The sequence below is a fragment of the Rissa tridactyla genome, chromosome 1, assembly GCF_028500815.1.
Source record: "Rissa tridactyla isolate bRisTri1 chromosome 1, bRisTri1.patW.cur.20221130, whole genome shotgun sequence".
NCBI classification, from domain to species: Eukaryota; Metazoa; Chordata; class Aves; order Charadriiformes; family Laridae; genus Rissa; species Rissa tridactyla.
Genome location: NC_071466.1, coordinates 98457713 through 98585716, shown reverse-complemented (window position 1 = coordinate 98585716; position 128004 = coordinate 98457713). Strand labels below are relative to the sequence as shown.

Below are 128004 nucleotides of genomic sequence, written 5' to 3'. Positions count from 1 at the left end.
TGTCAACAACTCAGCTGCAGAAAACACTCTCTCCAGACCTCTCCCATTTAGCATCCAAATGTCACTCGACAGTTAAAAGAAAAAGAAACAAAAAGTAACCCCTCACACCTAGAAGACATGCCTCTCGTATCAGCAAGCCTAGATCACGTCTCTGATATTTTGAATAAGCAACTTCCTCTTGTGTGGGTTTGCTAACACATGGTGTAAAACAGTTGCAAGAAATAATATATCCATCCTATTATTCCAGAATTGGGAGTGCTGAAGAGATGATTCTGTCTTTTGTAGCTCAGAGGAGTTCTCATTCTCTGAAAATTATTGGAGAAATGCAAAGTTATTCTTTTCCTTCTATATAACATGAATAATATGGGAGGGAAAAAGATCTCTGTTTAGCCAGAAGTACATAACTACCACAGATGACTGTGTGGTCCAGAGTGGTAACATGGATTATGAGAACTCATTAACACTATTGTATAGCTGAACTATTCCAGAATTTACACAGGTTCAGATAAAAGTAGGTAGAACTGCCTTCAGCATGTGGAGGCATTAGCTTTAATGCCTTGGCCAAGTTGAGCCCTGGCTGTACCATTATTTAATAATACAGATCAACATTTTCTTCTAAAGCGATGTATTATCATGCATACATAAATATTTAAGATGAAATGTGAAAGTTGCCATTCTTTTTGGAAGGCTTATCATTGTTGTGATAGAAATACTCCATTTTTACTGAGCAGAGACGGCGATTTTCAAAGCCAGAACTTGGTTTCTACAAAGCACCTGGCAAGTAAAACCGTAAAATAAGTCTTCTCACTGACTGCTGTGAACCATAAGTTTGCACTTACACAGCCTTTTGCTTAACCAGACTGCTCACATTTCTGCAAGCTCATGCTGGTTGCAAACCAAATATCAGATGTACTATTTGTTTCTTCTTACCGGTAGGTAAAGGGGGGCACTGATGGGTTCAATTATGCACAGTCACAAAGCAAGTCTGTGACAAGGTGGGATCGAATTGGGAGGCTTTTTCCCTGCTCCTACTATTTTGTTTTCAAGAAGCTGCAGCACAGATATAAAGCTTAAAATCCCGCAGCAGGCATACAAATAAGGAATCACATAGGTGATTTTCTACCTAGTCTTTGGCTCAGCTTCTTGCTATTGCTGTACTCCACCGGGCAGCAAAGAAAAACCCTTAGCTCAGGTTTACGGGTAAGAGGGCAGGAAACTGTGCCGGGCCTCAGGCTGGTCATGGAAGTCTTCAAGAGGACAGGGAGGAACGAGGAGACAATGCAGGTCTCTCAACAAGAGGAGAGAGGTGATTAATTCTGTATCACCCTATGGTGGGAAGGGAGAGGGCAAGAGCCGTGGAGAGCCCAGGGAGCTGTGGGTCACCCTGGTGAGCAGCTGGGCACAGCACAATGGGTCCCAGCTGGGGAGATCTCCCACTTTGTCTCAATCAGTTCTGAGCTCTGCTAAATGCCTTCATCCCACTCCAGCTATGCCATGTCTCTGCTTTAACCACTTTCATGCCTCGCATTAAAAGATGGGAAAACGCCCAGCAAGATGGTAGTTGTTCTCTAACGACCCTGAATCTCAACTTCCTGAAGAACAGGGAAGAACCATTGAATCTAGGATTACTCTCTACCTATTAAATGGAGAGAAATGACTGATAACCCCAGAAATGGGGTTAGTGTTTTGTATATAACTGTCATGGGACATTGGAGATTACACTAAGCATTAGGAAGACTTGGGTCCAAACAGAGTAGGCACTGAGCATAAGAAGGGACTCTGCAGGAAGTGCTTGTTTTGAAAGGCAATTTAAAGAAGGTTTCAGAAGGATTTGACAGACCACAGCCTCAGTCATCTTGATGGAAATCTGGCTTCTTGCAGGTCCATTTTTTGCTGCTGTCACCAGATGAAGGCAGAAATGGGAAATGCTTAGGAGAAAAGGATCATTTACCTCATTGCTGTGACAGGCCCCAAACACAGTGGTCTAGACTTGAGATTAGGGAGGAGAATCAGGAACATGGGACACAGCCCACCTCTTCCAGGAGAGCAGCAGAAGGAAGAGGAAGAAAAGACCTGGGAGACGAAAGAGACAGACCTGGAAAGCTGCCAACTTTTAAACCCTTTCCACTTTTAAACCCTTTCTACCTCTTCAGATACTCCAGAGAGAGATAAAGATAAGTGCTAATACAAAAATCTTCCGGCGAGTGTAATCACTTAGGAGAGCATAAACCTACGAGTGAGGGGGCTAGCTGGTGAACAGATGGGGTCTCAGAGATATGAATCTTTTTATTTATTTCTCTTTATGCTTTCAGGTGTAGGACAGCAGTGCAGCCAAGCTCAAAGTGAAGTCTTACGGAAGTGTAAGGGATTTTATACCAAACAAAACTGATTTGACTCACACTTATTCTTGGCTAGATTTCACCCTCTATACTCATACTCCGTTACCGTCATGCACGGTGAGATAGATGCGTGTGCTCAGGTGGTCTGGCCAAGGACCACTTGTGTGTAATGTGGAGAACAAGAGACACAAGCTAGCAGTTCCCCTTCATCAGTGATGGCAAATTGGGTTTGGACGGGCCTTTTACACCTGTTAGAAGCCAAGAGTTACGGTATCACCCTTTTGCCTCAGAATTTTGCTTACTTTGTCCTTGATGAACATCAGCAAAATCTGCTGTGCTTTGTCTGTATTTCCACATTTTGGGGTATCTTAGAGATACTGCCAAGAGGAATGGCCCATGCAACATCCTGTAATTTTGTTGCCTTCCTCCTGTGGGATCTGCTGTTGAGGAACCATTCCAGCTGTTGTTTTATCTGAGCGTAGGCTTTCTGATCTTAGCATAAACACCTTCATTGGTATATCATTGCTGTCAGTTTGTCCTTGGGAACTGGCAGAGGTTTCTCTTTTCACCTTTGTTTTGCTGCTTTTTCTGGTGCTTTCACACACATATTTCTATTCACGCTTCTGTTCAGACCAGATTATTTGGGTTACAAACATCCACAGAGGAGTAACTTTTGCTTGGTGGTGGACATGCTGTGTGTATTTGGTTTCCCTACCACTCCCCAGCAGATGTTTTAAGAAGTCCCCGGGCTTTTTGTGGTTTTATTGTTTTGTTTTATTGGTTCATTGGTTGATTTTTGTCACCTGGTTGAGAATAATCACCTCCATTTTAAGCAGTGATTGCAGTGCCTCTGTAAGTTAAGCAGTCAAGCCTGAGTGTGTCAACACAACCTTTTTTTTTCTTTCCCCCCCCCCCAGACTGATGTGAGGTGAGTTTTCTGGTGCCCTGAGCTGCAGCAATGAGCCTGAGGTCAAGCTTAGTCTCTCAGTCAGGCTTATTAGCTTGGGCACGACACAATGTTGGTGAAGGCTCTGCAGCATCTTGTTGTTTGCTTGCCTCTGTGCACAAAACCCTGGGTGGAAATAGCTGTTGAAATCCAGCAGGAAGACAGCTGCTTTTCTTCTCCGCTAAGGGACAGTACAGGGTTTGCATTAGGACAGCTAACATGCTGAATTTTCATGTCTTTTCAGTCACTGAGATGTGTTTTTCTTGTTTCTTTGCTTTTGTCAGAGCGAGCTTTGCTATTGCTGTGTGTGGAGGGGGCAGATGAGCTCTGCCAGCTGCTTCTGCCCAAGGCTCCTTCGCCCCCTGCCTCTCGCAGCTAAGGGGTTTGTAGGAGCGCGGGGATGCTTGCAGCTCCGAGACACCTTCGTTATCCTTTCTTATTTGGAGCAAGTAACCAATGCCAGTATTAGGCTGGCTTTTACCTCCCTGACCTCTGAGGATTAGGCCCCTACATTCAGGGCATATTTGACAAATGACTCCTTAGCAGGGGTGTTGCCTTAAGCAGTTACTGCTACATACTCTGTTCCTCCTGCGCCACTTGTGCCTACTTCATTTTGCCTTTGCTGCAGTCAGATCAGCTCCCAGGTTCAGTCCCTCACACGACTGAGTGGACACTTGAGTCAGCCCTGCCTGAGGGGCTGCTATAAGAGGACTGAAGTTACAAGAGGGGGATGAGGGCAACTCTGCTGGGGAGTGCTGGGACAGCTTAAAGCAGCGCTGCTAGTGACAGTGCTATCATGGCATCAGAGGTCTGGGAATTTTGATACGGATACTGAAGCTTTAAAGAAGACAGGCAAAAGAAAGCCAGAGAGATTGGCTAGATAAAGTCATGCAGGCTTGGGCCTTGGTATTGCCCATTTGCATGACTACAACAAAACCTCTTGTCTTTTCACGATGGGCCTCCTAAAGCTCATGAGATCACTCTGTCTGTCATTTTACCCCCTCAAAACTGACCAGTTTCATACAAATATGAGAGATGAGTTGAAAACGCAGAGATACTGAAGTTCCCATATGTGGCCCGCTTTGGGAAAGACTGCAGCCTGCACCAGCAGTCACTGGTTTTGCTTGACCTGCGGAGTGGTCAGTTGGCACATGGATCCTGCCCAAGTGATCAGCCCATCTGTGGTTTGGGACTGGCCACAACAGTATCTGCCTCTGACTTAGACAGTATGTGGGCATGTGGGAAGAGCTGGAAGTAGGATGTGCACATCCATGGGCTGCAGTGATTAGTAGATGTGAAAGGCACTGGAGAAATTAGAGGGAAAGGGTGAATCACAGGGGACGTAAGGAAGGAAGAAGGGGATATTGTGTGAAGAGCAGAGAGCAGGGTTGTAGGATGCAAGCCCATAGAAAACTAAGCTTCCTCAGCTCTGCTTCTCCCAGAGCAATATTTATTTTTCCTTAATGTCAGCTCAGGGAGCTGCAGCTACACAGCCTGTACCTCATTAAGGATTATGACTCAGAGGCACAGCAAAATTGAGATATTTGGTCTCGAACATTGCCTAGTTTTGTCTACGTGTGCAGAGGTGCTATTTTAGCTCTTGTGGAGCAATGTTTGTCTTGCTTGCAGTAGGATAGCAGGTTTGGAGGGAGATACAAGTTACTGCATCTTCATCTTTCTTAGGAGACTTGCTACATTAGGAAAAAGAGACTGACTTGCAGGGGCTTGTGCAGAGCAGTGTGGCTATAGATCTACCTTTAACACCTACCACACAAGAAGGGAGCGATGAGATTCTGGCTTTTTTTGAAGAGCACAAATTATATCCATTTTTTTCTTGGTCTTCTTTCCACGGTTTTCTTTCCACAGTCTTCCTAGCTATTCAGTTCACATTGCTCTTTTCAACTGATGAGCAGACAAAGCATATATACTGTGATTTTTTTCCTCAGTGTGAGAGGATGGTCTTTATTCACTTTGGCTCCTCAGAGGAGATGTGACTAGACACAGTCCAAGCACCAGTGCCTGTGTACCAGGCACTCCTCAGCTTTGTTCTCTGAATACCCCTTCTCTCTACTGCTTTTCTTGCTGGGACAGAGCAGTGGAGTTGTCTCCTCTGTGCTGAAGGCATTTCTACCTTCACCAGGGGTTGTTGGGTTGCTGTTGACAAAATTCCTGTTTGCAAACCCCTCCATAATTTAAGCTACATGCTCTGAGGAGAAACTCCTCCCACTCAGTGGCTGCAGGGAAAGCCAAGATAAGAGGGAAGATGGATTCTTCTGTCCCCTTTACTTGTGGGGCCGGGACCGTCCAGCAATAGCCTGAGAAAGGTTGGTTCCCCTTGTCAAAGCTCTGCTGAGATAGAAGATGGTGAAGGTGACATGATCACCTTTATATTCAGAGCAGGGGGTGGGCAGCAGGAGAATTTGTCACTCCCCAGATAGCTAATGGTGCTATCTGGGATGGCTAATGGTGCCGATGGGCTCTTCTCCGGGGGAACTGCTGAGCTGCGAGAGCAGAACTGGGCTTAGAGGACTGTTATCATCCTCCTGCCCCATTTCCCTCTACAGACAACAAACTTGCCCTTGGAGCTGGTAGGAAATGGGCTCCTACATAAAAGCCATCAGCTTCTGTCAAGCCTTGTCCAGGTGACCACTGTACAGTGCGGTTTCCGAGGGCTGCTGGGGAGTTTTGCTTTTAGGCTGCTTGCCCAGCTGCCAGTCGGGGTGACAGCCCCGGCGTGCTGATGCTCACCCTGGTGCCCAACTGTGCCTGACCCGCTGGCCTGGCTCCGGCCCCTGCCTCATCCCCCCAGCCTCCCCCTGACATGATCACCTTTGTAGCCCTGTGGCTTCGGCTCCTGACTTCTGGCTCATGCTGGCGCCACTTTTATCCACCTGTCACGTAGCATGCACAGACCCTTGGGATTACTCTGCCTGACTTCTGGTCTGCTTTGTGTCTCGTCAAGCTCCTCGATGTCCTGCTCACTGTTGACTGTGAGGTCCTGCCTGGTCTAGTTGCCCCCTTCCTGGTTGGGAAGACCTCTCAAAAGACAATCTTCTAACCACAGTTAATTGTTTGCTCCATCAAAGGGTTGGGGGGAGCAAGGGCAAGTGTGTGCAAGGGGGGGTGTAAACAAGGTGGGAAGGGAGCAAGGGATGCACAAACAGGAAGTGGAGAGGAATGGTTTGTGTATCTTCGGTGCTTGTGTGTAAGCACATGGATGTGAGTCAGACCGAAGGTCTGCCTGGCCTAACACCCTGTCTCCAGCTCTGGGGAATGGCAAATACTTTGGGAAAGAGCAGAGGAAATGAGGCATGTGTATATTTTTAATGTGGTAAACAGGCAGGTTCTTTGCAAAGACTGGGAGCATTGATATGGGTTGTTACCTGGCCCCCACTCACACATTTCTACTGTCAATACTTGTTTTCTTCTAGGAGTTATTTAGCCACTATTATCAGCACAAATTAGAATCATAGAATAGTTTGGGTTGGAAGGGACCTTTAAAGGTCATCTAGTTCAACCCACCTGCAATAAGCAGGGACATCTTCAACCAGATCAGGTTGCTCAGAGCCCCAAACAACCTGGCCTTGAATGTTTCCAGGGATGGGGCATCTACCACCTCTCTGAGCAACCTATTCCAGTGTTTCACCACCCTCAATGTAAAAAATGTCTTCCTTATATTTAGTCTAAATCTGCACTCTTTTAGCTTAAAAACGTTACCCCTTGTCTTATCACAACAGGCCCTGCTAAAAAGTTTGTTCCCATCTTTCTTATAAGGCCCCTTTAAGTACCGAAAGACTGCTGTAAGGTCTCCCTGGAGCCTCTTCTCCAGGCTGAACAACCCCAACTCTCTCAGCCTGTCCTCACAGGAGAGGTGCTCCAGCCCTCTCATTACCTTTGTGGCCCTCTGGACCTGCACCAACAGGTCCATGTCTTTCCTGTGCTGAGGGCCCCAGAACAGGTGGGGTCTCACAAGAGTGGAGTAGAGGGACAGAATCTCCTCCCTTGACCTGCTGGCCACACTTCTTTTGATGCACGTGTGATATAGTTGGCTTTCTTGGCTGCGAGAAAAATTAATGCTGCAGTTTTGGGTAGGAGTGACCTGCTGAGAGTTAGAGTCAAGTTTTCTGTAGTCTTACGTTTTCTGCAGGCAATGGATTGCAAAGAGAGAAATATTACAAATGTATATAGCACAATACAGTGCCTGCAATATCCATCTATCAATATTATATTGATATTACATTGATAGCCTCCAGGTATCAATAAATACTTACATTTCTTATTCTCACTGTTGTATTTTTACAACATCCTGCTCAGTCTTTATAGCCCTACAGCAATCACTGTCACAGCTTTTGAGTCCAGGCTAATAGAGGACAACTTGTGGTGGCCTCCACCACCCATTAACTCACCACAAAATTAAGCTAGACATTTATGGAGTTGTCCATTCAGTGCTGTAAATAAGTAGAATTTGGAACATGCACATATAATTAAGCAAGCTGGTTGAACTAACTCATTAGAAAAAGAAAAAAGTAATTAACCTGCCACAGAAATTACTTTAATGCAAAATGACTTTAATGCAAAACAGGTGAAGTGTGGAAATTGAATCTTACTGATTGGTGCTGCAGTCCTTGCAGTTCAGCATGAATTTCTAGTTTGTTACTCAAATTTGGGAGTATCTGCAACACTGTGATAGGTAACAACAGAAAGTCATCATAATAGGTAAGCAAAAGGTCAATGTACACAATTCTGACATCCATCAGTTTTACAGTATGATAGTTTTGGTGCCCTCTGGAGTCCTCTGATTTCCACAGCCCTTCAGTATCTCCGCACGAGGATGACCTATGCTGCCCTCTTGGTTGTTTTCTTTTTTACAGACACAGTGCAAGATCTTTGTTTTTTAATTAAGAAAGTCATGTATAGTTTTTCCTCTCAGTATCTTACAAAAATTCCTTCTTAATGTAGCAGTATGGCAGCAGTGGGAAGGCTCGTTTCCTGGACATCAGAGATAAGACACCAGATGAGCTTGTGGAAAGAGTCCACTGTCTTTAGAAGTAGGTCCGTGTGCACATTAAACACAACTGAGACTTGTGACCTTCAAGGGTAAGATCAAAAGTCAAGCTAAGGTTTGCTTAGATTTTTGCTCAATGTGGGTTGTGTTGAAATAGTATCTCAGGAAAAGAGGACACACCGACAATATCGGGCCATCAGATTGCTTTCCCTCCGCTCACCCCCACAAAGCCAGCTCAGAGTTATTACTGACGGCTGTAAGGGCAAGGTTTCACCTGGGAGGTGTATGCAAATCATAAGCTCTCTGCAGTAACTAGTAATGCTTAATAAAAATACACACCCTGTGCCTTTTTTAGCATGTGTTTTTTAAAACTGCTTTACAAAGGAGGAAAATAGTGTGTAGCTGCTCAAAATGAAAGAAAAAATACTCCCACAAGTGACGACAGTGACATTTTTCAGATATATTTTCTCTTTTCTCTTGTGTCCATATTTAAAAAGCAAAGCAGGAAAATTCTCTGAAGAGCCTTGAATAATAGCCAATTTTAATGCAGAATCCTCCATAGAGATCTACTGGGTTGCAGACAGTGGAACCCATATTACCCACAGAGGAAATGTCATGGTAACCCCTTCGTAGCTGTCTAGCCCTCCCAATTAAGCACTCTGCAAATGCATAAGCAAGCTTACGCCAGGAATGTTAAATGGTAATATGCGACGCTGCAATCTAACAACACGCTTACATTAATATTCTGAAATTATTGTTTACGTTGCAGTAATTCCCAGATACTCCAGTCGAGAGCGGAGCCCCTATAGTGCTGCTCAATTGTAGATTAAAGTTCAATTTAGGCCCTGGAGAGCGTGCTTTCTAAAGCAAAAAAGAGAGTCCCTGTTGGTGTACGGAAGCACGTTTAATTGGCTTCTGCCTGGGCGTGCTGCATTATCCCAGCTGAGGCCACAGCCCAAAGGAGCTGGGACAGAAGGGGGATAAATGCCAAGGGCTTGGGCTGGTTGTATGCACAAACCGTGTGCGTTTTCCCCTCCCTCTTTATCTCTACCTGTCACAGCTATGTCTTCCCACCTCATCCACCCCTTCCTCTGTCCACTTTGAGCCTCCCTTCTCCAGCTGCCCCACAATGTGTTTACTGATTCACCTTTCTTTCTCTTTATACATATACTCAGCTCCCAAAGGCACAGTCTCCTACTAAGACCTCCTCCAAATCAGATTGTCCCTTGCCCACAGAGGGAACCGTCTCCCGCTGTCCCCTTTCCCACCAGAGCTCCTTCCAGCATGGATTTTGTGGCAGCTGGGGCAGGGATTCCCATGTCCCTAAAGGAGGTATCGCTCTGACCCTAACTCCAGCATTACTTCAAGGGCTCAGGACCCGTGCTCTGCTGAGAGACAGGGTTGGTGCCCGGGGCAAGGTTTTGGGCAGTGAGTAGGGAGGAACTCGCCCTCACCCCCACGGATTGCTGCAAATCATCTATTAATTGTGCTGAATGAAAAGCAAATACCATGACGGTATTGCTCAGCAGGATCTTGCCCTGGGAATTACAGCCTTTCTAATTGAGACAGAATAAGGGAAATAAAAGGGGAGTTTGACTTCACGTTTTTGTTTTCCTAAATTACGGAGAGCTCAGACACAACTGCTTACAGAAGCAGTAACCCCACTGTTTAAATGACAAGTTAAAGCTCCAGGGTTCAGCAGCCACGGCTGCTTAAAAGTACCACAGTGCTTGATTTTGATTAATATGAGTTTTGCAAATGGAGCTGGTAGAAATGTCTTATTCCCTCTTCTCTCCTTGGCTGCTGATGTATAATGCTGTAAGCTGACTGGTTTGTGATATTGCTAGGAGAGGAGAGAAAAGACTGGTAAGAAAATATCCCAAAATATATCAGACTGTACTAGGGTAGAAAATGAGCTTCAGTTTGATACAATGGGTTGAAATGTTCCGGCTCAAAATCTGACTGCTATCACATTTTTGTCTGAATTTGTAAAGAGTGCATAATTTTTATCTTCCTAGGTGACACAACATCACCTTCACTACCGTCCCAGCAACCTAGCAAAATTCTAGCTACGTTTTTAGCATTGCTGCTTACCTGCTGTGACTCACACAAGAGCTCTTCCACTAGTATTCTTCACAATCAAAGCTAAAAATAATTCCCTCTAAAGAGACAAAGACTCTGTCAGATAGGAAGAGTTTCTATTAAGCAACAAGCGTTTTTTTTTGTTTTGTTTTAATTTTAGGAGACTCACTTAGAGAAACAGCTTCTTCTTTTGTACTTGATTTTTCTGGGAGCAAATCAATGCATTTAATTTGATTTTGAGCCTTGCTGCACAATCAATAATTCCAATAAGTCTGGAAGCAAATCTCATGGAAAGTGACTCCAGAGATTTCAAATCAGTATGCCTAAAATTCAGATGTGAAATTCTTTTCCCAAAAAACCAAGAGCAGTTTGCTTTTGACCGAATCCATATTAAGAAGACGGCCACACCTGCTAGTTATAAGAGAAGAGGCCACACTCTGGTACTATTCTGAAAAGCTGCAAAAATAAGGTGTAGGAATAACCCAAGGAGTGCAGTCCATGTCTTGGTAGTCCTTCAGGGTACTCAGTTCTTATACGTTGACATACACTTCCTATGCCAGCAATGGTCATGCACGTTTGCCCAAACCCTCAGGCTCTAGACTCTGTAGCAACCTGTTTCTACGTGCCTCGGATGGGGAAGGAGAGCGGGGGCAGAAAACTTCTCCTTTTTATTGGATCTCTGCCTTGATTTTTTGCAAATTAAGGCAGATCCCAGACACGTTCACACTTTGCATGACCGGGCAGCGCTATTAGCCCACTTACTGCGCAGCTGCATCGTCCACATTACTCTCTGCAGGAAGCTAGAGATGTATTCACTTATAGTGGGACTGGATTTAGCTACTGGCCAGTCTCTCCCGAAAATTTTCTTCTTTTTCTAGAACACCAGTTATCAAGCTTTTAGCCTACCCTTCACCCTTTGTCCAATTTCATCTTCTCTCTTGTTACATTATGGTCTGTTTAGCTCAGCCTATCTATTTGTGACAGGTGGGAATTTGGGAGCAATTCTTGGTTACTGTAAACTACCAGGTTTATGTCCATAGTTTCAATGGATGTGACAGTTAATTTCAACTGCAGACCTTCCCCTTTGTCTTTTGAATGATTTACTTTTCTTTCTGTTTATACATACTTGAGAAAAATCTCTACAGAACATTGTAATTTTACCAGTGGTGGTATACATAGTTCTGTGTCTTTCTCACACGCATTTGTGATTTCGAATTTGCTATACATAATAAGGATGCTTTAGTGAGGGGCTACCAATATTTTGACAAGCAGTTCCCACAGAAATTTACCCCTTTAACGTGTGATAGACCCTGCTAAGCACCTCGAACAGATGAGTTTCCACAAAAGAGGGATTTGCAGATTATAAACCACACGGAGTTTTGATTATGTAGGGCGAGCATCTCTACAACACAGTTGACCTTCCCAAAAATCTTGTTAGAACAATTTTTTGGGGGGGAAAACACACTCAAAAAAACCAAACAACCAAAACCAACCAGACACAGCTTTTGTTTTTTCAATTTTAAGATTGCCAGGAGTAGGAAATACACCATAACCATTACTACAGCTTTCTAAGGGATTGCTAGAAATAGGAAATCCAACATTAGTACAACTTGATAATTGTTATCTATCGTCACCTTTCAGATTTTGCATGTCATTTTTAGTTTGAGTTTATAGCTTCAGCTAGTCAATTGGGCTTTTTTGTTCGGTAGGTGGAAGAGCTCTCACTTATCAGATTTCTGTTCCCATGTAGATAGATATTTACAGCTTATGATCTAATTATCACTCTCTCCTTATTAAGATAAACAGGCTGAGCTACTTGAGAAATCCCAGATCTTATTTATTACCCAGTCATCCAGAGATGATGTATAGGAAAATAAAGACATTCTTCTTGTCATGTCTTTGGCAACTTGACTAAATTTGTCTTCAGGTATGATTTTGTGCTAAACCAATCCTTATTTGGTGGTTCTTCTTTCCCATTACTTGTTACCATGTTGCCCTCCTGAATAATTCGGTCAGGTTTACTTCCTTTGAGGACAGGTCCTCCTGCTGCTATGGGACCACCCTGACTGCACAGGTTTCTGTCTACATACAAGCTGGAGCACCAAAACTGAATCTCTCAGTCCACATCACACTTCCTAGGTGTGCATCGCTCACGGAGCCATTGGCTGTCTGCGCTCCTCTTCCTAATTCAGAAATTATTTTCACTCAGTAGCCTCCAAATTCCCCCAAAGTCCTAAAATTTCTTAAGCGTCGCAGGAGGCAGTGATACTGATGCTGGTGGCCATCACTACAAATGATTGCCCTGTTAAGCCTGGAAGGCTGTGTGACCTGAGTTACACCACGAGGCTCAGCCCCATGAAGAAGAGCGCTACTTCTGTGGTCTCTGTGTTTGTCTTGGGCAAGACATTGGTTTCCTTTTTCTTAGAGTGAACTTCCCAACAAATGTTGCCTGTCTTTGGGTAACCAGATTGCCGTTTTGAAAGCAGACTTCACTATTACGTGGTTTCTGTTGAGCAATAGTCCACAATTTTATCTCCACTGTCTTTGATCAAGCATCTCATCAGTTATAATTTGCATCTTAATAGTGACTTCTGGCTGGGCAGAATTTCTCAGATCATCTTCCCGCAGCTTGTAGGCCTCTGTTCACCCCCACCACACAAAATACTCCTCATCCCCTTGGCTGCCAGGACCACTTCCCTGCCCTCTTTCCATGATTTGTTCCTTCCTACCTTGAATTTGAGATGACAGTGATGTTCAGAAAGTGTTTCTTGCCCTTCCATTTAACATAAACTTTATCTTAATTTTAACTAGTGGATAAATCCAGGCAAATGGCAAGGAAAACCGCCATACACTGCATGTATTTACTGTAAATATTTGTGCATATTTTCTGAAACATTACAGAATATAATGCTACTGTGCAAAGTGCTTGGTATATGCAACATGGAGAAGAAAGAAAGGGACAAGTGGACAAGAGGGAAAATGAAGGTATTGTCTTTGGAGGAAGGAAGAAAAAAGAAGTAATTGATTTAGGCACCTCAACAGCACTATGAAAATAATGATTGCCTAGAGCTTTTAAAACGAAAAAATTTTCACTGTAAGAAGCACTAGTTTCTGGTAGGGAGGTTTCAGAATGACAGCAGGTATGATTTCAAGGGAAAAAGTTTAGGGAAATCATATCAGCCTCCCCTTCTGTTTCATGCTAGAGCTGTAATACAGGGCTCCTTGGAGCTGCCTCCAGCTCTCCCTGCGCTGTGCCATGGCCGTATCCATGGCGGAGACTACAGGCATCACTGGTTGGCACAGCCACAAGATCATGACCAAATCAGAGCCGTGATTACATCAGTTTCACTTAATTCTATTTCTTGATTTAGGGGAAGAGAAAATGACACAAACATGACATTCCCTTCCTCTTTCTGACAAGGCAATTACACTGAATTAATCTTTCTTAAGACCTGTCTTAATTGTTTCTGGTTTTCTGCAGTACATTTGTCTGTGTTGCTGGGTTCTTTTTTTTTTTCCTTGACAGAAACTGCCCTTAAACTCCCAACTTAATAATTTCAGGCTGCTTTGAACAGCAGGTTTTGTAAAACAACAGCTATAAAATTTAATGCTGCTAAGGGAATACTTTGGTGTATCTATATAGTATGATCATAAACGCATACGATCTTCAGACAGTGAGCCTAGAAAACTTTTAATTCAAGATTGAGGATATTTCCTCTTATCTCTTATCAGTGAGGTTTCAAAGCGTAACTTAAGCAAAACTCCTCTCTTCTGTGTCATCCCATGCTGACAGCCAGAATCTCCCCACACAGGTACAGCACTTGATAGCCCAACATCGCTGGTGAAGCTTTGAAAATCAAGTAACAACCCAAACCCAATCAGCCCAAGCCTGCTGCGCCTCCTCATCATGATCAGTGCCAAGGTTCCTATTGCTCTAACAGGTGTTGAATCAGGCTCACAAGGAGCAAATTTGGGTAAAGAACACCCCCATGCAGTTATCCACTGTGAGAAGGCCTCTGTACCCCCCTTTCCCAATGAGCAAAGGATGTCTATACGGACAAGGCTGTGGAGCACTGCTTGGTGAGACGAGCCAGTTGGCAGCAGCTAGAAATGCAGCAGGGGAGGGGTAGGTTCAGTACATTGAACATCCTTGAGTGAATTTAGGAATGCCTTTCCATTTAACTAGTGAGGTTGCCACACTAGAGAGGCTTGGGAGAATTTACTTAAAAGGCAATCAAACGGCGCAGGAAGCATTTTTCAGGCACAGCCTGGATTTTACAATAAAATAATTAACACACACTAAAAACTAGGTAGACCATCCCAAGCTTAGAGGTAGGTAAACAAACATTGAGATGTTGATGTGTATCATCCACTGCTATCGCAGCAGAACCCAGGAGTCCTGGGCAATTAAACCCAAGGAAAAATTACAGAAAGCAGTGTAGAGTTCTTTTTAAAGTTTCCAAAGAGTAACTGAAAACATCCCCTTTGTTAAATATATCTCAAAATTAAAGCAAAGCAAATAATCCATACTAGTACCAGACTACCTTGGGATCTTTTTGCCTTCTTGTTTCTCCCTCTTGGCAGAATTTGAGCTCATCTCATGCCTTTTAATGAGCTGTCTCCCAGTTGGAAACAGCAACTTCTACTGTTTTTCCCAAAAACCCACGTTCAGACTGTTTCATCAAACACTCTAATCATCAGTACTTGTTCTAGAAACTGCATGGAGGACTCTATTGTAAGGAAATAATATCTTGTTGATGTGAAAAAAGAAAATCAGGCTATTAATTTTTACTCTCTAGCTTCTCAGTACTTTCAGCAGTCAGTCCTAAGACTGGAAAACTGGAAAATTGTACACACGTGAAATAAAAGCAGGTACGTTGATATATGACATTAGGACAATGATTTTTCTGTTTCAGGATCCAAACCAGAAGGAATTTTTTTATCCCTTGTGTTTTATTGCCACTGAAATAAGTTGGGAGAAGCTGACAGCATCGCAGCACCGGATCTCTAAGACACCCTTTCAGTGTGCCAGGAGCCACGGCATGTAGCTCAGCTTTCAGCCATCACTTGACATTGCTCAGCTGGGTGGAATCACGGAATCACGGAATCTTCAGAGTTGGAAGGGACCTCTAGAGATCATCTAGTCCAACTCCCCTGCTAGAGCAGGATTGCCTAAACCACATCCCTCAGGGCTGCATCCAGGCGGGTCTTGAAAATCTCCAGAGAAGGGGACTCCACAACCTCCCTGGGCAGCCTGTTCCAGTGCTCTGTCACCCTCACTGTAAAGAAGTTTTTCCGTGTATTTGAACGGAACTTCCTATGTTCTAGCTTGTGCCCATTGCCCCTTGTCCTGTCGCTGGGAACCATTGAAAAGAGCCTGGCTCCGTCCTCCTTAAACCCACCCTTTAGGTACTTGTAAACATTAATCAGGTCCCCCCTCAACCTTCTCTTCTCCAGGCTAAAGAGTCCCAGCTCTTTCAGCCTTTCCTCATAAGGGAGGTGCTCCAGTCCCATAATCATCTTGGTTGCCCTTCGCTGGACTCGCTCCAGTAGTTCCCTGTCCCTCTTGAACTGGGGAGCCTAAAACTGGACACAGTACTCCAGTTGTGGCCTCACCAGTGCAGAGTAGAGGGGGAGAATGACCTCCCTCGACCTACTGGCCACAGTCTTCCCTATGCAGCCCAGGATGCCATTGGCCTTCTTGGCGACAAGGGCACACTGCTGGCTCATGGATAATTTGCTGTCTACCAGGACCCCCAGGTCCTTCTCCTCAGAGCTGCTTCCCAGCATATCCGCCCCTAACCTATACTGGTGTTTGGCATTCTTCCTTCCCAGGTGCAGGACCCTACACTTGCTTTTGTTGAACCTCATTAGGTTCTTCTCTGCCCAGCTCTCCAGCCTGGAAGGCAACAAGAGGTTGCAATCAATGGCTCGTTTTGACTAGTCACTCTCTGGCTTTGTCACACCTCTTTTGCCCAGATGTGTGATGCAAACCCAACCAGCAGCAGCAGTCTTGGGCAAAGCCATGGCTCCCTGAAAGAGCCGAGGGTGGGTGCACAGGCTGTTGCGCTATCCCCGCATCTCAGCCTTGCCTTCTGGGCCCCGGCTGTCTCCCTGGGCTGCCGGAGAGGTGGGGGATGCGGTTCGCTCATCCCCGGTCTAAGTATTTTTTTTCCATCTCAAAGAGTAACTGGGGAGCTGCCAGCCGGGCAAAACGTACCTGTGTGTATGCCGGTGTGTGTGTGTATGTGCCTGTATCCTATGTATGTTTATCATTTCAACAGTTAGCATTTTAAAAGCTCTGCTGCAAGAAATATTCCCACGACAAGTTCCGTATGAGGAAAAAAGCCCTTTTTTATAGGTGAGAGTTTTTCGTAGATTGGAAACTGTGGTGCTCAATTATTCCCGTTTGAATCCATCGTCATTTCAATCATGATTCAAGGCATAGCTGGATGTTCACTGATCAATCTTAATCTTTTCTTGGCCTTCATCTTTTTGCTCTTTTCATTTGGAGAAGTCAATTATTATTGCATTACAATTATTTAAATGGGTCATTTTGCAATCATATATAGTTTTACACTACTTCATACTTCTTTCTTGCAAATGGAATCTGTTCATATACTTACTAAAATAGTTACCTACTCTAACGTACATTTATCCAAATACTTAATTTTTGCATTCTTAATGTACTGAGTGATAGAATGTCAGTAAAAAAGAAAATTTATTTGAATTAATTTCTGCCAAGCATTTTTGATAAAGAATGTAACTCATTATAAAATGTAGGAAGTTAATATTTCATATTTATGATTTATTTGCTGTGGAACCTTCACTGGTACCTCCCTGCATTTAAGTTATTAAACAAAGAAAAGACCACTTGCTCCTTTCCTCAAACTTAAAAACCTTAGAACATATTTTTCAGATGTTCTAATTGCTCAAGTAATTGGACTTTTTCACATTTCATGAATTTGTCAAGACTTTATTCAGTCACTGGGTAAGAAAATCTTTAAATGACACTTATTTCAGTACTGAGCAGCGGCTGATTTTAATATCTTGCCATGTATTCTTTTTTTTTTCTGTTTAATGTTTTGAGGGTACTGTCAATTTTAACACGGGCAAAATTGTCTCTTTATGAAATTTTGTTGAGATGGCCACGCAATAATAGCAAAGCCAGAGAGCATGCCGCTCCTTTGACTCTTTAAGGGTCATACAGTCAGTGAGACAAGTTTGGAATTTTCAGGTCTTGGTATCACTGAAGGCAGCAAATTCTAAAGACGCTTTGTTGGAGACATCTATGTTTTCAGGCTTGATTTAGATATGATACCCTTTTCTTCATACTGGTTTATCAGTAATTAATGTTTTTCAGGTGACTTCCTCCCACCAGTGAGAAATGTATTTGGTGTAATTACACTTAAACTTCACATACTTATAGTTAAAAGGGAAAATTTTAATACAAATAACAATATTCATTTTTTAAATGCATCATAAACAAATGGCATATTGTTCTCCCTTGATGAGCGTCCGTAATGAATACTGCAAAGCACTACTATGATACGAGATGGATAATTCAAGCAACATTGTAATTTTTCTTCTCCTCCAAATCTCAATTGAAATTAATTAGTGCACACACTATGCCACTGTCTTTATCATAAGTGTTTGGGCTGGTCTGGCTGACATCTCGCACAGCTCAGCGCACTTTGGTTTGTTTGCTGAAGTGTCTGCGTCCATCAGTTACTGTCCTTCCCCTCTCAGCAGCCTGAGGGTGGCTTTGGTTTGTGGTGACCCTCTCACGCAGGGTTCGCATCGCCTGCACGTCCTTCGAGGATGCAGCCAGCACTGGCTGGACACAGCACGACCGCTCCCATCCCAGGGAATGTCTCCAGTTTCCCACTTCCAAGCACCCATTCAAGGCATGCTGAGTGCTGGTAGCTGCTGGGTGGTAATAAGGGGATGGAGTTAATTCCTATCTCCTAGCTCTTCCCGCATCCGCATTCGGCACAGGCGAGTGTCGAGAAGCGCCCAGTGGCACCAGACACTGCACTTCGCGCCGCGCTGTGGGAATCTCACAGTTTCTGGTGGGAAGGCCCATGATTATCCAAGTCTGCAAAAAGTCTGTAATTAGTGGGGCTCCTGGTGCTGTGCTTCCTGCAGAAACACTAATGAGCTGTGTCTCACCCCAAAAGCTGCTCATCAGGGAATATGCATTATTATTATTATTTATTATTATTGTCAGTGAATCTTGCCCAGGACTGTGTTTCAGAAAAAAAACCAAACAAACAAGAAAGCAGCCACAGTGCAGTACAGCACTGCAGAATCCAAGGCACCATAAAAGGTTCTGTGCCTTTAGCGATGACTGATTTGGTCCCATCACCCTGCAGAACGTGAGAAATAGCACGTCTCTGTGCAGCCTCCCACAATGATTTAGCAACCTCAGTTGCCCCTCAGTGGTCTTTGGTGAGAATGAAGCAGAAGGATTCGTGTGTGGGACAGTGAACTTTGTCATGCAGCTTCTTGTTAGTATCTTTTCCATTCTTCAAGTGATTATTTGATGAATCTTGACTTATAAATAGGGCTATAAAGAAAAGGCCTCTGTTCTTAGACCATGTGCCCTCTGGGTGTGTTATGGAGGAGAAGTATCCTTTGCTTCTTGCAGTGCCTTTATTGGTCTCTCCTGGCAAATGTCATATGCCATGTCAAATCTACAACTTCCATCTTCCCTTCTGGAGTGCTAATACGCAGAGATCTTCCGGAAGATCTGCGAATATCCACTCATCCTTTTGATTAGATTCACTCTGTAATGCAAAGCTATTTCCAGGGATGGTTTCGGCTGCCCTCCTGTTCTCTTCTGCTTGTCCTCTTTCTCTCATAGTGATTCACACCATGTTACCAGGGGAGTCAACTCTTAGCCATAGTGCTACTCTGCTCAAAACCTCTTGCCTGTATGTTGCTTTGGATTTGCTTGGTTTGAGCTCTGTTAACTACGTCTTTACCACTATGGCTATAGATGATCTATAGCAAGCATATTAGAAACAAGTTATCTGGATGTATTATTTTTTTTCTGTCTCAACAAGGGCGTTTAGAAGCAGTCCCCAAATTCAGTCTCTAGTTTACAATGGGAAGTGCTTCTTTCATGAATCCTTTAATCACTGACTTACATATATGATTTCATAGAGGTATAAATCTTACCATGAAGTCAGTCATAGTTTTTGCACTTGGATTAATGGATACTCTGTTCCTAACCAGAAAATGTTTGCATTAAGGAGTGCTTTCTAATCTAGACTCCATTTTACCAGTCCCACACTTATTTTGCTATAACGATCTCTTCATTCTCAGTGTATATATGGGAGCAAGCATAATGATAACAGGCTTTTGCAGCCCCAATCTCCCTACTGAAACTTGCGAAGCACCTATTGTCCATTTTCTTTGCAGCAGATTTTCTTACTTTGGCATTTGATTACTGTGCATTACACTTAACCAGCACTTCATGAATCCCTGGTTCTTTCAAATACATTGTTGGTTTTTTTTATCTGACAGCAGAGACAGTCTGCTTCACATGATGATCCACTTGGATCTGCCTCAGAGACTCCCTATCAGTAGTTGCTGCTTTTCTCTTCTGACACAAATGCATCCAAACATTTCTTCCCAACTGCAGATATGCTAAAGCACTGCTGATGACACCGAATCTGCCGTACCTTACTCTCATTTCCATTTCTGGCAAACACAGGCAGTAACATGACTGCGAAACTGGCATTTCTCGGAACTTCTGGTTCCTGAAAGTAGATTTTGATGCAACCATGGGATTTCTAAGGCTCTGTGAATTATAAATGCCTTTCAAGCTCTTACGGGGTGCGGGGGGGTGTGTGCAGGGAGAAGGGTATGTCCACTGGCTCCTTTCTCTCCTCTCCTCGGCTTCAGAAATGTGACAATTACATTGAAATCTGCAATAAGAAAATGGTATATGCTCTAAACTGCACAACAATTCGCCAGTATTATGTAAACCAGAGCATCAGCAATAGATGTACAGACCAAACAGAGACTGTGACATTCAATTTTCATCTCGGTGATGTCTTGGGAAAATTACTCATGTGGAAGGATTAACACATACAGAAAGTCTACAAAACCATACAAGTAAGCCTGTCTAAGGGAAATGTTGCCACAGCCTTGCATACTAGTTCCCACCTGGGTTTGGGGGTTTATCTAATACCCTTAGCCTACGACATTAATTGATGGCACAAATGGGGTGCGGTTTTTCTCTGGGGTATATTGTTGTAATGCCACTCTGACTCTGCCAGCATCACCAAACCACACCTGAGAAACCAAGGAGTCGGGTCCATAGATCAGGGATTGTATACGATGATGACAGATAATATTGGACAATCTTCTCTGGCTTCATTCATACATTAATAAATCAACGGAGATTTATTTTATGATACATACAGCAGTACCACTAAATCCTTGTCCTTTTAAAGCCATGTTTATTGAGTTTCAGGCTGGCAAAGCCATGCATTACTCCAGAAAAGCATTATGAAGTATATCAAAACCGTAGCGGTAAAGCATATCCCCTTCCATGTAACAGCAGCTTACTGTGCGGCAAATGCTTCCAAAACAAGGAAAAGGCAACTTCTTCCACACAGAGGTAGGAAACCAAGTCTTCATCTATATTAGGGATCGACACATTGCAGTCTTATCTTTTTGTGTTTTACATGTTTATACATAACAGGGCTGCCTGCCAGGAGCTCCGGCCAAAACCAGCAGCAAGGGCTTAGCTCCGAGTGGGAAGGTTTTTGCTGGAGCAGTGCAAGAAATAGGTACATTGGTTTGTCAACGTTCAATTGTAAGTATGGAGGCACTGCCTACGGTGCTGACTGCCATTAAAAACAGAACAAAACTGAAGGGTATGTGAGTGCCACTAAAGCTAGAAGGCAAGGTACTGCAGTTGATGGAGGAGTCCTCCTAATGCAGTCCTGAAGATGAGGAGTCTCATTTGCATTCACATTTTGGCCCCCATCCACCGTTCTGGCAATGCAAAGGAAAATCAATTGACTAAGCTTCCAAAATTGCTTTAAAGACTCAAATAATGTCAAATCCGTTTCCTGCATCTACAGCAATTACCAGAAAATTCAGAATTAAGAATCTCCGGTAAACTCAGCTCTGTCTCCTCGATCCTATGCATTAAGTGGGGGTTTCATTACCCCATCCTACTTCTTTGTACAGATGTGTTCTACACACAGGTCAATTGCACCGGTCTTTTTCACACTTGGTCTGGGAACCATGCATGATTCATAAGCTGTCAGAAGGTGGTTGATGGAACGGGCCACCAAAACTCAGTATCAAACGTACATGCACCTTTCCATGCATGCAAGCAAGAAAATAAGCAAGTTCATGAAAGGAAACCTAGTAAAGAGATACCCAAAGCTGAACCTAAGGCTTTCTCTTTGTAAATGAAAACCAGCACGGGTGCATTGCAAGAGAAGATCACTTAATTTTATCTGAGGTGGTTATGTAGCCCTTGAACCAGATAAAAGAGCATTGGGCTAAGTGATGTCCAGCCTCCCTTCCAGACCCACACTTCTGCAGCCACACAACGCGGCACGTGCTGGGTTCATTTCACCCAACACACCACAGCTGCAGCACAGCTGTCTACACTGAGCTGGGCTCCCTGTCTCACCAGTGGGAAACAGCCCTTGCTAGGAGAGCAAGCCTTGCTCTGGCTTTTGAGGTTGAAAATCTACCATGAAGAGAGGGGTTAAATCAAAGTAGCATTTATCCAACATTTCCTCAGATCAAATTATGTATACGACTGCGACCCTGCCTTCCTTGTCCAGAAAAACTCCCGCTAACATTAATGTGTATTTTTTTTTTCCTTAACAAGATGCACAAGATACAGTCCTTAGATTACAGGGGGAGGAAAAAAGGTAATTTCAGTTTAAGTCAAGAGTGTTTGATTCAGCTCCGAGTGCCTTGTGAGAAGAACAGAACTAAAATTCACCTGAGGGCATCCAAAGATAACGAATGCAATTTCAAGAGAAAGTATAGGGATCTGTAGTTACAGCAAAATGTGTAATTTGTGTATTTGTGCTTGTGTGAGTTTATTGTTTTTCTTTTGCTGAAGAATAACTATGTCCTATTCTAGCATGAGTTTCTTGTTGCAGAATGACTATTTCTGTCTGTGATGATGAAGACACTTCTGTAAAGAAGTAGAATTAATTTTCCAGTGGAAAAGATACAAATCTGATTTTCCTTAATTCTGCCCAATAAAATAGTAGAATGTTGCATTTGTTTTTACTTATTTATTTAAACTTCACAACCCTTTTGAAAGATACGTATGTGTAAAGCATATGCACATACTTATCTGTTGTTGGCAGTCTGTAGTTTCATTAAGTTTTTATTCAAAAAGCGTACACGGCATTGGGAAAAACCAAATTAAATTACGCTTGGATTTAATAGGATTTAAAGTCCATCTCCCACCACAATGGCAGTTAAGCACTTAGGCATCTAAAGCGCACGAAGGGAATTTAAGCCGCCTTCCATGCCTCCCAACTCACACTGGTGCCTAAGTTTTCTGCTTAAATTTTGCTTAGCTGCCTGAAGTTTTTTCAACTACGCGCATGGAGATGAAAATCAAGGGATGTCACCTCTGGCTAAAATGCTCTGGCATTCCTAAAACAGGAATTCCTGTGTCCCAGTCTCGTAAGCAACCCTGTCTATCAGACTTTCTCAGATCATTCCTAATGGAGACCAGCACTAGAACTGAAAGAAGAAAGAAAAAAATCAAGCTGTAATTGAGACATCTGGAAGGAAACTGTTTATACAAACTCAACAGCTTTTGAAAAGCAGGGCCCTTATAGGCACTCCACATCGGCATGTATTTTTAGCTTGTGACTTCTTCATTTCTAGTCATATTTCTTCTAACATACTGGAAGTATTCATAATTATGGCGATGGGACTTTTTTCTTTAATGCTTGCATAACTCAAAAGTGACCAAATGAAAGCTGACTACACTTTCCCAAAGGAAAAAAAAAAGTTTTATGAGTTCAGAAATTTCAGCGCTAACGGAGATTAATTTTCAGGTAATTGTTAGAAAGCTGGGTTTCTGTTGCTTTGTCAAAATCAACTGCACAACACTCCCGAGAACACAACAAAGCAGAGAATACTGTAGAAACGATTATAAAGGCAATGTTGAACATTTGGTAAGCTAAGAGGATATTCGGTTAGGTTGGATTTAAAGTATTAACCTCTTCAGGAGATGAATTCAGGCTTTCTGCGTCTTTTGTATCACATGCACATTACTGCATTGTGTCGGCATGTGTTTTTGGTGAAGACCTCAGATTAATTAGAGTTTAAATTTAGGATCGGATGCGTCAACGCTAGAAAATAGCTGTGTTGTTGTTAGGTCGTGCTTTCACTTACGTGACCAGTGCTGTTTACGTGCGCTTGCCGGAGCGCCCCGCAATTTTCAGTTACAGCTGAGACCCCGATTCAGCGTCGGCTTCAAGTCTCCTTGCCCTTTCAGCAGCTGCCGCACCGCGGCTCCTGCAGGACCTGCTGTACAAAACTACAAATGGTCGCCTGGCTTCTGCTCACTCCAGAAGCCAATCGGGGCTTCACTGCAGTTGAAGGAGCTGCCTCTGGACCGAGGTGTGGAACGTGACTCAGACATGGCTCAGCATTGAAAACTAACATGGAAATGTCCTCCAGTGATTTCTAACTAACGGTATGAGAAACGAGAATGAGATCTGGGGGGTGGGTTATATATCCGGTGTGACGAGTACAAAAGGCATACATTTCAAAAAACATGCGAACCGAACCCCCACTACTGTTGAAAACAGTCTCCTCAGGTAGAAAAAAAATCTGCGTCTCCTAATTATACTCACATTTTCAGAAAAAATTGACAAGGCAAGTGAAGATCTATGTACGAGACACTCTTTCCAGCAGACCCTGCAGACCTGTTGGGGTGATCTGAAATCGCTGCTTTCCTGATGCTCTTAAGCAGATTTCAACCACTTCGGTATGTTAAGTGTTTTTTGCTCAACAGAAAGGGTTAGTAGTGGTCTATTAGAAACCTTGCTTCGTGCACATAACCAACATTGCTCCTGTGGAAGAGCTCATTTTAAGCCTGGGAATGATAACGGATGAATATCAGGATGGTTGCTATCAGTTTCACTCCAGAGGCAACAGTCAGCACTTCACAGAGATCTCTTACCAGCTGAGAAAGAAGATGCTGTTTGCCAGTAAGATGTCAGAACACAGCTGAGCAGGAAGGTGGAAATTAATTTCTTGGCAAACTTTATAGGTGCTACCTTTTGGGATTTGTTTTTTTCCATGCAGTTTCTGTATGCATCAAAGTTTAAATGTCTTTTCTTTCTTTCTCTTCTGTATCTGTCTCATGCTAACATACCCCAGGAATGCACCATCCTTTCAGATTTTAGTTTTGATCATTTGATTGTTACATGCACAACGCTCTCAGTGGACACTATAAGCCTGTAAGCACTGCAAAGGAGGACCGCCAGCATATTAAAAAAATAGGGAATTTATACTTTCCTGTTAGTTAAAATTCGAGCAGACCAGAAACGGGTCAGGCAAGCTTAATCGTCTTCCTGTTAGTGATACAACCTCAAAAGTCTTCTGACTGAAGAAATTATGTCATGCTCCGTTTCTGCAATCAAACTGTCATAAGCTACTTGTATTAGATCATTTCCTTCAACGAGCTACTTCTTATCTGGACACGGCCTTCTGAGGTATACTAAAAGCTCACACACAGAAAAAAAAATGGAAGCTGTACTCTATGTGCATCCTTGTACAAACCCAGAAGCTGCAGAAAAAGAAGCTGCAAATACCCATGGTACTACCAACGTGGGAAATGAAGACAAACAGGAGGCTCAACACCGGGACCCTTAGAGGAAAGCTCAACTGCCTTTGTCCTGTCTCGGTTCTGAGTTACGTGAAATCACCTGCAATGCTCTCCAGGAAGCCACGGAGGCTGCTGTAATTTATGGCAGCCTACTATAAAGCTACACCGGCATTAGGAGACCGGCCAAAGATTTTGTGATTGGCCAAGCCGGCATGGGCTGAGCAGCATTAGATACGGCTGATGAGAACTGCCAGCAAAAGGCTGTGCTGGAGGAGATAGAGGTGGAAGAAAAAGCTGCATACGCACCTTGATCTTAGGGTAAAATCTCTGCCTCTTACTAGAACTCACGTACAACTGGAAACCAGTAGCGAGTTCTGCAATGATAGGAAAAGCGCAGCAATTAAGGGATTTAATGGCACTTCAAGTAAACACAGAACATAAATATTTAGTTATTACTTGTGTGTACTTTTCTAAAGTAGGTCGAGTTACGATGTTCTGAATGTCACATACCGCAGGCAAAAGAGGGGAACATTTGGAACCTAAGTAATTGTTAAAAACATTCTTTTTTAACAGGTATCTCATAACTGCTGAAGGTAGTATTCACTTTACTGTGATGATCCAGAGAGCACTATGACCCCTGTCTTTCCATGCTACTGCCTAACACTAGTCTCCTCAAAATCTGTATTCTGCCACCAAATAAAAGAAGCTGGTTTTCAGAGGTAATGAACATATGCAATCTCAAACAAAAAGTTTTGAGAGTTGCAAGCTCTCATCATCTTGAAAGGTAAACCCAATTATTTAGTGGCATCAGTAACGAGTTTGAAGGCTAACGCTAGACACGGCTATTTGAGAATGTTGTGCCAATTTTAAAGATTTTATACAAAAGATCAGTAACTTCCAAGCTTTGACACTTCCTCATGCTGCACCCCAGAAAGGAGAAGAAGACCTCCCCACTCTTACTCATGCTCGCCCATGAAATCCTCCACCGAGTTGAATGTCTCTGGCCAGGACAAACCCCACATGCAGTCCTGTCACACCCTGAGGAGAACCAGTAAGATGCCAAACAAAAACGTTATCTTTCAAGGCTTATTCTGAAAAAAGGACCAAACTCGTATTCCCTTTGTTATGTTCCGACCAGCTTCTTTATGGTACGTGCAGGAACACAAAGATATTGCCAGTCTAGGGGGTTACATTTGTTTGAAATCAAATAACCTAGGTGAGACCCTGCTTCTTTCATTAAGAGCTTCCACCAAGTCCACTCCATGGCCGTACATCCGATTTACTGCGTGTGGAGCGTCCCCCCTGAGGCCGAGAGCCCCACTTCACCCCTTTTTTCTTCATTCCAACCCGGGATCGCCTCTTTATTTATTAACAGCGTTACGCAGAGGTTTCCTGCGCTACTGAGAATTTCCGTCATTGCCTCCTCACGGTGCCATCTTCGCCTTTCTTCCACACGGATTCCCCCGACCCCCCTGTACGTACCCGAGAGCTTCCCCTAGCCCCCCCCGGCCACCGCCCGCTCCCAGGCCCGAGGGGCGGCGCGGCCGGGCTCCGGCGGGGCCAGGCCGGCGGGCGCGGGGGGGGGAGGCCCCCGCACCTCCCCGCCGCGGCGGGGCTGGGACGCGCTGCCGGAGGACACAGATCGCTCCTTCTCATAGCGGAGAGCGGCAAAACCAGCCATGGCGCGGGTGAGGGGCAGCGCCCGGGCCACGCGTCTCTCCCTCCTCAGGAAGGGGGCCGGGGGGCAGCGCGCCGACGCTCCCTGAGGCGGGGGTGGGGGCTCTCGGCACCGGCCGAGCGGTGGGGATGCTGAGGCGCCGCACTGCCCTCCCCGGGCCGGGCGATGGCCCCGCACAGGCCGGCGGGGCGCACCGGCTCCCCTCAGCCCGCCGCTCAAGGGTGGCCGGAGGAGCGGTGCCGCTGTGAGGGGCGCCTCGGACGGGAGCGGCGGCGCCCCCTGGCGGCCGCCCCGCGGCGGGGGTCGCAGCAGGCGGCGGCTGGGCGCGGGGCTCCGCCGCATCCCGTCCCGCCGCGGTGCGGTGCGGTCGGCGGGGGTCCCGTCGCGCTGGCCGGGACGAAGCCGTGCCGGGGCGGGCGGGAGGACCGGTCGGCGGCGGCAGCCGCTGCCGCCCCCACTATCTGACCCGACCTTCCCCCTCTCCTCCTCCTCCTCCTCCGCCCCCCGCCGCTCGGGAGGAACTGAACCATCGCTGCACAGGAAGTAGCGGCTGCGGGGAGCAGCAGCGGCGGCGACAGCTGGGGGCTGCCGCACTCAATGAGCCAGGCTCCCGCAGCCGCCGCCCGCCCCGCTCGCCCCTTCCCCGCCTCCCGAGGGCAGCGGCGCCCAGCCAGCCCCGCCGCCGCCGGGGGGGTACCGCGGACAGCAGCAGGCGGAGGCGGGCACAGGCCGCCCGCCCCGGGGCTGGAGGCTGAGGCGGGCAGAGGCAGCTCCGGCTCTTCCCGAGGAGGAGGCGGCGGCGGCGGCGGCGGGGACTGCAGGTTGGTGCCGCTCCGCCGGCGAGATGCGGGTGCCGGGGGAAGGCGGGCGGCGGGCCCTGCCCGCGCCGTACCGGCCCCTCGGCGGCCGGGGCAGCGCCCTCCGCCTCGCCGCTGATGCTGGTGGTGGCGAGGGCTCGGCCGGGCGCCCCTCTGGGAAGGCCCCAGCGCGCCGCCCCCCTTCTCCCCCCCCCACCCCGCTGCGGCGGCGACAGGAGGAGCCGCGCCGGGGCCCGGCTCGGTCCGGCGGGCGCGGTGACGGTGCCACCGGCGGGCGCAGCCCTTTGTGCGGCGGCGGGCGAGGGGTGGGGGGGGGGGGCGGCATAGCCGGGCCCGGCGGCGGGGGCTGCCCGGGGCGGGGGGATGTGATGGCGGCGGCGCGGGGAAGGGCACAATGGTCCCGCCGGCGCGGCCGGGCCCCGGCTGAAATGCGTCCTCCCCTCCCCGGTGAGATGGACGCCGTCCTGGGGGGCAGTGGAGGAGGCGCAGGCTGGTGGCGGCTCAGTGGCGGGAGGGTGGCAGCTGGGCGCTCCGCCGAGCCTGTGGGGAGGCAGGCAGGGAGGGAGGGAAAGGATGGGCGAAAAAAAAGTGGGAGAGCGGTTTAAAAGAAAACCAACCAAACGAAAATATAAGGAAGGGCCGTTTCCGAAGAGGCAGGCTGCACCTGGGCGCGGGGCTTGCGAGTGCAAGATGGAGAAGAGCAAAAACCCTATTGATCTGAGAGCGGCAACCGAATGGGATGCTGTTGTGCCTGGATTCTGTTCAGATGATGCTGATGGGTTTAATAAGCTGCTAACCTAATGTGTAGGCACCTAAATCAATGAGCATATTGATTATCCCCTTATTGCATTTAATACGCTGCATTCTAAGGGAACTTTTGTGATGAGACTGAGTGCTACCTATTTGATGCCTCATATATTCTTCCCCTCCGATATTTTTTCCTCTTTGAATCTTCATCTTGCCTCCTTGATTTGGCAGAGAGCAGGTGTGGAATCAGAAAGCAAAGTGGCAGAGTTTGCAGTAATCTTGCCGCTCCTACTTGAATAAAAATCTCGTTAGCTCATCATGTTATCAAACTCATTAATTTCAAGTCCAGAATAAACTTCATGGCCTTTCCCGCTCTAAGGGAAATAGGCTAGAGTCCAAGGTCGCATGTTTGCTATCAGTGAATTGCTGATACGTACAAGCATGTTTGGGAGTAAAGTGGTAATCTCTCCACTTGTCTTGGCAGTGTTTCTTTCATGGGGACACTCCTCCCTTGAGGCTCTTTGCTTGAACTACAGGTCGTTTGGGCAAAGTTCAACATAATCACAGATAGGTATGTGTATTTTAATATAATTTTTTTCAAGCTTGATTCTACAAGTAGTAAAAACCCATACAGTTTCCATTTGTTTCCTTTCAAGATTGCAGCTGTATACAAGATGATTTAAACATAAACGTTCTGGTCTTTCCTATAACTTTCACAGGAGCTTTGGCTTTTGCTTCCTCTCTGTGTACTCTAATCTTCTCCCCCTTTATGTCTATTGTTACTGAACCTTCGTGATTAAAATTATGTGCATTACATTCGATACCTTTTTTCAACCTTTTTAAAGGGTAATCTTATGTACTCTAAGAAAGTCTCGTTATCCTGTTCTCTTTTAATTACCACCTTCACCTCTCCACCCCTATACACACACCTAATTGGTGAAAGCAGGATAGAGAACAGTTGGTCTCCAAATATAGCTTGAATTCAACAAGTACAGGAAAAAAACCTGACCAGACTGTCCCTGCTGAGCATGATTAAAATGGCAGGACCACTTATCAAAACTTTGTACTGCAGTTTAACAATACATTACAGATAGCTCAGTGGAGGATGCGTGAGTTGTACCTGACGAGGGCTGAAATCAGAATGGGCTTTGGCTGAAGTGAAGTGGGAGAGAAATAAGGATGCTACTTCCTCTCCCAGTGTGATTTCTTTTATCTCTGAAGAGTTGCATTAACGAACTGGACAAAATTCCACTTAAAATTACAGGGAACTCTGTTAGCACAAAGTGTATGTTCTTTTCCCAGCCAGAGCCAAAGCTTTCTGCCCTGTGTTAATCTTCTTACAAAATGAAACTATTGCATAGTCCTGTGCTGGCTTCATTTTTTTTTTTTCTTTCTGCCTCTGTTTGCAGAATGATGCATTGTTTTCAAATCATAAATGGTGTTTTGTTTACTTACAAAACTATTGTGGAATAATTGGATTTGAGGCTTACGTTTTGTGGGGAACTGGTGTTAATAAAGTATTGCTGTTGACTGTAATCAGTTTACCTATACTAAACTTATGATAACCATGAATCACGGTAGGCTGTTTCTATGCTTTATGCAAATACAAAAAAAACCAAAAACAAACCAAAACAAAAAAACCCCAAACAAACCAAGAAAGGTTGCATTCAGTCTTGTTCCCTTGGTTTATGAGAACATAATTCTTGATAGGAATGGCCAAGATACTGAAAAAGAAAGATAATTATAATTTGTAATGGCTAAAAATGTCCTATTCTTTCAATGATCTTTTTTTTTTTTTAGTGTTAATACTGAATGTTGGTGCATGCTTATTAGTCTGTAGTCAGTTCCTGAACAAAGAACAGGTGACTAGGCTATTGGTACCTTGAGCATTACAAGATAAAGAACAAAAGAAATTATGAAAAAGGAACCCAAATTTCATTGTATCTCAGGCTGTTCCACCACCTTCTGGTGCTGAGCCTCTAGTAATAAGGATTCTTTGTCTATGCTTGCTAATACCAGGGAACTTGTGCTTGTAATTTGCTTACAATTACTTAATAAGCAATTGTCCTGGTTTCAGCTGGGATAGCTAATTTTCTTTCTAGCGGTTGCTGTGTTTCAGATTTGGTATGAAAGGAAGTCAGTAATGCATATTGTTTTAGTTCTTGCTAGGTGATGTTTATACTGTTCAAGGACTTTTTTTCAGCTTCCCATAGAAGCTGAGAAGGGGCATAGACAGAGCAATGTAATGGCCAATGGAATATTCCATACCATAGACGCCATGCTCAGTATATAAACGGAAATGTGAATCCACGATCACTGCTTGGGGCGGGCTGAGAAACCATTTCACCGGGCAGTGAGAGTGACTTGTGTTGTATTACTTTATCTTTTTCTGTTACTGTTCTATTAAACTGCCTTTATCTCAACCCATGAGGTTTTTTTCCTTTCTTTTCCCCTCCTTTTTGCCCTCTTCTCCCTATCCTTCTGGGGTAGGGTGCAAGCGGCTGCGTGGTCCTAGCTGCTGTCTGGGGTTAAACCATGACAGTAATCCATACCATCTTTTTAAGTAAAACTAAAAGGAATGGAATGGAGAGGCACTAGAAGGCATTATCCAAATTTCTTGTTTACCTGGGATATTAACCAACATAAAATGAGTGAAAGAAACACTCATCTAAGGCCTCTGCTGCGTGCTTGATGAAGATGAACACTCTTAAATGTGTTACATGAAAATCAATTTGCCATCTGATGCATGATCATGTCAGGATTCCAGGAATGAGTCAGCACCTAAATTGGGGACTGATTATGTCTAGAACACAGGCACCTATAGGTAAAATCAGGATAATCCTAGGAAGTGTTTAATTTGCTGGTGGACCAAACCAATAATCTCTGTTTCCTGTTTTAGTTTATTATTTGCAGAAGTCCAAATTTCAAATGATTAAAAAGGAAACAAACCCTTGCTTACATATTTTTTTTTTTGAGGCTTCTAAAATCGGTTGATACTTTATGATTTACCTGCAAAATTTCCTTGTGCCTCTGAGTCTGGACACATTTAGGAGTGTGCAAGACATGGGAGTGGTGAGAAGCTGGGCACTTAGAGCTGTTACACACAAGTCATAGCAAAAATGAAAGAAATGCTTGTCTGTTTTGTGAAGACCAATCTAGGAGGGCTACCTTTGGGTCTCGTCCTTCACAACAGCATCTCCTTCTGCTGTGTCTTTATCTGTAGCTGTCTGACCTTGCTTGCGTGGGACAGACAGGATAACTGTGCAGTTTAGTAGACGGGACATTCATTTTGGGAAGCAGGAGGCTTGGGTTCTTGTCCTTGCCCAAATGAGTACTCAGTGTTGCAAAAAGGAACCAAGAGCCACAGGGACTCTTTCTATCCGTAAACCCTTGCAATATCCAAACAGATTCAGGAGGAGACTGTGGTGACTGGCCGTGACAGGGTGCCCTGGTGCATTACTAAGGAAATGCTGGGTGGAGGTTATGATAACTTCCAGGGAAAAGGCAAGGAAAGCTGTATCGAAATGTTGTACAGCTCAGACTATGTGAGGATGCTGCCCATCACACTGATGGGCAAAGGAGCTGATCAGTCACGCTGTTCTGTTTCATGCCTGTGTTATGAGAGGGTCGGTATAGGCTTGGCACCCTGAACTTTCCCCTAAAGTCGTTGATCTCTACCTGACGTAAGCCTGGGGGGGGGAAAGCTGCGATTGATGGTACCTCTCCTCGCTGGGTATTGCTAAATCAGCCCAGCTGCTCGTGGAGTTTCCCCGCCCCTCCTTTGCTGTTCTCGGGTGTGTGGCTTCCTTCATGTATTTTGTAGGGACAGCAGGCGTGTAATTTTGACCTGCCACTTCCCCTGGGACTTGGGGAACTTGGGGCCCTAGGCTCTCTGAGACTTGCTACTGCAGTGCTGCATTTTTTTCTGCACCCGTAGGTGCCAGTTCCTTGGTGGAGAGCTAGGACGAAATAAGAGAAGAAACTTTCTGTCGCATCTTGGATGGGGAATGAAAGCCGATGTACCGACTAGTCCTAATACTGTTGTTTATCTTGCAGTAGTATCAATAATGTGGTGTTTGCTTTCCAAACAAAAGATGTGTTCTGTGTCCCAAAGAGTTTAAAGATCCTTTGAAGCTCTGTGTAGTGGAAACAGTAGTTCTCTCAGCCAGGTTGGTCTTCGCCCCAGGTACAGCCTTGTTGCCTAATTGTGATTACTGCTGTAGTTTGAGATTGCTCAGGAAAAAAAAAAAAAAAAAAAGCTTATCCTTGAAGTAGGTGTTGAGCTCCCTATGTTTTATGAGAATTAAAGGGCATATAGATTCCTTATACATTTGGAGTGAAATGGTAAGAAATTTTCCTTACAGAAGAGGTGGATCCGAGTATATGGTAGAACATTTAGAATGCAGCATCTCCTGGGTATTTACATATTCATGGCAAAAACCTATTTAAAACCTTTCCAGTGTTTCTGCATCAGAGTTGAGCTCTTTAATGGTCAGGCATAAGTGGTATGACATTGGCCTCTTCCTGTGTGTAGCACCTCTTCTCCATGCAGACATTCTCATTTGTTGGAAATGGGATTTCAGGGAAATTTTTAGCTGCCTTTTTTTTTTTTCCTGTTGTTGTTCTTGTGCGTTAGCATTACTTAGGTAATTATAGTGTATTTGTTAGGAGCCCTGACAGCCTAAACTGAGTTCTTTGTCAAAAATGCGATGTTTCCCTTAATTAAGCAAGACTAGAAACAGCACCTGAATCTATTAATTAAATAGTCAAAGTTGATATCTATTTAGGATATATTAACAAGCAAACCAAAATACATTTCTGACTAAAGTGTTGCCCAGAATAAATGAGCTTCTGAGAGGCTTTTTTTTTTTGTAGAGAAAAATAATATATTAGTGCTGCAACTGTCACACATGCACGGTCGTGCAAAATTCATGTGAGATTTTTCCAAATTCTATGGTACCCAGAACAATAGTCACTATTTCTTCTTCAAAGCTCTTCAGAGATGTTAAATAATCCTTGTGACAACCCTGTGAAGTGAGTATTGTAGTGATTTTTTATGGATGGCAAAACAATTAATCGGCATTGTCTCCAGCTGTACTGCGAAAAGTGGGATTTTTCAAAGCGCTCGCGGCTTGGCCTGCTGCTAAAAATTGTCATTGTATGAACACGGGGTGGGTGAGCTCGTCTTTCTGCCTCTTCTTCTAGCTGTGCCTGTGCTGATGAAAACGCTTTTGCAGATGCAGTGGTCATCAGCATGCAGGTGCGTACATCAGGCTGGACCCTACGCGTCCTCATAAAGGATGAATGTAGCTTGTTTTAAATTATTCTGCCCCATGTTACTGGCATCAGTTCTTGGAAGAGAGATGTGCAGAGCTGTTGGCTGTGCTGGTGTCTGTAAAGTTTGTCCGTGTGGGAAAGCTATGTTGCTCAGACTGGCTTCAGAGCACAAGTTTGCTTATTTGTGGGATGAGGTCCTGGTGGGACTCTTTCCACTGGCCTCTTGCCAGGCTGGGCTTGCTGAGAGTTACAAGTTGCCTTGAGGCTGGTCGTCTAACTCACTTTGATCCAAAAAGGCTGCAGATCCAGCGGTTTCCTCCACTACGTGAACACTGGCGGTATCTGCAAGCTGAAGGAGGTCTGGCTAACCAGGACATATGTTCCCATTCGGGTCAGACCAGCGTCACAGCTTTTCTGCACAGCCTGGCTTTGGTTGCTGAGGTATGTGTGTCTCCTTTCCTCTTCCACCAGCTCTGCCTGCTGCCCTTCCAGGAGTTATAAATGCCACAGCAGATGGCTTGGGGAGGCAGTGTCTGTAATTACTGTTGCAAGATTTGCCTAAGCTTGACTCTGTACAAAGAATGCTTTTTTCCTTGGAGATTCGAAGTTGTCGGTACTTCACATGCAGATTCAGTCTTTTCAGGGGAACGCAATAGTGGAAACGTGTGCATTATGTGCTGGTTCAAAACCAGCCTGTCTTTCCTCTTAACATAATTCATATGGTGGTTTAGTGTTACCAGTTTTCACTCTTCTCCGGCTGGGTCAGCTTTCAGGTTCCTGGTAGTGATACAGGCTAGACTGCTTATGGACCCAGATTTTCATAATGGCTCACACACGGGTAAATAACACAGCTATAATCAGTTTAATTGATAAAGGTAGATTTTTAAACCCATTAGCCTGACTGGTAGCATTCAGTCAGGTTTCTGTGAGAAACACTGTTCTTCCTCTCAGCTGAGCAGAGATGCGCGGCTATACAGTTGATGTATGCATCTTTAATGTCTAATGCAAGCGTTGGTCTCCTAGTTGCAGTGGTGATTGATTGATTGATCCAACGTTATGATGCACAGTGTGTACTCTTTCCATGGGCCCCCTCCCTCCAAATATCTTCCTGCAGTCTTGGACTCCCTACCAGCGTGTCTGAGCTGAACTGCTCTTCTCACATCCGTCTGGTGCCTCTAGCCCTTGGGTTATTAGCCATATAGCCAGCCTCCACTTTGAGTTGCGAGAGGGCTAAAACCAAAGGGAAAGAAAGGTTTTCATTTCTAGAAGCCAGTGAAGATGCTGTGACCCAAACTGCCCAGGCCTGCTGATCAGTGTTGGTTTTCCTTCTGGTGGTCACGGCAGAGGGTGATGCCTCTGGTTCCTCAGACAGCTTCTTGGGGTTGCTCACAGTATAGAGGGTTGGAGCCCTATCTTCCTCAGGAGCATGAGGCTCTCGCCTCTATTTTAAGGATATTTTTTTAATAAATTCACTTTCACCTGTAAAGTGCTTTCAGATAAAATCATAAGTAGCAGTGTGAATTTGGGCCAGATTCCAGATCCTTACTGATTTACCTCCCTGTTTCCAATGAAATACCCTTATCGCTGGGATCATGGGATCAAGGTGGTTCTTCATATTTTGTGTTTTGAGGTTTTGATCTTGTCTTTGTTTTCTTGGCCAAAGAAATCTTGCTTTCCTGCCCACCCCACAGCCAGCTTTCCTTCAAGGGTCAGAGCGCCATGCCTTTTAGCAGTCTGCATTCACTCTGGTTTGTCCTCTAGAGCTGAATTGTTTTTGATGGTGGAAACTTAACTGGCTGGCTTAACTCTCCAGTTGCGTTTTTCCCCAACGTCTTTCTGTGATGGCAGGAGAGCTATCACTGCCAAACGCTGCTGGATTCCTTTCAGGCTTTTCCTGCCCAAATTCATCAGAGAACACTCAACAAGCCCCTTCCCTCTGCCTGCTCTGAAAGGACTGAGTTTGCATTCATTTTCTCACAACTGTACAGCAGTGTGTCTTAAGCTGAGCTCCGAAGGCAGCGGCACTACTTCTTCCTTGAGAAGTGCCTTGGCTGCACATCGCTAGACGCTGGGAAGTTGGGCAGCAGCAGGGTGTCAGTATGCTTGCCCTGGTCCTCTGCTTTTCCCTGGCCATTGTTGGCTGGCCGCTGCCGGGGATGTCTCATGAGACTGGGTGGACCTTGGCTCTGGCCTGGTACAGACATGCTTGTTTGCTGCCTGGGTCCTGCTCAGCCCTGGGAAAGGCACTCAGCCTTGCATTTGACATTAAAACTTTGGTTAAAAACGGCATTGCTTTAGCTTGCTTGCTGCAGCTGTACCCATGGCTGTGGACTGGGGACCGTAACTTTATTCATGGGAAAGGTTTGGACCATAGTCTTAGAATGAAGACGTGTCCGTTAAACATGTGCGTATGCGTATGCTATTAGATGTGCACTGCTCGCAAGCTCTCCTGGATGCAGCTGTACAGCCTGTACAGAAGCTGTCTTCATGGTACTTTTCTCTTTTTAATTTATAAGTTGCTAGCAAAAGCTTATTGATAAGGAAGGAAGCTCTACTGTCTGAAAAGCTTCATTTTAGTCTAATTGTGTGCTATAGGATTTTTACAGTATATTCCAGTATACTGCTGGAGTAGTATATTGGCTTTTCAGTAGCAATATTATGCTGGAGAAAGGAAGCTGACTGAAGGGGTGGTGATAGTAAAGGGAATTTTATATAGTAGCTTGGAAATAGCATTTGTAGCTTTTCAGGATCCAAACGTATCATTAGCTTTACTGGAAAAAACAAAGTTTCCTTGTTTAGTTGTTTACCTGGTGAACTGGTGTTCACAGCATCATCTTGGTTATATTTCATAGTAAAAGCCAGATAGACGGTGTTCATCATCACTTAAATAACAGGACCTCACGTATGCAACCCACTATGAGCCTTACCTCTTTCAGGTAATGTGCCAGTACCTTTCTCTACAGCAAAAGAAAGTGATATAATCCTTTTCTTTCTTTTTCTCTTGCATTGTGTTTTTGTTTAGTTTTGTTTTTTCCCTGTCATTTTTTTAATGTCCTAAACCTTAGACATTTTCTACAAATGCAGTGATCTCAGCATTTGTCAATGGGTCTGATTTGAAGGTTGAACCTTTGGTTTTCTTTCAAGGCATTTCAGGTGGAAAGGCAGTACTTCACACCCATCTGCACTAATTCTTCCAACACCAATTCAAAAGCTGTCTTGATGGATCCCAATGGAAGCTATGAACTACCAGGAAGGATCATCTATGGAGAACTTGGCTTGCTGGGCCTGAGAAAGGCAGAGGATGTGTTTTTGTATGAGGGAAACAGGCAGAAGCTTTCCTGCACTTGGTCTTGCATTTGAAATTAGCACTGGTGCTCCTCTTCACACCTGTTGCTGCTGTGAAGAAAGGTACATCCATTGAGGACATGATTGGGTTTATAATGGCAGAGTGAAGACTTATTTTTCAGGGAAGGAATATCCAAAAAGAATGTGGGTTTCGGATTGGTTTAACGAGCATTTCCTTAGTTGATTTATTTTAATAAAACTTTGCCTAGATGGCTTTTTTAATTGAATATTTAAGCGAGTTGAAAGCAGGCATTTTACTGTCTCTCTTTAATTTGTACTGATAAATGGTTTAGCATAATTATTTTTTAATGTCCTTTTTAAAAGTATGATGCCCTCATCCTCCTGACCTTCCTCCTTCAAGAAAAAGTGGATTTAATTTGTTTGGAGAGAAACGTCTGCCGTATTGCTGCTCTGTGACAAGGACGTGTGTGGGAGGGGTGGGCTTGGTGAAAAAAATTGCTGGCTTTTAAAGAGATGGGATCAGGAAAAAAGCTTTAAGAATGGTCTGAAGTGTACTGTGACGTTTGTAAGCTCCCTTTCTGAACCTCATGAATCCAGTTCTGAATACAAACCTTGCAGCATTATGCAGATGCCTTGGTTTTACTGGGTGACCTAAAATAACACTAAAATACAGCTTGGGGGTTTTTTTTTGGGTGGGTTTTTTTTTTTTTTTTTCTTTTTCCTCTCCTCTGGCAGGCCTGTCCTTTTCTTGTTGATCGGCTTTAACTTTCCTGAGATTCTGGGTCCCTGAAGAGGGAACTGAGCCATATTGTTGTGTGTTCAGGTTCCTGTCTGATCCAGCGTGGGGAGTAGTGGAATAGCAGAGTACTCCTGGGTGGGAGCGTTTCGTCACAGGGCAGATAAAATTGGCTGCTTACCTCCTATCTAGCTGGCTTTTTGCTCTTCCACAGTGCAGTAGGAATATCAACTCTGAAAAAAAGGTTGGCAGCGTCTTTTCTAGTGGGATTGCAATTTAGTCTGGAAGGGAGGAGTCTGCTGGTGCTCTTAATCCCTCTCCTTGGAAAAGATCAACCACAACAGCCTCAGTTTTGGTGATATCATTCATTTGTGCCTCTGTACTTACGCTGGAGTCTCTTCTTTAATACTATTCATTAACACAGCTAGGTTGGCAAAACATCTAAGGGAAAAGAAAGCCCCAGGCTTGCCTGTGTTCCTACCGAATACCTGGTTTGATATTAACCAAAAATGTAGTGCTTCCACTTAGCAGTTTGCAAACTCGAATGTGAGTCAGTCTTATGTGGTTGCAAAAAAACCCCAAACCCTCCTCCTCTCTCTGACCCCAAAAGAAAAAAGCAAGCACGCTAGATGGGGATGCATACTTGCTTCGTGAAATGATTCTTCTCAGCATGAGCTGGACTACGGTATGCAAATCAAGGCATCGCCTTTTAAGAAACACCTTTTCCCGTGGACAAAATTGAGTGAAAAAAATCACAGTGAGGTCTAGAAAACATTACCAAAAGGAAAGTTTACAGAATGAAGGTTGTTCTACACAGAGAGCACCTGAAAGCCTCCTGCAGAGAAGGGAGTGAACTGCTCTCTGTGCCTGCTGTAGAGAGGACAAGAAGTTGTGGATTTAAGATGCAGAAGGGAGAGCTGGAAAGCTTTGGAAAAAGCTTTACGTTTCCAAACGGGAGTTGTGAAATCTCTGATGCTGGAAAGAACTTGCAAAGAAAAGATGCTGGCAGATGCCTGTGGGAAGGGTTCGGGTTTGGTGCTCCTGCACTGGGGACTGGAGTGCTGGGTCCCTTGTGGGAAATGCACCCTTATGAAATGTGGGCAAGGGGCAGGGAGGAGCCAAAGAATGTAAGTTCTGGCCGTTCCTGCACATCCCTTATGATGCTGTGCAAAAAAAAAAAAAAAAAGGCGGGAAGGGGATGAGGGGTAAGAAATTAGTGTTTGTGATGAAGAAGTTAAAGGTGACAGAAAAGCTTAGCTGTCAAAGGTTGGGGACAGCTGGGTTAGGTGAGCTCTTGAAATCCCCTTTGGCTGCGCACACAATGATTTTATTTTGGTAGAGACTCATGCTGCAAGCTTGCTCTGCTCCTAGAGCCTCATGTGCTGCAAATTCCAGCACAGGGCAATATACTGATCAATCTGTGCGTCAGACTGAATGACCCTGGGAAGGGTATATTGGTATTTTAGCTTTTCTAACAAGGGGTTCTTTTAATTAGTGGCTGCTTCATATCTTCCATTTTAAGTATGTGAAAACAATTCAGTTGCAGTCCACGTTTGTTCCCTGCAGAAGGTGGAGCAAAGCCTTGAGGATGTTGACCTCACCGGTCAGCCTGAAAACTGGAGCTTGAACCAACAAAGACCGTGGTGCTCGTTTCCTTTGGTTTTCTATTTTTCAGCCATTCGTCTCTCGGTGAGTTTCTGTGGCACAGATTTAATTCCCGACGACCAGCCAAAGTACCTTAGAGTCGCTCGGGCCAGAAGCAGTAACTACCAGCAATGCGTGGAGGGCACTAAACAAAAGCTGAAAGGCTGGGTAAAGCTCATTCAGAAGCTAGCTGGTATGTGCCCGCAGAATTTCAATGCAAGTGCGGGTTCTCTCTACAACAGAGTACTGCTTGCCTTTTTGGTATTACAGCCATTGCACGAAGCTGGTGGGTGCTGAAGTAGTTTTGCAGAATGATAAGCAGTGAATTAAAATCTGAGTCAAATTCCTGGCTCCTTGTGCTGGCGAAGGCTTCACTTAGCAAGCATTAGAGACGAAGTACCAGAAAATTTATGGACTGTGATGGTCTGTCACTCTTTATGAACAGAAAAGAAATACCATGCAGCTTCCTGAAATGCTTTCTTTTGTACATGGTATGCCTAAAATTGTTTGGCAGGGCGTATGGTCTTTGTGTGTTGGTAAAACACAGGCGATCTGGGATGCTCCACACAAGGAACTTCTTGTTCTTCCAGTTCTTTCCCCAGCAATGGCCAGTGTGTAACCTCGGCAGTGCTGGGCTGTCATTGACTGTCTGAAAAACTCGTCAAAAGTGTGTATATCTTTAACATAAATGAGACACAGTTTGTCTCCTTATGACCACGAGAAACCTCAATCTTCCTGTCGCTGACAGTGGAGCTTGTGCCTATGTGGGAGAGACAGAACTAAGATAAATCAAGCCCCTATTGAATGATTCAATGGCTGTTGGGGGAATTTGTAACGTGCTGCTTTTTAAAATGCCATATGCTCTTATGAGAGGAGAGCCCTGCTGTATTTCTGCCTTAATTCCAGAACAATGTTAAAATGGGATTCTGTACGTTGGAAGCATTTTGGATGTTACTGTTTGATAAATGGGCCCCGTATCTTGGAAGACTCTGTCTTTTGAAGATATTGTAATATTTGGAGTTTACAAATCTGGCGTAATCTGGTAGAATTACAACTATGAGAGAGGGTATAAACCGCAGAAAGCCAGTACCTGCACTTTGCAATATGTGTTTGCTGTGGCTAGCCAGGGAGATGTCATTAGCCATGTGCTTCTAAACCTGAGAATAATTGTTAGACAAATTAAAACCCCACTGCACTGATACAGGCCCTCTCTGCAAGGTTGTCTGTCTGATGGCAGCTGTGTTCTACAGGTTCTAGCGGTGCTAAACACATACAACTTGGTTACAAAGTGGGGATTTTTCTCCCCACTGAGTTTTTTGCTTGAAACTTTAGCTTGCAGATCTTCGCTAGAAGAGGGTGGATCTTCTCAAACAGGTGAATTTGTGCATCTCCAACTTACCTTGGTCTCTTGGTGTAATTTCCTCTTGTTCATCTCCCCCTCCTTTTCCTTGTTTCATCCCACTTACTGTGGGTTTTGTCAGGCCGTTTTTTAAGCATTTGATTCAGTTGTCCAATTACAGTAACGAGTAGGTAAGTTTAATGCTGTGTTGCATGATAGATGAAGTAATAGTACTAGCAATGCTTAATCTTTGCTTATTTCATTTTTTTGTACTTCCAGTGTAATCACATCAGGTTTTCTTTATTGTACCTCTAAGCCTTTTTCTTCTATACTAGAAGTACGTGGGAGAGGGAGGGAAAGGAGCATGAAGGGAGTGAAAAGGGCCTTTAACTGTTCCTGGATTTTCATGGACTTACATTTATGTGAGTGTGTCTGCCTCGGTGAGGGCTGTAGTTCTTCTCTCTCGAGTCCATCATGTACATAGCCAGCAGACCTGAATGTAAGAGTAACCTGAAATCCATGTTTGGTTAGATGCCGCCGTTATTTCAGCTATGAATTAAGCCAGCAGGTTTTTGGAAAGGGTCTTGGCTGAAATAGAGGAGGGTGTGTGGGGAGATGCTGGTGGGGCTGTGCAGGTTCATCAGTTCAACCCATCGCTTTCTGGGACCCCCCTGTTGCCTGCCTTGCTCCAAATTCCTACAGCGTATCTCTCCTGGCCTCACTTACTGTTTCCCAGGATCTGTCTTGAATTTGCTGTTTGTCAAATTTCTTTATTGCCTCCACCATGAACCCGTTGGGTTGTTTCTGCTTCTTCCTCCCTCCTGTACCCAGCCAAGGCACTTTCCGCTGCTTTGTCAGAGGATGAGGAGCCAGGGCGGCTCTCTGGAGGTCTCACACGGGTGTTTAAGAGCTGCTGTCCGTTTTTTAGGATGGCAGTATCTCTTCTTTTTTTTCGGGAGTCCTAGTTTCCTGCTTCAGGTCTGGATGCAATCCTAATTTATGTACAGATCCTATCTTAAGGCTTGTTCAGATGTTAACTTAGCAGAGACAGCTTTGCAGTTCCTGTGATGGAAGTGATAGTTTCTGCGTGTGGATGGAGCTGCATAAGCTTGCTAAAGACCCTGGATATATTGGACAGTTTTCGACTGCAGCCTTTTTAGTTGTTTGATGAGAGGTTATTTTGGGAAGAAGAATGTAATCGCGTCAAAAATCAAACGTCAGCCAAGGCTGATTTATTTTGTATGGGTATGTTTTGGTTGCTGGGCATTGCTCACAATAGAAGTTGGAAGAATTGAAGTGTTCAAACTAATTTTTACTCGTGGTCTTTCCTGTTGGCGCTGACTGGCTTTCCTGACATGGTTTCATTGCAGATTCCTGAACACTAATTTCTGTTTTGTATTAAATGTACTTTTGACTGTCGAACAGAATACTTTGGTGAAAGTAATAAAGCCCAAAGGGGAACAAAACCATTTTCTTTTTGTTCAGTGTTTTTTCTACAGATCAGCTGTGGCTATGTTTTTGTTTGACCTATTTCATTCCTGGTATGAATTTGAAATTTAAAGCCCTGCCAGTGAGCAGAGTAAACTTAATAAAACATTTGGGTAAGATAAGGCAGAGTACTTGGAGTCTTAAGCCATGCTAGTGTCACCTTTGTTCATGGTGTCATGATGGTTCCAATTGCAGTGGTCTTGGAGAACAGGAGCAGCTCTGTGCCGGTAGAAAATGTTTTCCAAAAGTGTGCGTATCAGATAGTTAATGTTTATAGTTAATGTCTTTGATAGCTAAAAACTGTGTTTTTTGAGTTTATAGTGTATGCTCTTCCATATTGGAGCCTGATTTTGTTGTGGGTTTTTTTCTTTTAATAAAAAGAGAAACTGCCATGATGTCTCACAAAGCGATAGTGGGAAACAGTGTTGTAAATCCCTTGATGTGTTGTGAAAGCCTAGTCCTTTCATGCTGCTATCTTCTATTTGCCTTCTGTGCAGCTAAGTTTTTAGTATGTGCCCTTCCTTTTGTGGTGACTATTCCTAAAAGTTTCTTCAGTTATTTGTTGAACTGATACCATGCAAAGTATTCCAAATATTTACTCCGAGAAAGCAGCCTTCTTTTCTGCACACTGAAATCATGTAGCCATCCACCAAATGAACTGTCTGGAAGGGGACTGGATGGAGGGACCAGGATGGTTCTAAACCCAGTTGTAATCTTCTCTGCTTTAATTAAATGCTGTAGAGTCTAGTGGGACGACTCAGGTCTCTGAACATCTAATGTCTCTGTAGGCACTCTAGGGTATTTCTCCTGGCCTGGAGCCTCCCTTCTGAAAGGATATGGGTTTCCCAACGGTCTAGTGTTGCATCTGCCAGTCCCATGTGGATGTTGCAAATGCGTCTTGGAAACGTCTAAAAATGATTCATGGTGCATGTGTTTAGAAACCTAGATCTCTTCCGTAAGTGTTTGTAAGGATTTCAAGGAACAACTGTTCTCTGCCTGTTAACCTTAGAAGCCTTCATAATGGATAGACTTTTCCTCAAACTTCAGTTGTCTTTTCACCTCCCTGCCTCAGTGTTTAAATGCCAATATGCAAAATACACCCATAGGTTACACTTAAAGGTTAAAACCTTTAAGTACCAATACGCAAATACACCCGTAGGTCAGTGTATGAATTCTGTTTGAGGTTATTTGACTCTCGTGAAGGTGTAATTTCATTGCTATAAGAGTCTTTAAAACTGCTCCGAAATGAAGATTTTGGAGTAATCCATAATAAAGGAATGTTCCATGGATTCAAGACTGCAAAACTGCAGGTGTGTAAGTGTATGTCTCCAAAGATAGATACTATAGGACTGCAAGTGCTGTAAACCTTAATATTTTCATTGTTGGCAGGATCAAGATTTTTATTATGCATTAAATAGTTTCTAGGCAGCTGAGCAAAGTAGCATCTGATTGTTTGCTTTCTTCCCTATTCCTGGCCCACAGTGCCATACCCATTTTAATGAAATAGCATGCCTCTGCTATGATGAAGGTGAATGAGTAAGGTAGTGAATGGTATGGTGAGATTTCCACCACGCCACCCCTAGTTTCCCACTGTCCTTTAGCATAGTACTTCCAAACTAATAAATACATTGGAACACTATGTGATAGATTTGTAATAAATCTGGTGTTCTAAAGAAATGAAAGAAAAAATCTCCAGAGGCTTCCAGCTTTGGAAAAATATTTGTCATGTGAAGAGCAAAGTCATTCCCTCACAAAAATGACTTGCATCTCTATGCTTTCCAGTCCTCTGTTATTCACTAAAACACTCGGGTATATGTTTAAGTCCCCTTGATTTCAAGATTCCCATGTGTCCTGAATTAAGCTGCTTTATTACTGTTATTATCATCATTCATAAAGAGTATTTTGGACTTTGATAAATGGGCCATAGTAGCAAAACCACCTTTGAGTAAGAAAATAGGACAGCCATCTTGACCTATGGAAAGAATGATTAGTGTGCATATTAAGAGAAAGTCCAGCCTCTGAAAGGCAGTCACGCTGATGGTGCAAATTTGGGAAAGATTCGGGAGTCCCTGAATGTTGTTGTTCTTGGTGTCTGAATGCTTATCAGAAATTAAGGTGATGCAAGTTACTTGGTCACTGAACATTCAGTTTTTATTAAGACTTCTTGTATGTAGAACCATATAAAAGGTATATATAGATCAGTTGTTTAGTATTTTGAGTAAGCATTTATTGTTTTAAATACCCTTCCAGGAGGGAAGGCATACAGTGGAAGGAGAGAAAGTTTTTTTTTAAGTATATATTTCTTTTCTCTTAATTTTTTTCCTAGCCCAAGAGAAAGACAGGAACATAGTTGGCTGTTTTTAAGAATCAAGCAATAGTCAGAGCTTTAAGCCTAGAAATAAATAATTAGAAACCTTCCCTCCAGCTTGGTAACTCATGTCCATCTCTGTAGTAACCAGCACGTCAAATGATTTTTAATCCGGGTTATTGCACTGCTGAAAAGCAAACCTCCTTTCCTTTGGAGTGCATAAAATGCTTGTTGTAGTTAATGTTTCTGATTTCAGAAGATGATAACTCTGTGCTTATTTCTCCCTATTTGTCTAAAAAAACAGCCAGTACTTTGTATATGAGTCAAAATATATTCTGTTCACCAGTACGTATGTTGAAAAGCAAAAAGTCTTACTTATGACAGCATGTTATAACATTATAATGAAATGGGTAACTATACTATAATTTGTGCTTTCTAAATAGTTCAAGTTGTGTTTGAGGATTGTAATCAAATGCTGCTTTGTAGTGTCACAAACCCCTGGCCATGGGACTGGGTATGTTTCCAGGGGGTGGATGTAGGTTGGGTAGGAGGGGGCAGCAGAGTCTGCAGTGCTGTGGTCGAGGCTGGGCAGTGGGGCAGGACACCAGATTGAAAAGCCAAGTCTGGCACCTGGCGAAATGCACTCGTGAGAAATCCATAACCCTCCCTGTGACCTCAAAAAGAGAAGTCTGCTCATACAGACTTGGGCTGCTCAGTAAAACTTGTTGAAGTCTATGACAGTATTTCTCAAATTCACCTGCTTGCATATGAACAGCCCTAGGGTTGGCCTCAGAGACCTGGGGGGCCCTTGTATGTTTGCTTTACCTGTGCGCTTTACCCTGAATATGTGACTTTTCCAAACGGTATTTATATTTTAAGCAACATGAGATGGCGGCTGGATCTCTGAAGGATGTGAGTGGTGGTGTGCATACTTGTGTTCCTCTCTGGATGTGCTCCGCACCAGCATGGCCTGGCGCCCGCCGTTTTAGCAATGCCTTCCTAATCTTTTGATATACTAGTGGCGCCTGCAGCTGGACACATGTGGCGGTAGCAGGGTGTGCAAATGCACAAGCATCTGGCCAGCTGTCTCTTCTGCTGGTGATACCGTGGGGTGCTTCATCTGCAAAAGAGCCCTGGATTAAGGAGAATGTGTGAAGATAGAATAGGCCATCCCCCGTGAGATGAAGCCTGGTGAGCCGTGTGAGGTGCGGGCGTAGGTGAAGTCAGGGAGGACGCTCCTCAGGCTGTGCCTGGAGGCCCTGGCTCTGCTGGGGTGGCGTGTGGTTCTTCTGCTCCTGGAGCAGCAGTCCTCACAGTGGGTCAGCCACCAGCGCTTCTCAAGGACCTCTCTGCAGGACCAAGCCCGCCTGCTTAGCAGCTGCAGGTCTTCGGTGCTGCGGGATTACCTGTTACCTCTCAAGAGTGGTGCAGCCTTATTTCTCAGTTTGCTACAAGTGGATTATGACTTGATATTTTAAGGTGATGATTGGGCTGTGGGACCAAGGTGAAGCTGGGAGCTCGTAAAAGAAAAGCTGTAACGCCCCTAGGTGTCTCCTCTGAAGTGTGTATGAGGTCTTAATCCATTTACCGCTGAACACACTATACTTGGGATGCTATCAACATAGATTTTTTTTTTTCCATGTGCCAGTAAATATTTTAACCTTTAATTATTCATCTTGTTTTATTGTTTTATAGGTTCCATATTCCTGAAACAGCAATTGTTTTTTAAATCTCTCATCCACTTAGGAAAAGTTGTCTTTATGTATGAATTTCTGTTTCCCATGATGATAGCAAGGAGACAGCTTTTGCCTCCCATGATATATGGAAATAAATGAACGTTATGGACGTAGAGAGGCATCTCACTTTTTGTTTTTAATTTATTAATCTTTTAGCTTCTTAGTAGGGTAGGACACGGCTCTACTGTTCCATTTTAGCCTCCTGTGGCATCTGGGAAATGAGAATGAGAGGAAACCTAACCCTATGCTTAGGCTGAAAACGAGTTGTGAAAACAGGCTTCTGACATGTAGATGCCATTGACTCTCTTTCATGGAGCTTGAAGGCAGACAGTCTTACTGCAGGACCCAGATCTGTCAAATTGAAATAAAAAGAAAATAAAAGTCTGATTTCTTAGCATTTGACTGTTCATTTCGCTCTTTTTCCTTTGCCCTTCTTTGTGTTTAGAAATTTTATGCAGAGAAAGAAAAGAAATGAAAATTAAAAACTGGCTTATTTGGAAAATGTTAGTTTCTTACGGGCAAATGTCGTGTTTGTTTGTTTTTGTTTTTTTTTCTTTGATTTTAAAATTATAAAAATCACGCTGTGAAATTAATCTGGAAAAGCAGTAGGTAGATTAAAAAGGACTCTCTTAAACACAAGTAATGGAGCTCCCAGGAGCAGAGTGACTGGAAGCAGGGGGAAGCACGCACAGGAGAAGGAACAGATCTCTCTATGACTATGCTGTTTAACACTTAAAAGCCTTTCTGCATGGGGCATGAGTAAGCTGCCAGCTGTCTTTAGTGTTCAGGAGGAGTTACTCCCCTTTCCTCGAGTCATTCTGGAGTAATTTGAATATATCTGTACATTGGCAAAGTTTTTTCTGTCTCTCCTCCTGATACCTCCAGAGTGAACGCTGCTTGGGACCACTTCATGCAACATGGGGATTGCTGAGCTGATCCAGAGTAGTATTACACAAGTTGTAAAGAGACTATTTCGGATTAATGGTGTGTGTTTTGCTGGATGTGATTTTTTTTTTAGAGCAAAGACAGGAGTACATTCAGATCTGATGAGGGAATTGATCCCTCTGTCCGCCTCCCCCAGCAAGTCACCATCCCATGTCTAGCAGAGGTGAGAGGAGCCTGCCTTGCTGCCCTAAATAAACTTTCTTGCTGTGTTCAGAGAGGCTGATTGCTTTCATTGATAGAGCTGTAAGCGAGACAAACCAGCCTGCTTTAAAGCCGCTGTGGCTAATGAATCAGTCGGTACGTTTTGATCTGTCCTATACAGTTTACCACCTCAGCTCTCTTGACTATAAAGATCTGAACTTACACCATGATGTGGCAAACCCTTTTAATTTGGTTATTGTTACTTGATCCTGTGATTGTTGCTTGAAGAAGCCAACAGAAAGAGCCCAGCTAGGTAGTCCCTTGCTTCCCGTGCTTTTGTTTATCTATACCTGGTCTCCTGGTATCTTCTTTCCATTCGCATAGATCACAACGCCTGCGCACATCCGATCCCCCATAGAGCTGGTGTCCAGGTAAAGTTTCGCTGCTGTACCTTGTCACAGAGCTCGAAACAATTAAGTAAATAAACAACATCTGTATTGACCAAGGCAGCATGCGAAGGAATACAGTGACTTCAAAAAAGCATCTGCTTCCATGTTTCACCTGGACAGGGGATAACTAACTGTAAAGGATTTGTCACCTGGAAGAATCAGGCTCACTGTGAGTGTGACTGGGGGCATGTTTTAGGTTTAGTGTTTTTCTGGCTTATGGTCACGTGGCATTGTGTACTGCCTACGCAATGCAAGGCTGGTCAGGGTACTGCATGGCAAGCTGGACCCGGGTTCTCTGGTATGGGGAGTTTTGCACTAGGAAAACTCGCCCTTGAAATACTCAGTGATCTGAGGAAACATGCAAACAAACAAAAGTTTTCTTTTCCTTCATGTTGCCTGCTTGCCCCCTCTTCAGCACCAGTCTCCTGCACAGAATTGGTTTCTCTTGTGCTGTTTTTCTTTCTCCCATGCATCTTCAACTAGAAGAAATAAAATTATTATGTACATCCTTTTGCTTTCTCTTTTTAGGCTGCCTTTACTCATTCTACTTCATTATCAGTATGCTTTCTTTGTTTCCCTCTATCTTTTTCTGTATTTTCTCTTACTTTCTTTTCCTGCCCTTTTTTCGTTCCCCAGCCCCTTCGCACACCCACCCCTTGGGTTCTCGGGTCACAAGCCAAAGGTAGATGATGTAGGAATTATTCCAGGGTTAACTCTGTGTTTCATAAATCTGTACTCAAACTATAACTTGCCTCTGAGAAACCTTCCAGACTTGATTTAAAAAACGGTTAGTCATGAAGACTGCCCTGACCCTCAGTAAGTGGTTCCAGTGGCTGATGATCTTTGCTGAAGTACGTGGCTTGTGACCTGAATTTTTTTAGTTTCACCTAGAAGCTGATGGTTCTCATTTACCAAGCTTTAGTTCCAGTGGCTGAGGTTTAATATGCTGTAAAATGTGTTTCCATGTGGGGACTTAAACTGTGATCAAGTTTGTCGTTTTTTCTTTAAACTTGAAACAGCAGTCTTTGAGTCTCCTGCTGAAGACTTGTTTTCTGTTGGTTGAAATTATTTGTGAAGCACTTCCATGCACACTTTTCAGTCTGTGAACATAATCCTTGAACTACTGAAGGCAGAACTGGACATGGTGATGGCATGGCAACCCTGTCTCCTGTTTGTATCAGCCCCTCACTACGGCAAGGCCCTGTTTCTTTCTCCTGTTTCTCCCCATGCTTCTTGACCACCACCCTGCATCTCTGTCATCTTTGTTCACCTTGTTTCTTCTCCTGCCTCTCCTATGGAATTTCCTTTACCTGCTCTGCTTCCGCTCACTCAAGGACTGTCCCAGCTTCTGATGTTGTGCTTATTTTCCTCTTCACCATTTCCCCAGGAGCTAATCTTTATGCCTTTTGGGCAGAGGGACTAATTGGTTTGAAAGCCATTGAACCAAATATTGGAAGACTGCTAGTATGGTTCTACTCTTCAGGCTGGCTTTAAAGGCAGCAACGATCCCAAGTCATGAGGCTCACCAGACTTGTGAACGAGCTGTGTACGTAGTGCCCTCCCTTTGTTTTCAGTGGCTCAGTATTTAGAATAAAAATAAAAAAAAGCCCTCTACCTCTTTGCTTTTCCAGGTACCTGTTAAGGCTTTTGTGGGAAAAGTAGTCCTTTGGATCACCTGGAAGAAAAACAGTGAAAAAAATCAACAGTGCTCGTACAGAGGACTCTGTATTATTAAAATCTTGATAGACAGGCAGAGTGTAATAGTTCTATTTGTACTACAGCAGTAAGGCCCCATCTGCCTTAAGTCTTGTAATTTGTGCCAAGACTTGAAATAAGTCTTGGAGACTGGCGATTTCTCAATTCACAAAGGTAGCACTGGAAGATATTTGAGGAGAGCGAGTGCTTTTTTTCCACCCTTCAATTTGACAGTCAGACCAAGGCTGTTCTGGGGAAAACTGTCGCTCGCCTTGGAAAGGTCATTTACGTATTCAAATAACAGCATGCAAGAACAGAAAACTCTTTCAGAGCAGGTGTCCAGAGATGCAACAGAAGATATCTGCATGTCTCTTGTTATACCTGTCATCACGGAAATCTGGTGAATGAGTCTCCAGTTGCCAGCAGGAGAAAGAAGTTACAGTGAACAATAAATAAGAGGCCCACAGGGAGCACCTGAGACATCATCTTTCACGCAGACTGAAAGCTCTTTTCTGCTGTGCAGAAAAAGAACAAATAAGTAAAACTTTACTATGCCACTGATGGGACACATGTGAGGCATTAGGAAAAATTAAAAGGTCAGGTTACTTGCAGTTCTCACTGAAGTTAGTTCCTTATCTCTGTGCTTACAGAATCGAGAGCAGGTTTTATTTACTTTTCAAAGAAAGGAGAGGATCTGCCAGTCCGGCACAGGAATACAAACCGACTGTTGTTCCTCAAAGTCTAAAATTGCTTGGTGAAATAGATTATATTATGTGAAAAGCCCTTGGAGCATATGGTTCATGGTTGTAATTTTTCATTACATGGTTCTTTGCCTTTACATGACATGTACATCAGTCCTGGAGGTGGGATATTATCAGTCACTGAAAATGTTGCATGTGGGAAGACTGTGGTAGTCCCGCGGTAAACTAGTATTTGGTTGAACAAAAATGTGAAATGCAGTTTTGTTCCATAAGATTTCTCTGTTCCATTAGGCCAGCTTGGAAATAAAGGCCATCAAAGCTGAAGCTGGCTTGTACCTTTTATTATGGGTCTAATGTAACTGATCTGTGACCTGGCTGGAGGAGCAGGAGGAAGCTGATCAAATTTTTTGTATCTGAAAAGAGCCAGTTAGAGAACAATGCTTATTTATGAAACTTCCTCTTACAGGCAGGGGTACCTGGGAGCTTTGTATTGTGTGATGAGTAAAGAATTCAGCTTGTGCAGGCTTTTTTTTAATAGTGATGGTAGATTTTCATGTGAAGTACTGATAATATATTTTAGATAAGGGCTTGTTCCACATAAATACTCCTGTGCAGTCATGTATTTCCATAAAATTTGTCATCAAAGTGAAATAATCCAGAATATGTCCATCTGATGGCTTTGACCTACCTTTCTTTGAATCAACTCACTTACATGGCAGCTTGGTTTTCCCAGATGAGCAAGCTGTGGGCTCTTCACTTACCTGCTGCTTGGTCTCTGTGCTCTGGGGTTCGCTTTCCATTTTGTTGTAGGAAGCTCTTCTAAGGACGCCAGATTTTCGCCAGTTGAGCTCAAATACTGGTTCCTGCGATTCTTCTAACCTTTCTGTTTCTGTTCTTGGGTTGCTGTCAGACAGCAAGGTGGAACCATTGCTTGGTGGCACCATCCTGAGAATCATTAAGATATTTAAGCTGCAGCACGTGTGTGTGTGTGATTGCGCTGCCTGGTTGCTCAGGCTGTTCAGCTGCCGCTGCGGATGCTCGGCTGATCTGGGTGGAGGAGGGAATTGAACTGCAGCTTTTGGCTGCCCTTACCTGCAGCAGCCTCTCCTGGAGATGTTTTTGCATGTGGAAATGAGCATGGCCTGATGGGGAGAGATAGCTGCGTAGGAGAAGGGCAGCTGCCAGTGGGAGCACAGCCTCTGCCTGCTGAAGGTCAGCTTGGCAGCGCTGGTGCTGGTCCAGGGCAGCTCTGCGTGGGAGCACACGGATGTGATAGTTCCCCTCTGCCTGGCTCTCTGTGCAGCCACCGCTGCCTGGGAAATTGCTGTGTATCACCACTCCTGATCCGTTGCTTCCCAGTACAGTGTCTGCTTTTGATGTAAAGAGCTGCTTGGCATTATGCTGAGGGCAGCAGCACAGCAGTGGCTCCCACAGTGTCTTGGAGTGTCTCCATTAGCCTTGAGCCTTCCCTTTCGCAACCAGGCTTCCTGGTGCATCAGTAAAGAATTGGCCTTAATCTTTTCGGAAATTCGCTAACTAGCGTAGGCCTGTGATGTCAGGATCCTTAAGCAAGCTCTAGCATCTTCATCAATGAGAACTACTTCTGTAGAAAGACATTTTTCCTATGGTTGCTCTGGGCAATGGCTTCATGCCATTCCCCTTACTTCGTTGTTTCCCAGGCAGTGGTTTTCTAAGGCGGATGGCAGCCAGGAGGACTGTAGGGAGAGTGTTCATGGCAAGGCTTAGCACGGCACTCTTGAGGGCTGCTTTTTGGGCGCTTGAGCTTGTCTGTGAGGGGAGTGGGAAAGGGGAAAGGTGGAAGCCTCCTTCGGCAGAAGAGGTGCAGTAACCTCCGTAACACACGGCAGAGGCAGGAAGACGGCTTCTGCAAATTGCAGCAAGTCCATTGGGATGCATAGTGATCCTGCCTGGGGCTTTGCACTCCTGTTTTAGTCTGAAGGCTTTTTAAGGTTTTCAGGAAAGAATTTTATAGAAAACACTTGAAGTTCATTTTACGTTTAATCTTATGAGAGGTTACTGAGTGAACTTAACAGTGCAGACCTTAAGCCAGTCAACCTCAAGTTGCTACAAAAACTATCCTTGAACTAATACAGGTTTCATGAAATACAAATGTATGTATTTCACAAGCTCATAGATTTTGGATGCACGACTGATACTATCCTTGAGAGAACTGCATCGATATGGATTTTCCTTGATCTTTGCCATGAGGTAGAGAATGTTTTCTGTGTTGCTGATACTTGCATGTACAGTACCAAAAGCTTTGGGTTTTGCTGTTCCAGCATTTTGGAGTTGGCAATCCTGTGGATTTCCTAAGGGAATGTGCTTGTTCCTTACGTGCTGTAGGATGTGCTTGGCTGGGGATGATGGTTTTGGCCAGGAACACTGCACCAAAATGTTTTCCACACGACGGGCTGCTCCTGCATCAAATTCAGCAGCTGTTCCCTCATATTGCTATCTTCTGCAGCACTGTCCTCTGCCAGTTGTCTCTTCTCTCCCTAAGGAGAACGCACACTGGTGAGCTGATTCATCAGCCCAGTGATTAGCTGTGCTCAAATTAGTCCTTTCCCCAGGCTTCAGAGTATTTTCCAAACATGAACAGGAGTGGATGGTACTAAGGTATTAGTGTTACAGCTACGGTCAGGATTTATCCTGTGTTTCTGTGGGTCCTGTTTTCCCATTTGGAGGTAGAGACATTTCTGTCCCCTTTTGCGGGCAGCTGACAGATTTGCTTAGTCTGTTCCCTATATTGAGCTTTTTGATTCACTTCGTCCCTGGCCCCCAATTTGACTGTTCCCTGTTGTCTGCTACTCAAACCCCTAGAAGCAAAGTGAGCTGCCTGATAAAGAGGTTTTTCCCTTTTGTTCTGCAGCTGTTTCTTCCCTCTTTGGGGAGCAAACACTGAGGTCTACCAGAGGATTTACATCTAGGTGGTGATAATGTGAGTGTGTGTGAGATCTGGTATATCTCAGATTTCAGTGGCTGATAAATGCACTTGGTTGGGAGGACAGGTCAGCATGCAGGAGCTGGGAAAGCACAGAAATAGAACAAAAAATTTAATGAAAAAATATTCCAGTCTCTAGGAACAATGATAAAGATCTGGGGTGTTTTCCCCACTTGATTAAAATATTGGTCCTTACCTCCCTCAGTTTTGGAGAGCCCTTATAATTTCCTCATGTCAGATTGAGCCTGGATGTGAGGAAACGTTCCCTCCATCTCTTCCTATCTCCTTTATATAGGATCTAGGTACCCATCCAAAATTGTGTAGGACAGGAAGGGCCAGGGCAGTAGACCTCTTACGTGCATGTTTGTAGAGGAGTCGCTGTGTGGGAGGCTGGTGATGGTTCACAGGAAGGCAGAAAGGGGCCACATTTGGGAAGCAAGTGGGTTGATCACAAAGCACTTGGTGTTACTCGCTAGAGTGCTCTGACCGCTGTGGGACCCAAGAAGACGCTTCAGTAGAAAAGGTCCAAAAAACGATCATAAGGACGGGAGCCCTTATCATCCACCCTGCTTAGCTGTTAGCTTGCCACCTGACTTGTTTTGGACCAGGCTTGGCCTTCTGGCCTTTGGCAGCATTGGTCTAGCCATAGAGTAGTGCCTCAAGTAGCAGTGGCTGTGTTGCCTGGCAGGGTGTATGCCAAAATGGAGTCCTAGCCTTGCCACTCTTATTGTGGCCCAGGAATCAGCACCAAGTCCACTGAGAAATATGCTTCTACAGCAATTTGCCCTGAGCCCATGGGATTCAGATCCTGAGAGGCTGATTAATAGTAGCTCTGCGTTTGATAGCCTCTGGGTTTTTGAATGTTATTTTTGGAGGAGGAAGGGGGTAAATACACCTATGTGGAATGTCCAGACTCAGGATATTGCTCGAACTGGAAATCAAAGGACTATACAGTATGCTTTTCTGTCCTTAACAGTTGCTCAAATAAACATGCTGGTCCCTGGTTTTTCTAGCAGTGTGGTGATTAGAACCACAATAACAAAGATACGTATTGCAGGGAAAGGAAGGTTGAAAAGGCACCTGTCCATCAGATATCTAAAGGAAAAGTTTATTAAGACAGACAAAAACGCCAAGCAACAGAACCATGGTGCAGCATGGCACATAATACTCATAATGCTTTTTAGCTGAAGTTATCTCTTCCCCGCAGTGATGATGCTGCGCTTTGGCTGGGATTTTGGAGCTGCTCTCTGTGGATTCTTTACTACAGGGGAGAGAATGCCTTTGCCAGGGAAGTTGTGGCTGGCCGCGTCTGCCTTAACCACATGTGCAGTGCAGTAGGAGCAGGCCAGGAGATCATATTTCAGCTTTATGAACTTTGTGTACTTAATGTTCTTTGAATTTGAGTTAGCCTACTCCCTAGACTGACTGCTGCCTGTCTGTGTGCTGCAGAGCTCGCTGAAGGAACGCTGTCCCACTAACCTCTGCACTTCAGAGTGTTGCTTCAGGAGGTGTCAAATTGTCCTCTTCCCCGTTTCGCAGGGATGATGCTAGCATGTCATTGCCCCGTCAGTAGAGTCTGTGTAAGCCTCTTGTGGGAACAAACTTTATTTCTTTTCCTGCTCACTAGAGTGACCTATGCAACCTGCTGCCTTGATCCCCTCTTGACTCTTGAGATTGGTGATGTCAGGGAAGATGGGTGTTTTTCACCATCAGCTGCTCTGGGAACACACCCAAAAGACCACACTCTCACCTTCCTGGATGTCCTGTTGTTTGGGGAAAAAGGCAGAAGTAAGAGCTTTCTCTGAAGTTTTGCAGCTGCTTTTTCTCTGGCCCTGGTGGAGAAGTTTGGTCCAGTAGGCTGCCATTGTTCTTGAGACATGAAATGACTAGTGGTGGGCACAGAGCTTTTGTGTGTGAAGAAGCACAGCCAAGGCCGCCTGCCATCAGATGGCACAGCGTGTCTGTTGTCGCTGAATGAAATTTTGGCAGCCCAGACCTTGCGCAAACGAATGACTGTCATCTGTGAAGTCTCATGACCCTCAGTTCCTGCCACTAGTGGTGAGCTGATATGGGGTGAGCAATTCCAGTCTGGGCGTAGTTATGATCAGGGTTTCCAAGGCTATGTTCCAAACCTTTTACCTCCATGTAGTGGGAGCTATCAACAAGATATCCTGGGCCTTTGCCCTCTGTGGATCCCCAAGCAGTGTGAGCAGTATTGATTCCAGCCCGGTGCCTGGCTTCAGACCACCATTAGGTAAACAGTGGAGGCAGTCCTGCCAGCTTTGGACCACGGAAAGGTATTTCCGGGCCATGGCCTTATGTCTTGCATTAGAGGTGGAATGTGCTGCCTGGTTCTGCCTGCACAAAAGGTGAGGCACAAATATTTCCTATGCCCTCTGAATCACAGGTGGCTGCTGTGGACACTGAGGATGTAGGTGAACCTTTTCTGAGGCTGTAATTTCAGCCTTCACATCCGCTTCAAAAAGTTGTAGCACCCAGCATGACACTCATTTAGGACGCTTGTCACAGAGGAAAACTACCATGACCAGTGGCTGGAAGCAGCCAAAGTGGAATGGGGGAACAAAACTATGTGCCATGACTTACTAGTGTGTGAACATGTCTGTGCTGAATAAAAAGCAAGAGATTCCTGATGCTACTCTGGATCTGCTTAGCCTGCCCTCCCCATGTTTGCACACCTGTGCATGCACATGTGTGTGCACTCTGTTCCTGGTGGCACTCAAATCAATCATCCCTTTTTGTCCCTTTTGATTAGTCTTGACAGCATTTTTGCTGGGCCTCCAACCCTTTGGGGCTTCCCCACGTCCAGGTTTGTGCCTGTGACTGCTGTCACGTTCCTTTGAGGAGACCTCATCTGTCAGTGTGATTTGCCATTCAGAGGAAGGGGCACTGGTCTTGAAGGGCAGCCTCTCTCGGCTTTGCCGGTGTGAGGAAGGGGAAGGCAAGTTTGGTAAGATCAGTATTAGCTGCTGCACCTCAAGAGAAGAGGTTGGTGAGGGAAGGCAGTGGTGCCTGGAGTTTTCAGGATGAGGGTAGTCAAGGAATGTGACAAATTATACAGGTGTCCCATATCCCAAGTGTGCCTTTGGGGGATTAGGCCAGGATTTTTTTTTATAAACGTTAACCAGAAGGGCAGAGACCTCTTCTAGAGGTGCGATAAGAGAAGAAGTCTTGTCAGTCATGACTATCTGAAGCCTGTTGTTCTACTGTGTCTTCTTGGCCCAACTTACATACTTGGGTAGAAGGTCTGTGGATTGGGGGGGGATGTGTCAGCTGTCACTGGGGCTGACAGCCTTCCCCTCGTGCCTGCACTGCTGTACCCGCTGGTGTCTGTGGTTATGAGGTGAGGACTCTGGATGGAGATGAAGGACTTTGCAGGAGCTGCTACCTTGTCAGGCTTTCTTCCCATCTGGCATTGAGCTGAACCAAAACCCTTTGTTGGGCCTGCTGAGTCCTTGTGCCAGCCCAGGGTCTCCATCCTCTCTTCTCTCCTCCTCCCCTCTTAAGTACCCCCTCAGACTAGAGGTGCTACAGTGGGTTGGCCTGCCCCTGCCTGGGTTTGATGAATAGGGGCTGTCTTTGCCTCTGAGACCTCCTCTACGTCAGAGGACCTTATGGAGGAGAGAAAAACAAGCTGTTTGGTCCTTGCTGTAGCAGTATAATGCAGGGCTCCGGCTAATTTCCCCAGGCCTGTAAAGACAGATTTCTGCAGTGTAGTGAGATCAGCAGAAGGAGATGGAGATCCTCCTGTAAGGAACGGGTGAAGTTGAGCTCTGAATACGATATCCTGCCATGCATGGTAATTATCTCTTTGCTATGGCCAGTGCTGTAGTACAGGAATCTGTCCCGTGACCTGCTCAAATTTGCAGCAGGGGAAGGTAGAGAAACATGGGGAGCACAGGGAGAAGGGGAGAGGCAGAGAGCGAAAAGGAATGAAAAGGGCTCCCCCAAAAATGTTGATCCCTTAGGGGTTTTTTTGCTGGCCTGCACTGAAGGGAGAGCTATTTGGGAATATCTGGTGGCCTTTGAGGGCATCCCATCAGTAGCTGTTGTGAATCTGCCCTACGCCACGCAACAGCCCACTTGGATCAAGGGGTGATCTGGGCTTGCGTGCTTTGGGGTTGTGCCAGTATGCTGGAGAAGGAGGGGGCCATATTCAGGGCCTTTTGTGGGCTGTGTTAGCAGGGTATGCTGTGTGCAGGCATGCTTGGTCAGCAGGACTGAGCAAGGCTGTTTGTACAGGGCAAGGAGTGGAGAGATGCTTTCAGTTTGGCTGCTTGCTACGCTATGAGCAACCGCAATCTTCGGCCCCTGTGGAACTGCTTTTAAAGGCATGACAGCCTTCCCAGTCAGGCGTCTGGTGGTGTTTGACTCTCTGCAGACCCAAGACCAGTGTGCTGCAATTCAGCTTGAAGGCTCGTATGCACACATCCTTCTTCCCTAGCAATGGGTATAGAAAAGCAATGCACTTACCTGGGTTGGAATCAGAGGTGTTAATGCAGGAGGTTGCTGGTGTTAGCTATGGGGGAGAATGGACAAAGGGAAGTGTCTGTTCCCTGAACATTGATGTTCCCTCATGGGAGTTTTGTGCAGCATCTGGGAATGAGAAGCATAGAGATTGTGCTGTCTTGCAGCATCTCCTGTGTGATGACCCCGGCCCCAGTTTGTGTCACCAGCAGGGTTTAGAGTCATACTCTGTGTGGATCTTCTGATTTGGTTTCATCCAAAGGGAATCTGGCTTGTGGTCCAAGCTGCAGAAGCAATAGGGCATTCCCTTCAAAAGCAGGCCAGTGCTGTGGATTAATGTGTAGATCAATTGAGTCTGCGGCTTCCCTGGTGCCTTTGATGTTGGCTGTAGGTAGGACACAGTGGTGTTCTTGCTGGACTTCCCTTGTTGCTTTTTCCAGCAGCAGAGGCAGGTGCTGGAGGTCTTGTTGCAGTCTTAATTCCTCTGAAAGAAGATATTTTTGTAGCTCATGTGCTCTTAATTGCAGCATGGCTGTCCTGGGAGTGACCTCCCAAGTTGGTTTTTTGGATGTGTCCTTGTGAATCTTGTCTTTGTGGCCCATGTTAAGGAGCCAGCTTGTATCTGCAGGGTGTCTGTGTGGGTCTGCTCAGAGAAGAGCATCAGACAGCTCTAGTGCTGAGAAGGGTATGTGAGCAACTCTCTGTCTGTAGTTACAAATGGGTTATACCTACCTGCGTATTGTCCATTACGTGCGCAGGTTATATGTGGTCAGTTTGACATCCGAGTACTAGCAAAAGCCACAAAACAGCTTAAGTTGAGCATTAAATAATATAGCAGAAGGGGAGATTGCCAGAGGCAAAACCCAGTTCATTCATAATGCATGTTACTGGACAACCTTTCCTTGACATGCTTATTCTGGAATTTAATCCAGTTTGAAAAAGGGATTATCCAATTCACAAAAGGTAGACAAATTGTCTTAAAAAAAAAAAAAATTGTCATGTCAGCTGAATGGCTTTTAATCCAGGAAATAACACATTTGATATGCTGTCCCTTCTCCCACAGATGTACTTCTCTTAAACCCTAACTTTGTTTTGGTTAGAGTATGTATTTTTTTTTTGTTTGTTTTTAATAAACAGAGAGGATCTGCAGCATTCGATTTCTGCCTTTCTAAGGTTTTGGATGTTTCTGTTGCCTTGCTTTGGGGCACTTTACAAATGATAAAGAAAGAACTTTTCGGTAGCAGGGGAGAAGCTGGCAACAGTGAGAGAATTTCCTTCTTTTTTTTTTTTATGTATTTTGTGTGGCTACGAGGAGAGGATTCTTGAATTCAAGGTACCTATTTCCGTGTCTTTAGTTTTCTATAGAAGACTAAAATGAGACCACAGCTGGATGGGAAACATTTTAATCAGTAGAAAACCAGTTCAAAACTGTGTAGGACAGCTAGGCGGGTTTGCTCAGTTGAAAGCCTTCAGAGCAGCTTGTTTTAAAATTGCATAATATTAACCTGAAGTCTTGCTGCCTTCCATAATGCAATAGTGATGCAGTGCAAGGTCTTCAAAGATAAATATACAAGGGTCAGTCGATGGAGGTAATTAAGGCATATATATTTGTAACTTGGAAAGCCTATGATTATTTGAAAATCCATTCTTTTACCTTGTGGCAAGTTGCAGACTCCAGTGATTTGCACTTTATGAAAGTAGTAAGAACCTGCCACTGACCAAACTTAGTCATTTGATATCAGTGTGTGTGCTGAGACGTTCCTGGTATGGTTTTGTACGCTGGAGTCACTCAACTGTCTGATGTTTACCCTGGGATCAGAGAGCTGACGGATGTGTAGGTAGTGCCAGTTGGAAAAATACTTGGTGGGGTATGGCTGAGTGCTAAGACGTGTCTGTCTTGTAGGTAGGGAATATCTGCAAGGAAGACCAAGTCCTTCAAGGTCAGAGGAGACAGTTTCAAGTTTACATACAGAGGTAAGTATTTTACCAGTATCTTCCCACACACTCTCCCTTTTGCTGTTTTGACGACTGTGTTGAGAGATCTAGCATAATTCAAAAATCTAAAATAACTGTGAGCAGGTAATGGTATCTTTCTAGAGAAAGAAATTCAAATACTGTTACCTTCAAAATACAAGTTATCTTCCAGTTTTTGTGGATGTAAGACCCTATCTTAAACTACGTTATTTTCTCTTTCCTTTTTAATGAAAGATTGCTTCAACCAGGAGAAGCTTCCTTGACACAGTTCTGCTTTTCCTGTCTATCTGACGTATCTCTTCCCGCACAAATAACCCACACCTTTGATAATATGTATCCTGGCCTTGAAAATAAATTTTCAGATAATTTGCATAAGATCAGAGGCACAAGGTTATTAAGGTAAACACATTGGAGGTAGCGGGGCAGGAGTTTTCACGTCAAGAAGGTGACAGCTATAAGGAAAGAGAATAACGAAGAGATAAGTAGTCTTTCATTGCCTGAATATTTGTATGACCTGAGCTGATGCTGTTGCTGCTGACTTGAGGTTTTGTTGAAGTATAGTGTGTCCTGGGGTTGGGGATGGTGGGTTTGTTTTGTATTCTAACAGCTAACCCACAAAGTGTCTTTGAGTTTTTTTGAGGGTTAGACAACTAGAAATACTTCAAGGTGGCAGTTTTTAAACATAAGGCTGAAGCATTGCATCTAAGCAGAATGACAAAAAGATTACGCTGAAGAGTTTGCTTTTTGGGTTGGTTTATTTGTTTGGGTTTTTAAGCACCTCTTTGAAACTGAGGAAACATTCTGTGTACACTCCTAACCCTTACGCTTGTATGGTTGGTTGAACGGGTGGTGTGATGTACTTGTTGCAGCGCTCATATAGCTGAGATTCATAAAGCAGACTTTGCAGTAGAATGTATTTTCTGGTAATGCTTCATCAGAGATCATGCTTTTTTTTTTTTTAGATAGACATAAAGGAATAAATATAGAACAATTCAGGTGCTAAAAATAACCACTTGCATTGACGTCTACTTTTTTTTTCCTTTAAAAGAGACCTTTTGGATATTTAGCAAGATGCTTCATATCTGTTCAGAATCATTTTGGCTGCAGTGATTTCGAGGGAGAGAAGTCAGCTGATCTTAGAAAATATCTTATCTTGGTTTGGTTTAAGAGTGCAGTGTGGGAATAGAGCAGATGCCGAGGAAGAGACTCGATGTGGGTAACGGCATGAGAAGTTGGTTTAATTACTGCAGCTGTAGAAGCTGGGCATTTGCAATCTCAGAGATTAGAAGACTGCTCAGCTCTTGTGTTTATGGGGGGGAAAAAAAAAGAAAAGAAGATTCTAAATACCTCAATCAAACCCTAAGATATATAATGGAGCTCAATGAAAAGATGGTCCCTTGTTAGGAAACCTGCTTGCATGTGGTGGTTTCAGTTACAATCCAGGGTATAGTAATTCTGGCATCCTTCTAAGTGCGAGATGAGGGAATGAATAATCTTCCAAAAACTCTTAGAAACAGATTTTTGTAGCAAGAGAATGATTTACTTGAAATGGATTTCGAAGTAATTACCAATTTGCAGATGATCTGCTGTGGACACGATTCCTTGCACATAGTTGGCCACTTGATTGCGTTCTGAATAGTCCTTTGAGATCTGCGTTGCGAGACTGAAGTGCGAGAGAATCAGTTAACACGTTTAAATCAGTTTAAGATTTGACTATTACTTCAGTGCCCTGTCATGTAGAACTTTGAAATTTAATAATTTGGTGCCACGCTCCTTTATTTACAAATTCTACACGGGTTTTGGTACCTAGAAACATTGAGATCAAGCAAATGTGTGCTACCCACGGCCTGGGGCTGTCAAAAGTGAGTTGTGTGATGCATGGGGAGGGAAGGGGTCAGGGCTTTTTGGCGTCTCACAAGTTGTGCAGCGTCAGGCAGCTGCTGGTTTACAGCGGGCAGAGCAGACCGTTCCTGCAGCCCACCGGGCGTTTCAGGGCCATGACAAACGCCCCCTCCCAGCCCTAGCCGTCCCTGCTCCATCAGTGAGCCAAGCGCACATCACTTTGCCTTCCCGGTGATGTTGCTGTGACTGCTTCTCCCTTTGAACTTAATAACAGGTCAGATGTAAATAGCAGTTTAGACATAAAAATAGCTGGCACCTGCTTGAGTTGAGCTGGCCAGGGGTGAGCTGGGGCCTTGCTGCTGCCCGTGCCAGCCCTGGGGCTGGCCTGAGCCAGAGAGGTCTGGTGAGGTTTTCTGCGCCTGTTACAGGTGGAGAAGCCCCAGCCGTGGGGAGGAGCGTGGACAACCCCTTGGCAGGGTCATTGGCTGTGCTCCTGCAAGATTAATAAAACACCCATGCTGTCTCACCCTTTGATCACAAGTTTTTTCTGTCTTCTCAGCTGTGTGCTCTTCTATTTGACTTGTGTTTTTTCCTCTGCTTTTAACCTCTAATGTAGCAATTTACTCTCTTGCTGTGTTTGACCAAGACCAAGCTAGGACAATGTAAAGATAATGCATCCTCTTAGGAATTACATTGTTATTTTAGATTACAGTTAGTTCAAGCTTCATCAGGCTTCTGGAAATCTATTATTTAGGTATGTTTCTGATTAATTAAAAATGCTATTAAGATGGTATTAAGAAACTTTCCTTGTGTAAACAAGGGAAAAAAAGAAATTAGTTCAAAGGTCCAGTGCACGGGTTCTCCTGGAGAAGATAAGCTAGGCCTTCTCTGCCTTGGCCGTTAGCTGCGTTGAAGATTGCGTGGTGTTTTTTCTATTTTATTATTTTATTGTTAGCCAATGTACCTGGAAAGGGGGACGCATATCTCTAGTAAGAGTAAGAATATAAATAATTTTTTAGAGATCCTGAAGAGCTTATGCATCCAAAATTATCACCATGTTCACTGCAAAATGGCTTCACCTGTTACAAAGAAGAATGTTTGTGTTTTTTTTTTCTTGGGATATGGGTGTATTTAACTGTTCTTTCCTTGTTTGTGCTACCGAAGGAGATATGATAGCAAATGCGGCTAGTGTCGGTGTTGCCTGTTCAGATCTTATCTGCAGCAGTTCAGAATTTTAAAGCTTTCTTTAAAAGGCTTTTACTTTCTTAATGCAGAATGCTAAGGATTTTGGGCAGGGAGTAAACTTCTAATTAGTTCAAGTGCTTTATAATAAATTTCACTTCTAAAATGCTATTCACGTTCGTTAAAGTTCCTAATTAGATTGCTGTTCTAGATCCTTTTAATTTCACTTGTATTTGAATTATGAGTAGTGAATATGCAGAAATTTGTGTACTTGGTTTAGTCTGACCAGTGGGAGTAAAATAACTACTGAGGAGGAGGAGGATCCCTCAGCCACAAATACCTGCCACGCAGGTTTGTGCCCAGTGCTAGGATGTGGCTGTCTCCTGAGGTTTGCTGATGCTGGCACTGGTAGCAGTACTTTGCGAACAACTTGGAAGCTTGAAGGACATCCAGCATCAAGGCCGAGAATGAGGTAGACAACGGCAAGGTAGGTGAGGGACAGTGGTGGAGAATATTTTTAGCCAAGCCTGCTTGACTCATGACCCTGGTGGCAGGCTCTTGCTAAAAGGGACTTAATGTGGACAGGGAAGTGTGTGTGGGGGTGAGCTCAAGGAGGTGACGTGACTCTGGCGTGCTGGGCAGGTACAGGTTGCTGGGAGTTTCAATGCTGATGTGACTAACGCTTCACCTACAGGTTTTCATTTTGGAAACTTACAGATTCGAGGCTGGTAAAGGAAGGGTATTTCTGCCAAAGACTTGCTGCTGTTCTCAAATCCCACGAGGTAACTCCTTCCTATTAACTTTATCTGTGAATTCCTAAGAATATGATTAATTTGGAGTACCTGGAAAGTCTGCTTGTGGAGGATCAGAGCATGAAAGTTAATGATCAGTTGCTTCTTGCTAGTGGGTAACTACGAAGAATTGTGTTTTGGGATTTTTTCTTTTCCTGACTGAAGGCTGTTTAAACACGTACAGCTCTAAAAGCTAACTGTAAATCTATTGCACACCAAAGAAAACATCAGAGCAATGGGAGAAGAGCTTGTGCAGCCCCAGCTACGCGATGGAGGCTTCCCCCAGAGTACAGTGCGGGGACCCTCAGCCCCAGGGTTTGGGGCAGGGCACAAAATGAAGGTGGCGGAAGACCATCTTAGTGAAAGGAATGTGCCATTATGGAGGTCAGACTGAGGAAATCAGTGGAGGGTCTTTGCAACTCTTTTTTTTTTTTCCTCTCTCTCTTTTTTTTTTTTTTTTTTTTTTTTAAGACTTGAAAAGTGAAAGGAGCGAAATTAGGAAATCCTATCCCTTACCCTGCAGGTCATTCCTGTGTATGTTTTCCACACTCACTCCGCTGTGTCTCTAGTATTTAGGTGCTGAATAGGTGCCTGAGCCTACTCAAGTCCCCCTCTTGTATACTGTATTTATTTAGGCCTTTAATCAAGGGTAAGTCAGCAAAACCTTAGAGGTAACTAGTCTATAAGAAATTGCAGATAAATAATTAGATTTCTTGGGAGTAATCCTGTCTGGACTGCAACTGGGGTAACATTTCCCGGGACAGGGCAGACTTACCTTGGTTCAAAGATGTTCTGCCCTAGTTGTTTAGGGCAGCTGTGTCTTTCCCAGCTTACGTCATTTCATATGGCCATTTTTTTCTTTCCTGTATGTCACACTTGAAGCTAGGAGTGAGACGAAAGCTTTCCAACTGAGCACTATAGTGCTATACAAACATCTGAGTTAACTTGCTGAGGATTTACCCTGTTCCTGGTCTCAACTATCAGAAGAATTATATACTCTTTAACCAGGAATAACTGAACCTCTTCAACTCAGATCAGGATTGTCTAGCAAATCTTGCTGCAATCATCTGGGACATTGCTTGCTCCTCCAGATGTTACCAGCCATTGGCACTGCGGAAAGGACCATGTGCAGGTGCTTCAGCCCCAGCAGTTCACACATGGAAAATTCTGGAGGGGTTTGCTGCCTTTCAAAAACAAACAAACAAACAAAAACACAACAAAAAACCCCAACCAACCGCTTCATCGGGGGTTTAAACTAACAAATTGAGTTGTGAAGGTGCAGGCTATGAAGGTGTTCCAGCTATGAAGCAGTGATCCCTAGCAGAAGGCTGGGATGGACAAGAGGGGGCAGTAATGTTTTAGGCTGCCACAGCTGAACCTGCCGGAGAATGTTTTATGTATCAGAGCCCTGGCTCCACAGAAGGCTATGGACAGGGTTAAATGTAACTGGTCTTCTGCTGGTGGTTAAGTTCTCTCTCAACAAGTGAACAGAGAACTGTGCAGAGTTATGAGGCCGCAGATAAATTCATCCACTTCATTCTTCCTTATCTGTTCCCCCTCTTATGGAGAGAAGGGGGGGGGTCTGAAGAATTTGGTTTCAAGTCACAATGGAAAATTAAATGTTTTGTTTGCTGCAGAAGTCTAATTTCCATCTTGAAAAGGGAGAGAGTCTGTCTGTCATTGGTCCATCTGGTCAGTAGTCTGGCTTATAGTGGATGCCTTACAAAAGGATTTACAGTCAACACATGACTGGTATTTGCTCTGTCATATACTCCTAATTTCCATTTCATTAATAATTCCAGTTCTTCTCTTTTCAATCTACTTACGCCACATCTTAACAGCCATGGCAAGAAGGTTCACAGTTCAGTTATGCTTGGGGCGGGGGGCAAACTTCTGATTGTTGTAAACCCGTCATAATTTATTGACGCTCTCCTAGTTTTTCTTACTATGAGCAAAGACTTCTTTTTTCTGAAAGCATTTTCAGAGTCAATCATTTCCAATTATCATTTGGGAAACATTTAATTTTTAGGGGCACTCTCTTTCTAAGAGACGATGGTCGCAGTAGTAGAATGGTGGCAGAAAATAATTTCCTGAAGCCATTCTATTAATATCATCTGTATGATTCCATACGACATGGAGAGAGATTTGCCATGAAACCAGTTTTACCATCTAGGAGGAAAGTTAACTTGTGCTTAAAAACACATTATCAAGTTTCCGCCCTGGCCTCCCTCCTGACTGCCATTCCTCCATCAACATTGGGATGTTATTGTATGTGATACGGAAGATGGTCTTTAGGGAATGGACCGAGCTGTGGGTCAAGCAAATAATCAGAAGATTCAAAGATATTGATACTTCCTACGGTGAGGAAGAGAACTGACCACGAAATGGTTTCAGTAGTTTTAATTATTAAAGAAAAAAAAAAGAGGAGAAATAAAAAAGAGAAAAAGGAATGAAATGTTCCCCTTGTGAGATGATGCTGAAGACAGAGTTGTATGTGTTCACTTTTGAGTCTTGTATGTCCTAAATGTTAGAGCACTGAGAATATTTTCAAAGCTGTAGTATCAAAGTAACTAATGGAAACATGGTTTTAGAGGTTATCATATTGAATTCAATGCAAGGTACCATGCAAGAGAGAAATTGCATAAGTGTTGAAGTGCGTGCATGTGCATTTATATTTAATTGGGGAACTTTTTTTGAAATGGAAAAAATATGAGTGTACTTAAATGTGACTCTTATCCTCAATGTACTGCCTAAATATGTTAGTTCAATCTTAGAAGACATCAGAAAAGCAATTTGATACAACTTGCAGTTTCTGTTTTTTTTTTGTTTTATTTTTTAAAGTGGGGAAGATGAGGATCCTAAATAGGAAGAGCTTCTCTCTTTCTCTTTAGGGCTCAAGTACCTCTTATGCAGGCACCAGTACAATAAACAGCATCAGACCAAAACTTACTTTCAAATCCTGTTGTCTTGCATAACACTGCTTCGCCTCAATATTGAACCAGGAATTATTCTCCTACCAGTTTCAGTGTTTCATTCTGGGAACTTTGGCCTCTGTTTTATCAGTTACAGTAAAAATGTCCACGTGAGAGAGACTATACACAGGCGGTGAAAAGGCAAAGATCCCTTTGATAGGCCATGAAGGCAGTGTTCAAGAATTGCTTCAAGAGGAGAGAACGTGCTTGTTCCCAGGAGCAGCTTGGCTTGAGCGATGCAATTTGTTGAACTGTGGCACGCTCTGCTGCGTTGGTTCTACAGATCTCTTTCTTGTAGGATATTGGGAAGTTGGATGAGATACTGTTCATGGCTCGCCGAGCTTTTTTAATGCACGCTTTTTATTGCCATAGTTGCGTGTAAGAATTTTAATGTAAACAAAAAGGCTAACATTATTATTTTAAATTAGGGGACATTTCTTTGCCTTTTAGGTATGCAGGAAGATAACCATAACTATTTACGGTTTCCCCTATAAATCAGCTTTTTATTTTATTCCCCCCTGTAGCTCACACACCACGTACGACCTTCCTCTACTAGCACTGAGAACTGAAGCAGCTGCTTTTGGCGGTAGTTTTATAGGGCCCTTCAATGAATGTTTAGATGGGACAGCTACAAAAATGGTTGGAGTTGCAGAAAGCAGGTAGTGTGTCATAATGTCCTCCTCATAACAAGGTCCTCCTTAAGCACGTAGGTTTATTGTCACCAAAAGTTTCTGCCGGAGTTTTGCTGTTTTCTGATAGGCTCCAGGCTAAACCTACTTCTGACCAGTTGATACCTGTTTATTCTGGTATCAGCAGCCTTTTTTGGCTCAAATGGCTTATTTCCCTTCCTAGTGGTTATCTTTACTGTCTTACAGGGAGGAATGCCATCCCCCGTAAATGCCCCTGGATCCCTCTGCTGTGCCGGTCTCCGTGCTCGCTGTCAGTGCTGGAAATCCTCCTTCAGCCTCCCATGTTTCTTGTGCCTCCTTTTTGAACAGGGGTAGCCTCTCTTGTGAGGTGTTCCAGATGGGATTTTAGCAGTGCCACTTATGTACTTCCCTGTACTTCCTATCTCCGTTGGAAATGTTGCTCTGGATATATCCTGGGGTTGCATGTGCGTTTTTCACAGCCGTATCTCAGCGGTGACTCACAGCCATTTTGTGCTAGGATGGGCGAGCGCCTCCAGGCTCTTCTGCTCCAGGCACTGATCATCCTCCAGTGTCTACCAGTTTGTTTATTTTATATATGTGATTGTGCATTGTATATTAGTGACTTTCATCCCAGTCTTACAGCTCCTGTCTTTAAGGTGATGGTGCCTGTTGTATAACAACTCAATACACTTTCATGTTCAAATTGCTTCCCAACTTTGTCATCAGCTGCCATAATTACTTTTTTTTTTTATGCAAGCCAGCCATTAATCAGTTAAAAATGAAGCAGAAGACTGATTGTTGGGTTTTGCATAGTGTTTTCATTAGTAACTTCCGAGGTGTCCGCAGCTTTTTCTTCCTGTGCTGTCTGTCATCATCTCTTCTGGGCAGGATCTTTACTGCTGTCACAGTTTCTCTACTGGTCTCCAACTTTTCATGTTTAATGTGATACCACATGGAAAAGTATTAAGTAATGTTTGTTGAAAATCCAGATAGCTGAGATTTACTTACATTTATTTTTGAGTAAACTCCCTATAGCAAACCCGTTGTGTCCTCATCTCTTTGTAGCTTCACATCCTTATTCCTCTTTGTCAGTCTTTGCTGAAATCTTACGTGCTTTTGATGAGTTCTGTAGCCTTTCTTCTATGCGGCAAGTCAAAGCGGATCATGCAAGTACTGACACTAAAGTGAAATGAGTCTACATCTTCCACATTTATAGAGGTAGTTCTCTATTGGTTTGAATGTAGTTGACTTTTAATTGTGTTGAACAATTGCGTGTGTTGTGTTTGTTGGACAATTTTGAAGACAAAGAGTTGCAAAAAGTGGTGTACATTTTTAAAATGCTTGCCTGGTCATCTGTTTTCTTTTCTCTAATGGCAGCGGTGGAAGATGATACTCTTTGTTCCAAAAAACAGCAAATGTGTTTTGACATAAAACTGGCCTTGAGCAATGTGCCAGCCCAGACAGACCGGCAGCTAGTGATGCATACAGACGTAAAGCTGAGCTAGATGGGTAGTAGCTAGCTGAATGGCTAACTGGTGTTTTCCTGGTATGGTTTGGTTTCAGCAACACGGTTACACAAATTTGTCTGAAGTACGTTGGAATTGAGCAGTTTTCAAATGGTATGATATCCAGGGTAAATGTGTATTTACGGTATGAACCTACGTGCCTGGTCTGTCTTTCTGTTCCTCTGGTAACACCATCGCAGAAGTCTTTGTTAAGTGTCTGAACAATTCAGTACTGGCTACATCCCGTGGCAGATACCTGCTGGGCATCTAATAGGCACATACATTTTCCTGTAGACCTTACATCCTGGTTAAAATAAGTTAAATGAGGCGATTTGTGTGAGAAGAGCCTATTTTTGTTCTTACGGCTTTAAACTTTACTAAAGGTAGTGGTAGGTTAAAGAAATGTTTTATATTAGCTATTGAGATACATCTGACTTCTTGGGCAGGTGTTTGAAGAATATTGTTTTCTTCAGTTTTTTTATTTTAAAGGAAAAAAAAAAAAGCTTTGCAGTCTGGTAAATCTTAGTTTCTTTGGGAGTTTTCTTTTTTTGAAGTTTGGGTTGTAGATTTCTGCATGAAACTTCCATGGCATAAGGCTTGTGAAATTAGATAACACACTTTAAACAAGCCACCTCTGGGTAAAGTACATCTCTAATTACTGTGACTAAATTATGTGGAAAGTGAGCTTGTGTCTGAAGTAAATCTCCAGTTCAGTAATCTAAAATTAAATAATGATTAACTTAATTGCTTCAGGATCATAAAAACTGCTCTTAATAAAATATAGGGATTAAGTGTGTGTTTTGAGAGTGCATAATTGCTTCTGCTTCATTTTCAATGACTTCTATCAAGACAAGGTTTGTAGGTAAAAGAAATACCTTTTGCTATGCTGATTAGTGAAGCTAGGAAAACTAGGCTGGTCCTTGAGTATGCAAGCCCTTTCTCTGTTCTGAATAGAAGCTGCAATTTCACTACTAAATATAAGTTGAGAACACTTGCTTTCAATTTATAGATATGTTCCAGTTAGACCATCTGAAAGCAATAGTAGTTGTATTTGTGGAGCGGAGCGTAGTATTAGTACATGGGAAGAAGGATTAAGTAGGGGTTTTTTCCCCAAAGAAAAGAGAAAGATGGGTAATTTTAATAAGAAGACTTTGAGTTAAAGTATTTGTGGCCTGGGTTGGCAGCTGCATGTTGTTTGCATTGTATTTTGCTTCTAAACAAAATATTTTTACCTTCATTCATTGAAGAATGTCTTTTTTGCTTATAGGCAAATGAGAAAGCAAATCTCTTGAAACATAAACAGTGGTACTTCCCTGGAGGGAGGAGATGGGGATTCTCCTGTTGTTCTGAGTGTTGCCAGGTGCCAGAAGTGGTCCCCAGTGGTGGTAAGAAAGAAATCTTCCCCCACATTTCTGTATTTCCGTTTTGTCTGTAGCAATAAGATGCTTTTAGAAAAAAATGGGGGTACAAATCCTGTTCTTTTCATAGAGCTGTATGAATTGCTGGGAGAGGCGTCAGAAGTCTCCCACTCTGAGAATTTTAATTTAGGGACAGAACTAACGCTTCGGCCTGTTGCTTCTGTAGTGTTTGCTTCTGCTCTCTCGCATATGCTCTATCTGTTGCTAATCATTGCAGCAAAGACTTAACCACAAATAAACCTCCAGAGGACTCTAGAAATACTTAACTGTTGCCTCCCCCCTTAAATGTAGAAGGGGAACTGTGTCCTTACAATGCTTTAAGGACCTCCTTTGCAGAGTTCTTAAAAATCTCTTGAATGCTGACTCTGGGGTCATCTTTGGCTTCCTTTAATCCAAACATCTTTAAACGTTGTCCAGTAACCAGATATAGAAATGTTAAGTTATAGCAGCAAACTTCCTTCTTGCCTTTTTTTTGTAGTCTCTCCTGCAAACAGTGACAGTAAAAGTGGAAAGCTGATGAGACCCCACTGACACAACAGCAGTAGGAAAGGTTTTTCCAGGACAGCATCTTAAAACCCCGGAGTGGTTAGTGTCAGATGTTGACATTTTAATGATGATCTCTGATATCCTGCCCCTTCATGGGCTATTAGTAGCTTTTTTTTTATAGGAAAGTAATTTAATGTTGGTGATTTTGCAAAGACCCAGAGTGTTCCTTTCGTATTCTGTAACCTTTCAAGGTCTATTATAGGACAAGTAGTGTCCCAAAAAACTTTGATTTCTGTAAGATATTTCTCAAAGTTCTGATTCACAGGGCAGTACGTAATGGATCAGCCACAGTCTGCGTTCAGGGCATGTATTCTGACCCCACGCAAAGTTACATACCTTCTGAAGATGTACATTTTCCTGCTATAGAGGAAGCTAAAGCATTTATCCCAGGTCATATTAGGGGAGCAAATACCCACTCTCTGCGAGCCCCAAATATTCTTGGATCAAAATTTTACCCCCAAAAATCAGTTATTGCAGGTGAATCTGGTTAATACTGACCATCTGCATCTTTGGTGGGTGGAGGGAAATCCAACAGGTTGATTCATGAAAGTAGCGTTGTTACAGTGTCGTGGTGACCAGCTACTTCAAAACCGGTTCTGCAAAATGCTTTTCCCTGGGCTCACTGCCATTGGTGTTAGAGCAATGCCCCAGAAATACACTGAAGTCCGTTTTTATGCGTTTGCTGTTTTGTAGCATATTTTTCAGCTTACATGGCTGCAATTTTTGGTTTTCTTCTTTGTGTGTGAGGCCTGAAAAGGCCATCAATGTGTGTTACTGACAAGCTAAAATATGCTTGGGGGGCAGGATTTTTTGAATTGTGCACAGCTCTTGAATTTTCAAGCTCTGCTTCTGTTTGGAGAAAAGGGAACTTGGGCTTCTCGTACCCAGCCCTGCAGGCTGCCAAGCCTAGTGCATGTGCCCCCTCCTGTAGCGTGTGCCTGGGTGTCTTATCTCATGTCGCTAGAACCTGCAAGGAGAAATAATCTGGAAATGAAATACTCTGAATGAAGTGGATGGCCGTGCTGGAAGCTGCATGGGTTGAATAATTCCATGAATAATTCCTTCAGCCTTCACCCTCTTGATTGTTAAGATAAATCCTGAGCGGGTCAACGGATATTAATATGGATTAGAGAAATAGTACTGAGAGCTTTTCAGCGTCTCAGTGGATGCTTCTTCTGTGGAACAAATCTCCATTTCATGAACCAAAGCACAACTGGTACTAACAGGCGCACAGTCAAGGAAAGGAGATGAGGGACTGAATTATGGGAAGGCCAAATGATGATAGCATTTGCCATAGCAGCTGTCCCCTCCTGTTGGGGTTTATGCGTGGGCAGAGGCCCTATAGGTATCATCTGTTGCTATTGTCCTTATTGTGTGTCTTCACAAGGGGATTTCTCTTTTTCAGACTTGCCAGTATTAAAATTTGTAACAATTGCTGGTATTTTCAATTTTCATATAAACTTAGTTGGGGGCCACCGAGAGGGGAATAAAAAAAAAAAAAAATCTTTGCAAAGCACCTGTGGACATAAAGATCCAGCAGGCTAGACCAAAAAGCAGCTCACAAAAGCAGTCATGGCAATCACAATTTCAAGATTTTTCTATAGTTCATGCAAGGAGAAGTGTACAGTACATGGGGAAAAACAGTTACATTCTGTGCTTTCATATTTAATTTACCAATGTGGAGGCTGTGGTAATAGGCTATTTCAAAGCCTGTAAGGCAGAGGCCTCTTCGCTGGCACACTGGTGTTCTGAAAAGCTGCTACCCGAGGTATGATGCTCACCATTAGTCTGGTGCAGTGTGGTTTTTAAGGTAAGAGTCAATTTTGCACAACATGCAGAAGTAATGTTCTCTCCTATCAGTTTTTAATAGATAGCGCACTGAGTCGTGACACTATGAAAATGAGAAAGGACTAGTTTTTCTTGGTAGTCTAGAAACACTCGAGAACGTCTGGGTGTGTTAGGTGCGTTATAGGATGGAGCAGTCTCCTGCAAGGTGGAAAGCGTGGTTCTGAACTTCTTCAGGACGGGGCAAATATTGTTTCCATGTCCTTGACTTACTTTAGTATATCTCCTCTAACTATTCAGCTGTGTGTAAGAGGCAGGCACCAGGAGATCAGCTCTCCTTGTTATTTTTATTTGGAAGAAGCAAGCATGACATCGGTGTTCCGTGAAGCGCTTGGTCCTCTCGATCTTTGAAAACATTGAAAACACTTGAACGTGCCCCAGAAAGCTTAGGGAAAGAGCAGCCTTGTCGTAGGATGCAGGCTACGCTCGTGCCTGGGACCCAGCGTTGTTCAGTCCAGCCAAGGTGGTCACTGTGTCCCGGCACAGGGACCACTTGTAGCCGGGGGGATCAGCCAGTACAAATCAAGGACCAAGGACCTATAAACTGGATCTCCTAGGGATGTTTATTTTGAGAAGAAAAAAAAAAAATCCAAACTGAAAGCGCTTTATAAGAAGCTATAATGGCATTTACTCTTAACTCCTTTATAATTGTTTTGAAAATGTCAGTGTTGCCATGGGAGCAATTGTTTTCACATGCTTTTTAAATTGTGAAGGCCACACATTCCAGGACCTTTGACAGTATTTTCTAAAGCAGCACAAAGTACAGATGGGAATACGAATGCTGTCACAGCATGTGATTCGGGGTAGTATTATGCCTTACTAGCAAGACTAGTTTTCTATCAAGGGTTCATTTGCCCAATCTCTGCACCTGTGTCTCCTTAAGAGAGCCTCCCTTTCCAACTTAGAATCATAGAATTGTCTAGGTTGGACGGGGCCTTTCAGATGGTTGAGTCCAACCATCAACCTATTGTGGTATTCAAGTTTAATGGGACAAGTAGCCTGATGCACATGAGTGGCTTGACCTGAGACCGAGGAGATCACACAACCAAATACATTTGTGGTTTAAAACAGCTGGCAAACAAAGGACACCCCTCTAAAACCAGAACAAGCCTCGCTTCTGCCATTATGTAAGGAGAACAACAGCGAGAAGGAAGCTCAGTTCGGTGTGAGCAGGTGATGCAGCTGCTGGACTGTTGTGGCAACTGCTGGTGCCGTACTGTGGTGGAAAACAGGTATGTGTGTCGGAGCCAGACGGGTGAACAGCAGCCGGCTATGAGTGTGGGCTGCTCATCCCACACCACAGGGCCTGGCTGCAGCAGCTTGTTTTGCAGGTCCCTTCTGCATGACTGTCAGGGCAGATTCACCTTGCCCTGGATTTGTGAGCTTTTGCTTGGTTCAGTCAGAAATCATCTGGGTACTTCAGATCTGTATTGCAAGATGGGAGCAAAAGCCCTAAGCGTCTCCTCGTGTAGTTCTTTTTCCTGTACTGACGGTATAGCGATGCCACTTGTTATAGTGCGCACCAGAAGGAAAACATCTTCACCGTTCATAAACATGGGCCAGTGTAGTGCTGGGATATTTGTAACATAAACTTACAGCCCAGTTGCAGGTGTTACTGTGTTAAGGCTCTTTGTCCCTCTGTGCCTACCACTACCAATTTCTCAGCTTTGCTAGGTTAACTGTTCCCTAAGCGAGTCTACAGAAATTATCTATTGGCTAAAAAGTTCTAAACAAAATTTTTTTTAAAAACCAAACATTTTAGCTTAAGATATATCTTGTTGGTACAGACCTGGGATGAGTAATAACTGTAAAAGCAGTTATACAAGCAAACCTCAAGACGTGCTGACCTTAAGCATGAGTTAAGAGTAAGCATTTAGCCATGCTTGGGAGTAATGGGTAAGCTCCCGGTCGCCTGGAAGTAATGAACTTAGTTACAGAAAAATACTTCTTATTAATGCAGTGAGGTTTCAATTATTATAGGTATTTCCAAAATCTGGCTTACTATAGTTAAGGTAAAAGAAATTTAAATAGAATGAATCAAAAGAAGTAATTCATGTTTAATGGGCTTAAAAGTGAACAGCACTGACTACAGACTCAAGAAGCAATTATACATTGCTGAGTAAATACCGTGAAGATTCTTGTTATGTGTCTTGATTGGAGAAATATTGAATCTTTTAGATTAGTTCTGGTAATTAGACCAGTCTGCTTGTTTGTTTATTTTAAACGAAGCTAGCCTGGTTTGCTAGACTCATTGTCTATAAATGTGGTCTATATTAACACATTGCATTGAACTGCAGACAGTCTTTAATATCCTTGAATATCTTATTTTTTTGGCATATAATTGTAGATGAGCTAAGGGTTATTCTGGCAGATAAAAATGAATCATAAGAGCACAAATACTGCTTCTCAAACCATTGCTCTGCCTGGCTGAGGAGCTTTTGAAGAGCAGTGCCAAGCTAGCAGCGGTGACATCCAGAATTCAGATATGGCACACAGGCTCTTTTGGATATGGGGCTTTGCAACAATCTTTGCAACACCTCTCTTTACTAATTGGCTTCTAACTTTTCAAATGATGGGGAGCAGTTTTTGACTTGGCAGTCCAACTATTCTGAAACGCTGCAAGCTCCAAGAGAAATGGGTCCCCACTTTTATACTATAATTTCACATTTCTTTCACAGCTTTGTAACTGTGCCAGGTAACAGAAAACAACCTCTGCTTCAGTGATCTTGTGCATCTCTGACGGAACTGGAAATGATGCAGTGGGATGTACAGAGATGTAGAAATTTCCATGCAGGCAGATGCCCACCTGGCTCGAGTTAAGTCACTGAGAAGTATCCCACAGTCAGATTAGTATCAGTACTGTGGCACCTGTAGGACTGAGAAGGTGCTCACAGGGTCAGAATTATTTTAATGTTCTTTTGTCTAGGTCCAGTCAGAGCCAGTTTACATGAGACCATGATAAAAAGAGCAGAGAGCCTCTGAAAACTCCCGTGCTTTTGCTGTCAGTTGTGGAGCAGCACTCATACAAAGTAGCTGTCTGAATTTTGCTGGCGCAAGGCAGGCATGCGTTTCTAATGGGCCGGTCATTTCCAGGATCCCTACAGCCTTCACTCTAAGGATATTTAGGTCACCTCCCTCTCAAACGTTGTGTTAAAAGGTTACTGTTCAGAAGAAGCTGAACAAGTGAAACTGAATCGCAACAACGCTAGCCAGTCCTGGATTTCTGATCTTTGTTGGCAGCATCTTTCAAAGACTGCATGTTACCACACAAGGGTCCCCTGCTGTGCAGAACTCAAAATGGTTTGAATTAACTATATATACTCAAGAGGCTTATTTAGCAATAGGATGCCAAGCTACGAGGAGATGGAAGATCTCAAGAACTGGGGAGAGTGCTAGATCTTTCTTTCCAGGTCTTTCTCTCACATGGATTTTAAAATAGATGGGCTGTTTGTAGAGCGGCTGCCCTTCAGTTTCACGGATGAACGGCCAACAAGAGCCTCAACTGTAACAGCACACAGGCTTCCCACTTCCAAGTTAATTTTTTGAATGACTGGGATACTGTATTTATAAAGTGTTCTGGTTGTAATTTACAAAGATTTCACTATGTGCCCAAGCACATATTCATGCGCATGGAGTTCAGCTTTGTGTTCAAAATGGGATCTTCAAATTTGTGTAGTAGAGAAGGGCTTTTTCATTTTATGGTGGTTTGTTTGGGATTTTTTTTCCTTCTTGTTCAGAGTGGAGGGTTTTTTTCCATTTACACTGAAAAGATTGTGTGCTGTGTGGTTGCTGCCAGTATTGGTATTCAGGCCAGAAGGAGCTGGTATAATCTTGTCTGAAAACACAGAACAAAAAACTTTGTCCAGCAGGTATTTGTTTTTGCTATCAGTCTGCTTGATAGCAGTCTGCCCTGTCTTTTTAGAAAAGTCCTTGCTTTTGTGTATATGCAAAAAGAGATCTGACCACAAGGATAATTACGAATTCAGACTGATAACAGCCTTGCGAAATATTTGTCAGTGAAATAACCCAAAAGAAGTATAGCCATTGTGTTTGGGTAGGAACACGCTGCTGACGGCAGCTGAGGTGGCAGGAAAGAGGATAAAAGTTGGATCCCATACAAGGAAGAAGGGGGTGATGTGGGCCCCTGCCCTGCTGTACTGCTCTGCCTTTTTTGCTTTCTTACCTTCTGGGTGGTGAACAGGAGGCTGCACACAGCACTGTATGAAGCAGCGTTGCACTGAACATCCACCACCTCCTTCCTCCGCAGGATCAAGCTCCCTGGTGCAATTCAGGCTGACAGTTCGGCTCATGTGAACTGACTGAGGATCTGTCTGGGTTGTGTACCTGTTGGTTTTCCAAGCCACATCTTTCACCTATTACTCCTTTCTGACTGCAAAACAGTGGGGTTTTGTCTTAAGCTGCCTCGGTGAGTGTCAGTCACCCAGCAGAACACCTACCACTTTGGAATTTAGTATTTTTACTTCTCTCTCTCTGTCCCCTTGATGACAGAGATCTTCCAAACCCAGATACTTCAGAACAGTGGCTTTCATCTTCCCTCCCCCTCCACACGGCCTCCACCTCCCTCCCAGGTCAAACCCTGCAAGATTTGCTGGTGGAAGCACAGACTTCCTATAAAGAGCTGTCTAGAGGAGGTATCCATGTGACAAATGTCAGTCTGGTGACAGTAGGCTGGTTGGTCTTTCTCACTTGTCACAGATCCGTCAAGAAGGCTGGGGACCATAAAGTTACAATTGAGTGGCATATATTCTGATTCTCAGCTATCTTTTAGAGCAGCCTTTCTCCCTCGGTGGTAAGCTGTGAGCAGTTTGCAGTTTTGAGGTACGTTTGTAGGGTGAAATAATGTGAATGCTCTTCTGGGGAATTTCTGGATTTAGTATAGCAGAGCACTTGCAGGGGAAAACTTTTGCCGCTGTCTGTCCTTGGTTTTGCAGCTGTGATTCTTACAGCGTGTGGATAGCTCAGGTGTCACCTGGGGCCTTCGCTTTATGTGTTATTCATTTACTGATTTATTTAATAATAATAAATAATTATATTTATTTAAGCTTTTCCATCCTGGCAGTTCAGATTGTGGTAGCAAACGCTGGAGCAGAAGCATGAGGCGTAAGCAAGCGAAGCTGATGTGCCGAGTCTTGTGTCTCCTGGCCTGCTCCTGGGAGGAGGGAGGTGGGGGGTTTGCTACCAGACAGCCCCCAGACCCTGCCTGCTCCTCACGCTTCACTTGCACCACTGATCACACGTTACCGTGGATGCAATCACAGAATAAATCATATTGCTCCTCCTTTGCAGAAGGTAGCGTTTTATACCGAAAACATAAAGCAGCTCAGCAGTTCTCAAAAGACAGACTTTCATTTTCTTCCCAATTAGCATGCAGTACGTCAGAGAAAAGCTTTGAACTTGGGTAGGGGCTTGTAGGTATGCGTACGGTGTTTGCTGAGACTTCATTTAGCAGCAGCCAGAAGCTTCTCCTTGTTCAGCCACAGCACGTTTGCATGTTGACAGATATCTCCTGTTGGCTCTCTTTGTTTCTGATGTTTGAGGGTGGATTTTTTTTTTTGCATAATTTTCCATACAGAAAGCAAAGTATATCGGTCTTCTTATAACACTTATCTCAGATGATCACAGATGAGTCTTTCTTGTTTATCCTTTATTTTGCATTCCGGATTTAACAAGTAAGGAAACTGTGCCACAAAGCATTTTCCAGATTCACACAATGCATCTAGAAGGAGACGGGTTCCTGGGTTTCACAGGTTGGTGCGTAGATGCGCTTACACTCCTGAAATTTCTTTCGTAGTTTATTTTTATGTGAATACAAAGGATGAATTCCCACTTCCCTTGAAAATTCAGCCACTTGGAGCGAAGTGTTTTGTGTAGTCTTAGAGATGAGTAGACACTACTGAGGTTTTTCTTAATCATCAGAGACTAAGATTGGCAACATTGTATAATTACATAACATTGATCTATTTTATACAATACAAGAGGCCTATTACTCAATAATTTTGTGCTAATAGGGCTTCTGTTAGATAACTCCTTTTCTGTTTGTTATGTAAGGGCTGGTATTATGGAATCAGTGTTTGAATACCAGCACTATAGTTTTAGAATTGCTTTTATAATAGAAATACCAAGTAAGCCTTGCTCCAAATGTAGGCAATTATTGCAATATCCTAATTTTTTTATTTTTTTTTCCAAATGAGGCCTCTTGATAATTACTACTTTGGTTTTTGTTTTTATTTACAAAATCCTGAGGCTGTCCTGTGCCCAGCCATATTCCTTTCTGTGCATTTTCTGTAATAAATATATATTCTGCACTGGAAATGCATTGATCAGCAGACCTGGAAGCTAGTGATTGAACTTCACCTACAAAAACATTGCAAGTGCCCTTTTACAGGTTTACAGACTTTGCACGTCTGGAACCGTCCTGTCAGCTTTGAACTAGATGCATGTTTGTCTCTTGGGTTTTGGGGTTTATTTTAATATAATTTCATAAACTTTATTTCTGTAATTGAGAACAGAAACAGCATGAGCAGTCTCAAAATGGGATTGGGGAACACAATCAGTAAAAATTCCTTTTGACCCCACAGAAACTGTTTATTCCCAAGCAAGGAATTTAGTTACAAGCTATCTCCTTCTCTAACAAAGATGTAGATGGTAGTAAGACTTTTATCTGTGTAGTCACTTGAGAAATGAGGTTGAACTATAGGAAAAGGTTTTACAATAAACCTGGACTTTGTGCAGGATATGAGGGCAGGAGGACCTATTGACTTGGTGCATAGAGAGCACCCAGATTTTTCCTTTAATTCATCAGTACTGTGATGCTTGTGTCCTGGTTGAGAAGTTGGTTTCCCCTGGGCCCTATTCACCCCATACTGGAGTATGTCGTATTTATTTTGTGTGTGCTTTTAAACTCAGAGGCAGCTTCCTCTATTCTTTTTCCACCCAGCTCTGATGAACTTCATACCAGATAAAATCTCCTATTTGGCTATGATTTTTAAATTCACAGCCTCCTTTTTTCCTTTTTGGCCAAATAGTTCCAAGTATTGTCTGTTTCTTTGATTGTAAAACCTTTCTATTTATTGTATCTTAAGTGTGTTTGTACACTCTTTACACTTTACTGAAATCTCCTAAAATCTCTTGTGACTTCATTTAGAGGACAGCCAAGGGTTCAAGCATGTTGTATGTTTCTGTAGTGCTGCTGTTAAAGTTTGTTCAGAAAATGGGAGCGTCGGGGGGCTGTGACTACCACTTTAATTTCCCTTTGGCTTTAAAGCTAGATTTTGTTTGGACTTTGCTTCCTCTTGTTTCTTTTAGAGGCCTAACTCTTACCAGGTGAGGATCAGTTATGCCAGTGAAAACTGTATCTGCAGGTAGAGCCGTGTTGGGGTAATGGTAGGTGAAGGGGAATCCCACTCTTCGGTCTGACTGTTGTGTCCCTGTGCGGACGTGGCCCCGACTCTCTCTTTATCTGGGCTGTCCAGATTATGGCGCAGAACAGCGGATGGGCCCCTGAGCCTTAATCACTCCAGTGGCACTGTGTTCCCGCCGCCTGGGTAGGGCGTAATCACTGCCACCTTGTTTCTTTCCTCTTTAGGGTATGGTATCTCCTTTTTGTTAATCAAGCCGCTGGAGTGTGCCTGCTGTGACTCAGGCCCCCCAAAAGCCCTGAATTTGGAGCAGGGAAAAGAGAGAAAATATACCACTGTCTTCAGTTGGGTAAAGAGAGACCCACAGAGAAAGGTTAAGGGCAGTGGAGTCACAAGTCCCTGGCCCCGGGAGCCTGCTCCCCCGCTGCCTGCAGGGCCCTTTTCTTCAGTCTGTGCAGTTCAAAGGTGTCCCTTCATCACACCAGGAAGGCGAGCGGTCCTTCTGCGCTGCAAGGGCTGCGCTATGCATGCAGACCAAACCCGTTCTCTGCCGTGATGTTCTCTCAAGCCTCCTGTTTGCTCTTCGTGGAGAAGAGACAGGCTTTGGTGGGGCAGGAGGTTCCTTTGTGTTAAAAATCTAGATTTTGTTAAAATCTTTTGTCAGCTCTTTTAAAAAAAAAAAAAAGTGTCAAGCAGCAGGGCTGAGCATACGTACCTCACTGCGCGAGCGAATCCAGTTGATTGTAGCCTGGTAATTTGTTGTAAGAAGATTACTGGATTAGAGCAAAAGCTTGGTTTGTCAGCAACACCACCTGACAGTGATATTGATTGAGAAGTATTACCTATTTTAAATATTAGTCCACTTATGCCCCAATCATACCTTCATTCTCGAGGTGAGAGGGGCTTTTTTAGTTTGGTGTTTTATGAAGCCACATAACGGAGAGGACACACACGTTTCTTTTTTTTTTCTGATGCTGAGCAGGCAGTTTTAGTAGCTGCAGCGCTTCCAGATTTACCTCGATGTGCTTTTGTCATCATAATCCCTCCTCCATGTCAAGACTGATTTCCTTTCCTAGCCAAGACTCGCATCGTCCATTTTTGCCGTTCCATTTCTCCTCTTCCTTTTTTTTGGTTTTATTAATCAATAACAAATTGGGAAGATGTTGGTAAACCAGTCGGGTATATGCTTGCTAGCTGGAATCTGTGCTACGCTCATCGCCCTGGCTTTAGCCTATTATTTGTATTGGTAAGTTGGATTTTGCAGTTGTTACTGCAGTGGTGGCTTGTCCTTTAAAATGCTTTTTTTGGGATGGGCTTGGAGGGTGGTGGTCCTTTTGAAATGCTCTTGAAGCTAACGTGCTTACTAGCATGTGGCCAGGGGTAGATACCTTCCTTCATTCGTGGCAGTGCCGTCTTAGTTGTCGTGGGACTCAGTTTTGCTGTTGCTGGAGTCTTTGCATGTTTTTATTCAGCTGAGAGCATAGTGGCTAAGGATGCTACAGCATGCGTTGGGTAAGATGGTGATTGTGTCTTCCCAGTTTTTTTGCGAGAGCCTTTTAAAACTTCTTTCACTCTGATTTCATGCTCTTGCTTAGAGTTTGCATGGCTGTCTCTCTTGACATGCAATTTGGAAATTAGGCTGCGACAGGCTGACAATGCATTGGGGTGTTTGTGGGACACCCGTGTCTTCAGCACTTCAAAAGAAATGCTTCAGACAGGCGCAAATTAAGGCCTGCCATAGGTTTTTTTTCCCCCCACTAGGAGCTCAGCAGGTTGTTTCCTTTCAGGAGTAAGCTGGGGCCCTGGGAGGGTGGTGGCAGGGAGCAGTGGGGACGGGAGCCCAGGTGTACCCGGGTTTTTCGCCATGCTGTGGAGCAGCGCGTAGCCACGGGTCCTGTGTGGGCTTTGGGAAAGACAGAGCAGTGCAGGGCTGCCCTAGATTTCTGAGCAGGCTTCCTTTCTACGTGTCTTTACATATGTCCAAGACTTTCAGCCAAAAGAAATCTTGGAACTTCTTAGAGCTGCGTCTGGAGCAAACAGCAACTTTTAGAAACCCGAGTGCAATCTGTTGACTAGTTGTGGTGGAAAAATTACATGTCACTTCAACTGTAAAAGGAAAAAGCCTGCTGGAGTTGTAATTAATATGGCTCTGATTGGAAAACTTTCTAAGGGGTGTGATGTTGCTGAGAACAAGTCTCCAGCGTAAAGTGTGGTTTCTTTTGTTTGTTTGTTTTATAAGGCAATGAAGAGACAAAGAAAATCTGTGGGGTGATCTCCTTGGCTTTGTTATTGCCGAGTGCTTGCTCCAGGCAATTATGCTTGTGCTATTTACAAGCCTACAGTCCTCTGTGTGTGTACGCGCACACTTCTAATATTAATGAGTTTATTTATGTTTAAGCTTTACAGTGAATATCTGCGGATATACAAGCTTTCAGCTATACAGTGTAGTAGCACAAAATTACAATATGTGTGATTACTAGCCTCCTTAGTCCTGAAAATAATCAAGAAAATGGGACATAACTGAACAGCTGTCCTGCTACATGTTTTTGTTTTTTACCGAAGAAAGTACATGTGGTGGGTATATATATGAACACAGTGTAGTTTTTAATTAATTCTGCATGTTTTGACTCAATAATGGGGTACAGTATATGCATCTGATATCAGTTGTGCTTTTGACACAAATATAAATTTGTGTGAATGTTATACATAGGCGTAGCATGTACATCTCTTGTAATTCTTTTTTTTTTTTTCCCCCCCCCTTATTTTGTTCACTCTTAAAATTCTTGAATCCAGGTCAGATCTGGTTTGCAGGAGAGATTACAATTCTGCACACAGCAGGAATTAACTGGTATTAGGTCAGATCCTCTTCTTCAACAACCTCAAGGTTCAGGAGAAAATTAATGACATCATCTATTTGTTTGTGAAAAGAGCTCATTCAAACCTCTCTGATTAGATATGCATGAGACCTAGTGTGAGTACCTCAGAGTGCTTTTTTGGCTTTGTTGGTTTTGGTTCCTTTTAATTCTTTAATTTGTTGATGCTTAAAGAAAGCTGACTTTGATAAATATTTTAGTATATTCATTTTTTAACGTATGTCTGCTCTGTAGGAACTAACTAGAAAGACTAATTATTATTTTTTTTTTCTTAAATGTGCTAGTTTGGCTGCTGCAATTCCGAACATCCTCAGACAGAGCTGGGGTGATTAAGATCAGAGATCACCAGTTCAGCAGGGAATCAACTTTGCATATTGAGAGATTAACCGCTTTTTCTGTAATTCCATCTGTGATCTTTTTTTCTTCTCCTGGATTGGAGCACCCTTATTAGCTTGCTGGACAGGATGTAAATTGGTCACCTTCTGGGCTAAATTTAGTTTGTACTGTCTACGTAATTCATCTCAGGAAGAGAAGGGTCTTTGTTCTTCTGGGATTCACGTGGCACCCTGCAGGCCTGGGGCTTGCTCCCTTGCTGCGGGTCTGATGCAAGAATGCCACCAGCCTCAGAAATGACCTAGGAAATCCACCACGCCCCCTCCGCCCCCCCAAAAAAAAAACCACAAAAAAAAACAAACCCAAAAAAAACCCCAAAAAAACTGTGCAGATATGTGAAGGCTGGTGCTCAGGCACCACAGTTACAATCTCATGAAGTTACAGGCAGGAAATAGTCCAGAAGGCATCTACCCGTCTACGTCTCCACATACCAGCTTGTTCTGCTCTCAGGTATGAATGCCTCACAAGATACGCTGCAGCAATCCAGTGTATATACAGATTGTATAACCCGTAGCGCAAAACTAAAGTGCACATAAATTATCAGAGCATGAGACATCACGTTTTTTCCTTTGGTCAGTCAGGGAGTTTGGTGAAAGTCTCCCCCCAACACGACACCGTAAAAGAATTGCCTTTTTTCACTAATCGACGAATCGCTTAGCACATAAATAATGGATTTATCATTCTCTGTTCTTGTAATCACTTAATATATAGGATAAACTCATAAGAATCCTCTGCTCTAATTTGTTTGTGGTTTTTAATTGACCCATTCCAAGCTACAAAATATTTGAAACAAATGCCTTTTCCTTTCTTTTTCCCCCTTCCCAAATCTACCCTATAAGTTTCAGCTTCCGGTCACCAAAGGAGATCAAAATACTAACATGTATTTACTTTGGTTAATTGGTATACTTTTTATTAGAATTTAAGGTAATTTAACTCTGAGATTTTACCACGTTGCTAGCCCGGTAGCTTGAGTGATACATCGAAACACCTGAACTTGCCGTGAATGTTGTGATTTCATTAATGCACTTTGAGTCAAGAGCAAAATAATTTTGATGACAAAGTTTTGGCTACTGTTGTATTTTGTACTGCAATAGTTCAGGATTTTTTGAGACAGACTGAGAGAGGAGAGGCCTATGCCAGACTTGAGTGTATATTCAAGCAGTTTTAATGAGCTGTGTAATTTCACTGCCTGTTTATTTTATTTGCATATTGACTGTAATTGTGCTTTGCTCTCTTGGTTTTGGGTTTTTGAAGCAATAGTTTACCACATGATTGCTAATGATGTCCATCTTCATCTTCACTTGGGTTTTATTAGTATTTGCCATCATTGTATTTTTGGAGTGAATGTCTTGTTTGTTGTTTTAGGCAGAATAAGCTGGAGGTTCCTCATTTGTATGTGCTGGAGGCGTGATTTGCACACAGCAGGGGCAGGTCGCTCGGTGTTGGCGGGGATCCCAGTGGGGTGGTTAAGCCCTGGGGATGGTTGAGCGCCCTGGGAAGTACTGCAATGTAAATGCTAAACTGGTCAAAAGTGAGCTTTAAGCCCTGCTCCGGTCAAGTTAGTGCTTGGTTTGTGTTTTTCTTCGGAGTCGCGCAGCAAAAGACTGCATAGTGACTGCCTATTAAAATATTGTTTTAAAGCAAGATTGACTTCTGAGGGAGATAAACAGGCAAAAATGACTAGCCAGGCCATCCGTTGGTGCTCTTGCACCAGTTCCCCAGCCCTGAGGGGAGCAGCAGAGCGGCTGAAGAGCACCGCTCCGCTGGCGGGCCCTGCCCTCCATGCTGGCTGAAGGGGAGAGAGGGACCTCTCACAGGTGGGGGGACTCTTGGGACGGGGATTTAAAAAATACATGCCTCATCTATACTCTAGTATATTATTCACGTATCAGAATGCTAGTCCACTTCACCGATGCTTTTCTCAAAATGTCGGGAGAGAGGAGCGTTATGCTGGCACGTTCTCTGTCAGGCCTGTGGAGCACAGCTCTCTGTGCCACCGTGGAGGGAGGCTGAGGAAGAACGGCCCTGAGCTTGGTAGAGGAGCAGTTCAGTTTTCGGGGGGCATCTGTGCAGGTTATCACTCAACACACAAAGCACGACATGATATATTTGTGTATATATATCATCTATTATCTGTGGATAATGTGCCCATGATCTATGGGCTGCTGTGCTTGAAATGTCACCACGTTTGTGTAAAAGCCATTGTAGGCTCCACTGCTTTACTTAGAGGGTTAAACTGATGCACTGAGAAGGCAGGTGTCCCCCATTGACTTGGTAGTTGTCTATGAGATAAGTGCGTAGAGATTAAAACAGCCAATGTCTTCCTAACGCACCCATAGCACCAAACAATGCAATTTTAAGAGTGTAGAGTAAAATGAATCATGAGTTTGCAGAGAAGTTGAAGCTTTGAGCAGTGTTCCCAATGTGGATTTTGGGTTCTCAATGCGGATTTCAGGGCGTTTTTTCTGTGCTGTGGCTGCTGCTCGTGGATCTGCGAGTGTGCAAATCTTGAATATCTTAAAAAATCATTACCCAAAGAATTTTATGACCATGCCCATGTGTATAAACCATGAGCTTATCCAGGCCAACGTAGCATTGCTGTGCATTTAAATTTGATGACTTGAAGAGGTTGAGTTTGGCCAGAATTCCAGCCTGCTTCGCTATGCACTTAGTGTTGTGCTGTTCAAATACATTTATCTGTGTCCCTCTCCTTAGCCATATGTTTTTAACCCATTGAGAGGTTTACAGCCATGCTTGGCTGGTGGGTGGCAGCGACAGTGTCTCCAAAATTACTGAAATCCTACAAGTTTCATGAAAGTTGCTGGGGAGAGGAAAAAGGGGCTGTTAAGAGTCTCAATTTAGGGAAATGTTATGACTTAAAGTTGGGTGTTCATTGATATCCGGGTCTCTACACAGATGTGAGCTTTTAGCGTCAGTCAACATTAAAATACAAGTTTGTAGGGAACCAGGCTTTTGGAACTACTTGTTAAATTCCTTTCTTTAGCAGGCTGCTTTGTAATGGTGAGTATCCGGTTACTCAAGCTCTTCTCTGTAACCAGAGCAGTTGTTATGCATTAACTAAATGGAGAATCCTATATATTGGTTGGCGCTGGAGCTTAGGAAAAAGATGAGGTATTAAAGGCTGGAGGAAAGTCTGGAAGAGCAGCTGTCAGCACCACATAGACCGTTTTTCACTCTTGAACACAAACAGAGTTGACCTCAGGGACTTTGCTGATCATGATCATGCCCATTGCAGTGGTTGCTCTGCCGCAGACCTCTACGCCGGAGAGGCAAGCACTGTTCCCATTTCACTGGGATGTGCAGCATGCAGTTCCCCAGGCACTTGGCCCCCAGTGGCTGATTTGGATGCCCTTTGCAAACAAACGATGTCAGACTGTGATGTGAAAGAGATGTGACTTAACACTGGAATTTGGAAGATACCATGAGGAGAATGCTAGCAAAGAGATTAAGACTAGTGAAACAAATGCTCTAAGTAATACTTAAACTTGCATCTGTCTTAATAAGGATAAACTTGCTTTAAATCAAATCTTAGATTTGCAGAGGTGGTAGAGGAAAAAATTAATTTGTGGCTTAGTTACCTGTTAGGGCATGTGTATACTGCAGCTGTGGAGTGATTAGTTTTAAAGGAGGGGTGAAACGTTTGTAAGAGTAACCATGGCAACATACAGCTCACTGCAGGCTGCAAAAAACACCTGGGAAGTGGAGTGAAAACTCAGGCAGTTTGGACTTTATTATTGTTCAAAGTGCATTGCCTGCCTTCCTGTAGAGCTCACTTGATGACGTTTCAAGGAGGAAAGATATCTCAGAATGGTTTTCCATGGTCAAATATGAGGTCTCAGCATCCTTTTTTCTATGGAGGTTGTAATTGAGGGCTTGTAATTTTACAAGCATTCATTATAAAAATAAATAATATAGAAGACCATAGTTGGGTGGGACCTCTGGAATGTACCATTTGAGTTTGAGGCAGCTTTCAGCAGGGCTTATTTCACAGGTCGATTGGATTGCTCAGGGCTTTGTCCAGTTGGGTTTTGACAATGTCCAAGGATGAAGTTTTCTCAGCCTCTCTGGGCAACTTGTTTGAGTGCTGAACCACTGTATGTGTGTTGTTAATGCAGCTAGCAGTAGTACAAATCGGTGTTATCTTTTTATGTCTGGATAGAGAGAAAGGAAGGAAACCTTGGTGAGGAGCAGGCTTTGCTGTTAATTCCTTTTGGAGTAATTTCTGGGAATGTGAAGGGCTGTTGTTAGTGAGAAGGTTTTGATCTTCCCAATGTTTGTGTTTGGGCTCTTTAAGTTAGACCCTTGTGAGCTGTCACTGGGGATGTGTGTGCCCTGGCAGGACTTGGGCCCCTAATACAGAGAGTGTGCCTGTGATGGCTGTCCTGTACGTGCCCAACGTGATGTCTGTGGGGTGGATCCAGTACTTCTCCCTTTGCACTGGCCATGTTCAGGTAGGACAGACAAACAGAGGGTGAAGTGGCCAGAGAAGCCGTGTCAGTGGTTGGGCTTTGTGATATGATGTTCCAAGATGACTTCATACATATCCAAAATTTCAGGAATTGAGATGCCTTCTTATTAGTCCGTGTGCAAAGGTGAGCGATAGGTCACGTTTTCTGGAGGCTACTTCTTGGGAGAGGCCAGTTCACAATGCAAAGCTAACATCTGAAGTTTGGTGGCCTTGAAAGCTGGAAGCAGCCCATGGGTTTTCTTCATTGGTGACTATTTTGCCTGGAAAGGAGAGAATCAAACCATATGTAGATGTCCACAGTTTGGCCTTGTCTGTATAAAGAGCTGATTTCTCATCCTGTGTTAGGAATCTGCTAGCGAAATAGAAGTTACCAGCAGCTGGATTTGCTCTCCTTCTCCCTATGGTCCGAAATATGTGTTCGTCGGTAGTTGTTCAAAGATCATTTCCCCGACATCACTGTCGTGCATGTATTCTGTTCACTTTTGCATAGTACAATATATTTATAAAGCTAGAAGCTGAAAGGAAAATTTTGGGATGTGCAGACAAGATCATAAAGTGCTTGCAGGAACTGTCATCCAAGGAAAGATTGAGGAGACTAATTGTGTATATGGGAGTAGGTAAGATGACAAAAACGCTGTCAAAGTGTAGATATCAAGAATGCATTAACACAGAGGACAGGGAGCAGCTTTGCAGAGAAAACTAACTAGAAATGATAGTATGAAATGAAATGTCAGAAAAAAAATGTTGTTCTTAAAATATAACAGCCCTTGTTCAAAATTTTTTTAGCAGAAAACACAACTGAGGAAGTGGCTTGTAATGACAAAAAAATTGATGGGAACTTGAGTTCTTGGGAGATTACTGTAAAACTAAAACTCTGCGAACCATTAGGATACTGTTTTGTATCTTGTGTTCAGAAATAGCATCAAATGCACTTTACTAAAGAGACCGTCTTTCTACTTGGTACATATATTGCCATGGCAAGGGGAGAATTAAAAACAAAACCTTTGTTGTTCTCAGGAGATCAATAATAGAAGCTACAGTTCTGAAAATAGACATTTACGTGGAGAAGGAGACAAAGTCAGTCAGGGATATTTTAGGTTTACTATCTTCTTGATGTGTCTGAGAAATTTTGGGATTGACCAGTGATTGCTTTGCTCATCCACTGGGAGCGGAGCTGGTGGAAGGAAGCTGATGCATGGGGCAGAGCTGAAGAGAGCTGCACCGATGTGATGTGTGTGGATGCAGCTTCCTTCCTGCACCCCATGAGTTAGGAAACAAATAGCCCAGTTGAGAGCTTTTTCTGGCAAGTAGTAAGCTCCTCCTGCCTGACTAAATCAAAGCATTGTAGTGGTGACATTAACTGTGTCTCTGTGGCACGGTAGTAGGTAGCTATCGAATTGATGCCAGAACACGCAGATTGTCATTTTACTCTGCTGATTCAGCTAGTAGGGGGAAAAATTAAAGTGATGAGCATTTTTTCTGACATACAAATAACTCCTATAGTTGCAGGTAGTGAGGGGAGCGAAACAGCATGCTAAATATACTGGCATGGAGGTGGAGAGTGATGGATGGAAGACTTGTACATGTTGTGAATTCAAACATACAGGTTGGAGGGGGAAGCATGGTCTGGTGGTGACGTCTGCTCCCCTGTGCTGCTTTGTTCCTGTGCTCCACCTTAGCCTCTCAGCTCTTCAGCTCTCTGCACTTCAAGGTTGCTATCTTCCCCTTTTCTTACCTACCTGAGCACTTGCAACTCTGGGCATCCCCCTTGCCCCTGGCTCCATGGGGATGTGGAGAAGCTGCCATCTTGAGGGAGGTTTGTGCTCCCCTGTGCAATTCTTGAACTGAACTTACTGTTGACCTCAGTAGTGGCGGTCCCATGTGTCAGGCTTTCTGTTTTGCAGTTGCATGGTTCACTTTGGAAGACGTCCCTCCATTCAGGGAAGTGACTCCAAGGGACAGCTGTGAGCCATGTACTTTCGTCATTGAGAAAACCATACACTGATCTGGAAACAGGCGACATTGACTGAATGATGCCTTTTTATACAATATTTACCTTGTACTTCTTTTGACCATTTGCTGTTTGCTGAAAAGTGCTGGATTACTGGTGTTAGGAAATCTATTTGGGCTATCTAGGAAAAAATTCCTAATATTTTAAAGAAGTCACTGTGGCTGATTACTTTGTTATTTGCCGCTTCAACTAGCTGCTAGCTGGCAAGCATTCTGGCCACTTGCTGTCAGTGGACCTCTCTCTTCAATGAGGGTGGAGACACTCTGAAATGTTTTTGCAACTTAGAAGTTGTACAAATCAGAGCAGGGGATCCAGGAAAGGGTGTTCCAACTAATGTCAAATTGTAAATCCCTGCATCGAAATATAGAAATACTAAAGTTTCTCGCAGAAATATATTATAACCTGTTTTTTTTTTTTAAAAAAAAACAATTAAAACTTTTTTTAACCTGATTAGACTTCAGAATTTGGGACCTAATGAGAGATTTAATTATCAGCTACAAAGCAGATGTTCATCTCAAGTTGGAAAGTAGGAGTCACAGTGATGACAAACTATTTAAGTGTGTTACTCTTTAAATATTTGTTAGTGTTTTCCCCATAGCATTCGTTTAATGCTTAAAAAGTGCCTCTATCAGCATCTAGACATAAAGCTGACCAAATCCTGTTTTACGGTACCAGTCGTAATTGTAGTAGCTTCAGATTTTTGTATCCCTAAAAATGCATTTTCACCTGTGAAGGCAAACTATCTGGCTTAATAACTTCAGAAAGAATGAAGGGCTTTGGAGGGATATTGAATTACTCAGAAAATCCACTCTGGACAGTATTCTTCTCACTAAAGAGAGTAGCCACAGCCAGAATGTGTTCCCTTTCAGAGCAGAAGTCTACTACAAGGGACAAAACAAGATGTGAGTACAAGGGAAAGTCTGGCCCCATTTAAAATTCAGACCTCATTTTCTCCCACCTGTTTTTTATTCAGAGATTCCAAGAGGTTCTTTCCTTTTTCAACTCCCAGTTGGGTTTTCAACTTTGAATGAACTAGCTGAAATGAAGAAAATAGTCTCGCTACACCTGCTAGCTCTATCGAAACCAGAAGTAATTAAGGCAAAAAGTCTTTCTTCGCAAGAGGAACTGAAAATGCTTACATTTGAGGGGAAAATGCCAATATCAGCATTTGCTCGATGCGAAAGGCTGAAAATAATAGACCTGCTAGATGCAGAATGTGATTTCCTGGTGGTTAAATATTGACTTGACCTCCAGTCAGGTGGGGCAAAAGTCCTGAGCTCTTCACAATAATAAAAATGCCCTTTTTTTTTTTTTTTTGGCTATATTGCAAAAACTCACTGAGGCAATTTACAGCTTCAGCTATTTCTGTGGTTAATTACATGTTTGTAATTATATAGCATGTATGTATATACGTATATGTATTAAATTTTTATCTCAGTCCTCTTTCATAATTTTAAGCAACTGGAGTGTTTCGGTTTTTTAATTTTTTTTTTTCCTTTAATCAAACTAGAAACCTGGGTTGTGTTTCTGTCTCACAATATGTCTGCCTTCACATAAAGTAAAGATGAGTCTGGGGCCAGCCCGGGTGCGAGGTGGGTTACTGAGCTTTGTCCCCAGCTCTCTGAGCTCCTCATGGCCTGTCGCAGCCATGGGAACAGTGCCAGCACCCAGGCTGGTGGGTGCAACAGTGCCCCCCAATATTCAAGGTGTTTGTGAAGCAATAACAGTAACCTGCAGAGAAACCAAAGAACTACCACAAATATAATTTCTTAAGCATTTGTGAAGTTAAATGCAACAGGATGACCATGAGCCAACAATGTGCCTTTGCAGCCAAGAAGGCCAATGGCATCCTGGGGTGCATCAAGAAGAGTGTGGCCAGCAGGTCGAGGGAGGTCATCCTCCCCCTCTACTCTGGCCTGATGAGGCCGCATCTGAAGTACTGTGTCCAGTTCTGGGTTCCCCGGTTCAACAAGGACAGAAGGGCTGAGGGACTTGTGTCTTTTCAGTCTAGAAAAAAGATGGCTATGGGAGGATCTTGTCAATGCTTATAAATGCTTAGAGGGTGGGTGTCAGGAGGATGGGGCCAGGCTCTTTTCAGTGGTGCCCAGCGACAGGACAAAGGGTAATAGGCACAAACTTGAGCATAGGAAGTTCCACCTTAAACACGAGGAGGAACTTCTTAACTTTGAGGGTGGCAGAGCACTGGCACAGGCTGCCCAGAGAGGTGGTGGAGTCTCCGTCTCTGGAGACATTCCAAACCCGCCTGGATGCGTTCCTGTGCAACCTGCTGTGGCAGGGGAGTTGGACTAGATGATCTGCAGAGGTCCCTTCCAACCCCTACCATCCTGTGAGAATCTGTTCCAAGCCAGCTAAGAACTGGGAGGAATTACTTCTTTTTGTCTGTCCTTTTTGAAAAGAGTATAAAAAAAAATGTTCATTTGGATTTTCTTATTACTCTGTTTTGCATAATCTATGTCGTAGCTCAACAGGAAAAATTCTACTGGCATCAATTACTTTAGTGGAGAGGGAAGAGTTTTGATATTCTTGCCACGTTGCCTGAAAAAAGGAAGATTCATGCTTCTGTCAAAATGCAAATTTTATCATAGATTTGTGGGATCACAGATACTGTGTAGCAATTTCATAGGTATGTAAACTGCAGTGGGACGGAATAAATAATGAGCTGATTTGAGAAAAACATTGATTATGGCCAGCCTAGCCTTGTGTCATTACTTGTAAATCACAGAGTCCACGCTCTCCTGGCTTCCACTTCCCACCCTTTCTCTGATGACAATGCCAATTTTCTACGGATCATTTCTTTACAAATACTAGCATAACTAGTGTGCTAAAATGAAATTCCCTCAGGCTTGTAACTGCTATCCTGGAAATTGCTGATATGTCCGGTGCATGTTATATATATGTGCGTGTGCGTGTATGTATAAGCAAGGTGATTTTCAAAACCATGCCTGTGTGGAATTCTGCTCTACTGTGCTGAGACCTGCTGTCAGCTGAGAACCATTGTTTGGGGGTGTCAGTATGGTGCTACCCACCAAATCTACATGACCTCCCGAGCACCCACATTGTGAGCACTACACCTGGCTAAAATGGGTCATCCCCTCCATCCTTGTCCTTCCAGGGAGAAGTTGTTGCTTCCTGTTCCCTTGCCCAGAGGTCTGGGGTCTCCTGCCCTAGGGAAAATGGAGATTATTTTTTTTCAGCCCCAGGAGCAGGAATGCGTGCTTTCAGCCAATTAATGCTACTGCTGCATAGTGGAGAAGTGTCTTATATCTTTTCCTTTCTGTGAGAGAGGGAGGTCTCTCAGCTCCTCCTGAGGCTTAAGGAAGAGGTGGTGGTGGGAGTATCAAAGCAAAGCTCTGTGGACAGTTGTAGGCTCTTGCCCCACTCTGTCCACCCCCCACTTTGGCCAGCTGAGACCCAGGAGCTGTAAAGCCACATCACTGTGGTGCTGCACACAAACTCCTAAGTCACGGTCTAGGGAGCAGCAGCACAGGCAGGCGGACAATCGACAGGTGCCTGTGGGGATGTGCTTTACATCTGCAGCTTCCTAAAGCTGTGTGTTGTCATTAAGAAAAAAGATTTCCCGTGCCTGCAGTGTAACTTTGGGACTAAGTCAGAAGTACGCAGATACAGTGGTTATTAGAGGTTTGTTGGCTTATTTTTCATGACGAGCATTCAAAACTGCTTAACTGTCTTGTGGTGCTGGTGGCGATTTTGTTCATTGCAAGTGCAATGGTTAAATGATGTGTGAGCTGCTGCCAGGCTGTGCAGTAAGCTCCATCTAGCTGGTGGCTCTCGCAAGTATCCGTTCCCTTGCATGTAGGGGTACAGAGATGCACAGCGTTTACCGAAGGTGCCACTGAAGTCCTTTCTTAAATATCGCCGATGAGTGAACCTGGCTGGGAAAAGAAAGGGAGCATTTAGCACCAAGAGCATCCTAGTACTGCTTGGCAGGTATTGCATCCCAGTATTGCCCATCACCTGCCACACTTGAAATCGGGCAGGACACCCTGCTGTTGGCGTTCAGAGTGAAATTGCAGAGAGCAGTTAGCAGGACAGAAAAATATTTGGCTGTCCTTTAGAGAACTGGAGCGGACCTGTTAGACCTGCTGGAGCGTGCCTAGTTGTCCAAGAGCATCTCCCAGCCTGCTTCCGCTCTCAAAGCCTGTGCAAGCTGGAAGCCTGACAGCATTTTTCAGAACTTGGGGTTGACATACCAACTGAATACCAGATGGGCAGGCAATGCCTGTAACGCTGTGCACGATGATTGAATAGCATAAATCCGCTGTGGCACACAGCCTCTTGCACAGGCCTGGAAAGTCACCGGCGTGTGTGACAAAGAGAGAAGTGTGTAACATGAGGGAAGGAATAGGGAACTGGGGAGCTAGCAAGGATTAGCATCCTGCTTCTCCCTTGAAAGAGTTTTATCTAGACTGGCAAAGGAGGGAGAATAGCTGCCCCCAAACAAAGAAAAAGGGACAGGGGGAGGTTTAAAAGCTCCCAAGAGAAGGAGCAAGACTGGCAGAAGGTGTTTGACAGCCATTTCTGAGTGAGTCATGCTTAACTGTCTGTCTGGAGCCACAAGGAATTTGCAAAACTGGATAATTGTTCCTATTTATTTCCTAAAATATACAGAACATGACAGTGTTCCAGCTCATGCATTTCGGCGTAAAATGTCTTGCTGTGGGCTGGTGTTTTCCCCTGGTTTCATCCCTCTTTCTTTGCTTATCTTCTCCCTCTCCATGTAAGAGCCAGGTCTGTTCCTGCAGTGTCTTACTGTGCCAGCGGGATGGTGGGAAGACGGCTCCCCCTTGCCCTGGGTCGATGGCGGATGTCTCCGTATGGCTGCAGTGGCGGGTTTGACTTCTGTAGTGCTGCAAAGAAAGGCAAACACATAGCCCCTGTATTAGCCCCTGGGAAGAGCAGTCAGCACTGGGGAGGGATGTGGGATCCCCGTTGCGCTCTGGGGTTACCGGCACCCTTTTGGGAAGCTGGTGCATTAAAATGTGCACGTTAACTTGTGGTTTAGCTTAGCTCTGCTGCAGTAAGGCTTACTCAAGTGCAATTTCTTTTTGGTTCCGGAGACCAGGATTGAAAAGCTCTTATTTTTTGCCCCGAACTGTTGAGTTTTCCCCATTCCACTAAAGATGAAACCAGGAGTAACGTGTGTCTACCTGCCTTTGGTTTTCAAAATGAGGCTAATTGTATGCCATGTAGAGTAAGATAAGTTACGAGGTTGGGTTTTGTTTTTTTTTTTTCCTCTTGCTAGCAAGCAGATCAAAGAAAGAACTTGAGCTCAAATGCTTGCAGTTGGGTAGATCTTTGTAATCAGTAATATTCAAGTTTAGGACAAGGTTTGTTAAGACTGAGTTCTACGAGACCTCTCCCAAGTTTCTGTAAATATGTGTGTACCCACAAAACCCATCTGTATGTACGAGGGGTGAGGCAAACTTGCAAATTATTATCTAAGCTAAATTTAATATGCAATTAAGGTTTCTTTAATTATAACTTTAGGAAAAATCAACTTTATGTGTTGTTTATACTGAAGCAAAAGTGCCAGACTGCAGCCTGAATGATGACAAATGGTATGCGTGTATACAGGGGAGAAACAGCATGCAAACACCTACAAGCAGTTGTAAATGACATACTATAATAGAAGCTATCCTAAGTTTACTAAACCATAAGGCAGTGTTTGTCTTCCTGAAATAAAAACAAGCTACACGCATGCACAACGGGCTTTCGAAGTAGTGGAACCCCTTCACTGGAAAGCTCAACGCAGAATCCTGCAGTGTTTTGCAAGTACGGAGAGTCTGTTCTACAGAAGAAATGATGTCAGCCTAGATCAGTGAAATTCAGCCGTGTCTGGGCTGGTTTTACCCAGTGAACTCGCGACAGAATCTCTCTAGTTTCCCTGTTGTGCACAGAGGATCTTTATGAAAATACCATTGTTTTCTTCATTGATGAAGAGGTGCTCGCAGTGAGGGAGGTCTCTCAAGCAGTTCTGCTTCCTTGTGTTGGTTGCCTTGCAGCCGGCAGATTTCTAAGCAAGTCAGGATTCATTTTGGTTATCTGATCCATTTGTTTAAATAGAGCCTGAGTTAACTGAATTCTGAGAAGAAATTGAATTTGTGCACGCTTGCTCTTTTAGTGTGTGCCGAGTATGATAAAAGGAAATGGTTGAAATTAAATTCGGAAAATAGCCATTTTAATATTGCTTGTGTTTTCAGCTGTAATATTGTAGTAACAAGTTAGAAAAATATAATTTCATCTCTAGCAGAGGCATAAGCACAGTGGTCTCTGCAGCTGGCGAGGAGGCTTAATCGTGTCAGTAACGCTTCATTTAGGGCAGGGAAGAGGGAAAACTGCCCCTCAAGTGCAGTGATAGGTAGTATCAAGAGCTGGTTTATCCCCTTCTTGTTCTGTCAAGTTGCTTGAATGTTGCTTTGTTTACATATTCTGTGGTCTTCTATCTACAAAATAGGAGTTAAACAACCAGTTATCTTGATTTAATTTTTTTAGAGCAACCCATATTTTGATAGGAAGCTTCCCCACATTTTCAAATGGAAGGAGTGCTGGGGCTGAAGTCCTGGTAGGGTGTGGACCTGTTACGGGTGTTCTTCCTAGGGTGGGGGGGTGTTGCTGTGGCAGGAGGTGTCCTGAGCACATATAGGGCCCTCCACAGCAGGGCCATGCCCTAGCACGGCATTTGTGGGATGACTTGCTGTGGTCACTCGCCAATAGGGCTCGCTGGTACGCAGAAGCTATTCATGTATGGGTTTTATTTTGTTACTTACTCTCTCCCAAAGTTTATTGGTAAACTTACAGTTTTGTGATAATAGAATTAAAGATTTCTAAAGAGTGGAGGAGGCATGAACAGGGACTAGTATTTCTGTCCAGGATGTGTGCTTCTCATGTTGTCATTGCTCTGAGTGACCACCATATCATGCCTAGAATTAAAGCCTACACTTTACCTATGGTAGAAGAAAATTAAATACTCTTTAGGACCTCTCATACTCCATGCCTATTAAATGATGATGCATGTCAGAGCGATGTGCACAGCTCTTTTTTTTTTTTTTTTTTTTTTTTTTTTTTAAACCTTGAAGTATCGACCTCTTATTAGAATCCTTGATGAGTCAAGCAAAAGGCTTCCTATTTGATGGAAATAGACTAATCTCATAAAAACTTCCTACAGATACTGAGTTAAACCTATTGACATTCATGGAAGATTCTATTATTTAGTGGGCTTTAGATCAAGACCAAAATAATGAATATATTTCAGACAGATAGTGGTGATAATCTTTTAGACTTGACTTGTTCTAGAAACTGGATGTGGTGCTGTTTCAAAGCCAAGATTGACAAAACTTCAAGGAATAAATTCTCATCTAATTCCATGATGGTAACTCAGTAACACTTTTTGAGATCATATTCCTAGTTCTCACAACTCAGAAACAAATTTGCATCTTTGTGACCTAAGTTTGGCTTAAGGTCCTCTTCCATGCACTTCAATTTCAGAAAGTCATGACAAGCGGATTTTTAATGAACTCTGAATCAGCTTAGAATTTCACTGAGAGATGTGCAGGGAAATTAGACCTATATTGTGTGAGAAACTAAGATAATCTTCCTGTCATGCTTAGATTTAAAAGGCTAGGTCTGTAGTAGACAGTTTGTAATGCTGTGTGGGCTGCGATTGAATAGTTGTCTATTTTTACAGCATATCTGGAGTACAGACTGTTCAAATGGATACCAAAACTGTTGTTAGACCTTATTTCCTTTAATTTGCTTATTAGCTATACTGACTCATTGCTGTTGATCTAAGATGTGTTTTCTAGCCTACTTAGACAGGTGGGGTTGCCAGTGGTTCTTCTAAAACTATACTTCTTAAATAAATCGGGCCTGAGTGGAGACTGCTGTTAGTGGTGCCATGGCAGTGTGGGCAGGAGCCTTGGGTTGCTTTTTTGAAGTCTGGGGCAAAGCCTTGGGTAAATACCCTGTCTGTTGGTTTTATGTGGCTTCTGCATCACGTGGGTTGGGCTTCCAAATTCCTCATCCCAGAAAGAGATGCGGTACAGCGTGGGAAGTGGAAGACCATCAATTATCTACTTGCTTCCTAATATTTTCCTTTATCAGGGGTATTTGCTATGAATATATCATTATGCTTTTAGAAGCTGGATAGCCACTGTACTTTTTTTAGCTAGAAAAGTATTGCATATTCTGCAAGGAAAAAATATTTCTTAGAGGTAACTGAGGTAATTATTTCTAAGCATTGAACGCAACTCATAAGATGAGCAATGTGGTTTTGTGTGGTATGTCCCAGAAATGTCCAGGAAAATAATCTGCTACCTCTGTGGCAATGTAGTACTTCTGAGGGAAGCTAGGATGACCAGACTGGGACCTGTACTTTTATTTATACACCGAACAGGTATGGGCAGTGGTATTGAAAGCTTTCCCTTATGTCTCTGCCTCGACTGTTGGTTAGCTGGTTAGTATTCTTGGGTTTTCTGATCTTGTAAGGGGAGGTGAGGGAAAAGACGATTATGCTAGTGATTTTCGTAGTTGGTTTTAAAAGAGCAGTAGCCTGAGTCGGGTCATCAGAGAAATCTGGAGGGTAGAAGGTATACTGACAGGAGAGGCATTTTCTGCAGCTCCTGGCTGCTGCCATTTGTGCCTGTCTGCCTCATGCACATGAAGCAGCTCATCGAATAGATAGTTCTCACTTTGGATAAAAAATAGGTTTTAATTTTCCTCGTGTGCTTTCAGTGAGCAGAGTTTGTAGAATTCTGAAAAATGGCAGGCAAACTCTTGATGAGGTTGGCCAACAATGCCTTTTTGTATGTTTTTAACTTGCAATATTATTAGTCTTTTTTCATAGACAGGGTTTGCTAAGTTTATACAGATCAAGGGGGCTTACCAAGCTCAATCTGAAAATACAGTATTTTAAAATATGAGAGTAAATGGTAGAATTGAGTATTATAAAGGTTTCACTCAATTCCCCAACTAGCAAAAATGTTATGAGGTAGATAAAACACCAGAATTCAGGGTGGGGGCAACACATTCAGAGCAAGAGATGCTGGTAATTAGTTTCCGAAGTGGAGATAAATATTGTACAGTAGAACAGATGCAGCTGGAAAATGGGAACAGAGCATGCTCAGAAAAACGGAAGGCAAAAGGCTAAAGATGTAAGTACTGGCTGCTGCAGTTTTTGTTGTTGTAGAGCACATTAATTCTCACTGGGTTGGAATATTAGAATCAGTGGACCAGTTTCTAATTTCATGCTCATATTCATGCAAACCTCATGATCTTCAGAGGAATTGTACACACATGACAGCAATAAATTAATTAAAACCTGGAATATGAGCTGGAAATACTATATTATAGAATGATTAATGGCTTAATTTTTAATTTTGAGTTCATAAATAACTACATGTTTCATGAAACAGCTAACGTGCTTAGTGCACTTTGTGCATCTGTGATTTTTAACCTGATTTCTTAAGGAAATGAGGCTGATGCAATCACGCTATCTCTGTCATTCTCCTTTCTAATGGCTTTTGAGTTTGGTGGCACGTTCCAGTGGCATTTGACAGAGAGGTAGAAGTTTCGAAGCAGTTTAATCATTAGGACTTTCATGAACGTAGAAAACTGGGTAAAGGAAAAAGATCATATTACTCCTTCTACTGAGAGGCACATAGTATCTTTTATATACCAAGGAATCCATGTGCACGTGGAGCCTCAAGATGCAACTCTGTACCCAAGAAATCCGTAGAACATCTGCCCCCTTGCTTTACTTGAGAGATACATAAATAAGGGAGGGAGCCCAGAAGGATGCAAAGCGTTTAAGAACTTTCTCATCAGTGAAGATAAAGATCAATACTATGGGGAGCGGTCTCTGACTTTCATAAAGTCAAGGGGCCCTGCAAGATAAGGCATGGCATTAAGAGGCAATGGGAACGTGCTGTTTGGTTTGAGCAGGGCTTTACACTAGCGCTGCCCTGCAGCGTGGCTGTGAAAAGCAGGCACTCGATGAGGATGTGAAAGCATGAAGAGTACTAAAGTTGCCTGCGGTTCTCAGTGTGGCTACACAGGAGGAAACGGAGGTTTTGTGGTGGAAGATCAATGTTGTGAAGTTACAGGGTGCTTTAGGAAAAGAAAGGAGAAAAAAAAAAAAGATTTTTAGATAGCAGGTCTTTGAATATGCACATGATAGGTGTATACTTTGAAAAAGAAAAAAATGAATAGTGCTCAGACTTGCTGTCTTAAGCTAGGGCAGATGTTTACTTTCAAGACACGTCATTTAGCTATCGTAATATATGTGGCACATGAAGTGTTGCTTCTCCTCGTTCCAGCAAATACCGATTTCCCCATCCTTTCCCCAGCCCAACTGTGGGATTCATCAAAACAGCTGCTGACCACTCTTTGTCTGTTGGCCTGTCCCTGAATTGCCTGGCTGCCCTACGTGGGCAGGAATGTAGAAAAGTAAAAAATCCCTGGGTTAAGATTAACTTCTTATTGTCTGAAAAGTCAAATACAATCAAGTGGGGGATTGGCAAAAGGGACGCTGGCAGGTTCTGTATCCAGCGTTGAAACTGGAAGGATCAGACAACCAGACTAACCCATTTTTTTAGTTGATCCCTGTCCATTTTAAGAGGAAGTACAAGTAAACCAGCTGTGCTTTAGGGAGCAATTGGGCAAATGCTGCCCTTGTAAGGTGCCAGAGGGGAGCCAGCTGTGCTCTGGCTGCTGTTCTCTTTACCCTGTAGCAATACTGGTAAGACTCGCAGTCCCCAGATGCGCAGGGGCACAGTGAGCCCTGGTGCAGGCACACGGGCCGGCTGTGCCGTGTCCCCAGCCAGAGCTGTGCGGCTCTGGAGTCCTGCCAGAGTGAGACGATGCCCAGTGAACGGGGCACGGCATCGGCGCACGAGTGATAAATCCTGTTTTCCACGCGTAACGAAGCGGGAGAAGCAACATGCTGCAATGTCTCCAGCTTTCTGTCTGGTAAAAAGGGATGTGTCCTTCTGGGTCTGTAATACGGTAGCATCTTTAATGTAAGGGAGAAATACCACAGTGCTCGAGACTTTGCTCTAAGCAAAGAGGCCATGGAAGTGGAGCCAAACGATTTTATTTGAAGATAATCTTTGACATTTCTATTCTTCCTTATGCCGTTTATGCGCTTTGGGCCCTTGTCCAGGATGGGCCAAGCTGCACATTGAAAGGCAATAAGTACTAGGCTAATGAGTACAACAGACACAGTCATCAGCAAAGCCGCCTGCACGTTGCTGTATGGAAGGCAGGTAGGGATTCAAGAAACAGTTGTGTGGGGAGAGGGAGAAAGGGCAACTGTTCTTTTCAGCTTTGTTTGAACTGTTTTTTGAGAGAGACCAGATGAAGAGAATGACTGATCTTAGCAGTGAAGAACTTGGTGTTTAATGTTTGGTGGTACTTAGTACAATGACTTAAAGAACTTGCCTGTAGAAAAGATAAATGAGCCCATTGTTGTGTTAGGGAATCAAGCACCGAACACCATGGCTACCTCCCATACATCTGAACGCTGGTGCAGTGTTTTGTCTGTATGAGACAACTGTACCCTGCAACCCTTTGGGAAGGGGAGAGGAAGGAGGACTCCATTTATTTCTGTTTAAACACAAGTCTCTGCTTCCCAACAGCTCTTCTTAAAGTAATTTACTAGTGGAAGAAATGTTTCTTCCATTCTTACAGGAAAACAATGTGAGAATTTAGATTATTCATCATAAGCTTCAATATCGGCTTATTCAACTTGCTTTGCTTTCTGTGGTAGGCACAATAGTGGCTGTATTGAAACTGACTTATTTCCTCTGTGATGTGCTTCTGAAGTAGGTAAGTTACTAACGATGCAAATAGATTTTAATTGTGCAAAAGCTAGACACTCTGTGCCTTGAAAGGCAGTACCTGATTTGTAGAAGAGATGGTAGAAAACAAGCTTTCACAAGTAAAATTGCTGTGGAGTTTTATAAATAGCACCATACTGTAAGCAGGTGGCAAATGAAAATGTTTTGGTTCCTCACAGCTGGCAGGGACTTTATTTTTGGGCATGGGGTAACTTCTGCATCACCTTCATATGCTTGGCTTGTCAGAAGTATTTGTTACCATCTACTGGTTGGTCTGGTCATTTGCAATACTTGTAAAAGCTGAGCATAAATATTGTCAGCAAGCTTTGGCTCTGGCAGAAGATCAGGGTCATGCTTTTATTTTTTGGGTGAGATGTTGAGGCTGTGGTTTGACAGGTTGGCTGGCCTAGTTGAAGGGCTTCTAGTACCCAATGGGTCAAAAAGGCCAGTGCCAGATAGTGCAGGGTTTGGAATAAACTCAGTCTGGTGGCTTGGTAAGTACATTCTATTGGGTTAACTTTGTACTGGCAGGATTTATATTGAATCAGACTTGTCTGTCTAAGTTACTGTGACTTTTTGCTGGCTCAGACATCACTCATCTTTCTGCACCTGGTATAAGTATGGCATGTGCTCAGAATTAAGTGCTCTGGCTAACTCAGTGGAATCAAGATCCTGCACCAAAGCCCTTTCAAGATCAAGTTTGTACTGCTACATAGCCTAAGGTTTTTCTACTATTTTACTCTTTTCCCCCACGCTAACAGGTATATTTGATCATAGAACTGTGGCTTGACAAAGTGAGAAGTTATTAAATTTGCTCCAGCATGGGTTTCAGTTGTGGGGCAACCTAATTTCCATTTCCATGGCTTAGCGTTTGCCAGACTGACGCTCTGTGTGGCCAGCCCTGCTCTCTTCATCCTGAAATCCGCTGCGGGATGAAGAGCCTGCTCCCCAGGCGGACTGTTGTACTATTCTAGTCAAAGCAAATGTGTAACGAAGTCTCTGTAGCCCCCGGCAGCCCTCACGGGGTGCTTGTTCGGGAGAAGTGTGTACAGAGCGGTGGCTTTGAAGGCATGGGTTGGTTTACGCAGCCCCAGAGGCTGGGCATGCCATTTATTGGGTGCGGGGGCCTCAGGCTCCTGTTGCAGTTCAGGGACGGCAGCCCCTGAAGGTACAGCAGTCACCGTGCAGCTTGGTTACCGATCGGGGCTCAACTGCTTCACTTGTGAGTGCAGGGCTCTCTGTGTTCCTCCCAGCATTAAGTCCAGTTGTATGGTCTTTGTTTGAAGAGAGGTGCGAGATTCATCTTCAGCAAGCAATAACCTTCTTAGCGGGCTGTAAATTGTAAATAATGATTCCTTCCTATTTTTGGAAGTGATTTGCACCATCAACAGTTTATTGTGTGAAGATCTGAATGACGCAGGCTTGGAGAGCAGAGTGTTTATTGGATTGGGTTCCTGTTGCTGAAGTTGCGTGGGCTGTTTCAGGGCTCTCGCTTTGCCCTTCCTTAGGGCTTGTAAATCCAGTCTCCATTTGACTCTTTTCTTTCTCTTTCAGGACAATTATTCTGAGTGACGGCCCTTGCACGCGCTTCTGAGTGGTTATCATGGGCTTCATTGCCTTTCTGAAGACCCAGTTCATAGTTCACCTCCTCATTGGGTTTGTCTTTGTTGTGAGTGGACTGATCATTAACTTCATTCAACTATGCACGCTAGTCCTCTGGCCCATAAACAAGCAGTTTTATCGCCGAGTAAACTGCCGCCTTGCCTATTCACTTTGGAGCCGTGAGTATGCTTGAAGGGGATGTGAAGGCTGGGGGTGGGGAGGGGAGTGTTTTTTGTTTCTCTTTTTGTTAATTAAAGAAAATATATGTACACACATGTATGTATATGTGCACAGACGCGCGAGGGAGAAGTGGTGAGTTAGACACAGAGCAGTTCAAAGCAGCCATCTTTTCTGAAATATTGGGAAAACATAAAAGAGTCAAGGGACTGATACGTACTGTCACTCTGTTATTCAAAAACGTGAGAAGTAAAGCTCCTCCCACCCACCCCCAACCCTGTTTTGACTGGTAGCTATTACTGATTCTGTCTCAATGCCATCTTCATCCAGCACCAGAGCCTGTACTAAGTGATGGGGAAGGGGGAATTCACAGAGACTGCTTCAGATAGTGAGCATACGTGTGATATTGACCACTTACTTAGGAGCCCAAGTTGACTGTGTGATCTGCAGAGAGATGTCTGTCTTTAAAGCATCTAGTGTGGATGACTCTATAGCTGAACTGTGTGACAACTTCAGAGTCCTCTTACACCCCACAGTGTCCATCTGTGACGCCAGTGTCTCCTTCTGTGAGCAATTTGTCACTCTCTTCTTCTTCTACCCATGGGATTGCTTTAGAGTGAGTGCAGCTGCGTTGCTCTCCCCTTTCAGACCTTTGCAAAACTTCCTCCCTGTGCTTGGCTTTTTCTTTTTCTTCTCATACAGCCTAACAGGGGATTAGATTTCTGAAATCAATGTTTAGAAGGCTCCTTAGTCCAAATGTCACCTCCTGTTTCAGGAGTGAATCATCTAATTTGTTTCCATTCTCCATCCCCTCCCAGTATGCATGGCCACTTACCTTAGTGCTCAGCTCAGCATCCAACTCCCACTTCGGGTAAATGAGTCACCGAAATGAGTACTTAGAGTTGAGCGGTCCACTGACAGGCACCCGCATTTCTTAAATCATCGATGTGAAGTACTACCAACAAAAACTCTCCAAAGTGTCTAGTTCGGTTTCTTTTTAAGCTTCTTGTCCTTTCTGTGCTTTTTGTTCTGCCTATTGAGAATGTTGTCTGTGAAGCACAGGAGAAAGGAAATTAAATAGAGAGTGGCAGGCAAACTGTCAGGAGAAAAAGTATTGTAATGGAAGACCTTATAGGTAGAAACTTCAAAATTAGCTTGGTTGGAGGGGAGTGAGAGTATATGGGAAATTAATGGGGGTTTTTTATTTGCTTGTTTGAATTTCTTAATGTGCTTTTAATAATCTAGAACCTCATTTCATCCTGAAAACTATTGTTGCAGTAATAGTCTGGCTTTCCCGAGGATATGAGCTGCTTGTGCCTTTAAGGCTTGTAGGTTCAGATGCTTGCTTTCTACCAAGTTAGCATTGTGCATGGAAAAATCACATTTTAAATGCTGTTACCTTTTATTTTGTATACACTGGAAATAACCTACACTATCGTTCAAAAAGGTTTGGAGGAGTTGAGTAGATAATTGGGTTGTACCTAGGATAACCCCTCATGTATAGCCTAATATAAATTAAATGATTGAGAAATTAAACTATGAAAATTAATATAAATGTTATATGGGATTGCAGAGTGTCGATGGCCTGTAATGGAAGAGCTGACAGAATATGCACTTCAATTCTGATTTATAACAAATTAAGTAAGCCGTGTAAATGCAGCAGTTCAAATGCTGCCATTCATAATGAAATATATTTCATTATGTGGAAGCCTTTTGGCAATGAACCTGTAGGTTGGTCTTCTGTTCTGGATGCGATGTTTTGCTCGCTTACTCCAAGCTGTTTAGTTTTAAGCTGAGGGCGTTCATCAGAGCTGTCTGTAACAGAAGCTGCTCTGCCCATCCGGCAGAGGATCGGTGTGCAGGGGTTGGTACACTGGTGATTGTGTATCTGGCTATGTACTCTAGCCCGCTGAAAACCACGCTCTGTTCTTACCCTGTCTCTTCTCAAATACATAAAGCACCGCTTCAGAAGGGGAAGGAGATAGACTCTATCCAGTGTTTGTGGCAGACGTTTGGGGAAAAAAGTCTGTTGGGCTCTGGGCTCAACGTAAACCCTTTGCAACGCATGTAATTCACGACGGGTAGCCTGTACTACAAACTCTCTCTCCTACATCAGCTCCTTTTAGATGACTCATGCCTTTGGAGAGCTCAGCACATTTGGTTTAGTCTGGTTGCAAAAATAATCTCTCAAATGTTAGTACTTTAAACTGAGAGGTGGGCCTCTTGTTTGCTTTGTTTCGGGGTGGCTTGCAAGGCTATAAACCCGCCTGCCTTGGCATGTGGGAACCCCGGCTACAGGAGGGGGTTTGTTGTAGAGAGGTGTTGCTTGTCCCCTGCAGGAAGCATCGCAAGTAGCACAAGTGTTACTGTTCCTTCATTCAGAAGGATGGGCTTGCTGTAGCATCAGCAGGATTGGTGCCACGCAAAATAGCTGTAACCCACACACCAAATAAAAGGAAATGAGCCCACTCCCGGTTATAATTACATCATTTATCAGTACGCTTGTAAAGGACAATCTGTTTCCTCGTATTAATTCTCCGGCTCATCAACCCTCCTCTCTCAGTATGAACTCTGGCAAATCTCTCAGCAAAGCGTCCTCTGCTATTTTAGAGTGAATGGTAGAAGAAAAGCTCTGCAGAAAATCATCCACACCTGGCTCTGTGGAATTTGTTTTCTGATTTTGAAGAAGAAACACACCCATTTTATTTTATTTTTGGTAAGAAAATGCAGCAACTGTAGCAGGTACTGGAGATGTTCCTCCTTAGAACATAGACAGCAATGGAAAGGGAAACTCACTCAGAGTACCACACTGTGTTTGGTACCACTACTCCATTTTGCCGGCCACCTGCTTGGAAGAGCATAGCTCTCAACTGAGGACACGCTTGCTGTCCTCTTTTCCCTTTTACTGAGCCAGGATAACCAGAGCAAGAAAGGTAAGTGATCACATCCTTTGCAAAGCAGACAAAGCTGGAAAGCAATGATAGAAACCTCTAGCTGGTATAAACTATTATTCTGTCTTTCCTCTGCTATATTTCCAGTTTACCAGGGTCACACTCTCTTCATCAGCAAGTTGCGTAACTATGTCGTGCCTCCAAATGAGTGAGTCTTGAAAATGATACAGGGGAATAATGTGGTGGATAAGTGGTCACACGGGGAATATACATGAAAAAACTACTGCTGGAGAAGTTATGTATCTTGAGCAGACCAGGATTGGTTTTCCCTATCATTCACTCAAACACTGTGTTTGCCTTCTCTCTGATGGGTTCCAAAATTGGACCCACTCTTATTTGGCAGTATGGACAGATTACCTTGTCGTGATCCTGCTGATCAGAAGCCCTTTTGCAGGAATGCGCTGCTCCATTTTGCAAAACCAGGGCCTCTCGATGGAAAGCTGAAATACTGAGTGGCAGAACCTGATGTAGAGAACTGAGGGGGTGCCTTCCAGTTTTGACCCTGCAAGTTTGTTGTAGTAATGCAGGAAGAGTTGAACTTTTTAACTGCCATATTTGTGCAACCAAATTTTGATTGCATCCATATCTCATTGAAATGAGAAAATACCAATGACTACAGTTCGCATGGAAGCAAATCTTCCTACTGGGAGGGTGAACTATTCTCATACTTCCTACAGTTGTCCCATGATACAAGCAATGCCTTCCGTCTGCCTGGTTGTACTGAAATGAGAGAAATAGGCTAACCATAGCAACTACATTCAGTGCGTACTGAATTTAAGTGGAGGGGTTTTTATAAGATGAAAAAAGGGGAGGTGGAAAATAAGAAGAGTGGGTGATGAAGGAAATGTTCAGGGTGGAGTAAGAGAGATGCTGGGATATTGGAAAGCTGGACAAGACAGATGAGAAAGGGCTCATTCTTTCTTTTGCAGTAAGACACAATTTACCATTCCTGGCTTTGCCCGGGTATTTTGATAAATTAGCTCAATTCTGTGGTGCTTTTGACTCTGTGTTGATGACCATAATACAGAACGATTAGAGTCCTGTGTTGTAATATTAAAATCTATTGCAGAAGATCTATGGCACTGTGTCCCTTTAAAAGCTCTTTATTGGTCTCTTTACCGCCATAAAGCTTGTTTCATGTTGAGTAAAAGCATTAGGCTGCATCTATGCATAATTTGTATTCCACCTGGGAGAAACTGTACTCATTTAGTGGAGCAATCAACGGCTTAACTGTCTGTTTTCAGGCACAAAGTTTTGGGGTTTCTGTCAGTGATCATGAAAGTTCACATTCATAATATAATGCCCAAACTTGTCATGGTTAAAAACTTGTTAAATTATCTATAATGCATATATCTAGTGTGCTAAATACTGCTTGAGGATGGTGATGTTATTTGGTCTATACCTGTCTCAGCTCTCATTTCATCTCTAGTGGATTGGATTGAAAAGGCGGCAGTGTTGTTTGGAGTCAGAAGAGAGTAAGCACTGAATGGGGCTGGAGGTGAAACGCTAAATGCTTTTTGTAAGCAGCACTCCTAACTCCTCTCTCTGTCTTCATCATGTTTGTCAGAGTTGGTAATGCTGCTGGAATGGTGGTCAGGCACAGAGTGCACCTTGTTCTCAGACGAGGCCACGGTGAACACCTTTGGGAAAGAACACGTCATCATCATCTTGAATCACAACTTTGAAATCGACTTCTTGTGTGGCTGGACTATGACAGAGCGCTTTGGAGTGCTAGGGGTACGTGAGGCCATGAGCTTTCCCTTCATCTGGAGGACTATAGGTCTATTTAAAACCCATGCACATACAATTTCTTTGCATTTGAGTGTCCATCAACTCTTTGTCAACTTTAATGTCTTTGTTTGATCTCATTGTACCAATCAGCAAATGACATTTTTGGATTGTTATTTTTGTTTTTCTCCAAGAGTTCCAAAGTTCTTGCTAAGAGAGAGCTACTATATGTGCCCCTGATTGGCTGGACATGGTACTTCCTTGAGATTGTTTTCTGCAAAAGGAAATGGGAAGAAGATAGAGATACGGTTATTGAAGGATTAAAACGTTTGGCTGATTATCCTGAATATATGTGGGTAAGTACCGAGTTCCTCCTCTAGTATTGACTGCTAGAAGTGAAATGATGACAGAGATGCTCACGTGATACTGTAGCCTTATATATCAGGAAAAGGTCTGCTCATCTTCAAGTGTTGTCAAGGAAAACCTGTGCTCTGTTTCAGGAGGTCTTTTTGGGTGCGCTGGTAAAGTGTTTCTCTGTTTGCCTGTTGGTAAGGGAAGTCATTTGGGAAACAGTTCAGAAGCTTGCATAGGTAATTAGAAGCTTGACGATAACTTATGAATCAGGCTTGTATAATACTTGTTAATTTTGCCTGATCTTATTTTTACCTTTAAAAAAAAAATAACAGCCTATATTCGACTGCCAAATCTATATAACCCTAAGCTACGTTTTCTGAGGTAGGCTAAAAAGACACATACACAAAAAAGTCTTTTCTGGAGAAGTGAGTGAATTGGGATGTGGAAATACACAAACCATGAGCTTTGATAGGAAGTTCTTGTTAGTGTGTTCATTGATCTATGAAATGACGGGTTTCCCAAAAAGGGTCTATGAGAATATATGGTAAGCTTACATCTGCTTTTGCAATTATGCTTTTCCTTTTTATTTTGATATTATTTGAAGTCAAGGGTGAAACATCTATGTTTCATTATGGGCAACGTTATTAGATTTTACTGCAGCAACAGAGTAATATAATCAACCTATTAAGCTTCTTTTAATATTGAATGCAAACGTTTTGATAAATTTACTGGTTTGCTTTTACAGCAGCACATGTAATTTGGCTCATAAAACACTTTAAGAGGCTTTTTGTGCATTTTAAGTGATTTTTCAATATTATCCAGCATAGCTTGTTAAAATGAATAGTGAAATAGTAAGCCTTAACTAGCACATTGTGAATGCGTCATTTGTGATTTTCTGTCATTACAAAGATATAAAAAATAAGAACCTGGAGAATGTATTTTAAACTGCATAATTGCTTGAATATATGGATGTGAACTACATTTAAAATATCCTGATTAGTGTGGGGGAAAGAAAATAAGAAAAAACCCGCTCAATTAAAAAATCTCAAGACTGCACTTTAGTTGCAAACCTATATGTTTTAATGATTCTACGATTGAGAACCAAGGACTAGTCTCTAGGGAAAACAAGTAGAAAATATAAATGCAAAGTGCAGTTAGCATTGATTATTTAAATCAAGACTTCCTGCTTGGTAATTTAAATGATGATTAAAATTGACTTGAGTAAATCAATTTCCTAATTTTTGTGCATTGTAAGTGCCACAATTAGGGCTGTCTGTGCACCCTTCCTTCGTGAGGTCTTTCTCACGTGTGCACTTCAGCGCAGTCTGTACCTCCCTCGCCTACTTGGTCCAGAAGGATCACCGGGCCATTGACTAGAAGAGGGTGAGAATTTGGTATAGAGGAAAGAGCTTGCATTGCAGACTGGGGCTGAGATTGCAGTGTTACGCTCTGAACCTTGTGCCGCCCTCACCACTTGGTGGTGGTTGGTCAGATTGTCATAATGGATGTGCTCTCAAGGGCCAAATGAAGATTGCAGCACCATCTCCCGTTCTCCCACTAACAGGTCTAACTCTCGTGTCTGTGGCTTTATGGTCTTAACACTCATTTAACTTACCTTTTGTGGTGCACAGTATGTGGATACACTACAGAGAAAAAGTCAAGCAACCGCAATACTGACAAACATCGGATACCTGGCAATGCATTCGACAAGTCTTTCTTTTGAATTGCAATGTTACAGCATTGCATGATACTGCTGGGAGACAGTAGTAGCAACATGCCCTTCTCCCCCTCCATCGCTTGCCAGGGATGCAGAGGTTTGTGCGTTCCAATGCAGCAATGTTTTCTATTGCTGGTGCAATGGGAATGGTGCCCTAGGGCCCTCAGAAGGGCTTTGTCTCCTCTTGGCTTTGCATTACTTCTGGTCGGTCTGTCTCTCTCAACTAGAGCAAAGGTAATATAGATGCCGGAGGAAGGACAAGTCGATCTTTTGTGCTGCTTGAAGTCAGTATGGGAGGATTCAAGGCTTTAGTAGTCACTTAGAATATCACAGTCAGATTGGTGCCTTACAAGATGAACAAGGTACGGATTTTAGGGAAAGGCACCATTTTTTATGAACACAAATGATACAAATGAAATAGAAAGTCAGAAAAGGTTTCAGACAAACAAGTTTGTCTTCAGATGAGTAATTCTGGTTGTACAGTACACGTTTTAAGTGAGGTAGTGAGTGATTAATATGTATTTTTCCTAAAGTGGTCGTGTACTGGTATTTGGATTGCTTTTTCTGACTTGTAGATTAGTCCACCGTTAGCGAGCCAAAGCCTTCAGAGATATTTTTTTAAGTAAAGGTTTCAGTTATAGACACTTAGACTTTTTGTCACCTTAAATTTGGTACCAGTGTTGTTAAATATAAGTGTAAATGAGTTGTGAGGTGGTGCTTATGCCTAATACTTGATGATCAAGTGAGACAGTTGAAGTGTGTGCACGTGCGTGGATGTATGTTTATCTTACACAAATTTTGAGTATTCTGCTTGGTTTCTTTTGATCTCAAGTTGTCCTCGTTGTTGCCTTTTGTCTTGTTGTACTAGTTTCTCCTGTACTGTGAAGGAACTCGTTTTACAGAGACCAAGCATCGTATCAGTATGGAGGTAGCTGAATCCAAGGGATTGCCTAAACTGAAATATCACCTGTTGCCCAGAACCAAAGGTTTCACCACTGCTGTCCAGTGTCTCAGGGGAACAGGTACTTGCAACTACTACTTTTTCTTTGCATTAATTGCAGTGTGTTGTTTAGTATACTCCTGTGTAGCACAGTGTAGTATACACCGTTGTTCATTACGTCCATCACAACAACAATTACAAGTTGGCAGGAATAAGCGTTTAGCATGTCAGCTGTTAATTTGTGCCACATAACTCTCAGATACCAGTCTTAAAAAATAATAAACCTTTCATGTATGTCATCGTTGCTTAGTTCATCAAGTTGTCTTGTGTTTTGGTAACACATATACTATGTAGATGGGAATGTCAGGTGGCTGATAGAGATAAATACAACACGTAAACACAAAGTAGTGAAGGACCCTGCTACCTGATGTCATTAATGCAAGGCTCGCACAAGGCCTTGTTGCTGTCTAATGTAAGGATGCCGGCAACGTGGTTGCTAGAATTGCTGATATAACAACCGTATTTTCTTTTTTGTAACAGTTTCAGCAGTGTATGATGTAACACTAAATTTCAGAGGAAACAAGAACCCGTCTTTATTAGGAATTCTTTATGGAAAGAAATATGAAGCAGATATGTGTGTAAGGTGAGCATATAATGATGGAGGTGAGCCCTAAGGTGCGTGCTTTGGCATGTTGAATTGTATTCAGATTTTACAGGGTAATGTCCTTTGCTGTAGTCCCTTTTCCTTGTCCTTGAAGCTTCTCTGCAGGCTACAAAGACCTCTGCGTTTCCCCCTTGCTTTAGTTCACTTTCATGTGTGAGATTCCATGATATCACCCAGCAAATCAGAGAGCTCTGCGCAGACTATAAGCCTGGGTACAACCGCATTGTCATTACAGGGTTTCCCCAAATTTTGTGCAGTGAGGACACTAGTCCACATTTTTTTTTTTCCTTTCTCTGATGGGAACAGAAAACCAACTGTTCTGCTCTCTTCCCGGTCTCCTGCGAGCACATGCATAGTATAAATAGCCTGTCCAACGTCAGTAGTCTCTTGTAGTAAATGGTGTAAAGCTCTTTACTGTGCCAGTTTCTCTCCTTCTCTCACATGGTTTGATTAGTGGATTAGAAGTTAAATCATGCTGAAATTCTGACATCGTATGAATGAGGTGGCACATTCCTCATATTTCTCATTACTCTTTTACCTGAAAGAGTAACTGCTAACACCTAACTCCATACAGCACGATGCACGCACACACACACGTTTTCTCTTTGTTGCTTTCTCCTTGTTGTCTTCTGCTTTTAAGGCTTCCTTGTGATCATAAGAACTACCGACCCTTCCCTGTTGAATTTCTTCTTTTTCCCTTTTATGTTTGCACCTGGCAAATGACGTGGTGGTTCTCTCCAAAGTTCTTTTGACAGTTCACTTCTTCTCTGGGGACTTCACCCACATCACCCACACTTTGGAAAACATTGCTACATTCTGGTGATGAGATTGGTGTTTGGTATTTAAAAGAAAAAAGGAAAAAAAAAAAGCCTTACTACCCCCACTCCTTTCCCCTGTGGCCATGGGTCTGCATTGCAGATGTGTGGTACTGGCTCTATACGTTGTCCTTCTACAGGGCAGGTGTGTCTTGCCAGAGCCTCCAAGGGTGAAAGACTTTGTAGGGAATCACACTGATGATCCATTGTGTGGAGGTATAGCAGCAACAGTTTTGTGGAACAAATGCTCCCTCAGGGGAGGGGAGAGTGCTGCAGCCCTAGTGAGGAAGGGAAGGACGTGCATTCCAGTTGTGCAACTTCCACAACATTTTAGTCTTCAGTTAGAAAGAAGGCCGCAGAAGTCTGGGGAGAGGTGAGGTCACTCGTTTGCAAGGGGTTTCATTTTGGCTATTTACACTTGCAAGACATATTCCTGATGAGGAAAGTGAGCAGACAACTTACAGCTAGCAAAACAGCTGGTCAGGTGGCTGCTACCTGTAATGCCATACTGATGGCAGATGCATGTAGCATGTCTAGTGAGATCTGGGGTACACGTGCATGGATGTACATCTCTATAATTAGACATTGAAGAGCAGCTGCATTCAGTTAAATATCCTATGGATTGCTAATGCAGATGCAAGTTGGTTTTATTTATTGGTGAGGTAGCGGGAGGAAAGAAAACTGTAGTTTTCAATAGTCGTTAGAAAAGGTTTGGGTTCATAAAATTCTGTTGAGGATGATGTTGCCAGGTAAAATTACGAATTGTACCCTATTATAGAAACTAATGACTTTGTTCAGATAATTTTGATTTAAAAGATGTTTGTGGGCTGAATCAGCAATCTCAAGCTGATTGAAGCTTTTTCTCTATCTTGGAGAGGAAGCTGTGAGAATAAGGAAACTATTTTTACAGTCTTTATGCTGAAAATTGAACATGTCCTTAATGTGCCAGCAGACTTTGCTTAGCTCAGAGAAAGGAAGAATGTAAGCTCTTGTTCTTCGTATATGCATATGCAGTTACCTGTGCAGAGGTAAGAAGCTTAGCTCTTTGCAGAGGATCCAGTCTTTCTCCTGACTGGCTCCAGAGAAAATAATCAGCGAAATTACCAAATGTTATTTATTGCTGTGAGTACCCTCTAGTGGTGATAGCAATACAGCGATAAATTTACCAGAGAGCTTTCAGCAAATGACTTTTTACTGAGCTTTTATTGAGCATTATTTATATTAATTGAGCGGCTTCTCCTGTTAGAGCTAATGAAAGTAAATCTGTAAAATCCGGTGTTAAATTTGTTTATGGGATGCAGAAATTATTAGAAATGTATTAGAATGCCTTCCCTCTGCTGCTGCAGACTTGAAGGCTTTAGTTCATACTGCAGAAATATATTCCCTGGTTGAACTGCAGCAAGTAAGTTGTATCTGGAATCACTGAGTCTGGAGCCCTCCAAGAGGTCACCCTTCTGTTCTTATTGCCCTGCTATAAGAGGGCAATGATACAGTCCAAGTGGTGCCAAAATATGGTCAAGCTGAGGGTAAGGTGTCTGTGCCTGCCCTCTACAGACTGAGCAACTTTCTAAATTGATCCAGGACTGAGATGTGTGCCACTGAGAAAAGAGATGATACATTTGTGAGCATGTTAGTGGCCTCTCTTGGCAAATAAAAGAATGCAGGAAAATGGTTGGCTCTTCACCACTAGAAAGAGGCTCTTAAAAGGTGCCTGTTCTCGGTCAGGTCAGGTCAGTACCTGGAGCTGGGTGTAATTTTTGCACGCACCCGGAACGGCATGCCTCAATATGTAGGGCTGGAGAGGCAAGGAGAGAGAAGTGCGGTTGCTGTAGAAGATGCTTTCCTTAGAGTTGGTATGAAGTGAATTTTTAACCACCCCTCCCATTCCTTCCAAAATGGGGTTTTCACTAACAAAAAGTAACAAAAAATTATCCTGCGGTTTGCCACTTGCTTATCTTTTCCCAGCGCCTCAGTCTGAGCTCACTGGGAATCAACCAGTGAGGTTCTGGTGAAGGAAGAACAGTGTTTGAATGGGAAATGCTTGTTTTACTGATGCGCTCTGAAATTGATAGGAGCTTGTACAGTTTATTTTGTCTCAGGAATCTGAGTTTTAGGTGTTGCTTAAGTCCCAGTTCTCTGCGTTTCAGACCTCTGCCATCGGTGACAGTATTATCTGTAGCTTATGCCCTTCACTGAATAGAAGATCTTCCCTAGTAAAGGTCTAAAGTCAAATACCTGGATTTCCCCTTAACTCTTCTTTTTTTTCCTTTTTTAATGTTTCTACTAAACTAGGAGATTTCCTCTGGAAGATATCCCTCAAGATGAAAAAGAAGCTGCAAACTGGCTTCATAAGCTTTACCAGGAAAAGGTAAACAGATTTGCTTTCTTTTCTCTCTTTTGGGACTTTCACGGTGGTAGTGTATTAAGGCACTGAGTAATGCACACTATTCCACTGGATGGAGAGAAGAGATGGAAATATCATGTATAATTTGGCAGCCATCCCTCTAACCACTGAAAAGAGCGGTACAGAAGAGCCCCTTGGCCACAGTGGGCTGGTGAGTGAATAGGTCTCAAATTGCTGGGAAACACAATGGGATTCAGAGGTATATCTGAGTTGCAGAAGACTAATAGCAATCCACTGTCTATTTATATTCTTCATCTCTTGGGTCTCTCATACATTTCTAAAAGCTTCATTTTCCCTGTAGGTGTCTTTAGGCACTCAACAAGAGTGATAACTGTATGTCAGGGAGAGCCGGTCCAGCTCTTAGCTGCAATTGTCCTTCGCTTTCATGTTTCTTCCACTGTCACTTTTCTTCTGCCTCCTGGTAATACCTCTGCAGTGGGATCTGCTGCCAGGGACGGATGTAGCACATGCTCAGCATGCCTTCAAACGGCTCAAAGCTTTTTCTCGTGTATTGTATTTTTCTTTTTTACCTTAGATGGTTAATTTCTTCAACACAGATTTAACAGTTCTGCGAGGAGGAGGAGGAGAGAACTGTAATTAATGTAGCCCAGACCTAATTGGTGGATTGTTGAACTTGAAATGTGTATCTTGATTTTTGTGTTGCTTATCTTTGTGGCAAAACAGAGGAGCACGGAAACTTTAACTGTCTTGGGCTTTCTTCTGCTGTGTTGACCTGTGCTGCAGCATTTCCAAGGTTATGCTTAGCCTGTAGGTAGGCAGCAGATTGTTCTGAGTTTCATTTGGTTCATTTTAACCTAATTTGTTTGAATACCTAAGCTCTAATTCAATTAAGGGGAGTGAAGTTATCTTACAAAAAATGGTAGCTATCATCATCTTCTCCCAGTGCCTCCCATTAGCAGGTGTATCAAACTAGCTTGTTGGGTCAGTTAGTGTAATATGGGATTAGATACCTTTAAACAAACAAACAAACAAAAAAACCCAACAAACAACCCCAAATAAAATTTGGGCTCCTTGAATCCTGTCTCCTGCTATCAGGGACACGCCATCATGTAATTCCCTTGTGAAAAGGCTCCTGGACGTAAGAATTCCTTCTGACGTTGCCTGGCTGGAGGAGCAGACGTTAAGGTGTATGTTCCAGGTGTGGTCTTTCTCTGCTTGGCTCCTGCTTTGTTAAATAGTAAATGCAGAGCTAGAGCAGATGGCGCACAGAGCATTCATTCATTCCGCTTGGTGCCATTCTTTGGGCAGAATGCTCTGCTTTGCTTCCAGAGGGACGGCTTGGTGTTCCTTGCTTGTGTCAGTTGTACCTCTGTTCAACTTTTGGTGTGAGGTGTTGCTGGGGAGGTATTACTTACATATGTAGGTATTTTATATATTGATCTTATAGTGTGTCCTGGTTTGAGGTAGAACAGAACCAATTTTCTGTTCAGTAATTTTACTTTTCAGTTAAGTCTCTTTTAACTAAGTGAAATTAACGGCATATTTTTCAGACAGTGTCTGCTGCTTACAGAGTGATAAGGTCTGATGTTTACAGTTAATACCAAAGAATGGTATGCAGAGAGGCTCTTGTTTATACTCATTCCTATAACAGCCAAGGTCAGCTAACTTTTTTGTGTGCCACATTGGAGGGTTGGAAGCAGACCTCCTGTAAAGGGTCGCACATGTGGGGAGGAGTGAACACAACAGGTGACCCAAATCTGACCCACAGGGTATTACATCCCATCTGTCTCATGCTCAGTATAAAAGCTGAGGGGTCAAAGGGATCAGCCTCTTTTCTTCAGTGGCTGACGTCTGAGGAGGACTCTGTCTGTTCGTCTGCCTTTCATCCTGATCTGTGCGTTCCTGAATCCAGTTCCTGCCTGTCACTGAGTCCAGGCTTGGACTTTCCCAGTGCCTGTTGGTGATGTGATTGTCATCCTAGGAGCTCGATATTGGTTTTGTATATATTGTATATATTTAATTATTTTCTTATTAATATTGCTGTCTTTTTATTATTAATATTTCATTAAAGTAGTTTTAGTTTCTTTTCAACCCGTAAGTCTCTCTCCCTTATTCTCTCTCCCTTCTCTTCTGGGAAGAGACAGAGATTAAAAGAGAGCATCTGTCATCTGTTTAGTGGCCAGCCCAGCGTAAACCACGACATGGTGTTAGCAATATGTTGTAACTGGATTCCTTAAAGTGCTCTTCCCGCACAGAGGGTATGTCCTCAAAAGGCTGTGTTATTGGCAAGGAACGCCTTGTGCTCCTCAGCCCTTTATAAGGGAAGGTAAAAGAAAAACAGCTTAACTGGGGAAAAATAAGAAGCAGCCAAACTTGAGCCATCCTTGGTAATGGCTTGGAAACCTTACAAAACATTCTTACAAACTGAGGGAAGACTGTGGGCATGCTGCTCCTTTGGCTCATGTGTCTCGTGATTGCATCTCTCTGCAGGCTGAGATCAGGGTACAACTACTCTGTTGAAGTCCTGGGCTTATGGCTGGCACATGTCTCTGCTGGTTAGCTTGTGCTTTGCCTTCCTCTTCTGGCTGTATATACAGATTTTTCTGCTGTCCTTTGCTAAACCATGCTGACCTTATTGGAAGTGAAAGCGGGAAGAAAAAGAAGAGAGGCAGGTAGTGCCTGAATTGGCCTCTGGCCTTGACGCTGCCCTAATATTCCTAAGCAATTAAGAGAAGAGATGAAGGTATTTGGCAGTGGAGAGGCTGATATGGTTTCAGTTTCTGATGGTGGCCAAGATTGCCTTCAGAGGGTTAACACGGTAGCCTTGGCAGTCAACAGAAATGCCCAAACATATGACAGCAGATGGAAGTCGATGCTGTGAACTCTTGATGGGTGTTTACTACAGATACTGTCCTTGATGTTGTCCTGGAGTTGGCTATTCTTGGATTGCTTGGTGCAAACATTATGAACATGTTTTCTTCTATTTTCTTTTTCTCCCAGGATGCTTTGCAAGAGATGTATAATCAGGAAGGCATATTTCCTGGCCAGCAGTTTAAACCTCCTAGGAGACCATGGACTCTCCTAAACTTTCTTTTTTGGGCCACAGTTCTCCTCTCTCCTCTCTTCACATTTGGCTTTGGAGTTTTTGCAAGTGGATCACCTCTCCTTATCCTTGCATTCCTGGGACTTGTTGGAGCAGGTAATAAAAGCAGAGAAGATGCTACACCCAAAATGACATGTAACAGGATCCATTACCTCCAATAAATTCTGTATGTTAATTAATTAATATGAATGGGGCTTGCAGAAGAGTACTTGGAGCTTACTTGTAGTCTTTATGTTGTATAGCATTCTTATTATTTCAAGAGCTTTAATGCAGACAGGCTTGCCTTCATATCTTAGGCAATATGTATAGCAATCAATAGCAATTGAGTCTTGTAGCCCATTATTATGGTGCCTGAAGGAGAAAGTACTTTTACTGTGCACTTTATCTGTGAATTAAAAAAAAAAAAAAGCAAACAAAATACAAAAAACCCAAACCCTCAACCTTCCCCCTTCAAACAAAAAACCCTAAAAAAAACCCACAACCCAAAAACCAAAGGGCGGGGGGGAGGACATATGCTTCAGCGTGCATACTACCTGTCCTGTGAATCAACATGGAAGCATTAATTATATTTTTAAATCTGGATTGTCCTGCTCTTTTAGTGCCATCTGACCTGTGATCCGTGTGTGGCCTCATACTTGGTCTATAGTCAATATATAAAATATAGTCTATAGCCTCACTGTTGGTCTATAGTCAGTACTGTCTTCAGGACTGGGTTAACTCTTGTTGGTTCTGCTTGTGTGTTTACATGTAACTTCCTAAATCCTTGAACTGGTTTTAATATGCCTCCCATTTCTCTGTTATATTTTAAAGCTTCCTTTGGAGTTCGTAGACTGATAGGAGTAACTGAAATAGAAAAAGGCTCCAGCTATGGCAACCAAGAATTCAAGAAAAAGGAGTAACTGACAGCTGCAGTTCAGCACATATAACCAGACTATGGTATCCGATTAATTTCAGTTAAAAAAACAACAACAAACACTTAGAAACTATCTTTTTCTTAATAACTGATGACTAATATTAATGAATAAAACTTGAGCCAAGAATGAAGAAGTTGGAGGCATCAACTGAAGAGAACACATCAACTTTCTGCCTGTTTAAGGATTACTGTAGTCAAACTATGGGAGCAAATCTGGGGTGGGGTGGAAGAAGAAACTAATTTTTCTTGCTCTGTTGCGGGACTTGGGGGTGGGGGAGAAACGAGGGCATTGGCCATGGCCACGTGCATCTTCAGATGACTGAATACACTGGTTTCTGTCAAGAGCACTACACTCACTTTTACAACAGGAGCCATTGAATGTTTCCTCTAGCTAAAGCCAATGTAATGTTTGTTGATTTCCAACTTTTTTTATTAATGAGCCAGGAAAAAACAACCCTTCTTAAATTAATTGACCGATGTTCATTGGGTTAGAGTCATTTTTGGAAAGGCTGTGTTGTCATGGCTACAGATTAAATCCTATTTGTATGTTACACTGATCCTTTTATTTTCAGGCAAGGTCTTAAAACTTCTGTAATGCGAGCGAATGGATAGTGGAGTTTGGAAGCAGTGCGTTATTGATCAGCACAAACTATAGAACAGATCCACTAGTATTAAAACAGTATAAAGTTCTCATCATATCTCCTGCTAACTGCTCAAGGCTGTTTAATTTCAAAATATTACTTCAGTCTTGACTGTTGTTTGCCCTGTTTCACATCATACAGGTACGATAATCTTGAATAGTCTGTTTGGACGTGTTTTGTTTTCTGAATTAATGCTGACAGTGGGATTTGGAGTTGTGCAAAGAAGGAAATTTATTCAGTTTTCCTGACGTTTTCTCCTTTTATTTCTGTTCACGTCTCTCATCGCCAAAGTCCAGTTCAGCCAACCTCTCTCAGTAAACTGGGAGGCAGCAGCAGAAACCAGCACAATAGTTTTCAAAATGTCTTCTTTTACAAGAATTTGAAAGGGAGAGGTCTGTATCAATCGGATTTCGAATACTGGCATCTCTTGAACTTTTAATGAGAGTTTTGACATTGATTCAAATGGGGCCAGGATCTTACCCTGTGTGCTGTAATGATAAAGTGTGCTGCACTTTGTACTTGGTCGTGCTTTAGATGTTAATGTGAAATATATTGCAAGGTAAGCTGTGCTGTTAAGCGTTAGAAAGAGTACGGGGTCTCTTCAGGGATTTTAAATATCTTTAGTTTTGCTTGTTGACCTTTGGGGTTTTTTCACTGAAAATTAGAGATCAGAATCATGGCTGTACTTGTCTCTTGCTTGGTTTTTTTTCTTTCCTTTTTTTTCTTTTTCACAAACACACATTCTGAGTTTTGTAGATTGCTGCTGCATGCATAGCTGGAGAATTATTTGCAAACAGATGGGAACTACCCGTATAGTCAAGGCTGAAGGCCACAATCTGCATTTGGCTACACTCAGAAGTTGGTGAAATGGGTTGCAGATCTACAGCTGAGGGCAGAAGGTGACCCTCGGGGTCTGTATTTTTAACCCAGCTGCCACTAGAATGTTTATCTCACTTTTGTAAACAGCAGATCTCATCTCATCAAAGCACTGGTCGTTATTTTCATCTTTGCTCTAGTAACCAAGATAAGAGACTAATAATTTACCTTCTCTTCATATTTACTCTTAACTGTCGGAATGTAACCCACAGATTTTTCTGTTTTCAAACACTGGAAGAGCAATTTCGTAACTTAGAAAAATATTTTACTTGGGGTCATTAAGCGCTGTTCTGTCATGCTCTTGATTTTTATTTGTGGTCTTTTCAACAGGAGGATTTGAAGGATGGCCTATGTTGTCTGTCTCCTGTTAAACTCATCCTCTACTGAATCATTGTACCCGTAGCCCCAGCGTTAGTATGTCATCTTTGTCCCCAGAATAAATCTTCCCTAAGATAGGGGATGCAACACTGTTGTTAATGTTAGTGGAATTTGGAATATGCGTTGGGATTGAGGAGAACAGAGCCTAGCCGTGACTCTGGTTTTCCTTGCTGGATGTTTTTTGTACTCTGTCCTTAAATATGGTTAGGCTTCCAAATGCTGATAGAGACAGCTCTCTGGCTTTTCCCTGTTTTTTTAACTGGAGGACTAAAAGCAGTGGGCTTTTCTTTTCTTTATTCTTTTTCTTTTTTCCTTAAGTAATTCAGTAATGGATATATTTCTTGCTTCTTAGAAAGATGATACAGGTGCTGTACACTTGCTTCCTGAAGATGATACTAAATATGTATAAATTGTACTGGCTTAGCAGAGTGAGGCTTGCAAAGCAGGCTGACCATTGACTATGTTTTATACTTAGATTTTGAGCAGTATGTTAATGGGCATGACAAAAAAATTTCACACAATAAGTCTCCTCTTAATGCTAAGAGGGGAGATGCTTAAAGGAGAAGGGAATTAATAGCCTTTCTTTTTACGGGATCCTTTTCTCCTCTTAGTGCATGTAACTCCCTGTTAGGAATCATGGGATTAGTGCATGTACATCAAGGGGAGAATAATCAACATTTCATATTTTCTTATCATAACTTATTGGTCATGCTTTCTTTTTGAAAATATAATAAATACATCATCCGTTACCTAAATTTTGCTCTTCTAAACAGACATATCAGTAACTATTTGGAAAACTGGAATATACAGCAATGCACAAAACAGTACAAAACCAACACAAATCTCTGCATTTTGAATTTTATCTCCTCAAATAGGGGTTTTTATACACACGCACGCACACACGTACACAGAGTATGTATAAATTAAAATGACTGGAAATAGCTGAAGTTTATGTCACTAATGAAGATTAGCAGGTGGCTTGGATTGGAAAAGTGAGCATAGATTTTATATCTTATTTTCTTCTGGTTTAATAGAACATAGCTTGTATATTTGATTACCAAGCCCTTTACGAGCAATAATAAATAAAAATATATCATGTTTTTCGTCTTTTGCTTTTCAACCATGCTAGGTTTAATAAACTTAAAGCTATAGGAGCGTTTTCTCTCTCCACTTTTCAAAACTTTAATTTACTGCTTGACTGTTTAGACTAAATGCCATGTTCTCCAGTATGGACTTGCAAGCTGACTGCCACAGAGTTCAGCATTGACTCTGAAGACGAATGGTTCTCAGACTAATATGGACAGATGCTACGCTCTTGGCCTTGGCAGCGCTTGTCATTGTCATGAAGATCAACGATGTTGCTCTCAAAGTGGGATTTGCAGTTCCAAGGTAGCATCATCTTGACCTACATCTAAGAACCTGGTGGGAGAACTCGGAGACTGCTGGCATTGGGGCATCTCTCAGTTAGGAAGGCAGAAAAAGCTGATGCTGAAGAAGAACCAGATAACTGGTATCCGGAGGTCTTGGCTCGGTAGGGATCATAGTTCTCTGTTGCTCATTGTGGGCTGAGCTCTTGCTCTTGCAGTTGACTTTGTGTTACTGAGCAAAATATCTGTCTCTGGCACGAAGAGCGTGGGCAACGTTCCTTTGTTCTGCTTTAACTTATCTTGAAGGGCTCTACACTTAAATGATGACCAATGAATATAACTACTACCTTTGTCCTAATTGCCTAGTGCTCACAGAAAAAGTGAGTGTGTCTGCTCACTTCCACATGATACCACTCGTCTCCGTCTACTGATGTCTGTATATTTGCTTGCCTGTATTTTCTGCAGATGGTTCGGTTACAACCTCTTAGCTGGAACTTGGAGCTTTCCAGTTCAGCCAGTCCTATAGAAATCGTCTCGCACAGCTGGGGTTTTGTCTTCCTGCATTTTGGTGCTGGTTGGCGTGCTCAGCAGATCTGCAGTGGCATAGTTGTGTTAAGCGGTAACGCAGCTTTGCTGCTTCAGAGCAATATTTTCTTAGGGAAGAGGAGTCCTTCCCGGGCCTGCTCACGTAGGCCATTACTACCTGGTAACAGGTCCCTCTGACATTGATGAAGCCAATAAGAGAGGGACGGGACAAGATCTTCTCTAACAGTTGGAGTAACTGTCAAGCAGGGGTCGCTGTAATGTCTGATAACTGCTAAAGATACAGTTTTTGTTAGGGACTACCCCAAAATCTGGTTTTGATTAAAGAAATGTAGGGTTGGAGGCTTTTAATAATGCTAAGTTCACAGTATGCAGAGTGTTCCAGATTGAAGACAGATAATATTCATATATTTTGGCATCTTGGAGAAGTAGGTATTAACTAAGTCTAAGGGCAGGATTGGACAGACCTGGCCAAAGGGTGTTTCATTCAGATGCTGGAGGCCAATGCAGATAAAAGTGAAAAATCCATTCCTAGATTTCCTTTGAAAATCGGATGCAGTGGTGGAGCTCACGCCATCTCCTGGATGTCTGTGCACTTACACCACTTGGTGTGAAGTTTCTGGTTCACAGCAGACGTTTACTACACATTCTGGTTTATGCCTGTGGAAAGAAGCCCATCCCCATAATGGTAATGCTGAATTTGTAACTTGCTACTCACAGCTACGCTTTTCCGTATTTCTGAACCTTTTGATCCATAATGTGCTGCTCCGGGGCTGCCAGTGCTGAGTGAAGCCGGGATTTGAAGCGGGTAACAGCCGTGCTGAGAGCTGCAAGGTGCATGGCTGAGGGAAGGAGGAACACTGCAAGGTGCATCACTGGAAGGAGGAGGAACACCGACGGGTCCAGCCAAATGCTTGCCCTGAGAAAATCGAGCGATTGCCAGGAGCTTTGCAAACCAGAGATAAGCGTGTATGTGGGCAGGCAAACTCTGACACTAATAACGAATGTCAAACCTCCCTGTGACAATTTACAGGATAACCCTTGCCATGTTTACGTGATTGGGGTCAGAATTTGTCTTGAAGGGCTTTATCTCCTTGTTACAGATGGCAGCTCTTACTCTGCCCCACTTCCCCCTCCTTATCCGGAAGACTAATTTATCTGACTGTCTCAGCAATCTCTGCGTCAAGATCATCGTCGGGTTTTGGTTGTGGGTTTTTTTACCTGCTACGGTTTTGAGGGAAAACTTTCTGGAAGTCCGTGTTACGGGGTCTGCGCCGCGTTCGGTAGCCACCAGAAAATGTCATGAAAATATTTTACGCTTTGGAATTGGGAAGACGGTGGATTGGCATCTGTAAGCCAAATATATCGTGTTTCTCTTGTCCTTGGCCTCTCAAGGTTTATGGAAAGCTGCCTGTATTTCTTTAAGTGTTATACCCATAGTTACAAGCCACTCTTCAGTTTCTGAAACTTGGAAGAGAGTTAATTTGTGCACTTCCACTTCTGAGGGAAGCTGAGTGTTGCCGATTGTCTATTTCTGAAAACTTGAGCAGAAGCAGCATTTTATCCTAAGAGAAAATGTATTTTAAAAATAGACACTTTAGCAGAAACTGGAATACACTAGTACTTTTAAAATCTAAATTGGAAGTATTCTTTAGTGTGGGGGCTATGGCTACCAATTTTCAGTCTTAGACTGCAAGTTTTATTTTGTTTCTTATTTTGGCCAGGGTGTATTTTCAAGGAAAACACGCAGATTTACTAGTCACACGAAAACCTAATTTGCAAAGGGAGGAAGAGTGGGCAGCCAAGGCTACTCGGGAATGAATTTTTTGCTTTCCCAAGGCATGAACTGGGTCTGTATGCCTCCTTTATTAACGTGCATGTGCATCCGTGCAGAGGGCCAAGCTGTGCCCCGTCGCGTTGTTTTGCTTCAGCTTCGTCAGAGCTGTACCTTGTGACAACTGAATGCTACTTGCCACCGTCAGCTGGCGTGTCGCTCGCTCCTAAAGATCACCAGCAAGTTCTGTAGCTTTAATGAAAACCTTCTCTCAGAAAACTCACCATCCTTAACCCGATTGATTTGTCACAGACCTCTCATTTGGAGGGAAGTGTAGGTACCAGATGATCACTATTAGCCAAATCTAACGAGTAATAAAACTGTAGACAGGGTACACATTTACTGTGCATGTATATATATTTTTGTACATTTTTACAGTTATTTCCTACACTTGGTTTTATGACGTTCAGAGGAGATGCGTCTGAATCTGATTAAAAACAAGAAGCTATTAAGAAAACCCAACCCTGTCACCTGCTGTAGTTTCTACTAAGAACTGTGCCCAAACGAATACGCAGATTTACAGTGCTATGCAAATATTACTTTGTAAGTTGTCTCTTAAATTTTGCTTAAGTAGTTCACGCTGTTTTTACTGGGCTTTCGGAAAAAGATTGACGCAAAAGATTCATCTTGTAAAATAAAATAGCTTTGGCTGTGTGAAAGTACTGTATATTAGAATCTCATTCACACTTTCAATTGCTTATTTTAACTGTGCGTGCTTTTGTACGTAATATGCTGGCATAGAGGGCTTCTTAATTGTGCTTGAATGAAAAAGGGTGACTGCCCAGCATCTGGTTATTTGCAATGGTACTGAGTAAGTAGCCGATAATGTACTGGGAGATCTGCATCCTTTTCCTATTTGCCGCTCTGCTTTTTGTAACTCAAGATGCACTGAGGGCTGTTTTCTTTTTGCTTTGGTTGGTTGTATTTCCATTTACGCTTTTTGGTCTCGGTCCTGCAAAGTGATCCGTGCCACGTGTCTGCAGCCATAATCTGGGTGGATCGTTTTGTGGGGGCTGGGAGTAAAGAACAAGCTTAACCCTGCGGCCGTTCCCCATGCTGAGCCAGTCGTTGAGGGCTGCGGAGGGACGGTGCGTTTCCGTAGCATTTATAGAAGCGGTATATAAAGTTCTGTGTGGTTCCTCCAAATGACGGGGATGGGGGGGAGGAGGGATGTTCCTTTTCTGAAGAATCCTCCAAAGTAAACCCAAAGCTGTATGATCTAAGAAGTTGAGACGCCAGCAGGGTAAGGCTGGCTGTACGGATAGATTGCTGTAGATTAAACCAGTTTTTCAAATCTGACATCTTTTTTAAGTTTCTATTTTTCACTGGACAATAAAGACCTTCCCCCTTCCTCAGCTGTACGCCAACGTCAGACACTCCCACCTGAAAGCTGCCAAGACCCACTGGAAGATCACTTGGCGTTTTTGTTTACCAGAAGCTGCCCAACCGAAGTAAGACTTAAAATTTCTACCTCTAGTGTATCCCTGGCCCGCCTCTGTACCTGCTCGGCCCCTAAGACAGCAGCGCTTCTTTAGGATATTTGTGCCTGTAACAAATGACAGGCGTGTGACAACGCTGTGTTCCTCTGTCATCTTTTTGCTAGACTGCAAGCACCGAGGTTTTCTCCTGGAGCTTTTCCCTTCCCTGACCCTTTGCTCCTTTGGATGTTCTAGGTTGTTCTGAGCTGCCTTAAAATGTCAGCTCAGTTGCACCATGTGGCACTGCACAGGCAGACCTTTGTGTGGAGAGAATGGGCTCTGATTCTAAGAGTACACAAGCAGCAACTTATTTTTTGTTCCTTTTCTAGTTTGCACAAATACAGCTTTCCTTATCTGTGTGCCTCCATTGAATCTCCTTGGATCCATAATTCATTTTTAAAGGCCGATGATTTTGATCTGGAATTTTTCATGCTCTGTTCCAGGACTATTATTTTTCAGCTTTAAGGTAAAAAATATGGGTTGAAGTTTTTATGGCTACAGCATTTAATAAATAATTCATTTGATTAAGACGGTATGATCCTTAGTTACAGGCATGCAAAAGCAAAGCCCCGGCTGATGGCAGAGCTCTGTTCCTTAATGTCCGTTGCCTTGCCATGCGCTACGGAAGAGACATTTCTGTTGTTAATTCTTGTCCTCAGAGGTACCTGTCTTCTTTCATTGCATGTCTGCTGCCCTTCTGCAAGTCCTCTTTCCTGAGCTGCTTTCTCTTGTTGAACCAGCCAGTGTCAGTGGTGACAAGTACACGTACTGGAGAAGCAGGAGCGGCCGGGCAGTGGGGTGTATGGACACGGGGAGGTTAATGGGGCGGCACGTCACGGCAGCACTGTGTAAGGTAGCTTTGGAAGTGGAAGAAAACTTCTGCTACTTGAATGAAGGCAGAGGGGACGTTGTTCGGTGGTTTGGTTCTGTATTAAGGTTGTGGGAGCTTCTTGCACGTCCTCTCTTTAAATCACAAACACGGTAGGAGGTTGACTGGTGGTGGTGGCGGTGGTGGCATGCTCTGGGTGTAGCTCTTCTAGATTCCTCAATCTCACTTATCCCACCCTTTTTCTTCCAATACTGCTTTAATATATTTGGGAAAACAGCCTGGAATTCCACAAAAGCAATGCCGTGTCCTCAACAGCAGACACGATGAGCTGCTGCATTGGGAGTGAGTTCATGTTTCAGATGTGCTGCGCTCCTGACTGCAGTTACGTTGGGCAGGGGGCTTTTGGGGGGCAGGAACGGGTGATTCCATTTTCTACATACTGCTGAAACTGGCATCTGTTTCCCAGAGGCTTGACGGACTGAGTGCATCTAGGAAACAAAACTATGTAAGTACAACAGATTTTTATGGGTAGATCTAATCTTAATAACTGTGATATGGCTTAATGAAATACTCGTGTAGATTTTGCCACCCTATGGATTCACATCCATGAACCTATTTTATATATATGTGTGTGTCAGAGTCCAATACGCTCTGGGTTCTTTTAGATATCCCACATGTGGAGGGCGTAATGTTTAATATCAAAGATATTTGAAGATAGTTGCTACGTGGGATTTCCGATTTAGCAGCGTGATACAAATTATACTGAAAACACAACACAATACAAACGTAAGTTATGCTCAGCAAAATACAGCAATTGCAATACACAGCTCAAGCATGATGCCAGCGTGACCTCCATCACCAGTCCCTGTAATATGTTCATGGTCACAATGCTGGGCATCCCTCGTCACTGGTAAGGAATAGATGGGTTGAAGCCAGCTCAAGCCCATTGCTCACCTTGAAATTCTTTTATTGGTTATTTAGTTTTTATACTCTACGTGGGGCTGAGCTATGTATTCATTCCCCCTATGCTGGTCTGCCTAACTCGGGGAGATGTTTACACGACCAGTTGATCCACTCAACTGTTGGTTGCTGTTTATCTGAAACAAAGACCGCACTCCCATCCCCTTCGTGCTGAGCTAAAGTCAGCTTGCTTTGCAATGGCTGCGGTCAGTCACATCCCACGCCCATGGGGCCTATAGGAGTGATGGGGGGCACTCTTTATCAGGGAGTGTAGCGATAGGATGAGGGGTAACAGTTTCAAACTGAAAGAGGGGAGATTTAGATTAGATATTAGGAAGAAATTCTTTA

At 43.3% G+C, this 128004-nt stretch overlaps 1 protein-coding gene across 7 annotated transcripts; it reads left to right on the top strand.

The window, feature by feature from the left end:
- Positions 1-26828: 26828 nt before the first annotated feature.
- On the top strand, positions 26829-127655 carry AGPAT3 (1-acylglycerol-3-phosphate O-acyltransferase 3). 7 transcript variants are annotated; one of them, XM_054181627.1, is made up of 11 exons: positions 27289-27719; positions 59579-59649; positions 69859-69976; positions 102976-103202; positions 107719-107888; positions 108074-108235; positions 110819-110972; positions 111431-111533; positions 114662-114737; positions 117735-117933; positions 118648-127654. In XM_054181627.1, the coding sequence occupies exons 4-11, from the start codon at positions 103025-103027 to the stop codon at positions 118734-118736; spliced, it is 1131 nt and encodes a 376-aa protein (XP_054037602.1). In that variant the 5' UTR covers positions 27289-27719; positions 59579-59649; positions 69859-69976; positions 102976-103024; the 3' UTR covers positions 118737-127654. The 7 variants fall into 7 exon arrangements, with proteins under 7 accessions (XP_054038118.1, XP_054037602.1, XP_054037691.1 ...); XM_054181716.1 differs by lacking the exon at positions 59579-59649; XM_054181805.1 differs by lacking the exons at positions 27289-27719; positions 69859-69976 and adding an exon at positions 47344-47405 and having other exon boundaries at positions 118648-127655.
- Positions 127656-128004: the final 349 nt, after the last annotated feature.

Bases quoted from the DNA above. Each gene is read 5' to 3' on its own strand.
- AGPAT3 (XM_054182143.1), top strand. From the start codon at position 103,025: ATGGGCTTCATTGCCTTTCTGAAGACCCAGTTCATAGTTCACCTCCTC. The intron at 110,973-111,430 runs GTACTTGCAACT...TTTTTGTAACAG, and splicing joins CCAGTGTCTCAGGGGAACAG to TTTCAGCAGTGTATGATGTA. The intron at 111,534-114,661 runs GTGAGCATATAA...CTACTAAACTAG, and splicing joins GAAGCAGATATGTGTGTAAG to GAGATTTCCTCTGGAAGATA.